Source organism: Ambystoma mexicanum, chromosome 3q, assembly GCF_040938575.1.
Source record: "Ambystoma mexicanum isolate Mex_15411 chromosome 3q, UKY_AmexF1_1, whole genome shotgun sequence".
Lineage (NCBI taxonomy): Eukaryota > Metazoa > Chordata > Amphibia > Caudata > Ambystomatidae > Ambystoma > Ambystoma mexicanum.
In genome coordinates, this window is record NC_090926.1 from 853,924,902 (window position 1) to 854,069,080 (window position 144,179).

The 144,179-nt window shown below is 46.0% G+C and overlaps 1 protein-coding gene across 1 annotated transcript; it reads left to right on the forward strand.

Annotated features, from left to right (window-relative positions):
- Window positions 1-30,935: 30,935 nt before the first annotated feature.
- LOC138583044 (meteorin-like protein) lies at window positions 30,936-107,029 on the forward strand. Its single transcript, XM_069654944.1, has 4 exons — window positions 30,936-31,856; window positions 51,795-52,198; window positions 89,089-89,148; window positions 103,285-107,029. Exons 1-4 carry the CDS (start codon window positions 31,753-31,755, stop codon window positions 103,599-103,601), a joined length of 885 nt encoding a protein of 294 aa, XP_069511045.1. The 5' UTR covers window positions 30,936-31,752; the 3' UTR covers window positions 103,602-107,029.
- Window positions 107,030-144,179: the final 37,150 nt, after the last annotated feature.

The window sequence follows — 144,179 nt, forward strand, 5'->3', positions numbered from 1 at the left end:
CCACTTTTCTTTTCAGTTATTTATTTGTTTCTTTACAACTCTACTTAATGTGGCATACGATAAATCTAATTAGAGTGTGAGGTGGAAACCATCCCTGCCTCCGGATTAAGTTTCTTGCTGGCAGGAATATATTTCTTCATTATAAGGACCTTTTTGGGCACAGAATACTGTTGATCCTAACATGAGGATCAAACCACTCTTGTCTAAGGATACTTCCAAGCAGAATTTAAAACTTTGACAGGCAGGATTTAAACCCTGTCAAAGAACTTTGTCTTTGGTGTTGAATGTGATTATTATTGAATGAATTGCATAAGATTGCTTTGCTTCTTGAACAAAGAAGCACATATAAATCACTTATTAGAAATTCAATTCAACCTTGCCATGTGACCGGTTTAATAATCCCTCTTAGGCAGACATAAGAGACATGTTTACGTATGGCTGCATGACAAGGGAATGATTGTTGCAATTTGACTTTGGTATGAACAATCATGATCTATTCATCATATGCAAGATTCAACCTTTTGGGCTATCATTAATTATTTGCAATTGGAAGATCATTTATTTCGTTCTCAATAATTGCACTGTATCTTGATCTTGATATACCCCTTTGGTTCCGTTTACTCTGGATTTTTACTGTATGTATTGTGTTTTGATTTCTTTTAATATGAAGCGCAGAACTATGTATTACAGATAAAACTACATGCACATTACCTATTTGGCTCCCTTTGTGTGTCCTTTCAACATTTTATATTAATGATTTAATCATCTTCTGTTAAATCAATTTTTTTTATTTTTATCATATTATGCTTTCAATAATATAGCCAATATAAATCTTTTCCCCACCCGATTGTAGCAGCCCTCTTTCTTTGTTAATTATTTCTCACTTGCCCCAGACTGCTACCGGTCACATTAGGGCAACCGAACCCCCTTTGGTCTGACAGGGATAATTGTAAGCGACTTCAATTCAACACTACAGCTAAGTCAATGCCTAGTCTGGGATGCTGATGGAAGCCCTTATTGATGTATTTTTATGTCCAGTTAATTTACTCTGGATGACAACCCTTATATAACAGCCCTCTCTCAGAATCCCCCCGACCCCGCTGAGCCAAGAAGTAGGTTTGTTTTGCAAATTTAAAAGGTTTATTTGAAAATTAAACAATATATATCTAAAAACACTTTTATAGTAAATTAATATTTGATAGCACACTTGTGAGGATGATAGTGATCAACAATGGATAATGTTACAGTGGGACACTCTTTTTGATGGCTTAGAAGTGATATAGAGAGGATGAAGTAGCTGAGAATGCTTTTATGGCGTCAAGGACAATGCAATGATGAATGAAAATGCAGTACAGAAAATAAACTTGATATGACTTCAAGAAAAGACAATGTAATCACTTTTCTTTGACAATTCACCCCCCCCCCCCTTTATGCAAGGTAAAGAGATGGAAGGAAAGCACACAGTTCTCAGGAATGCAATCAAATATAATTCAGTTCCCCCCTACAAGCTTAGAGGAAAAGGGATGATTTTAACACAGGCAAAGTACTTTAAAGGTGGTATGCAAAGAAGTGAAAAATATGCTAAAATTATTTTAATTCCCTCTAGAGGTTCAGGGTGGGTGACAGCTACTTTGTATTAGTTCAGGATCACTTTAGCAATGCTCTATGAATGATTGTCAGGTTGCAAACGAATTTTAGCAAAGGAAAGCAAAGACAAATATTTTTACACATGGCTGAAATTAAGCAAAATGTCAAATCGCTGCAAATTTAGTCGCGTGCGTCAAGCGTAATTACGGAGGCACTAAAAGGAGTTAGTAAAGGTAGTTTTTCGGATTTGAAATTTTAAAGCTCAGAATGACAGATGACAGTTTTCAGTTTTAAAGATGACAGAATGACACGATTCTAGGAGGCAGTTCTAAGAGGCTAACATAGTTTGGATTCGATTATTTTAAACTAAGAGATTGGTTTTGGCACAGTCCTGACTGGGTACTCACACTATAATTTAGACAGGAATGCAACCTCGTCACCGATCGGGTCAGGATTGGCTGGACTTCTGCTAGCAGTGATTCACAGCGATCTGGTCTTTCGTTCTCTCTGGTTCCAGTTACAGCACTGCTTTCTGGATACTGCTACAGGTTCTTGCAAAAGTTCTTGGCAAAGAATTCAAACAGCTCGCCCGGCTGTTGAATAGTTTGGTTGGTTTTGAGGCCTGCTGAAGAGGATTCAGCTTGTGGATGCAGGCCTCTATGCTACAAATTCTGGAGTTAATTTCTGGTCTCTGGAGATTGATGGATTTGAAGTCTGGATCTCTGGATATGAAGTCTGAAGTCTCCCGGCAAAGCGTCCCGCAAGAAAGTGGAAAGTGAATGTCTCTACCTGGGTTTCAATGTTCCTTTTATGTGTTTTGAAAATGGGTGTGTGTCTGGGCCTAGCTAAGCCTGCCCCCCTCACTTATCATTGGCCAAGCTTTTCTCTCTCCCTTGATTGGGGGAAAGAAATGGAGTGTCAGAGTGATGGTGTAGGTTTTATGGTCAGAGGAACCTCCCCTTGTCAAATTGCACACAAATCTATTTCTGTCCCAAATACATATTTATCTATGTACCATTTTTCTAATGTTATAGGTCCAGTTAAAATATTTTCTGTAGCACCAAACCATCCGATCCCTGTCTTTGTACGATGTTGTGTCCACTTATGACAGAATTCTCCCCTTTTCATCCAGATAACGACCTCTAAGCCTTTCCAGATTTTAAACACATGGGCACCAGGGATATGGGTTTCAGATGATAAAGTGTCAGATTTTAACATGCATATATTTGGAGTAGCAACCTTTTTTTCTGCTACTATCCCCAAGAACATACCACAGGGTCCTAACACCTCTTAAAATGTGCACAGAAAAATCACAAAAATGATGATGTTATTTATATAATTTTGACAAGTCCGCACTGTGAATTATCCATCTTTTTAAAATCATGCTCTGGCCCCAAAGGGGTGTGGTTTTCCAAAGCACATGGTGGAATTTCTGGTTATTCACTTCCCCCAAGCTCAGCTGGCTCTCACAGGCACTGCCCCTCCCAGTTTCTCCCAAGAGGAAGCCATTTTACGACCCCCCCAATATAACATTTGCATGAGTCCAGGACAGGGCTTTGTTCCTGCAGTCCCCAGGTGCTCCTCCCCTAATCCAATCAGAGAGGTGTCATCTCCTTTTGGCAGGGGCAGCAGGATGCAGCTAGGCCTGGGAAGAGTGGCTGAGCAGGTTTCTCCTGTCGGGGGTAGTTGTCAGGCAGGATTCAGCTAAATGTCACTTTAGTTCCCAGTTTTCTACATTCAAATCCAACTTACAATTTTTGCACATGCAGCTAGAATGCTGATTCTAAGTTCAAAACTATGACATTTAAACAATTGCAACCTATGTGACACTCACAAGTAGGTCACTCATGTATTCTTAAACATTTCGATTTTAGTGGCTTTAAACCCAAATTCACTTAAGCTGCTGACATCCCCAGCTATTTTTCTATATATACATTAAATAAGTATTTCCTTCAAGTCATTTCAGAATATAGTTTTACATTGTATCCACCTCTTAGCAAGTCTTTCCTTGGCCTGGTTTGGGTTCATTTGTTCAGTTTTACACAAAAGTCTGGATGGTTTTAAAACGCCGGCTTTCGGATAGTGGTGAGCACCAGTATTGCATCCATTTTTGACATTAGGAAAATTAATTCCCCACAGTTCTGGGTTGCTTTTGGCAATCAGCATTGCCATTCCCAATGGTTTCAGGCTACTGTGTGTGTAGCCCAATGGTGGTTTTAGGCAGTGCCCTCCTGTGCTCACAACATAGGCAAAAATGGGTGGCAGCCTATTCTTCATGTTTTCCCTGTGCACTCTCTGGGGAGTTCTGGCCATCATGATGTTTTCAATGCCAGTAATGCACAGTTCTATGGTAGGGCTTGGATGCATGGGTAAAAGCATCCCACATAATGGAACAACACAGAGCCCTTCGGGGCTTAATGGTCATGAGCGCGCATCACAGACGTTGCCGGTCCAAGGAAAGGGGAAAGAGGAGATGTGAAGATGCCAAAGCTGGGGCGCTGTACCAGATATCTACAGAGATTCCAAATGGACATGTTGTCTCAGCCTGTATCTCAACATTCTAGTGCAGATGGCATCAGTACATTTTCTTGGCTTGAGGATGAGCCTGGGGGTTCTGACCTTTTGGGTGGTTCTCAACCTTTTGGCTGGGGGACATGTGACGAATTGCCATCTAGTAAGGTTTTAAAAGTCCTAGCTTTTCGTATTTTTACTAAGTAATAAAATGATGCAGGTAATTCCATCTCAGAAAGAGTGGTCTGCCGATCAGACCCCCTTACAGAAAGCACCATGTCATAAGTATAGTGTACACATATGCCCTGCTGCTTAATGCGACATCGCCCTTGCAGGGCCTCAACACCTGTGCGGCTCGAGTGCCTGCACACCATGAAGACAACTTCAAACTGCTACATCATCGAACCAAACAACAAACCACCAGGACTTTGCATCACAGCTCAACTCAAATCGCTGGATCATTGAGTCACTCATTGGAAGAACCAGCGATGCTCATTGTTTGGGGCCATGCTCTATCATCGAACCGCTCCGGGTGACCCATTGACCTGCATCGCTTGCCACCACCTTTGACCTGCATGGAGCACTGCTCGAACCCAATTCGATGATGACTTTCTTCCTATCATCAACATGACGAGCCGCCTATGAACCTGATGGACCTGCAGGCATAACATCTCAAAGTCTCGTTCATTCCGGCCAAACCAATTAAGAACTGTAATCAGGTACTATTTAAGAGTCCATGTCCTTTGGTCCATGTTTTTGGGGCCCTAGAGACTGGTTAAGGCCCAAATTGCATCGTTTTCTGAAAGAACATATCCTTTTGAGTGGCATTTATATCATTCTTACATTTTTTTCTCCCTGCTAAAGTACCCGGAGTGTCTACATATTGTTGTTCTGCATTTTCTGTGTACATGGGTGGGTTTTTATAATGTTTATAATAGTTGTATAACTCATTTATTGAAATAAAGTATATATTTTTATAGAACCTTGATTGGACATTGTTTTATTTTGGACCCATTTTACTGTTGCTGTTTCGGGTTCTACTGTCTCACATTCACACCCCTTCTAAGAGTAAAGCCTTCCCTCGTCACTTTACCACAAAAGGTGAAGGAGGTCTATCTCTTAACTTTATGATTGGCATCACTGTTGGTTTGTAAAAGTGTGAGTGCTGAGTATGCAGTTTAGCCACTAGGAGAAGTCATTACATCACACACAAGGAGTACACAAACATGTTGTTCAGTACTGGTGGATTTGGTTTTCCAGAGACAATACAAAGCATGTTTTCAGCACAGATGGCTTTGCAAATACATCAACAGTACACACGGTTTGTTTTTCAGCACATTTGGATTTGATATTACATAGGGTTGTATGTTCTTTCATACCCAGTTACTTTTTCAATTCATTTTTTGCCAAAACTTTTTTATTGAAAAAACGAATTGAAAACATGTTTTTTTATATTGGCGGATCTACCCAAACCCCATTCCCCTATGATGTACTCCCTATTCCCCCTTGACTTTTATATCTCCTTACCCACCCTTATCCCCTATATTTTTGGGTGAGTTTTTTTCATGAGAATTATTGACAAAAAACTCATGGAAAAATATGCTGGCGGTGTAACAACGTCTATTGCATAGGCAATACATAGCCATAATGTCATTGTTTCGTGAAGATGGATATGCTATTGCATAACAATACGCAATGGTTTGCTATAGATAGTACACAAGAATGTTTTTCAGCACAGATGGATTTCATAGTATGCAAGCCCTTTTTTATAGCAAATGAATTTGATATTACATTGACAATACAGAAGTGCAGATGGGTTATATTAGACAGTTAATACACGTGCATGGTTTATAGTGCTGGAAGATTTGACAGAAGAAAGACAGTAGATAAGCATGGCTTTGATATAGGAAAGACAGTACAGAAGCAAGTTATTTAGTGAAGATGTGTTTGATATTATACGACAGTATTCGTGCAGTCTTTCGCGCAGATGGGTTTGATAATATTACATAGACAGGCAGGCTTTTTACACTGGTGGCATGGACGTCATTTAGGGGTCGCCAGGGGTCACAACTGTGACCCCTGAGGTCTCACTTGCTACCCCTGTGGTCTCTCTTGCTACCCCTAAACAAAAGCAAAAAAAGAAAATGTTTATTTATTTTTTTTACATTGAGACTCATGGGCTGTGGCCAGCAGCATGTGACCCTTTGTTTCTGGAGTGGCTGGTTTTCCGATGGCTATAGACGGTAAGATAGCTCAGTGGGTTGAGAACTGGCTGCTGCAATGTGTGTGTGATCTGCAGGTTGCAGGTTCAACTCCCAGCAAGGTTGACTCAGCCTTTCATCCTGCTGAGGTTGTTAAATGAGTGGGGTGATATTGTATGTAGATGTGTTCTATGTGAAGTGCTTACCGAAAGTGCTATATAATATAATAACACATCATTGGGCCTCATTACACGGATGGCGGTAAGGGTTAACGGTCACCGTTAATGGTACCGTGACCGTTAACCCTTACCGCCTGTTTACGAGGTCCCTTTGCGGGTTGGAGACTTTAATTCCTGCTTTTTGCAGGCGTTAAAAACCAACCCGCAAAGGGACCAGGGAGCTAATTACAGTACCGCAATTTGCGGTGCCGTAATTAGCACCTTCCCCATTCCCATTATGCCCTATGGGGCAAAAATGAGAATGGGGAAGGGCAATGGGGGAAGGGGGAATTACCGCCCCGCCAACCTTGGAATAGGGCAGTAATTCCCCTTTCCTCCAAGGCGGTGCCGGTATTTTACCGGCATGGACCAAGGTGCTATTAGCACCTTGGTCCACCGCCGTCAGTGTAATGAGGCCCATTATCGTTTGGCCTTGGATGTCTGCTTGCATTCACAGTGATTTGGAAATATGGGCCTATACGCAATGATGTTAATGATACATTTGGTGATCCATTCTTGTATGAAATGTATATCACTTTACAGTGATATGGTAACCATATTTCCAAAGTGTACACAGAAACAATGCTATGTGATGCCACTTCCTGTTTTGTTGTGGGGGAAAGGCCGTGTTCCATTGCTTCCCATGATGTCACTTCGGGGTGGTGTCAAATTACTTCACTTCCTGTGATGTCATCAGAAGTCAAGGGTCGTGTGATGTCACTTCCACTACCCCACGCATTTTGGTGAAATGACGTCACTGACTGGTGGGTTGTATATCATAATAATTTAGCATTTATATAGTGCTACGAACCCTCAGTTATCTGAGGGCTACGGTGTCCTCGAAAGGATGAGTTTGGCCTTGCTGGGTCTACAACCTGTGTCTGCAGGCTCGTGCACAGATATCAAAGTGAACGCTCTATTCGCTTTGCTATCGGACCGGCTCATGGCGCAGGTAGTACACAAGAATGATGTGTAGTGCTCGTGTGTTTGATATTACTTAGACAGACGGTTCCCTCGAGTCATCATTCTGAAGTGCTGTGTTTAGCCCATAGCACTGCTCTGAAGTGTAGTTTATCTTTTGGAATTACAGAGTTTGCTCTCCACGTCCCAGAATGCAAAGCACTGTTGAGGACACACCCAGGGCTGTATACTATACAGATTATTCTAATGACATTGGGCCCGATGTCAACTATAGTAGAAGGAAGGATCTTCAAAACAGCACTAAATAGCCACTGTCGTGATGCCAGGTATGTTGGGAAAGCCTCGCCAAGTAACTTTGCCAGTTTCTTTCTCAATCACATACGGTATTAAAACCGGTTGCTGCCCTATCCGCTAGGCCGTTGCCCCTGGTTGGCATCACTGAACACAAGGCTGCACTACCCTCTAAAATTCCATCCAATAAAATCTCAGGTTTGAAGACATATTTCCAAGATTGTGGAGGGGGTTGAAAAGTAAGTTGTTCCTTGTGCATATGGCACACTAGCACCCTAACGAAGCACCCTCTTTTGGAATTGCCTTAAAGCAGCTGCAAGGTGTATGTAGCACTGTATAAACATGCCCAGTAGATAGATGGATGGATGGATAGATAGATAGATAGATAGATAGATAGATAGATAGATAGATAGATAGATAGATAGATAGATAGATAGATAGTACAGGATGTTCTTTGGCAGCCACTCTGGCCTGGAAGGTGTACCCCATCACGTTTATTCCGTGTTTGTGTGGTTTGGGTAAGGCCATGGCCTTGCTGCTAGTGTGTATAGCTTGTGTGTGTGGCTGCCTAATGGCTCCTGGGTGTGATAGTCACATGCAGGCAGTCGTGGTGTTTTTAGTCAAAGTCGGTTTGGATTCTGGGATTTGTAGTCTTGTTGTTCCCATTTTAGAGATATTTTTAGAAGCTCGACTGTGGAAAACAGGCCTAGCTGAAGACACCCGTGTGGCATGGCGTATGTTCCATACTTCTGGGGTGCCCTTTTAGAAGATGAATGGATAGATTCGGAGCCTTGCTTGCAACTTGCTTTGTGCGTGACCCCCAGATCGTCACTTGTGAAGGACTTTGAGTGCTGGCTCTTGGTGAGGCTGGGACGCGGTAAGGGTAAGCTCCCCCTATGCCCCCCCCCATTTCAAGCAGCTCAGTGGCAGATGGCCCCAGGGGTTTGGGGATGAGGGTCTGTCTCGTTGAGAAGAGCACAATGGTCCTAAGCAGAGCGCAGGCCCATTGTCATCCTCTCAGTGACAACTCCCGATTCCACGGTTCATCTGGACGGAGACCCTTCCCCTGCTGCCCGGCGAGCTTCGGAGGCACTCCCCTCACAGCCAGCAATGCATATAGGCATCTCATTATGTGTGCAGGGGGAGTGTTGGGGGGGGGCTCGGTGCACTTTTTCCAGCGATTCGCTCTCGTGTGTGTGTGTGTGTGTATGTGTGTGCGCGAGGGTCCGGGCAGAGGCATGCACAAAGGAGGAACATTCCTATTAACCGGCCATCAATCACTCGTGGTCCTTTTCACTGCACGGCCATCCGTATTTTCATGCAATTTGTTCAGAAGGATGTGGGGCCTTGTGCATAGCGTTTAAATGATGTAATCCAGCGCATGTGCGCATTGCCGGAAGAAGCTGCTCTCGTAAGTGACGCGGATGTCTTATATGCGTACACGAATCATATGCTGACCAGATGACTTCAAGTCGCCAAGACAACTTTTTGCCAGACCAGGGCTCTCTTATGACGCATAATCATAATGTAGTCAACGAAGCGCAAACTGGAATCCCAGGACCTGCTACTAGTTACAGTCTTCCCTGATTGAACACATTGGGGGTAATTCATAGATTTCAGTGCAGAGACAGCGCACGTGAGCAGCGCAGAGAGGCAGCGTGTGCCAGCCGTGTGTGCTAAACAGCATTCTGACCCACCACGTATTCATGACGTATTCATGAATTTCCCAAGCCATTTTGAGCCGTGGTGCAGCGAACATTCCGCAGCGCCAGTTACGCCTCTAAGAACGCCCCTTGCGCAAGGAAAAGCCATCGAAATCCCCAATACGGCACAAAGGGCCGCGCTAACCCTGGAGCAGCTTACAGGGCCGCTACACTGTAATCGCGTGAAAATACTGCGCATACCCCGCTCATGACAGCCAAAACGCGTGAAAATGTACTCGCGCACCCCCTTGGAATACGGTACCCTGCTCGCGCAGCGAAATCTCGTGTAAAACTCCCCGCGCACTCCTCAGAATACGCGTACCCGCTCGCGCCAGGTAAATTGCATGGGAAAAGTCCCCCCTGTGGTGTGGGCTGCCTGTGGGGCATGATCAGGGTGGATGGGCTGCCTGTGGGGCATTCCAGGGTGGATGGACTGCCTGCGGGGCATGGTGATGGTGAATGGGCTCACTGCGGGGCATGGGGAGGGTGGATGGGCTGCCTGCGGGGCATGGGGAGGGTGTTTGGGCTGCCTGCGGAGCATGCCCAAGGTGGATGGGTTGTCTGCGGGGCATGGGGAGGGTGGATGGGCTGCCTGCATGTATTCCGGGGTGCGCAAGGAGTTTCACACGCAATAGGCCTGGCGCGAGCAGGGTATGTGTATTCCAGGGGTGCGCGGGGAGTTTTACATGCAATAGGCCTGGCGCGAGCGGGGTACATGTATTTCGGGGGTGCACTTGGAGTTTCACACGCGATAGGCCTGGCGCGAGCGGGCTACGTGTATTCCAGGGGTGCGCGGGGAGATGTACGTGCGATTTCGCTAGCGTGAGCGGGGTACGTGTATTCCGGGGGTGCGCGGGGAGTTTTACATGCGATTTTGCTAGCGCGAGCGGGGTACATGTATGCTGGGGGTGCGCGGGGAGTTTCACATGCAATTTCGCTACCGCGAGTGGGGTATGTGTATTCTGAGGGGTGCGCGTGGATTCCTACACGCGATTGGCCTGGCGCGAGTGGAGGACGTGTATTCTGGGGGTGCGCGGGTAGTTTTACACACGATTTCGCTAGCGCGAGCGGGGTACGTGTATTCCGGGGGTGCGCTGGGAGTTTTCCATGCGTTTTCGCTGGAGCGAGCAGGGTATGTGTATTCTGGGGGTGCGCGGGTCGTTTTACACGAGATTTCGCTTGCGCGAGCGTGGTAGGTGTATTGCGGGGGTGCGCAGGGAGTTTTCCACGCGTTTTCGCTGGCGCGAGCGGGGTAAGTCTATTCCGGGGGTGCGCGGGGATTCTCACACGTGATTTGGCAGTGTGTGCCCTCCCGGGTGTGGCCCCTCTCCCCATGCCCCGCAGGCAGCCCACACCACAGGGGACCACCCCACACCCCTGGCCATGCCCCACAGGCAGGCTCCATGGCACCATGCACTTGGGAGCCCCGACTTATGTCGCCCAACCCACCCACCCACCGTTGACGGGCACCTGCCAGCAGGCCCCGAGTCATGTCCCCCACCCACCCACCATTGACAGGCACCTGCCAGCAGGCCCCGACTCATGTCCCCCATCCACCCACCCACCATTGATGGGCACCTGCCAGCAGGCCCCGACACATGTCCCCCACCCACCCACCATTGACGGGCACCTGCCAGCAGGCCCCGACTCATGTCCCCTGTCCACCCACCCACCTACCATTGACGGGCACCTGCCAACAGGCCCCGACTCATGTCCCCCACCCACCCACCATTGACAGGAACCTGCCAGCAGGCCCCGACTCATGTCCCACCAAACACCATGTCATAACAAAACAGACCCATGGTCCTAATGACAACCCAGAATCTCCTGCCCCCCAGTACAAGCACGCAACCATCCACTGCACCCACTCCAAAATTATCCATGCCATGAGAGTCTCTAAACAACCAGCATGGCCATGCATAAATGCACAACAGAGCCACACAGTGGCAACACATGACTGAGGCAATGCTCATAGAGACATGCACAAAACCAATGAGAGTACACACCACCAATCATGAAGATATATGAAATGTATTAAATAACATAATGAAATAACATAATGAAAACCAAACTTGCAAAAAAAGAAATAATGAATGCAATACCAAAAAAAAGGAAAATCCAATTAAAATCAAAAATCCACAACATGAAAACTGAAAAGTCCATCGCCAATGTCCATATAAATGAAAAAATAAAAATAAAATAAAAACCATTGATCAATGGGAAGTTCAAATAATGAAAGTATGTACAAGTCTTGAACTATTTACAATGCAAGTCCAAAGGGTCCTTGATCCCAAAAGAAAAGGAAACCTACCAAAAAACCTATCAATAAAAAACTATATACATAAAGTCGAGCAATGTCCATGAACTCCAAAAAAAATATTAAACAAAGGAAACCTAACCCTAAAGAACTATGTACAAAGGTGGCGGGCAAGTCCTATGGCTCACTCTTTGATGTTCCGAGCCAGGGCATCATCAAACTCCTCTTCAACGTCCTGGAGGCGGGCCTCTTCCCTGGCCTCGAGGTCTCGCAGGGATGCAGCTATGGCCTCCTCCAACTCCCTGCGAGTTGCCTCAAGGCACTCAGCCCGCCTCAATGCCCTGCGCATGGAGTTTTCCGCCCTGACCATAGTGAGCCGTGCCTCCTCCACCTGCCGCCGCTCCGCATCTATCTGCTGGCCCAACCGCTGCCACACGGAAGCCACCCCCAATCCAGGGTCCTCCTGCCCTCCGGCCGATGCCTGCCCCTGTGATGTTGATGGCCCCGAGTCATCATCGCTCCCATCTTGAGCCTGCTGCTGCCGTGCATATGCCCTGCCTGTCGATGCCTGCATGTCCTCCTCTTGCTGTGGTCCAGTTGGTGGGGTGGCCACCCCCGCTGGACCTCCGACTCCCGACTGTGGCAGGGATGTGTCCTCAACCAGCCTGGCCGCTGGCTTAGGGGCAGCTCCACATGGTGCCCAGGTGATACTTGGGCAGGAAGATGGCACGTACGATGACTGGCGCATAGGGGTTGCAGTTGAGGAGGGGGTCGCTAGAAGATCCAGCAAACTGAGGAACCCAGAATTGGTGACCTGTCCTAGTAGGCCGTCATGGTCAATGAGGTATTCGAAATGACGTGCATGGTCCTCACGAGAACCCTGCACCTCACCCCGAATACCAATTTGACGCAACGCCACCCCAGCTAGGAAAGGCTCAACCCAGTCACGGATTGCCACATCCACAGGGAGAGGAAGGCCAGTTGTTGTTTGCGCATCCCCTCCCTGAAAACGGGTCTGGACGAAGGCATCCCTGCTGGTGCGGGATGATGCAGTCACAGGATCGGGAACAGGATTACACACAGGCACCTCCGCGGCGGCCTGTGCTGCCTCCTGTCCCTGGACTGCACCACTAGCACCTGTGGAATCCCCCCTCCAGGCCCCGTGCATGGGCCTTCCACGGCCTCCTGCTCAACCGAACCCCCCACCAACCTGGATGACTCTGTGCCATATTCCTCCATAGGCCCCTGTGGGGGCTCAGCTGCCCCTACTGCAGCCGAGGAGTCCAACTCCAACCTCCGCCTCTTGGACCTCCCCTCGGCAGCTGCAGCCCTGGATGCGGCACCAGACTCCTCACTCCCGGAAGAGATGACAACGTGGGAGGAGAGCTGGGCCTTGCGTCTCCGGGTGGCAGTGGGATCCCTGCCGCTGTGCTCCACAGCACCGTCTCCGCCCTCTTCATCAGTCGACGCTGTAGACTGGGAGAGACAGAACACAGTCATCAGGGTACTGTACAATGGTCGGATACACACATGACAGTTGCACATGATTGGCAGTGTCAAACCTCACAGATGGCATCACACTCCCCAGCACTCATATCATTTTAATCCACACACATGCACAAATTAATAGGAATTGTACAGCAAGCAGCAGCATCCATACACACTCACCAGCATCAACATCCGAAGGTTGGCATGACGTCACAAGCAACATGGGGAGTGCCGAACACATGCATACACGCCAACAGACAGACATGCATCTGTACATCTCCCCCACCTGTCACAGTGCAATCATCGGCAAATATGTCCAATCTTCCAATCGGGTTCCTACATGTCTGTGTCACATGCATCCATGGCATATCACATTCGCACACATGTCAAACACAGACACGTACATGTATGCCATGCATGTACATGAAGGTGGAACCAGCATCCATGTGTCACACCCCAACCATGCCATAGTACATACACAGAAATGCTAACATGTGTGCATCTCCACATGCAGTTGTGCATCATGCTTTGGAACACATACACCATTGATGTGCATCACACATAACAGGACTCACATGCAGCACAGTCATGTCCCTGCTCATACACATCCATACATGGGCCTTTTCAGACATATGTCCAAGCTGCACACTCCTGGCACACCTCAACATGCACTGTGTCCAATAAGTACGCATGGACACTTACCGCTCGACTCCAGACTGCTCTGCCTCTCGAGGACCTGGCGGTGAAGCGCTGGGTTAATGCGTTCCAGGACCCTCATGTCTTCCGTGATAAGGTGGACCCAGTGCCTCACTGCATGCGCTGCTTCCAAGAGGCGCCGGGCCTTCCTGAGGGTCCTGGACCTGAAGTCCTCCCAGCACTTCCGGACGTGTCCTTCCCTTCCCAGCACTATCTTAAACAGTCATTGACATTTTTGATAGTCACTTGTTTTGTTCCTCTCCCTATCCCTTCTCCCCTCCCTTCCCCTGCACTCATCCTACCCATCCTCTTGTCACTCTTGCACTGCAACAATTGTCGTCAGGCATAGTAATGTTACTGCTAGTTTTGTCTCCTGCCTTCCTCCGTCTCCTCTGCCTTTTTCTGTTACATGCACTTGTACTGTCTGTTATGATTGATAGTTAATGTATACATTCTGAATTGTTTCAAGGACCTGTAAGAATGTAACTGTATTTTCCAATGTTCCCTCCCTCCTTGAAGCGCTTTGAAACACACTGTGTATAGACGCTATATAAATAAGCAATCAATCAAAAGAAAATATGGCGCGGGCTGCCACCCCCTCCACGTTGATGGTAGCCACAATGTCTTTCCAGATCCTCTCACGTCCATCCTTGTCAGCGAGTCTTCTTCGATAGAGGGCATCATAATGCACCAGGACTTGCTCCACCAGGATACCAACTTCTGCGGCAGTGAAGCTGGTAGCCCTCTGCTGGGGGTTGCCAGTGGTCGCTGATGGTGTTTCCCCCGACATGGCAACCCCGAGGCAGGTGTGGGTGGGAAACTGGGTACTGGTGCTGGGCTGTGGAGCGATGGAACGTCAGTCGGGAGTCTTCTGTTCCAGCAGGGGTGGTCACAGAAACTGGACCGCTGCAGATGGCTGACGTGCAGGCACCAAATAGCAGGGCACGTGGCCAGCAGGCAGGCAGGCAGCAGCAGATGGCTGGTGGGATCGGCTCGGGGCTGGCGGGGGCAGTAATTCGGCCTTCTGGGCAGGTGCGTGATCTTCCGTGTGTTGTTGCGTGGCCAGCTTGATATGGCGTCATTTGGCACGTGAAAAAACAGCACGTCAGCGTGTAATTCGATAAAAGGCGCTTGGCGCGTAAGCGCGTAAGTAACGTGACGCACGTGGGTGTTTCCTTCATCACGGGTGCATAGTGAATCCGCACGTACAAAAACTGCACGTTCAGGTGAGACTGCGTGTAATTGGAGGAAAGGCCCTTAGCGCGTAAGCGCGTAAGTGACGTGGTACATGTGGGCAGGGTTAAAAGGTACGCGTAGGACACCATTTTCTTGTACGTGCTTTTTGTGGCGAGCGAGCTGGTGATTCTTGTACTTCTTGTTGGTTCACATGTGATTACTTCACAACGGTTGCAGTTTGTACTCCTTGTTTACTCAGACAGCGTTCAATTCTTCTTTTGGCGGAGGTGTTGCCAACGCACCCACGTGTGTCTTTTCCATGTTCTTTTTCCAGGCAGACGGTGAGTTGCGCACATATTTTTCAACTGTGGTTGCCCCCGTGTGTCGCCTACCCATTCAGAGGTCATTGTAGCATGCTTGTACCACGCATACGCTTATTTTTGTGTTTCTGGGTGCCACAGCGTCGTGCGAGTCCTTTATTCCACACACATGGGCTACCAGGGGTCGCATGCACGTTAAATTTTGTTTTCGGGGTGCCTGAGCATTGCGTGACCCATCATCTTCCCCCAGAGTCACAGACAGCCTTGCTAGAGCACAGGGGTACGTATTTCATCTAGTACCCTGCCCCTTTCACGCCAATTCCCCAGGACAATTGTTTACTGCACCTACCATTCGCACACGAACATCAGTGCCATGGTTGGGAGGTGACCAAGTGGTAAGGGAGGCAAAGGTGGCCGACCTCCAAGGGGTGCCCACAGTAGGGGACGTGGCCAGGATGAGCAGGGTGGCTCAAGAGGCCAGTGTGTGGAGGAGCAATCAGGAATACCTATGCCCCCCCAATGGGTCGGGGAGATGCAGCTGACACCATCCCAGCTCAGGCCCTATTAACCCGGCCCAGATTGTTCACCGAACTGGCACGGGATGACTCACAGGCCGACTTCCGTGTCACGAAGTCAAAGCCACATGTGGCAGTGAAAGTTGCTGTCACCAGTCCATGTGGATCTGGGCAGCAATGTCATCTGCTGCCCCAAGTAGCCAGGGTGAGGAGGCTGCAGGGGAAGCTGCAGCTCAATCCACCCTGGCTCTGAGTCACCCAGCCGGGACAGTGTTGTCCCAGGTCATCACACCAAGGTTGGTCCTGGCAACAGCACCTAGCAGCCAATGCCTGCAGTGAGACCTTTGGTCATCGTGCCTTTGCCTGTTTTCAGTGCCCACTCCACCTGCGCTTCAGCCCGCTCCGACCAGAGCGGCGTAAGCCACTCAGGGTCTGCACCAACTCTCAAGAGGAAGAAGCATGCTCTTGCGGAACAGGCTGGGATCCCAGACACGGCTCACCCCTCTGGCACATCAAGGAAGCAGAGTTTCAATGATGTGGAACTAGACGCACTTGTGGGCTACGTGTCGGCCCATGGCCATGAAATGCTGGTGACTGCAGGGTGCAAGACTATGACTGCTCAACGTAGGGCCCACTGGCAGTGCATCATGGACCAGATTAGTTCCCTTGGATTTGTGAGGCGCACAGCTGATGATTGTTCAAAGCGGTGGAATGACCTCAAACGCCGAGCAAAAAACAAGCTGGCTTCCAATCATGCCTCTACTCTGGTGACTGGCAGAGGGTCTCCACCAGAGGAGGAAGTACTCACCAAACATGAGTCAATCGCTGGAGGCTTCATCACAGAGGATCAGATCCAAGGCGTGGGAGACCTACCAGATCTTGAGGCAATGTCCGGTGAGTGGCCATGCATGTGTGTGCAAGCCATGTATATGTTGCTTGGGTGATGTGTTCTGATTGAGTGCCAGATCAGGCTGTATAGTCATGACTGCTATAGGTCACCCATGTGGTGCCTCCAAACCATCCCCCGCCCTTGGGCTTGGGTCTCACTTGCCCTTCAACTGGCATCATGCCACAACATTGTTATTACTGTTTTCCTGTTCATTCTGCCTGATTGATGGAATCATTTGCATGATAAACACACATATTGTGCCGTTTTGCCCCAAATTAACCATACTTCAGACATAGATTTCACCCCACAATGCCCCACATTTGTTTACTTTTTATGGGAATCATTTCATCAATCAGGCTGATTGACTTTTGTGCACCTACACATGCTCTGCACACGTTCACTTTGGGGCCCTGTTTGAATGTGCAACATGACAATTGACTTGTGTCATGTCCAAGTGACCAACCATTGATGTATCCATGTGCCTACCATCACTGTATTAGTAACCACTGGCTTTGTTGCAGCGTGTGACACATGCGTCTTTTGTCACACTCTTTTGCATGTTCTATTCATGATGTGCATCTCACATGGATGGGGGACAGTACTGATTTACTACCATCTGGGTGTCCTTGTCAAATCTGCCATGGCTATGCTACGTGCCATCTGTGTGCCGGCATGTGTCATGTATGTGAATTGCCCATGCCACTCAAAGGTTAATGTGTGATGCAGGTGCTATGCAGCATGCAGCACATGTGTTGCTTTTCCATCTTGGAGTCCTCAATGTCTGCTTTTAGGGTCCCCTTACACTTCATTGCCAGTGCATGCATGCCAGAGTTAGTGTCATGTGTGACATGTGTCATTAATGTATTTGATGTGTAGATTGTGATGCCTATGTGTGTCGGCTATGCTGTTCATGCCATGTCTTCATTACTTTTGTTTCATTTTTGTGCAGGTGATGAGGCACAAGGTGCTGTTGAGGAGGAGGAGATGGCGGAGGGGCAGGAGTACTCAGAGCCCCAACCAGGCACCAGTGTAGGACGTGGGGTGGTGGTGGAGGAAATTCCATTAGTCCTACAGACCATCCTGTCTACGGGTGTCTCTGGGTACACCTCCGAAGACCTCTATGGCTCAGGTGCTGAATCTGACATTGAGACAAATGTCCCGTTGCAGGTGAGTGTTTCTGGCAGGGATGCTGTTCTGTCCAACCCACCTGCACTGGGGGTAGACCCCTCAATGGGGCATTCAGTGTTGGAATGTCTGCCTGTGGCAGTTACGGATGCAGGGTCACACTCCACTATATTTGCTCCTGTTCATGGGCCTGCAGATCAAAGGAGGAATGCAGTCCTGTAGCCTCAGGCAGTGCCAGCACAGCAAGGTGCACATCACCTTGGCCCAAACAAGTGTGGTGCCCGCCAAAGCGGCGGCCGTGCGCCACCAGACAATACTGTGTGGGAGAACTCCATGTAGACTATTGCAGCACAACAGGGGGCATTGTGTGAGATGATGACTCAGGCCGTGGATAAGGTGGCCACTTCCAGTCTCCCCCCTGAAAGGCAGGTGGAGCTCCAGCAGCAGGCAACAGAGTCCATGTGCCGCTTACACAGGGATGACATGTTGGCGTCCAACAGGGACCGACGGACTGAACTGGAGACACTGCGCACAGCCATATCTGCAGATTCCCAGGCACACAGGGATTCCCTTAGGTTAGAACACAGGTCCTCAGAGATACTCTGGGTGCACTTGAGGTGAACCAGAGTACAAGGTCAGAACAGCAGCTGGAGCAGCTAACACGCACAATCTCAGCTGAGCTCCAGGCAACCCGTGAGGAGATCCGGGCATCACGTGAGGCCTTGCAGGCAGAAGTCTGTGCTACCCGTGAGGTGCTGCATGGGGATCTCCGGACCATCATCCTGCAGAACCAAAGCTTTCAGACCTGCATGCTTGCTGCCATGGGCGAGCATGCCAGGGCTTTGCATGGCCAGCCTCCCATACCATGCACGCCTTCCAATGTACCACCAGAGGGTGATGACAGCAATGTCAGTTCTCCCACTATAGTTTGTTTGTTTGTTTATTTATTTGTAATGCGCGCCAGACCCAAGGGTAACCGGGCGCAGTGAAGAGAGTATGTAAAGCTTACAATGTTACATAGGATTACAGTGTTACATATAATTGTAATGTTACATAAATTACAATGATGGGAATTAGGTATGTACAGACTTAGCAGTAAGCAGATCTGATCGAAAGATTGAGGCATTGCTAACAGGCGAGGCAGTCAGTTATATACAGTGTTGCTATAATTATTTACATTTGTAGTATATCTTTAATAATACATATATACATTCAGATGAAGTAGCGTAACACAGGTGTCTAGCAATACGTTACATATTTTGTTGTTGAAGTGTTTGATAAGATTCATTCTAAAGTGTGAAAAAGGTTGGTTTGTTCTCAGGTTGTGTGGCAGGGCATTCCACCATTTAGCAGCTAGCACGGGGAAACTGGTGCTGCCAATTTTGGCGAGTTTAAATCTAGGGATTACCAAGCAGTTGGAGTGGGGAGTTCTTATGGGCCTACTAGAGATGTTTCTTTTTATTTTGTTCATCAGGTAGCTGGGAGCAGCGTTATTGAGGGCTTTGTGCATCAAGGAGATCATTTTTAGATGGATTTTATTGTCGGTGGAAAGCCATTTGTGTTGGTGTCTGATAGATGAGATATGTTCCCTTTTATTTATGCCTAGCGCAGCTCTTAGGGCATTGTTTTGTATGATTTGTAGCCTTTTGGTGATAGGGTAGCCGTGCAGGCCATGAGCCCATGGAGGTTTTATTTTTCTCAACATCCACGTATGTGGGTGTTGGGGTGCACCCTGTACCTCCTCCCTCCTGGGTGTGCCCCCTCCACCGGTCAACACATGGCCTTTTTTCATTTTTCTTTTTGACAATTTTTCTTTTATTTTCTTTTTCTTTTTTGTTTTTCATATTTGATTCCGATTTGAAAATTTTAATTAGATTTTCATTTTTTGATTTTCATTTTTCCTTTTGCTTTTTTCAGTTTATCATTTTCATTTTCATTTCATGTTTCATTTGATGTTTTCATTTTCTTTTTCTTTTACTTTATTTTTTTTATTTAATTAGTATTTTGATTTTTGATTTTTAATTTGATTTATTTTGTTTACTTTTCATTTTCATGTTCGCCTTATTTCATTTTTTTAATTTACATTTCCCTTTTTGTTGATAACTATTTTCTTTCAGATTTTAAATTCATGTTACAGTGTGTTGCTTTGTGTGGCTCCCATAGGCATCCACTTTGTGTTCCAGCTGGGCACATGCAGGCTTGTCCTGTGTTTGGGTTGGAAACTCGGGTTCCTGACACATATGCCATTCCTGCTTCGCCTTTCCATGGGCTCGCAAGGGTGTGACCAAGTGACAGTAACTTACACAGAGGCATTGGGCTCCCATAAATTGTGTGGGCAGTCTGTAGTCCAAACTGTGTATATACCCCTAGTGGGGGTTGGTGACGCTTTCTCCACTGCATGGTTGATTTGTATATTGTATTCCATACAGAACATTTTGCATATATGCATGTAGCTTCTTCATTTCTTAAAGAGCCAGTCTCCATTGCAGATGCAGTTCATGCAGTACACTGCCACATTTGCCCACCAGCAACACACTGGAGATGGAAGGGGTCGATGTGCTGCCTTTGTCAGGTTGTGACACTTGCACTACTTTCATTTTTTACCGTCATATGTTGCCACTGTTGGGTCCTGTACTAATGTTTTGTCTTGCTGGTAAGTATTCGTTCATGTGTGCTGTTTCTTTTTCATTAGTGAGAAAGTTTCTGTTTCCATTTGGGACGGTGCACTTTGTGACACTTGTGTCATGTGTTGTGCATTCATTTGGTTGCTTTCACATAGCATGCCATGCAATGGTGTGTTGGGTAGCTGAGATGGGGTTAGGGAGGGGTTGGGTGACATGCCACTATTTGGGTGTACTATTTTGCAAGCTGGTAGTCCTTCATGCTGCATGAATGTGTGCCTTTTACTGACACAGCATTGGGTCTGTTTAAGTAGCTAGGGAGGCACACAATGTAGCACTTCCAGGAAAACAATCTCAGGGTGGTATGGTTGTGAGAGTTGACTGTCCCTTTTGTCATCATCATCAATTGTCAGCTGATATGTGCCATGCATGTGTGCACTCCGCAGGGGTGGGATTTTAGGTGAAGAAATTTGCCACAAGCTAGGTACGGGCTGCCTCACCACATGCCCTTTCCCCTCCCATGTGCAGCGGCCGTGCATGTGGTTGGGGATGTGGTGGCACCACCATTCCACCGGCACGCCCCGCCGGGTTGCAACTTTGTGCAGGACACATGCTGCCACTATGATCCTGCACACTACTGGGGGCGCATATAGCAGCTGGCTACCAGAGCAGTCAAGAGAGTGAAAACATGACTTCAGTACTCCGAATGTGCGCTTCACTATGCCCCGGGTTGCAATATGGGCTGTGTTGTGTCTTACCTCGAGTGGTGTGGTGGGGGTCCGTATTGGCGTCATCATGTAGGTACTCAGAGGGTAGGCACTGTCCACTGGGGAGGTGATAATGGTTGTCATTAGTTGGGTTTTCCCATTTCTCAGTGTCTGACATGCATGCATGTGCAGAGGCATTTGTACTCACCATTGAACCATGTGTCGCCATACCTCCCAGCTTCCAGGTCCCGGTTTAGGGATGACATTCTGAATATAAAACTATCATGGCTGGACCCCGGATAGTTGGCATATACTGAGGTGATGATTCCCTTGGCATCACATACAACCTGCAAGTTGATGGAATGCCAGCGCTTGCGGTTTCGATAGATGTGCTCAGGGGCCCTGGGAGGATGTAGAGTTGCATGGGTGCAATCAATGGCAGAAGTGTGGCACCCCGTAAAAGTCTTGGGCCACGGCCTGCCTTTCTGCAGGTGTTCTGGGCTGAGGGGCGTGCAGTCATGATTGCCAACACCTGGTGTAGGTAGTGTGACTGCGTGGCCTGTGAGACACCCCCAACTATGGCACCTGTCCGCTGAAATGACCCAGTAGCCAAGAAATGCAGTACATTGAGCACCTTTTCCAGGGGACTCAGTGCTTGGGAGCACCGGGTGGGTGATGTGAGGTCATCCTCCCACTCAGCAACCAGTTTTAGGATTATTTGTGGTGGAAACCTGTACCTTCCATAGACCTGGTCATCAGGCATCCCAAAAAGGCTGGTCCTGGGAATAAAAATGTGGGGCCTGGCTATCCTCCTCCTCCTGCAGTGTCCCACGACCACTGCTGTGAGGAACGGTATATTCATTGTAGCGTATGAGCTTGTTTGTTCTTTGCGTGCACTTTTATGCTACACGGGGCTGCTTACGCCTACTTCCTGCTGGCGTACGTGTTTCCGGATTAGCGCGTCTTTTGTGGCACGTTGGTTTCCCCTGTTCGATTCCATGAATACGTGTTGTTAGCGTGCGTGTGGCCGTTGCGAGGATTTAGCTGCAGTACTTCCCCGGTAACGCACACATTTTCACGCGTTGTTCCCCATTCTGCGTGTTCCGCCCCGTGTTCCGCCCCCTTTTGTTGTGTGCGCTACACATTGTGCGCTTTCGCTGTGTAGGTCACGCACAGCGTTTAGTGACGTGTACGCCTGTGTGCGCCACCCGCGAATTTGGCGCACAACCCGGGGAAAACATGCGCAGCGCATTCCATGAATCGACAAACGGCTGCATGCGCAGCTTTAGCACGCGTGTCCTGCGATTTTCACGCTTGCGCTCCCCTTTTCAGCGCACATTAATTCCATGAATTACCCTGATTGTGTGTGTGATCCTGGACAAATCCCTATCTCATTTTCCAAACAATCCCCCTTCAACAGCCTCCAGTGAGTGCCTTCATTGATACTTTTTGAGCTGCACAGTATTTGTTTTGGCTGATATGCACATTGTGTTGGGAGTAACAAGATAACTATGTTGGTTACCTGTGTCCTTTGTGTATTGCATGTGTGTGAGTTGAGTTATATATGTTACGGGAGATGCAAGATATTTTTGCTGCCATGCTTTGTTGGTCTGGGTTGCATGACACCTGTGTAGGCTCTGGACACTGCGTTGCCTGTGGGCTGACTCCATAGGCTGGATATGGGCTGCGCCATTTGTAACATAGATGCGTGGGTTGGTCTCCTGAATGGGTTGCATGATACCCTGATGTCACCATAATGATAATGATGTGTTATTTATATAGCGCCTTCATTCAAAGCGCTTAATAGAGCACATATTTACATACAATATCACCCAACCGAAACTGGTACTCATTTATCTACCTCGGAAGGATGAAAGGCTGAGTTGGCCTTGCTGGGATTCGAACCTGCGACCTGCAGATCACGCTCAGATGGCAGCAGCGAGCACTAAACCCGCTGAGCTATCTTACTATGCGTGTGTGGTGTGGTTACTGTGTGGATTTATGTAGGAATCCGTTCTATCCTAGCATTAGGATTCCATTGCGGTCAGGGTGAAGCGAGCTCTCCTTGCAGTGTAATGAAATATAATGGAATCTGATGTACAGTGGTTTTGCATAGCTCCCTTCTGCCATTTTGGATGCCTTGCTCTGAGTGGCCTTGTAATAGAGGCGGGTGCAGGGGTTTATTAGTGTGAAAGAGGCAGGCGGGAAACTGGTGGTGTTGGTTGCTGCAGGCCAGAAGTACCCTAGCCTGGGAGCTGCTCGGGTTCCATGGGTTTGTTGGTGACACTTGGGAGGCGCCAAGATTTGATAAAGTGAAGCACTGTGGGCCTGGGCTGCCTGAAGATGTGTGAGGTCGATGGCAGAGCTAAAGATGCAAGCTTTGTCACAGCCCATTAATGTTGATGTGTTGAGACTGGTAGGGCCTGAGGTTACCATGTGGGGGGATTTGCGTGTAGTGTAAGGTGGTAGTAGGGAAGAAGAGGGGGTAGACAACAAAGGGTGCATTATTGTGATGGGTGCCACCTGTGAGGAAGATCTTGGGAACCATCTAAGGAAATAATTAGAGTGGTCTGTCACATGTTTGATGCATTAAAGGTTTGACTCCATCTAGGTTAAGTGGGGTGCTACCCGTGGAGTAACTTTGCTGAAAAGGTTGGGGGGACATGACATCTAAAGAAAAGGTGCCACAGCAATTGAATGGGGACAAAATGGTGTGCCATGAAAGATGGGGGGGACAAACACCCCTGCCCCCCTAAAATGAAGCCCATTGGTGCTACCCAAAGGAGTCTGCTCTCCAATAATCCTTATTTGACAAGTTGCAAGTGGGTTTGTTGTATAGCATATTGGGCGGGTCACATGAAGCTTGACCCAAATGAGTCCATCCTCCATTGGTCCTTTATCTGTGAGTTGCCTGTAGGTTTGCGGTATGTGTTTCTAATTTAAGAGAAGCTTTTCTTGGGTCAAACATACCTCGAGTGTGCATATGGTTGTTATGGTTTTGCTGCTAGAGTGAGGCTGGTGTTAGTTTATGCTAGGTTTTTAGCTATATCCTGAAAGTCGGGTGCTCTTTTTCTGTGTGGAGAGGTGTGTGTGGAGAGGATGAAGAAGGAAGTTCCTCCGTGCCGTTTCCATTTGAAACTTGGCAGGGTTACCAAGACATTGGTGCTGGATCAAAGCTCTCTCAGTGGTTGGCAGTGGATGAATTTCCTTGTGGTGGAGTCAGAGCTCCAGAGGCACAAGGCACAACAGGCATTGCAAAGAGTTTTGAAGTGTGTCCCCCATTTGACCCGAACCAGTGGAGTGTTCAGAGATCTGGGTTGATCAATTATTATCTTGTAAGTCTCAGGAGTTGTCGTGTTGCCACCTTTTGGATTCTTTGCCGACTCTTGAGTAGATATTCCAGGAAGCCATGCTTGCCATAGTCTACTATTGACAGTGCAAGTGTGATAACTGCCATGATCCTAGGGGTGATGGTCAGGTCGTGTGTAATGGGTTGATTCCTTCGGAGCTGGAAGGAGCAGTTCCTTGCAATGGCTTTAACCTGTGGTTCGAGTGTAAGGATGCTCTCCATCATGAGACTGAGGCTTCTAACAGTTGTCTAAGCAGAGGGCAAGTTCCCATGTCTTCCTTCCAAGGGATTTGTGAGAACTGTGATGGTGTCATGCCACAGATCAAACATTTTGCTTCTGTTGGGTTGAGTTTCAGTTTGTAGTGATCTAGGAGCCCATGTGTAAAAGACGTGTTGAGGTCCTATGCATTGTTTGTAGGGCCGTTAGTGAGCTTGGAGAGGATTTGGGTGTCACTTGCATAGTTGTAGCATGTAAGGCCCGAGTTGTTAATTAATTCCAGGAGTGGGTTCATGAAAATATTGAGTGTGGGGTGAAATATAGCCCCTCAAGGCCAAAAATAAAGAGGCCAGGGTGATTTGTAAATGCCCATTGAAATTGGGGCCAGCACAGAAATGGTGATGACAGACATGAGGACTATTGAACCAAAAACAGGCCTAAATCACCAAATAAAGAAAGTGGGCTGGAAGTTCAAAAGTGCGAAGATAAGCGCAATGCATTTCAGCAAGGAAAAGAAAGACATGTGACTAACAATGCCATTTCACTCAATACATGGAGAGCTGCACTGTTACTTAAAGAGACAGCCGTGCGTGCATTATCTTCAATGTAATACCAGATTGTGCTCCAGGCAGCTAAAGTGAAACCAAGCTCATTGCATTGACAAGAAATAAAAGAATGTCCTTTTCGTTTTTCCCTCCTCCAAATGACAGTATGCTAAGAGAAATGCTCACTGGACTTTCAAAGTTTAAACATGGTTTCCTTGTGTAACTGCCCTATGCATATGGACAATCCAGAAGTGATACTCATGTATTTTGAAAATGTGAAATTAAAAAGAAACTTATTACATATGGATAAGGCCCAGGTGCCTTACAAGATGTCATGTAAAATGCATTTGTGCGTGAGTTTGAAAGTCATTGGCTTGCAGGGTACATGAGCCGGTCATTTCTTAACCTCCAAGACCTTTCCTCTGCTGCCCTGAAGACACAGGTCTGGGTGTCAACTATCAATGAAATCCATTACTTCCAAATATACAAAGAAATACACTGCTTTGATGTAAACCACAGTAAAGACAGATAAGGCCATGCCTGTTCATTCAGCAGAAGTGACCTTGAGGTCACAATTACCATAAAATGTCCATTAAAGTTGCTATCAGGGCCTCACAGGCCTTGAAGAGGGATACGCTAACATAAACATGAGCCAGGCTCTGCCTAGTCACATATTTAAGAATAAATGAAACTTAGAGGAACATGGCTGGGGGCTAGAGTGAGGCCTGTTAAACTAGAGTTTAAGTGAATGGAAAAATACATTTTATTGCATAAAAAGGGCAGCGTAGATGCCACAAAAGTCATTCCAGACTTTGACAGTCACTCCCTTTGAACCATGCTAAAATAATTTTGGTGTGATAAACATAACTAAAGTTATTAATGAAAATGTGGCTTGCGCCTTCCCTTGATTCCGAGAGATTTGAAAGTTGGTATGAGGATGAAGGAAATAAGTAACATCTAAATTATGAAGGGGTATATTTTTCACTGATCCAGCTCCTGAGTAAATGAAGAAAAACGTATCCCTGCATAGGAAGGGTGTGCTGACTTCAGATTAGCATCATCTGATTGGCCTTAAAATGTAGTTCTCAAAAAGATATTCCTACATGTAAAGATTTGAATATGTGGGGTACTTGCCATGTTGATAGATTTTTCTGAGTTTTAAAACATGCCGAGCCCACTGTCAAATTGGGATGACAAAGCTTTCTCCTCCCACAGCTGTCCTAAACTAACTCACCTCATCTCCTTGTCCTACTAGCACACAGGTGGGAAGTGGGTAGAGAAAATTAACCAATCCCTTTCGCGGGAATCATGACAAGTTTCTGATGTAATTTTCCCTATAAGTAGATTAGTTTGCATTAGAACTGGGCTTTTTCCACTTATTCGGGAGGTAACCTGCTACTGAACTCTTGTGAGAAACATCCCAGCAGAGAGGCCTAAATCTTGCATTGGAGACAGGACCCAGGAGGCATAGAAGCTGACTGGCAACCTTGGAGGATTCAAAGGAGACAATCAATGACTGACACCATTGTTGTCCATGTGGTGCCCTGTTGTTCCTTGGTGCCCATTCCAAGGCCTCTCCTGTAAGTAAAACTATCCCCAAAGCCAGAGATTGTGTAGGCTCTGCATTTTTCAAGTAGTGTTTTAGTTATTTCCCTGTAGCAAAATATCCTGTTTGTCTGTGTAGATCCTTAGCCCATTTAATAAAAGTAAATCAATTAATTCCCCTATTGAAATCACAGGATGTGTTTGTTGGCATTCAAAACGAACATGCTCTTCCCAGTGTGTTGTGAGCTTATATAGACATAAAGAGCTGCCAAAAGAACCAATCCCAAAACCCTGTTTCCATGTGAGTGTGCAGAAAGTATCCCCATTGTAAGAGTTTCTCACTGGTTTCATTAATGAAACTCCACAAATAAATGTTTAATACATGAGATGTATTCAAAAGATAGTATTTTTACAAGTTTGTCCCATACATGTGATGAATCGTCTCTAGTTGTACGATTTAGAGAATATGCTGAGTTAGTAAATCAGTGACTTTACTCTTTCGACAAATCAGCTTAATGTGCCAACTCAATGGTCCAAGATTTCGCCCGTAGGGCTTTTTCAAGGCAATATGTTATTAAAGTCATAGTATTATACGCTGTGAGAGTCCTAAATTGTCCATAATCTCTTGTGTATAGTGCCGCTGGGCATGGTTTATGGGCCTGTTCCTAACAGTCCATTTGTTACCAGTAATGGTTGCGCTGCACTTGTATGTGCTTTAATAATTGCTTTTAGTCTGGGGTTCCGTTCCCCTGTCTGTGTGTCCTTCCGTGGTGAGAGACTGGATCTTGGAGGACTTTGCATGTCAGTTAATGGTAGATACATTTCTCAAGAGCTTTGACAGTGATCTATGTGTTGGAGATTGGTTGGTAATATGTTGGGTAGTTGGGGTCAGTGGTGGATTTTTGGGCAGAGGTTTGACAAAGGCGGTTTTGGGGGGCTCCAGGATGATGCTTGGTCCGATGGAGGCACGGGGGGAGGCTAGGAAAGGGTGTGCTAGTCAGGGTTAAATATTGCTTTGTAGACTTTGGAGGGCATATGTCTTCCAGTGGGCCTGCCAGATTGCTAGTGTTGACTGCAGTAGAGAAACTGTAGCCGGAGAAGGGTCAAAATGCTCTTAACGTTGGGGTAGGTGGTATTGTCAGTGCTGTGTCCCTTGTTGGGGCTAGTAGAGTTGGTAATATCCAGCTCAGGTATTGTGGATACATTGAATATTATTGCTGAAGTGTGTCATGGTGATGTCACAGAGTTGTGGAGGTGGTTTTGGTATCATGCTGCAGGGTTTTCTAATTTGTGGACAGTTTTGAAGGCTTGCTTGAGTTCTGGCCGTGTTGTGTCGAAATGTTTTTTTTCTGCTTTGCTTCTGTTCTGCAGAACCGCAGCTTTTTGTAGTAGGCCAGTTGTCTTCAGTAAGGTAAACAATTTGGTAACTTGTTTCTTTTGTGAGAACTTAACGGCTTATTTTCTGTTGCATCTATAAGGCAGGACCCCAGCTCTACCTGAATCTGTGATGCTGCTGTTGTATGGGTTGAGAGGGACCCCAGCATTTTGCTGCCACTTTGTAGCCTTTGTTATTTAAACAGTGAGAGACCCATATAAAAGAGTGCTTATTTTGAATGGAATTACTGTTTAACAAGCAATTTAAAAAAAGGAATATAATATAATACACACATCGCTGTAAGAAGGATGTATATTTATTTCTGTTCATAGTATAATGGTTAGGTGGCTTTAGTATTAGGAATGAGGAGGAAAGGAAACTGAATATAATATAATATAATGTGCTTTTATGGAAAAGGAATGTTGCGCATGATTGATTTCTGGGGGCCTAAAAGGGAACACCTGTGCGCCCTCTCTCATAGGGGAAGGGAGGAAATCGCTGATGAAGACCTATGGTCCTGGGGACATGAGTTAACTCGCTTTATCCCAGCGCTGCATATCCAGGGAAGTCATTTGGGGGTTGCCAGGGGTAACGTGTGCTACCCCTGGCCCCCTCTTTGCTACCTCTAGAGCTGTCCCTGCGACCTCTGGGCCACTGGACAAAGAGGCAGTGCCAAGAGCAGATATTGGTGTTGCACCTGAAAAAGGCGGTTGTAAATGCAGCTAAATGTGCCACAGCTTTTTTCACCTGGAATCTAGATCCCGTTAGCTGGAGAAATAACAGGGATGCAGGAAAAAGCATGAAGCTGCCATCACTAACAGGTTGGCAGTCCATTAGTGAAGAGTGCCTGAATGGTTGGGTTGAGAGGCGGGGCTGTCTGTGCAGCTCATACTCAGTACAGCAACAGGAAGGGTATGGGACCTAGGTCTAGTTAGCTGGGAGTGGGTAAGAGCAGCCTGCAGGAATCAGTGACAGCACAGCATGAACGCAAATCTCATCAGTGTTTCTCATTGCCTGCTTTGCACATCCAGTGAGCCACTGGGCATGTGATGAGAGGGGTGTGCCCCAGTGGCTTCTGCCACCAATCCTGACTGGGCACAGGGTGACCTGACCCAGATTTGCCAGACCTGCATCACAGGCACACTTGGGATAGACGCAAGGTGAGATAATTTACATCAAGTTGCCCTCCGCCTTTGAAGTAAACCATCTGTTGGTTCTTCAAGCAAAAAATATAGATATTTGGAAGGATAGCTCATGGGCAACGCACTTGCTTTGCTAACAAGATGCAGTGCAGTATGTGATTAGTTCCTTTTCCAGTGCTTAGAAGCTGGCCTTAAGTAACATATAAACGACCAAAGAAAATAATAAAATTGGCTTTTTCTAGGGGTGATGTCATGGAGCTGCTGCTACTGTTTATATTTTAAAATTAAAAAAACCCTGCAATTACTGTGACCTGCAACACATGCTTCCCCTCTATCTCCCATCTAACAAAAACAACGCTGGATTACTTACCAAATAATCAAACCGAAAGGTGATGGCTGGAAGTTTTAAAATCATTCGTAACCACTGGCACAGCTCTGGGTTTGAGGTGTGTGCTTGAGTCTCGGTATTATTGTGGCTGGTACTGGAGACTTGGGGCCCGATTCACCAAATGTTTTTCACGGTTCAAAGTGACTTTGCACAGCTGAAATGTGACTTTGCACTGCTGGCACAAACCCTGATTCATGGAACTGTGCAAAGTGTATTTTTGCAGTGCAAAGTGTATTTTTGTAGTGCAAAGTAGGGCAAAGTCATTTTGTACTGCAAAATGACTATGCACTGACTTTGCACTGCAAAAATGCCCTTTGCACATTTCTACGAATCAGGGTTTGTGTCGGCAGTGCAAAGTAACTTTTTCAGCAGTGCAAAGTCACTTTGAACAGTGCAAAGAACACGTATGTCACAGTATCCTGTCACTGCATCCCCGTGAACATAGCGTCACTGCTTCCCAGGTACGGCCGTACTCTATTAAGCCCAGTGCTTGCATTACATCGCCACACGTTTCCTCTTGTCAGAATGCTAATTTGTGCGCAATACTTTGGCCTCTCTCCCGCTGCTTCCATGCAGAGATAGTGTGTGCCGGGGTATTAGCTTTACATTGTCGTCCTGGTTCAGCAGTCCCCTTATCCACATTACCCACGGGATACCCTGCACCCAGTGCAATTCCGGGCTCACGCCGCCCTGCGCACGGAAAGTCAATGGCAAACAAAGTGGCCCTCTAACAGTTGCACGGGGGCGCCCCATTAACCCTAATGGCCGTGTGATTCCCCGTGTCAGCGTTCATTGCCATTCAAGTGCGGCCCTTTGTGCGGGACCGGCCCAAAAGCTCGACTAATTCAATTTATCTATTCAACCTCGACCTTTTGACCCCTGCCTGCATGGCACTTAAGCGCCCGATGGCAGGCGGCTTTGGGAGGAAGCTTCAGACTAGAAACTCCGCTTCCATTGGCGGCAAAAGCAAAGTGACCGTCCATTCATCACTGCGGCACACTCCCTCCGAAGGCACTTCAGAAGAAGTCGGCGAGTGCGCAGAGCCCGAGGCCTGGAGCAGAGGAGGCCTGTCCCCCCGAGAGAGCAGAGACCGCGCTCCTGGCACACACTGCACAACCCACTGCCCGCAGCGTGGCGCCGAAATCCTGATCCACACACACTTCACACATACCAGCCTGCACAAACACCGTCCTTGCACTTCAGGTCACTCGGCTAGCAGTGCGGCCGAACATACTCCCCACACTGCTTTCTAACAGCCCTGCGCTTCTATCATTTTAACCCAGCACTTCCCACTTGCTGTGCACTGGGGAGATAGCCCGTGTGCACGCGCGCGGCTGCCTACTCGGTCAGCAGTGCAGGCTGCATAAATTCACCAAGACACACAAACACACACTCGATTCGGCAGATCACTCTGCTAGCAGTGTTTGGTTTCCCGCGCCGGCACACACTGACACGGACATCAAACGCACGCCCTCGAGGTAGAGGCTATTTTCTGCGCAGTGTGCTACACCCCCGGTACACACCCACCGCCCTCAGAGCCGCGTCGCTGCCAAACTTCCTCGTTTCTGACCCCCTGCACACCTTAAGCTGCGCGTGTGTCACTCTGCAACAGCTCGACATCCCCAGGAGGGCTCTGGGCTCTTCCTGCTGGCGGCCAGCGTTCAGCCTTTCCAGCAACAGAGCTTCCTGAAGAATTTGGGTGTTTCTGCCCCTTCAAGCACTGTGTTCCCGTCTGCGGGATTTTGCTGCAGGTCTTGTTGGATTTCGGACGCTCTCTGCGGGTGTTCCCGCCGTCAGGGAGTGTTTGCTGGTCCGGCTCTCTTAAGACCCAGTGTTTCCCGGCTCCACGGCTTGCTTCCTCGTGTTGAAGGCAGAACCAATTACTACGTTCCTCCATCTCCAATATCCCGTCGGTGCCCCTCCACACGCCCCTTGCGTTGGTCCCCGGCCGGCTCTCTTGTACCCATGGCCACGGGTCAGAGGTGGGGCCGTCTGCTTCCGGCTTTGCTGCTGCTGCTGTGGAGGGACTGGCCCCTGTGCACCGCGGATCACTGCAGCTGGAAGGGGAGGTAAGAGAGTCCTGGCACGGGGCTGAAGTGGGGATGAGGGGACATTATTCATTGGGACACATGCCTGTCCTTGAGTAGTGGCCACCCCCCTTTGCCAAAAAGAGCAATAACTAGTTGGTGAGACAGGGTCAAGAGAAGGCTTTTTCAATAAAGGTTTGATCCAAAATTTCTTTTTATCAAGTAGATATCACACATTTTTCCAAATAATTATCTACAAGATGTTCAAGAAATGTCAGCAGCTCCTCTCTACATTCCTACACTGGAAAAGTAATGGGTGGGTTTGCAGGGCACAACGCTGCGTGAAGAGTTGTTACAAGAGACTGTAACTCCCCTCTGTTCATTTTCTGGAAGTTCATTATCAGACGCCCGGGGGGATATTGTGCGTCTCCACTTGACTTATCAGATCCGAGGGGTTCACGAGCTGCAGGCTGCTGTCATGGTCCAATATATAATTAGGGATTTTCTCTAATAGAGTTGGTCTTATTTATAAAGTAAATACACTCAAAGGTAATTGGTTTTATTGGTACAATGGGTGCAGAGTAGCAAACACGTGATTTGATGAGGTTGAGGCCACTTCAATTGCTTCACTATAGTTTTTGTTTGGTCTGAAGTTAGTAAGTATGGCTATATTTTCAAATGTTTTATTTTAATTTCAATCGAAGTTGGCTTTTTCCATTTACTCTACTGGTATTTCTGAAGGGAGGGGGAGGTAATATGTTTTGTTTAACTGATATCATATTTGCTGCTATGTCTAGTGTTTCAAGTCGTTCATAGATCCACGCGTCGACCTAATGGACTCCATTCTGCAGGTCCATACCTTGCTGGAAAGTTCCCTGAATGTCTGTGGGAGAGAAGGTTTGTGCTGTCAGGAGCGGCGGGAGACTTCTTCATACTCAGTGAAGTGTTGATGACGCACATTGAAAGAGATGAAAATATGAGTTATGGGAAATGTAATAGCCTGATGACGTGCACAGTTCGGACATGTTAACAAAAAAAAAGTCTTCATTGGAATAATTGTTGTGACTAGCCAATCGAGGGCGTGTGACGCTTGGTATGTGAAGGGGCCTTGTGATGTGGTGGGAACTGTGTTTTTTCTTTGATTCAGTCATATATTCAGAACGTATCATGTATTGAGGTCTTATGCCCATACATAGAAGTCTCCCAGAATAATACAGCATTCATGGGAAGAGGAAAGGGTCAGTACACGGGCATTTGGGTCCTTTGCACACCCTTTCCTACAGGTTCTGGGTGGTCTATATGGCAGCATCAATGAGCGTGCTATCATGAGATGGGGTCGGTTTACCCAAAGACCTTTGCATAAGAGGGAAGCGACAGCTGTTGCGTGATACCATTTTATAACCGATTTATATAGAATCACCAATCCACCACTGGCTATAGGTTGGCAAAGCAAGTTAATATTGGAGAATCCAGGTGATGTGAGTACAAGTCTAGTAGGGCCGGAGGCCTTGTGGCATCCGGTCTCACTTTTTGCCGGAGCCAGACGGGCTATACAATGTCTCGGGCACCAATGAAAAAGTGGCCCACAGTTGCAAATGGCATCCTTTTGTGGCATTGCTTCAATTGTAACGAAGGGGAGTTTTTTGGTAAAGTGTGATGCAAATTGTGCATTGTAAAGAATATGTATTCAGCAACACTGGTCAAAACTACAAGCCACAGAGTGAATTAAAGCTGGCCCAAATTGGCTAGAAAGTGGCTCATTTTCACCAAAAAAAGGCCCACACCAGCATTTTGTGTTTTTGGTTTGCCCATGGGCATGTTGAGCTATAGGCCTGATAGTTTATACATGTTTACCTCTATTACATGTACCACTGCGGACCTTGGATTTGTTAGGGGACATTTTAGGATACGAGGGACATTTCTATTCACCCTAGGCTAAGGGGCGTTTTAGACACCACCCCAGAGCCATCTTTCATTTATTTGGCAAAGTTACTCGCAGATGTAGTAATATTAATCTCAATAATTGGCGTTACTCAGATGATGTTGGGGGATTTTCTCATGAGTTTGTGCCTGAACAGTGACACCTGGGCAGCCCTAGTGCATGATTTGCTCTTCAGAGTAATTCAATATCCGTTTACCTGCTGACATCTTCGAGACAATGTTTAAGGTAATGGAGGGGGGATCTCTGCTCCATACAGGCCTTTTGGGGCAGCTACATGCTCCACAACCCAATGGGGGGCGTTCCATTCTCCATCAGTGCAGTAGGAGGACATCTCTCTGCTCCATCCTTATAATGGTGGAAACTCTCTGCTCCATCAGTGTTAGGGGTACAGCTCTCTGCTCCATCCATATAATGGTGGCAGCTCTCCGCTTCATCAGTGTTAGGGGTACAGCTCTCTGCTTCTTCCATATAATGGTGGAAACTCTCCGCCCCATCAGTGTTAGGGGTACAGCTCTCTGTTACATCATATAATGGTGGCAACTCTCTGCTCCATCAGTGTTAGGGGTACAGCTCTCTGTTACATCATATAATGGTGGCTAATGGTGGCAACTCTCTGCTCCATCAGTGTTAGGGGTACAGCTCTCTGTTACATCATATAATGGTGGCTAATGGTGGCAGCTCTCCGCTTCATCAGTGTTAGGGGTACAGCTCTCTGCTCCATCCATATAATGGTGGCAGCTCTCCGCTTCATCAGTGTTAGGGGTACAGCTCTCTGCTCCATCCATATAATGGTGGAAACTCTCCGCCCCATCAGTGTTAGGGGTACAGCTCTCTGTTCCATCATATAATGGTGGCAACTCTCTGCCCCATCAGTGTTAGGGGTACAGCTCTCTGCTCCATCCATATAATGGTGGCAACTCTCTGCTCCATCAGTGTTAGGGGTACAGCTCTCTGCTCCATCATATAATGGTGGCAACTCTCTGCTCCATCAGTGTTAGGGGTACAGCTCTCTGCTCCATCCATATAATGGTGGCAACTCTCTGCTCCATCAGTGTTAGGGGTACAGCTCTCTGCTCCATCATATAATGGTGGCAACTCTCTGCTCCATCAGTGTTAGGGGTACAGCTCTCTGTTACATCATATAATGGTGGCTAATGGTGGCAACTCTCTGCTCCATCAGTGTTAGGGGTACAGCTCTCTGCTCCATCCATATAATGGTGGCAACTCTCTGCTCCATCAGTGTTAGGGGTACAGCTCTCTGCTCCATCATATAATGGTGGCAACTCTCTGCTCCATCAGTGTTAGGGGTACAGCTCTCTGCTCCACCATATAATGGTGGCAACTCTCTTCTCCATCAGTGTTAGGGGTACACCTCTCTGCTCCATCATATAATGGTGGCAACTCTCTGCTCCATCAGTGTTAGGGGTACAGCTCTCTGCTCCATCCATATAATGGTGGCAACTCTCTGCTCCATCAGTGTTAGGGGTACAGCCCTCCGCTCCATCATATAATGGTGGAAACTCTCTGCTCCATCAGTGTTAGGGGTACAGCTCTCTGCTCCATCCATATAATGGTGGCAACTCCCTGCTCCATCAGTGTTAGGAGTACAGCTCTCTGCTCCATCATATAATGGTGGCAACTCTCTGTTCCATCAGTGTTAGGGGTACAGCTCTCTGCTCCATCCATATAATGGTGGCAACTCTCTGCTCCATCAGTGTTAGGGGTACAGCTCTCTGCTCCATCCATATAATGGTGGCAACTCTCTGCTCCATCAGTGTTAGGGGTGCAGCTCTCTGCTCCATCCATATAATGGTGGCAACTCTCTGCTCCATCAGTGTTAGGGGTACAGCTCTCTGCTCCATCCATATAATGGTGACAACTCTTCGATCCATCAGTGTTAGGGGTACACCTCTCTGCTCCATCATATAATGGGGCAGCTCTCTGCTCCATCCAAGCTAATGGGGGCAGCACTCTACACCATCCAAATTAATGGGGGCAGCTCTCTGTTCCATCTCTGTAATTGGAGCAAGCAGTATTCTCCATCCATTTAATGTGCACGCTCTCCACTCCATCCATGCGATGGGTAGCAGCTCTCCGCTCTATCCATGTGATGGGTAGCAGCTCTGTGCTCCATCCATGCGATGGGTAGGAGCTGTCCGCTCCATCCATGCGATGGGTAGCAGCTCTCCGCTCTATCCATGTGATGGGTAGCAGCTCTGTGCTCCATCCATGCGATGGGTAGGAGCTGTCTGCTCCATCCATGCGATGGGTAGCAGCTCTGCGCTCCATCCATTTGATGGGTAGCGGCTCTCCGCTCCATCCATGCAATGGGTAGCAGCACTGTGCTCCATCCATAGAAGTCTCCCAGAATAATACAGCATTCATGGGAAGAGGAAAGGGTCAGTACACGGGCATTTGGGTCCTTTGCACACCCTTTCCTACAGGTTCTGGGTGGTCTTTATGGCAGCATCAATGAGCGGGCTATCATGAGATGGGGTCGGTTTACCCAAAGACCTTTGCATAAGAGGGAAGCGACAGCTGTTGCGTGATACCATTTTATAACCGATTTATATAGAATCACCAATCCACCACTGGCTATAGGTTGGCAAAGCAAGTTAATATTGGAGAATCCAGGTGATGTGAGTACAAGTCTAGTAGGGCCGGAGGCCTTGTGGCATCCGGTCTCACTTTTTGCCGGAGCCAGACGGGCTATACAATGTCTCGGGCACCAATGAAAAAGTGGCCCACAGTTGCAAATGGCATCCTTTTGTGGCATTGCTTCAATTGTAACGAAGGGGAGTTTTTTGGTAAAGTGTGATGCAAATTGTGCATTGTAAAGAATATGTATTCAGCAACACTGGTCAAAACTACAAGCCACAGAGTGAATTAAAGCTGGCCCAAATTGGCTAGAAAGTGGCTCATTTTCACCAAAAAAAGGCCCACACCAGCATTTTGTGTTTTTGGTTTGCCCATGGGCATGTTGAGCTATAGGCCTGATAGTTTATACATGTTTACCTCTATTACATGTACCACTGCGGACCTTGGATTTGTTAGGGGACATTTTAGGATACGAGGGACATTTCTATTCACCCTAGGCTAAGGGGCGTTTTAGACACCACCCCAGAGCCATCTTTCATTTATTTGGCAAAGTTACTCGCAGATGTAGTAATATTAATCTCAATAATTGGCGTTACTCAGATGATGTTGGGGGATTTTCTCATGAGTTTGTGCCTGAACAGTGACACCTGGGCAGCCCTAGTGCATGATTTGCTCTTCAGAGTAATTCAATATCCGTTTACCTGCTGACATCTTCGAGACAATGTTTAAGGTAATGGAGGGGGGATCTCTGCTCCATACAGGCCTTTTGGGGCAGCTACATGCTCCACAACCCAATGGGGGGCGTTCCATTCTCCATCAGTGCAGTAGGAGGACATCTCTCTGCTCCATCCTTATAATGGTGGAAACTCTCTGCTCCATCAGTGTTAGGGGTACAGCTCTCTGCTCCATCCATATAATGGTGGCAGCTCTCCGCTTCATCAGTGTTAGGGGTACAGCTCTCTGCTTCTTCCATATAATGGTGGAAACTCTCCGCCCCATCAGTGTTAGGGGTACAGCTCTCTGTTACATCATATAATGGTGGCAACTCTCTGCTCCATCAGTGTTAGGGGTACAGCTCTCTGTTACATCATATAATGGTGGCTAATGGTGGCAACTCTCTGCTCCATCAGTGTTAGGGGTACAGCTCTCTGTTACATCATATAATGGTGGCTAATGGTGGCAGCTCTCCGCTTCATCAGTGTTAGGGGTACAGCTCTCTGCTCCATCCATATAATGGTGGCAGCTCTCCGCTTCATCAGTGTTAGGGGTACAGCTCTCTGCTCCATCCATATAATGGTGGAAACTCTCCGCCCCATCAGTGTTAGGGGTACAGCTCTCTGTTCCATCATATAATGGTGGCAACTCTCTGCCCCATCAGTGTTAGGGGTACAGCTCTCTGCTCCATCCATATAATGGTGGCAACTCTCTGCTCCATCAGTGTTAGGGGTACAGCTCTCTGCTCCATCATATAATGGTGGCAACTCTCTGCTCCATCAGTGTTAGGGGTACAGCTCTCTGCTCCATCCATATAATGGTGGCAACTCTCTGCTCCATCAGTGTTAGGGGTACAGCTCTCTGCTCCATCATATAATGGTGGCAACTCTCTGCTCCATCAGTGTTAGGGGTACAGCTCTCTGTTACATCATATAATGGTGGCTAATGGTGGCAACTCTCTGCTCCATCAGTGTTAGGGGTACAGCTCTCTGCTCCATCCATATAATGGTGGCAACTCTCTGCTCCATCAGTGTTAGGGGTACAGCTCTCTGCTCCATCATATAATGGTGGCAACTCTCTGCTCCATCAGTGTTAGGGGTACAGCTCTCTGCTCCACCATATAATGGTGGCAACTCTCTTCTCCATCAGTGTTAGGGGTACACCTCTCTGCTCCATCATATAATGGTGGCAACTCTCTGCTCCATCAGTGTTAGGGGTACAGCTCTCTGCTCCATCCATATAATGGTGGCAACTCTCTGCTCCATCAGTGTTAGGGGTACAGCCCTCCGCTCCATCATATAATGGTGGAAACTCTCTGCTCCATCAGTGTTAGGGGTACAGCTCTCTGCTCCATCCATATAATGGTGGCAACTCCCTGCTCCATCAGTGTTAGGAGTACAGCTCTCTGCTCCATCATATAATGGTGGCAACTCTCTGTTCCATCAGTGTTAGGGGTACAGCTCTCTGCTCCATCCATATAATGGTGGCAACTCTCTGCTCCATCAGTGTTAGGGGTACAGCTCTCTGCTCCATCCATATAATGGTGGCAACTCTCTGCTCCATCAGTGTTAGGGGTGCAGCTCTCTGCTCCATCCATATAATGGTGGCAACTCTCTGCTCCATCAGTGTTAGGGGTACAGCTCTCTGCTCCATCCATATAATGGTGACAACTCTTCGATCCATCAGTGTTAGGGGTACACCTCTCTGCTCCATCATATAATGGGGCAGCTCTCTGCTCCATCCAAGCTAATGGGGGCAGCACTCTACACCATCCAAATTAATGGGGGCAGCTCTCTGTTCCATCTCTGTAATTGGAGCAAGCAGTATTCTCCATCCATTTAATGTGCACGCTCTCCACTCCATCCATGCGATGGGTAGCAGCTCTCCGCTCTATCCATGTGATGGGTAGCAGCTCTGTGCTCCATCCATGCGATGGGTAGGAGCTGTCCGCTCCATCCATGCGATGGGTAGCAGCTCTCCGCTCTATCCATGTGATGGGTAGCAGCTCTGTGCTCCATCCATGCGATGGGTAGGAGCTGTCTGCTCCATCCATGCGATGGGTAGCAGCTCTGCGCTCCATCCATTTGATGGGTAGCGGCTCTCCGCTCCATCCATGCAATGGGTAGCAGCACTGTGCTCCATCCATAGAAGTCTCCCAGAATAATACAGCATTCATGGGAAGAGGAAAGGGTCAGTACACGGGCATTTGGGTCCTTTGCACACCCTTTCCTACAGGTTCTGGGTGGTCTTTATGGCAGCATCAATGAGCGGGCTATCATGAGATGGGGTCGGTTTACCCAAAGACCTTTGCATAAGAGGGAAGCGACAGCTGTTGCGTGATACCATTTTATAACCGATTTATATAGAATCACCAATCCACCACTGGCTATAGGTTGGCAAAGGAAGTTAATATTGGAGAATCCAGGTGATGTGAGTACAAGTCTAGTAGGGCCGGAGGCCTTGTGGCAACCGGTCTCACTTTTTGCCGGAGCCAGACGGGCTATACAATGTCTCGGGCACCAATGAAAAAGTGGCCCACAGTTGCAAATGGCATCCTTTTGTGGCAGATCTGTGCTCCATCCATACGATGGGTAGCAGCTCTCCGCTCCATCCATGCGATGGGTAGCAGCTCTGCGCTCCATCCATATGATGGGTAGCAGCTCTGCGCTCCATCCATGTGATGTGTAGCAGCTCTCTGCTCCATCATATAATAGGGCAGCTCCTTGCTGCATCCATATAATGGTGGCAACTCTCCGCTCCATCTGTGTTAGGGGTACACCTCTCTGCTCCATCATATAATTGGGCAGCTCTCTGCTCCATCCAAGTTAATGGGGCAGCTCTCTACACCATCCAAGTTAATGGGGGCAGCTCTCTGCTCCATCTGTGTAATGGGAGCAGCTCTCTGCTCATCTGTGTAATTGGTGGACGCACTATACACCATCCATTTAATGTGCACGCTCTATGCTGCATCCATGCGATGGGTAGCAGCCCTTCGCTCAATCCATGTGATGCGTAGCAGCGCTGCGCTCCATCCATGTGATGGGGAGCGGAGAGCTGCTACCCATCACTTGGATGGAGCAGAGAGCTGCTACCCATCACATGGTCCTGTAAGAGTCCTAACATTCACTTTGCATCCCACAACTTGTCACTCTTCATCTTCACTCTTCATCTCCAAATGTGCCACTGCAGTTAGACTCAACCACCTCAATATCAGAACAAATCTCCTTCCTTTCATTACTGCTGGACAGATAATCTCCATAGTACTTTCTAGATCTAACTTTTGTGCCAGTCTCCTCTATGGCCTTCCCAACTATGCTTTTTCACTTCTGGACAAAGTTCTCAAATTCGCGCTCTGCACACCTTTTTAAACCTTTCTCGCTTTACCTCTAATTGCCAGTCAACAGATGGACTGCCATCTATGAAACAATATGAAACAAAGGGCTATGTGTAAACTGCTTCTCATCATCCTCAACACTATCCATAGACTCTCCCCACCCTAGCTAGCTGCTCATCTCACTCCCTACTCTCTTCCTCACTCGTTATGATCATCCTCATCTCACCTCCTTGCCATCATTCGAGCCCCCTGTGTTGTCTATTGTTTCTGCTCTCCCTTTCTCCTTGCTCCCCTACTCTTGAATGCTCTTCCTCTCCCTCTGCGCACTACTCCAACTCTACCACTATTTAAATCCAACCTCAAAGTTCACCTTCTTTCTGAAGAATCTGATCTGTTTCCTAGCACTCTACACTACTACATCACCCTGTTTTCCCCTGTCAGTACTCTTCATGAACAACCCTACAGCACTTTTCCATCACCTCTCCATCCTTAATTCAGCACTTTCTCCAGCATCCCATTCCTATGTCATTCTGTCATGTTCTCGTCCCTGGTTTATTTTTTCACCTGCCCCTCCAACATCTGATCTTCAAGTTGCATTCTCTCGCCCCATTGTAACAGACGTATTTCCTCTTCTCTTTTATCAATGGTAAATTCTGCATGCGTTTTTGTGCATTTCCCTGTGATTTTTATGAATAAATATTTTTGTTTTAAAAACCTACCTCCCACCCTGCCCACTATGGGCATGTCATGCCAAGCCCTCCGACTAGATTACAAAGGCTGTCAAGGCTGGGCCCAACATCCCTTGAGAGGGAAACACCAAGAGTGTGAGTGACTGATTAGCCGGTAGATGAGAAAATACCCTGGGAAGGAAGGATTCCCATTATCCATGACATTAGTATACACAAGTTGTGACAGCTGCAGGAGTCGCATGAACTTAATCAGTAATATGGTATTTATAATTGTATTTCCTCATAGGTGACTATATCGAAACGAAACAGATATCGTTTATCATTATTTAACCAAACTGCCACCAAGCCTTGGGGTTACATATTTATAAGTAATTTTAATCATGGGTGCCTGCTGTTGGAGGCAGCCTATGGCCAGTGGATTTACTTTGGGATTCAGCAGGCCATTTTAAGGAATCTATATGTTACTCTGCGGCTGCAATATTTTCAAACTACGTGGCAATTGCTGGTGTGTCAGTAGACAGGGCCCAGGCAATGCCCAGAGAACACATGAATATTATAATTATTCTGCATCAAGCATTGGAAAGTGAGGCCTGTTAGCAGGTCTCACTTTCTGAGAGAGAAAACCAGCGTGAAATTGAACTAACAATAATCAAAACTGCTTGGGATTGCACATCCCCACAGATGCATTATGTCACAATGACAGAAAGCCAACTAAGTCTTTAGAGGGTTTTTCGGATAGTTACAATGCTTGGGCGGTATGAATAAACATCATTCAACCATTACCCAGACCTCCGGGAGTGTTCCCTCTAGTCAATCAATGGAAGGTTTCTTTTGGGTATATTCACTGTAGACAAAATCAGATACATTTTACTTAAGTTTAGGCCAAAATGATCTTCCTTGAGAATGAATAAACTTGGCAACCAAACATCTGGATGGCTTCTTCTGAAGCCAAACAAAGTCCCTGAGTTTTTGAAATCCTTCTCAGGGTATTTTCTCATGTACTAGTGATCAGTCACTCACACTCTTGGGGTCTGAGAACATTGACACTTATTTCTTGTTTTTATTTCTGCAGCTTTAAATCCTCGATTTCTTCATGTCTTCTTCTTATTGTCCTGAATTCCTGGGGAGACCCCTTGCTTGGATCCTGGACTTCTAAATGTTCACAAATGCTAGACAAGTAGCTCTAGGGTCAACCAGTGTTAGTAGAACCCCCACAGCAGCCACCAAGAGCAGGCCACCTTAGTATCGATAAGCTTGGTGGAGGGATCCCCACCATCTCCCTGTCTAAGGGTCCATGTTCTAATTATCTACACCCATTCTCATCTGACTTCTCAATGAGTCGCAATGGTCTTGTATCCAATATACTTATTCTTCCCGTCTTCCTGCACCACCTCAATTTCCTGCCATATGCATGCACCATCCCCTCCTGAAACCCCTCTTGTCAGATTTAACGCATGCCTTCTTCTTCTCTACAACATCTCCTATCTTCTTTCTGCTGTTCCTCACCTCCTTTGTATTCCCACCTACTTCCGTAATACTCCTTATTTTTCACCACTTCCTTCATCATCTCCTACCCTTTGGCCACCGCTCTACAGACTCCTTCCTCCTGCCCAGCTTTGATCTCTACCTGTGTCCACCTCTATCTCTCTCCAAATCCCTTCCACCTCCAAACACCCAGGCTACTACCAGCAAGGCTGCCATTTATGCCATGAGTGGATCCCTGGGGAGCACCCTCACTTAACCACATTTAAGCATTTCTCTTTTCCCAGATTGGAGCTGGATTGTTTAAGCCCTAATTGCTTGTATATTTTCGGCTACTCCTGTGGCACAGCCCCTACCTGAGTGGGATGCAGACGAAGTCTTTATGAAGGCCAGCCACCATCGTAGATTTCCAATTTGCTAATGCTAAGGCTCGACCACACATTAGGAATCAGTGAAAGGTTTCTTGGTGTGTAGCTGTCTATTCATGAGGTTTGACTATGGGAAATAGTGCTCTGAGAGTGGGCCGTGTGTTCTTCGCAGGCAGAAATTGACACATGCTGCCCCAGTAATCTCTTGTAGGAATGATATGAGCAGGTACCTTGTAGGAGATGGGGTCCGACACCTGATGTAGGTAGCCATCTTTGGACATGGTTGTACCGCAGGGGTGCTTGACATTTTGTATGTACTACACATGCTTAAAGCTCATCTTAAAGAGTAAGAGGTCTGTTCCTGGTAAAGGTGACAAACTCCTGCGAAATATTTGGGACATGATGGGGTAGGCCATGGTATCTTCCCTTCTGCCCCACTACCGCCCCCTGGATCCAGCATCACATATCGAGTGGCATTACTGGGCCTCCTTGGCCATAGCACGCTCTATCCCAGCAGTCAGGCAGGGGACTTTGATACAGTAGACAGTATGGCATCCTTTCTCAACTGCTGGAGCCACGTGTTTGGGAATGGCTGACCTTGATGATTCCTTACAGTCCAGGTAGGCTAGATCTAGTTACATTTGTTAGTGAGTGTTCATCTGAGTGTACACAGTCAATTCAGGATAGGCCTTCTGGAAGAAGAGGGTTTTCAGTTCTTTCTCGAACATGAGATTGTGTTCTTGGAACCTCAAATTAATGGATAGGTTGTTCCAAGTTGCGGCACTGTAAACACCCAACCTAACACCTCCTCTGTATGTCCATTTGTGTCAGGGCACACAGAGGAACATTTGCTGGCTGACTTGAGAGCCCTTACCGGTGTGTACCTTCTCTGCTACGGCACTGCATAGGTGGAACCACTGCAACGGATCACCAGCTGGAAAATACAGAGGGGTTTAAATGTCACTGTTTGTTCCGGTGACAAGTCACAGGTTTTCAAGCCTAAGGAGAAGTTGGCACTTCTTTTCAGACCCAGGACCATCCATTCAAGGCACACTATGGTATCCACTCTCAGATTTGTGGTGTTACAATAATCCGGTCTGTTTACGAACGGTTCCTGCCTCTGGAACTCACATTCCGTAAATCTCTCACAACCTTCTTATTCTGCTAAATACTATTGCTATCCTGTGTGCATGAGGCTTGATGCAGTTAAGTCTGCCCGTAGCGCTGTATATATCCACTGAGGCATAATGCATAAGACATGCTGCCCTGTTCTGGACCAATTGTAGTGCATCAGAATGCACGCAGAGACTCCCACATAGAGGCTGTTGCGATAATGCCATCTGTTTACAATGAGAGCACGGAAGACTCCCAGGAGTGGGGCGGTACTTTGCATCCTGTAGAGGTGCCTGCTGCAGCCTGTAGAGATGGATACCAAATGCTGAACAAGAATATGAACAGCAAGTAGAGTACACGAACATGAAGCCTATCTCTAAGAACAACATTAAGCGTTTTTTAAGAGTTGCAACTCAAAATAGGGATCTTGCTTATTTGGCAATTGAGACATCTGCCGGCAGTTCCTGGAAATAAGCCTGCTGCATCCTTTGACTTGAAATATAAGAATGTACTAAAGCTGGCCTCTTAGAATCTGCTAGTTGCTGGACCTGCCACAGAGAGGATTGTATCTGGCCCATTAATCTCTGGCTCTGTTTCTTCTGGGGTGACGTGTTGGCCAGGTTAGAAATGGTCTCGGCATCTCTGATTCCCAGGAAACGCTGAATGCTTTCCTGGGCCTTCTCCTTATCCTCATCCTCATCGCTGAGTAAAGGACCCTACAGGTTTCTCCTGGTTACTAAGAAGCATCTGCTGTGTCACAGGAGTCCTGCAAGGTCTTCAGTTTGGACTGGCTTCAATATGTGGTGGTCTCTTGCCAATGAAGAGACCCCGCCTGGACGTTTATGATTGATATAATGTTGGGGCTCTTAACTTGCAGCGCAACAGCACACCCCTCCTGATGCAAGCTTTTTCTCTCTTGTCCCTCTTTGTTTGCCATGTTCCGTAGTGTAGAAATCAGATGCTCTTATTGGTTGACCTTCATTCTTGGCAGTTGACATTGTTCTGCGCAAATTATTATATTACGACAGTTACTTACTTGCTCCCCAGGACTGTTCTCATGGTTATGTAACATGAGGATGCTGTTTAGACAGTTAAACATAGCAAACTGTGGAGTTCTGGGTTTTAGCAAAATGACTCTGACATCAAGGTGTGGATGAGTAACTTCTTTAATCACTTTCCAAGTGTAACATCCAGTTTCTAGAGTCATTATTCATCAGGTGGTAAAGTCCAGTTCTCATAGACAAGCACCGGCATCCTCTCTCTCATGCTACATCTCTCAACTCCCTCAAGAGAACACCAGTCACACATAAACATTCTAACCAGTAACATTCCATTGTCAATCATGACACTCACTCCAGATTCCATTAGGATGCAGGATAAGACCAAATCCTTACACAAACCCCCCAATAAATCCGGGTTAAAAAAATAGAATGTACCATATGCTCTTTCATTTCGATAAGCTTCCCTGTGGGGAAATTATTGGGGTGTGGGAAAAATCCACATTTAGGGCCTGATTCATGGAAGTGTTTTATAATGGCGCAATCCCATAGGAAAAAGTTCCATGAATCAGGCTCTTAATGTGTATTTGCTGACTTTGTAGCAGAGGGTTTGAGACTGAAACATTAGATGTTAGCTTGTCCCAGAATGGGAAATTAATGCACTTTCAAACTGCTTCCTTGGTTGGTGGGTCAAAATATTTGCTCCAGTGATAATCACAGGGGATTTTTAATGGTGGCCCCTCAAAAAGCACTGTTCTAGCTGTTGTGCACATCTGGAAAGCTGTGTGTAATAGACCATCTAGAAAGGAAACACATTAGTGGATAAAGGACATGGCAAGGAATGCTGATTAAAGAGATTTTGAGAAAGCGGGTTATCCCCGGAAGTGAAACGACTGCACCTGTTCTTTCGCCCTAGAAGAAAGGATTGGTATATATATATTACCCGGCCCACGGTAGTGGCCATGTAGTTATGGTTAAATTGCTAATCCCACCGGAAGAGCACTTTTTGGGCGGCTTATAACTTCGCTCCCCCTGGACGAATCCACACAAACATAGTATATGGCCCACTCTCAGAATGTTTACAAAGTTTGCTGAGGTTTGGTCCAGGGGGGGGCAAAGCTACAGGGGGGTCCCAAAATTTCTTTTTTTCCTATAGACTGAATGGGGAAAAAACTTTGCTCACGCCTACAGCCCTAACTGCTGGACGGATTTTCCTCAAATTTGCAGCAGGAGCAGCGGCTTGGTCCCGAAAGCGTGCTTTTGTAAATTCGGTGAAAATCCGTCCATTAGTCCTTTTTAAAACAACCAAAAAGTAGGTCACAAAAAATTAGTGATATCTATGTCCACTCCACGGACACAGTTCCCTGTTCGCTGAGTGGACAGGACACTGATTGGTTAATCGGCTTGCGTCATGTCCGCGGACATGCAATGTGTTTGCTGATTGGATGGGGAAGAGCGGGATGTGCGTCATATTTTTGGAAACGCCCGCCATTTTGATTTCGCTTACAACGGCCGTTGTCCGCTGACATAACGATAAAAACATATTAAAAAATACAACATTGCACTTGTCAAATTTATCAAATAATCTCTGGGAAAGTGAGGGGTGATGAGGATGGGATGGGATATGGATTCAAGAAGCGAACAAAATTGGTGTTTTTTTTGTTGCGAATGTCCGCAAAAGTTTGGATGTTCGCAAACAGTCCTGTGAAGTTCGCGAACACCTCAGCATCACAGGATTGGTGAAATGCAGTTCTTGGATGACTTATAACTTTGGCACCACTTAATGGAACTGCATGAAATTTTGCATGTATATTTCTGACCTGATTGGTGAATTCTGTCATAAGGGGGCAAAATTAGAGGTGGGGGTCCCAAAATAATGTAAAGGCTTATAAATGAGGTGCCATTTGACGAATCTACACTTCATTTGGTAAACTGATAATAGATCTAGATAGACATGTTTTTGCAAAGTTTGGTGGGATTCTGTCAAGAGGGAGCAAAATTAGAGGTGGGATCCCAAAAAATTGTAAAGGCTCATAAATGTGGTGCCATTTGACAAATCTACACAAAGGTTTGCAAAAAGATTATAGATCTAGATATAGATGTTTTCGTAAAGTCTGAATGGATTTTGTCAAGTGGGGGCTAGGTTATATGACGATTGTCTGTGCGTACATTTGACACTTGAAAATATAAAACATGGGTGGATTTCCAGCAAACTTGCGTAAGGAGCATTGGCAAGGACCCACAAGCATGGTTTTGCATATGTGCCAGTGTTTTATTATTTGACAAGTGTCGTAATGTAGCTACAAAAAATAGCGGTATACCTTTAGTGACTGAGGGGTAGCCTGTGGCCATGGGCAGTGGCCAGATTGTCCGGGTCATGGAATAAGGTCATGATCTGGACAATATGGCTACTGGCCATGGCCACAAGGGACAAAACATAGGATTAAAGTGGCCATGTCCACCTGGGACTGGCTTTGTGGTAAAGTTATTTGAAATTAGGATAGATCTGAAAGGGAAGAAAAATGTGCTTGTGGTATTATGGTCATAGGGTTCTCTTTTTGCTTTCTGCAGGCTGCCATGGAGAGCGAAGAGGGGCCCTGTATGGAACCCTCGCCTTCCCTTTCCATGGTGGCCATCAGGCATCCCGGTGTCGGAAGAAAAATCTTCTTTTTTAGCACCCCGGGTTCCCGCTTTGGGAACCTAGGGTGCTAATGGCCTTCATCCCCTATTTCAGGTGCTGGAATGGGGGGGATAATGGTCCAGAGACCTCGTTATCCACCCTCGCTTCGTGTGGGCTGATAACTTGGACTGCTGGGCCGGTATCCACCGTTCCAGTCCCTGGAACGGAGGATGAACGCCACAATATTCCCATTAGCATAACACAAAATGCAAATGGAAATGTTGGAAAATCTTATTAAGTCTATGCACTTTACTGAGAAATATAAAGTAGATGGAGTCTATATGTTTTTTTAGTTCTATTTATTAACTGTGAAAGGTGGTTCCTAAAGGAATATGTCTTTTGTTGTTTTTGGATGTATTTTTTTTGGCAGGAGAGCTAAGAACGAAATGTGGGGAGGAAATGAGGGAAGAGGCATCAAACACTAATATTGAGGGGTAGGTGGACAGGGGAAAATGTTGAACGTGTGTTATGTAGGGGGCAGTGTTTTTCATGCTCCTTCATTAAAGCAGTGGTGGTGGTGGCTCTTGGGGAGAAGGGATGGCAGCAGCTGATGCCATTTTAAGATAAATAGCAGTTTTGCTAAAAGTATGTACTGTGTACTAGATTGTTAATGGATAATGAGTAGGAATAGGTGTTGGAGCTGGGGAAGGCACATTTTGAAGTTGAAAGTTCCTAGATCAGTAGAAAATGTAGCTCTGAACTGTCCACAAAGCACGGATCTTATCGTGAAGTGCGGACGGGTTCTCGGACACGTCATCATGCCGCGCGCCAGCGTATGGTCATGTGGCACTGTCCGGAAGGTCCGCAATGAAGTCAGATGTTCGTAGGCGTCCACGGATGCAAAACTAGTTGAAATAGTTGCAAAAAGTGTATAGAAGTGTTAAAAATGATTCTAGATGGTCGGAAATGGCAGAGTTTTAAGGTGACACTTTGTAAATTGGACACAAATATTGCTATATTGGTTAAGTATGATATTAGTAAATTGTAGGAAAATAGCACGCACTGGTAAAAACCCATGAAATGCAATGAAAAAACTTTGTTAAAGGGACGGTATGGTTAAGTTGCACTCATAAAAACCTATGAAATTCAATGCGTAATTAAGTATGTAGTTTATTACACATCTCTCGATAATCCCTGATACTTTTTTGCCAACATTACATTCACAAACCCTTTTATGAAAAGTAAATGCACATGTGATGTTATCAGTGATGTCATCAATGATGTTTGTGATGTCATCTTTGATGTCCTGAGTGTTAGTCTTAGCGGTGCACGGTGGTGGCGCGAGTTATGGTTGCTTAGCTTACCATAACTGGCGAATTTCCGTTTTTTTTTATATTTTACTGGTAACCATAACGTCCCTTTAACAAAGTTTTTTTACTGAATTTCATAGGTTTTTAGTAGCGCAACTTAACCATAACGTCCCTTTAACAAAGTTTTTTCATTGAATTTCATAGGTTTTTATTAGTGCAACTTAACCATAACGTCCCTTTAACAAAGATTTTTCATTGAATTTCATAGGTAGTTGTTACTGCAACTTAACCATAACGTCCATTTTTCAGTGAATATATATATATATATATTTTTTTTTTGTAATGTTTTTTTTTTGGTTACTTGTAAGGCTCAACCATAGTGGCTCGGGGCATACAGGCGCTGAAAACAGAAGGGTAGAGAGGTTAGAGAGTGGGGCAGAGGGTGCTTACCACCACAAATTATCTAAAAAGATACGGTTTAAGCTGTTTCTTAAAACCCTCCAGAGACGGGCAGTTTCTTAACTCAAGTGGCAGAGCATTCCACTTAGCAGGTGCAGCCACCGAAAGCACCTTTTTTTTTACCTGTTCAAGTGAGACTTTTGGTATTTGCAGCAGTTTTGCACTGTTTGAGCGAAGGGAGCGTACTAACGGTTTGTTTTTAAGTCTGCAGTCTATATAGGCAGGGAAGAGCCCTGTCTGGGATTTGTAGGTAATCTATCTATCTATCTATCTATCTGTGTTCTTGTATTGCGCCACTTACCGTAAGGCCTCAGGGCGCACACAAGAAAGGGGAAGAGACAAACAACAAAAACATGAACTGCAAGAAGGACATGATAGGAGGACAGCATTCACCCTACAAAGAAGGAAAAAATCATGTGATGTTATACAAGTAGCAAGTGGAGAGGAAGCATTACCCATGGCCTATATCAAACAAGAGAGTTTTTTGTTGTTTCTTAAAAACAGTTATTGAACTGATGTCAGCCAGATGTTTTGGCATGGAATTCCATAAGGCTGGTGCCCAGGAATTAAAACTGGCTTCTCCATCCCTTCAAAATAGACAGGTGTTGGATCAAAGAGATATTGCCATTTGATCATAGCAAACTACCAACGTGTTTCTTTTTTAACCTAGTCACAAGATATGACGGGGCCTTGCCATACAGGCATTTGTGCAAAATGGACAGCCCCTTTTGCTGCAGCCGTTGTTGAACAGGTAACCAGTGCAGGCTGCGCCTGGCTTCAGAGACATGCATATTGCGCCCGAGTCCAAGCACAGCTCGCACTGCTGTTCTGGATCACCTGTAGTGTTCTAAGATTGGCCTGGGATGTGCCAATCAAGAGGCTGTTGCAGTAATCCAGTTTACAGTTCACAATTGCAGCCGCTATCAATGCAAGATTTTCTCTGGACAGATAGGGCTGAATCTGCCAAAGGAGCTGGATGTAAAAGTAGCAGGAAGACTTAAGGTAGGTAGTCTGCCGAGTGAAAGACAGCTGAGGGTCAAAAAAGACCCCAAGAGTTTTTACATTTTTTGATACGTAAATAACATGCTGACCAATCAGAAAGTTGTCGTATTTCATATCCAGCTTCTTTAGCCGCTGCTGAGTGCCCAAGATGAGCATCTCAGTTTTGACATTATTAAGAGCCAAGGAATTCAAGGCCATCCAATTCTGGATTTCCGCAAAGATGTAATTGATACGATCTAGATCTTTTTGATACTCACCAGTGAGTTTGATAACAATCTACGTATCATCGGCATAATTGGCAAAATATATGCCCATGGCCAACAGGAGAGCACAGAAGAGATGTGAATAGATATTGAAGAGCAAGGGCGAAAGACACAACCCCTGAGGAACACCACATAATAGAGTAGAGGCAATGGAAAAGGCGTTGTCCTTGGTTACTATCATATTTTGTGGACCCAGAAAGTATTTAAACCAGGCCGTTGCTTCTTTGGTACATTTGCCAACTGACATTAACCTGTCCGGTATGGTAAGTAGACTGAAGTCTATCCTCGAGGAAATGGGTAGCCAGGTTCTGCGCACCTCCGACACATCTGCATATTTCCGCATCCCCAAAATCACTCTAATGGTGCTGTTTTGTACTACTTGAAGTTTAGCAAGTTCTGTTTTTCCCTTCCCTTACTCGGAGAGAGCCGCAGTAATCAATTTACGATGATATGATGGTTCAGGCAATCGTTTCACATCCCTTTTGGGAGAGAAATGGGCGAATATGAGAAAGAAGCCCTATATAATAACCGGATGCTGAAACAAGACTGTTGACCTCAGCTGTCATACTTAGTGTCTTATCAAAGATTACACCCAGTATTTTTATTTTCCCTTTTGTGGGAATATCATGATACGCAATGTGGAAAGACTCATAATCCGCATAAAGCTCAAGAAGTCTGGGGCTGGGACCAACAATCATGAGCTTGTGTTTTCATGGTTGAGTGCCAGCCCACTTATGTCCATCCACTGGTGTATTATATCATAGATTTCTGATACTGCTATGGCGTCTATTTCATGTTTGTCTCCTGAATTGAAAATGCACTGTCTACTCACTGGTTTTAGTTTTTCTTTTTAACTGTACATATGGAAACTAAAGTTATTGTATAATTCTAGTTATTGATATATAAAAATAACTTTTTTGCAATCTATTATTATAGATTAGTGTAATATGAGGATTGAGTGGGATGTAGGTCATGATGAGGAATACACGTCCAATTCTTTTTTACAACTTTGAGAAATTCCTCTCCTGAAAACCATTCCTCTCCCATCACGATAATAATGTTATGATTCGCTCTTCTTCGGTTTGCAGTGGTCTGAACTGGGAGCCACGATCCCGGGCAGTTGAGCAAGTCCGCCTACGCTGCACAGAGGGTTCGCTTGAGTGGATGTACCCGGCGCGAGCACTACGCGTCGTCCTCGCTCCCAACTTGGCCAGCATCCAGCACTCCACCGTGTGCATCAAGCCAATGAGTGACTTCAAGGGGGCGAACATCTATGTGGAGCGTGAGGGCGAGCTGCACCTGCTGGTGAGCGAGACGGATGAGGCACGCCTGCAGCATGTGCACTGCTTTGCCTCGGACCGGCCACAGGGTGTGGCGCTGTTCCTGCAGGCCAGTCCTCAGAGGGATATCAGCCGCAGAACTGCAGGATTTCAATATGAGCTCCTCAGCAACCTTAGTACCGCCCCCAATTTTCAGATCACACTAGTGGAAGGTAAGCCATCCTGATTTAATTGCCTTAAGCCGTATTTCCTACACTTGTCAAATATAATGAATTGTTTTTAGTTTTGGCTTAAAAGGGGTTTTTGCACCATCCTTATGGCCAAGATTTTGCAGTAGTAGAAGGATGGGCATTTATGCCAGGACATAATACTTTGGTTTGATGCTTCCTTCTTGTACTTCATCCTATCACTATTTGTGGATATAGTCTTGGAATGGCCCCTTTCCAGCCTAAGGCTATTGTATCCAATCCCCATACACCCAACCTTCACTGACACCAATCCACCTACCCTTTGCACCCCCAAACCTCGCTTGCAAAGAACTCACCCCATGCTCTAAACAACCCAAGCACCTCTCCCATGCATCCTTTCCCTTGATACACATCATTGCTCTCATTTCACTCACACCCAGCCCTCGCTAGCCCAAAACCAGGCATAAACCCTCACACCTTGTGATTGCTCAACCCTATCCACCGGCTGATCTGGTCAACCAAGCCTTTCTTTCCACAATTAACTATGTCCTTACTTGTCCTCACACACCTCACCCATCCCCGCACCAAGTTCCTTTTACTCCCTTCCCACCTATCTTTCACTTGCTACTACCCACTCTCCACTCTCTTGCTCCCTCCTCGCTTCTGTACACCTATACACCCATTCCTCCCCCTCTCTCATTTGCATTTACAAACCAACTACTCACTTGCTTGCACAAAGCCACAAACCCCTATCTCACTAACCTCTATCCACCCATTCACGCCCCTCTCTCAATCACACATGTATATTTACCGACTCATCCCTCACTCATGCGCATTCATCCACTCAACCCATCGCACCTACTCACATCCCTTAGCACTGACCTAAAAATGAGTGGCCATTGCACACCTCACAGGCTTACATGGCAACATTTAGCTGTGCCATTCAGCAACATGGCTGACAGCCATATATTCCCTATAGTACACCACCACATATGCACATACCTCAAATCATCATGCTCGACCCCTCACATATCTCTGAACATGCACCACACCGCACCACACCAAAAACGCAGTGTGAAACCGACCAATACGAGGATATCCGTATTCAAATAGGTATATCCAAATCGGTGTTGGTGGTTCAGGTGTCCTGGCTAATGCCTGCTCCCAACTTACTCACAGCCCCCTAACCGTTCTCCACCACACCTAGCTGACCACAGCACATGCAATGCCATATTACCTTCACCAAACCCCTATCCTGCATGGAGACACATACTCTCTCCACCCAACCCCCCTCAACCTTCATCACAGAAAATTCAACCTCATCCCACAATTACCTCACACTACACCCTATCCACCACTAAGCTATCTTGTGGAGTGGTCCACCTTTCATAATTTTCTATGAAACATTAGCCTAGATTCCCCAAGTCATCACTCCACCTTCACTGTCACTACACTAAAATCTTCCATCCTTAATCTTTTCCACCTCACTACCTCTCCTACAATTCCAACATCCACAGCAGAGCTATCAATATAGATCCCTCCTCAACTAACCCACCCATCCTACACTCCTCCCATCACCCTTTCCTCCTGCCCCTCTCTCCTGGTTTCTCTCCTGGTTTCCGCGTCACCTGCAACACACCTCCCATATCATATCCCCACTCTTCTGGACGTTTCTTGACCATCCCGGAGAATGTACAGATGTAATACCAGGAACATAGACAAACCAAACAAGCCCTCACCCGAAGTCACAAATACTACGGACGAGATCTCTTTACTCCTACATTCAGGAATCACAGAAGACCCAATCCCATTCACCATGAGCCAAGCAAACCACTTTGGGATAATACACAATTGAACAAACTCAAACCAACACCGATACTAAGGCATTGCAGAAGGCCCAAAACCACTGCCATTGAAAACATTCAATACACAAATTAACAAACCTGAATTGCAGATGGTCCAAAGCCTAAGCACCCTAATTCATGAAATCACTCCTTGTAAGCGCACAAATGAACACACTCACACACATAGTGACATTCAACAGACCAGCATGTGCCATGAGAGTGGACACATCTGTGAGGGCAACCAGCTTGAAAGAATGTTCTTATCCAAGAAGCCACGAAAATACTGAACATTGTATTAAATAAAAGCTCCCTTGCTTAAGATGACATGCTTGTGGCAAAATGACTATTGCTCCACAAGAATACAATAATGAGTAGTGACTAAATCACCTACTGAGCCCTCACACTTCAACAAACCAACAGTGTGATCCCAATCAAAAAGATGACACAGGCACACACAGTCCAGAGATATACCTCCCTTAATGAGTCATGGCAATCCAGACGGGGAGCAGGCATCAAGTCAGGTTCAAGATGAAGCTCACTGCAGTTTAATGCAGCTGTTGATGAGGCCACTAGGGCTGGTTTGGCATTCAAGCTGGGGTCGATGACGAAGATGCTGGTGGTTTGAGGCATGATTCAAGACATGGCGGTTCATAGGCTTCCTCAGCAGCCAGATTCTTGTACATGCCGGGCATTTGGACTGGTACGAGGGAGCAGCAACAGCATTTGGATGGGTTCAAATAAGTGCTAAAAGCAGCAGGGCAGGTCCTGTTGGTTTAAACAGCTTTGATCATGGTTGATGATGGTACGACAGAGGGTCAACATGGTAGAATGCATGGGACCAGCTGCTTTGCTTCTTTTAGAGCTGTGGTTCCCAATCCAGGGTCTTAAGTAGAGCCTTGTTCTCACTCTCCCAGGCCGGCAGAGGCTGGATAACACTTGCATGAGTCCTTCAGCTCCAGTGAGGTCCTAGTATCACTGTAGCTGGCAGAGAGGAAGGCCTTGCTCCAGCAGCACCTCACCCCAATGTGCCCTGGGCATAGGTACAGAGCAGAGCTTGGCCTCTGCCTTGGGGCACTCCTTCAACTTGCTGGCCGAGGGTTTTTGGAAAGGTCAACTCTCCCTTAAAAGGTCCAAATGAATTCTTCTTAAAGAAAGAGGTGGAGGATCCCTTCGTTATAAAGGAAACAAGTCACATTGGATTGGTTAAGTTCAAGCCTGATAAGATAACAGGTGACTTGCTCCTTTTTACATCATGCCCAAAGTACGTTACTGCACAGCATGGGCAGGAGACAGGAAGGAAAGAGAAGCCCACAGAAAATCAAGATGGAGGAGTCCTTTCTCTCTTGTGCTCTGACTGACTGCCTAACCTCACCTCTTCTCTAGCTCGGCTCTTTAAAGGCCCTTTTGGTGTGCAGGCCTTTGTTATGGAGCTGCTGGTTTGAAGACACGCTCCACATACATCTCCAGTTGTCAATTATGTTGCCTGAAAGGGACGAGTTACCCAACCCCCCAGAGTGTCAACAGAGGCAGGCATTCTGTCCTTTCTCCCATTCACTTGAATACAGACAGGCAGGTGCCTGGAATGCACATTTCTTCTTATAGGTGGTGCGCGGTCACAATGTTGACATTGGTATGCTACAAATCAGATGGCTTTTAATAATGATGTGACCAATCAGCCACCAAAGATATCTTTTACCCGAAGACCCGGACACAGGCCTAACTCAGCCTCAGGACTTGCGAGGATTACCTTAGGAATCCTCTAATTAATAGCAGAAATTTAGCCATTGAGATTAATGTTTTTTTATTTCACAATGTTCAACAATATGTGTCCTTAATCCAAAATTAGGATTTACTGCATTGCACCAAGCAAGGTATTGACACTTTTATGGTGTACAATTAGGAATTGAATTACGCTACCTAATTGGCTTGATTTCTGTTTCTTCACACTGTGTTTATAATCAAATTTATGCTTCACACTGTTCATTATCACATTTGTTGTATGATGATTTAATTTGTTTTCTGCACTGTTTGAGAACTCTCAGAGATATTTTCTCTGTGATATTGTATTGTCATGTCAAACTTTTTCTTTAGTTTTCCACACATATGAATTAAAACTCCATTTGAATTTGCACTGCATATTGGTTCACTAATGTGTATAGTCCACATACAAGATAAGTGTGGATCTTTGCTTTGAGCATTCTTTCCCTCGCACCTCCTCATCTGTCCATAGACATCATGAAATAACTAGTCTGGACACTTGATGAACTAATGAGACACCCACAAAGTACAGTGGGAGAATTATTAGAATGAGTTTTACTCAAATTCTGTTTCACAGGAGGGATACATTTATATTAGCAATCAGCCACCAGAACAAAGTCCATGAATGGCTGAAACGTGTAGACTATCCCACCACCAGGCTGATAACTTGGCATAATTATGTGTTTTTGGAACAGAGGTGAAGATTTAAATGACGCCTCTGAACTGCAGTGACTTTGCTGTCACAATAGCTGTCAAACAGGGCACCTGTGACCTCTGAACCCACTCTGTGTCATAGGAAAGCAGGAATTGTATATGGGACTCGGATGCAGCATGGGACAGGTGTAGCCTATGCTTCTGGTACTGCTTATTAGAACCCCCTTTCTGAGATGGAATTACCCTCATCATTTTATTGTTTAATAAAAATCGGAAAACCAAGGGCTATTACACACGTACCAGATGGCAATTCCTCCCAATACCATTGCCTCGGCCCAGAACTGTGAAAAAGGAGCTGTGCTCTGCAGACTTACTGTTCAACATCTGTCTCAACTCAGAGCCAAAAAAAGAAGCTGGGTTTCTGTGAAGTTATTCTTCATTGTCTAGCCCAGCCTTTTTGCATATACCAATTCAGGAGAAAGGAGCTGTGTTCTTCAAAGTTAATCCTCATTACCTGATTCAGCCCAGGGCAGAGAGAAAGATGTGTTTCTGAGAAGGTAATCCTCATTTTCTCAACCTCCCAAGTATTATCTCATGCCCTCCCAAGTATTATCTCATGCCCTGAGTTGGGGGTGGAGGGGAAAGAGTTGTATGTATATTTGTTGTGTGTTTCACTAGCTCGCTGCAAGATGAAAATAAGGATTTTTCTATTGAGGGAAATGACACAGGTTGCAGACGAGGGGGTATACTTGTCAAGTATTGAAAACCATCATAAAGATAGCATGTGTATGGTTCCAAAGCCCATGCCTGGAAACTCACATGGTTTGACATTATTGTTTCGGCACTAATCTCAGGTACTGAGCCAATTTTCATTTAATCTAAAACATAATAGAGCGTATTTCAATGTCTTCTTAAAGTGTGTCCTTGTAGGATTGTTCTGTTTAGTGGAACATGTTTATTTGGGAGTTAACATTTATACGGTTTACTGAGAGGGGGCAAAATTAGAGCTGTTTCAGGTCTTTTTGCATTTGTGCAAGCACACATTGCTTTTTCTTGCCGTTTCCTTCTTCTACAGCATCCTACAAACTGAATGAGTGATGCAAGTGGAAAGAACCTTTTCTTTTGACTCTATTCCATCCCCCTATTTCCACTGCATACCTCTCAACTCACACACTTTAGGCGGATGTCAACTGCCTTGGAATGAATTAATTCTCCCGCCAAGCCTCGTGCCCATCCATTAATTTCAATGGGCCCACAACAAAATTCTTTTTCAGCCTCCTAGGGAATTAAAGGTTTGAGCGTGTGAGGGAAAGGTTGCCTGACAGAGTCACGCTGGTTTGGGAATGTTGGAAGGACTGACGAGGATCCCCTGTATAGCACCTTTGGGAAACACGTCACCAAGCTTGTGGTAATCCCCAGGACCCAGAGTCTCTTTCATGTCCACCGGTGGCCCCTATTATTTAACTTTCTCACACCCATTCAAACTCATATCACTTTAAAACTAGAGTGTGGAACTACAACTAGCAGAAATGCTTAGGTGCTACTTCTTCAAAGCTGGGGATATTAGATTACTCAGTTTCTCTGTCAGATGATTGAAGCGAATGAACCACCTATAGACCAGACCTACTAATCCTAAAAGTGCCGTTTGGGCACGTTTTCAGGCAGCATTTCCTCTGCACAAAATGCAAGCACAAGTCTCTTTGTGCTATGTAAATGAGTTACATTGTGGGTCTGGAGACAAACCAAATGCAAGCTGGTTTAACTCTTCCCCAACAATATGACCAAAAGTACTATGCTTGGAGAGAACAACAAAAATAGCCCAAGTAGTGAACAAACAGTAAATCTGCCCTGTCCATCACATCGTAGTTCTCTTGATAAGTAAAGCATCACTTTGACACCTCTTGGTAAGTGCGGCTAGGAAAGGAGTGTAATGGCCAAATAGGACAGAAGAGGAATTAGCACCCAGGATGGATGCCACAGCAATACAGTTTGCTCAGATCATAGATTGAATCCCATGATCCAAGCCACGTTTCAAGCAAGCTAAAAAGTGTGAGCACCCGCACCACCATCTACCCCCTAACTCCACTTCCCTCTGTTCCCCGCTCCTTCCTCCCGCTTCCCACTTATCTGATTTCTCTGGTGGCGGCACTACTACCACCACTGCTTCCGCATCCCTGGTCACCATGGAAATGGAAGAGGGGCTCCGCATCGAGCCCCTCTTCCATTTCCATGGCAACCATCTTAGGTGAGTATTTGTTTGCATGAACGTGAGGCCGCAGGCACGCAGTTGGTTCATTCAAACAAATAGATTGACATCAGGACCCTCGGCTAAAACGTGGGGTGCTGATAGCAATAATATCCTTACCGGCATGCTGGATTGGGCCACACCGGGGCCCATTGTTAAAGCCCTCACTTCACTCAGGCCTAGAACTTCGGGCCCGGGTTATTACCGCTCGATCCATCCCACTGGAACTCGTATTATTGCTATGTTATCTGAATGGACCTGTATTGCCTTTTTTAAAATAAATCAAAAGCATCAGCTGTCATCATAGACTGGGTTAGGATGTCTTGGTACATTAGGTGGCACTGTTGCTGTAGTCCTCATTTCATCTTGCATTTCTGATGTCCTAGATATGTTTAGTAGTAATTCTGATCTTATGAAACCAAGTCCTCCAGTTACTTCATGATCTCTTGGTAAACCGCTGTTTCTGCTTGGTTCTTAGGTTCCCACTGAGCAAGACTTTTCCTTTTCTGGATTTATCTTTGTCACAGATCCTAGTGGTAAACTCTTCCATGTTCCTTGCTGGTGCTTTCAAGAGTAAAATAAAGTTACTCCCTCTGCTTGTGAATCAGGGCAGGTATGTCTTCCTTCCATCAGTTAATGTTTTGGCTCGGTTGGGTGCTTTCCTCTGAGTAGGTCCCAATATCTAGAGTTGCAGGTGTCTATCCCTCTTACATGGGGCAGACCAGAACTGTAGTCCTTCAGGTCATCAGTCATTGTCCATCCCTCCAAGAAACTATCAGCCTAAAGTCACAAGCCATTATCCTTCTTCAAGGGAAGTACTCTGCTCAGATTCTTTGGATGCACAAGCCATTCTCGATCCTTTCATAGGCATTTCAGGTTTGGACCTTGTATGCTACAGTTCATTCTCCCTTCTTCTATGGAGGAAAGTAGCAACAGGGCACTGGCTCTCAGCAGTCACAGGTCAATATCTCCTTTTCCATAGAAGTACCTATCCTTGATGGCATTGTAACGGAAGTCATCTATTGTGGCGCTTCTGTCTGGAGCTTTTTGTCTGAAATTTCCTTTGGGTTTTCATATAGAATTCTATGGTGCTGACACGATATTTTCGCTGGAGTCCATGACCATGATTCTTTACCCATTCATTACCCATGTACTGTTCCAAGTATGACGTGAAGCTCTCCTGGTTACACCATTTCTAATTAGGCAATTTCTAACATTTCTTCTTTATTAGCACTTCCTCATGGTTTGGTCTCAGTCTAACTCATAGGATCTCGCTAATTCCTAATATAACTCAGCCTTGTCTATTTAGGTCTACAGATTCTTTCTTGTGGATTCTATTTGCTTTTTGCTGCCACAAACTCTGAGGCAATCAGATGATTTCAGATGATCTCTCTTTGAGATATTCCTTCCTCTCCCTGCAATCCCTCTGTGGAAGTGTTGCATGATTATTGTTGGTCTTGCTATGGTTTGCTTTTGCCTCTCCCACTCTCTGAGGAAGAGTATGAAGATCTCCATATGGCTGTTTCTCGACACCCAAACCTTCCAATGATTTCTGCTTGTCTACTGATTGCTTGTCTTTATGTCGCTGTATTCCCGAGGAAGAGTCGGATGAGTTCAATTGTGTCCTGTTGGTTCGATTTGGTCCTCTTGCTCTCACTGGCCACTGATTTGATGTCCTCACTTGGATTCTGTCTTGCCCCAGCTCTCTGGAGAAGAGTCACATGATTTACAATGGTCTCCCCCTGGTTTGACTTTACCATCTCTCTATTAGGCAGAAGCACATGCTTTCTGCTGGTCTAATTTGGATTGATCTCGCCTCATTTTTAATCTGGGGAAGAGTCACATGATTGTTGTTGGTCTCTCTATGGTTTGTTTTTACCATCTCTCTATTAGGCAGAAGCACATGCTTTCTGATGGTCTTATTTGGATTGGCCTTCCCCCTCTATATCTCTGAGGCAGAGACACAAGATTTTCGTTGGTCTCTCTATGGTTTGATTTTGTTAAGGCAGAGGATTTCATCTGGTCTTATTGTTGGTTCATCCCCTGTCTGAAGCATTATCCCATGGTTTGTTTTGATGACCTGCGGTATGCTTTTCCTTTCCATCTCTCTATGGCTGATGATTTCTGCTGGTTCCAGTATGGACTTTCCAGCCCTACCACCGTCCCGAGGTACAGTCAGATGATTCTTCATGGTCTTGTTATAATTGGTTCTTACTCTGTGCCTCTTTGAAGCAGAGTCAGATGTTTCTGCTGGAATCGATATGGATTGTCCTTGCCCCAGGACCTTCCTGAGGCAGAGTCACATGATTTCTTTGCCATTTCTGTTCCTCCACTGTGCCTCCTGACCACCAACGTTTTACTGACATGTGTCTATGGTTCTCTAGAGTTTTTAGGTCCTTTCGCATGCTTCTGATAGTTCAGCCTGCATGCCTCTTCCTTCACATGCTTCCCTGGCTACTATCAGGTGTTTCACGGCACAGATGTGCTGGACTCCCGATGCATCAGAGCTCAGATGTAAGGCTGGGCTTGGTGCCATTACAACCCCAACCAAGTAAACAAGTACACAGAATAAAATTTTTTACGAGCATATTAAATGCAATCCAATAGTATGGGTTGTTATTTCCTGCTTTTAAAATAAGTGCAGCAGGTTAAAACGTCTTGTGCAGCTGCCATCAGGATATCAGTAACAACATTTCTTTTGAAGGTGTACAGCAAACATATTTCTCATCATGACTGCAATATAATTGATGTTGCAATATTTGCAGCACAAACCCACACATACTGCAAGCATGGCTGCATGTCATTGCATACCATCGAAAGCCCTGAATACTTGCCTTTTGTGTTGGGGTTCACTTTCTCCTATAGAATGACCACAATCAATTCTTTATTATGAAGATTGTATGTGGGCTTTTTCATTATGATTGACTTACAAAGTCTTACACATCAGCCTAAGATAATGCAGTCCTCCAAAAAACATAATAGAAGACAGACCAATTCTTAAGATCATATTCAAGGCTTTTACCAATAGTATTTGACATATTTTAAGCATCTAGAACTACTAGTTAGTCTGTGTGTTAGTTGGTGTAGTAGGTGAGATGCAGCAAAATAAAATCTCTAAAGCATCACATGAACATCACTCATTAGCCCACATATGTTTTCAGATGCCCACCCCAGATATCTGCAAACCTCTCATCATTGTTCATTTCCTTTATGGTGCCTTCTTCATGACCATTTCTTCTGCCAAAATCTCAACTCCAAGGCTGCACGTAGAGTTCCAATTCTGCGGTGTCAGAACAAAGGTCCTGCACAAGCTGGTTAGCCCACTGGTTGGCCCAGGGACACTTCCGAGAAGGCTCACTTGAAGGGTTTGATGAAGGTGTCAAGAATAGTTGGTGCCACTATTCTAATGTGTCGAAGCGTCTTTGCAGACCTTCTAGTTCGATCAGAAGCATAGGGGTCCAGTAGGACAACAGCGGGCTCAGGGTGCCAAACCTTCCCGCAGGTCACTAGTGGTTCCTCGACTCGGCTTCTTCATTTCTGGAAACTTGGATCCTATCCTAGGTTCACTGAGAACTCAAGAGATTGGCCTGGTGTGGGTGTTTGGGGCCTTCTCTTATCCAGAATCTCCTTTGCGCCAAAATGAAGAGGACCAAATGCGAGATCTGCTCACATACAGGCACACCAGACATGGACCAATCACGCACCACGGTGGTCCCAGTCATTTACAGCACATCAGACTATCTGGCACCGAGGAAGTGTATTGGAACTAGACAGTCCAACCCACATCCTGGAAGCACACACACAAGGTACGCAGATGCCCGCAAAAGCTTGGCGTTTCATGGAAGAATGCATGCCCAAATAAGGACTGATCCTGGTCCGCTCGACCTGGGGAAGGCAACTGGGCAAGATGGCCAAAGGACAGGACAAAGAACCTTGTGGCATGGCCATTTTGGATCCCGGCCACCTTCCTATGCCAAACGCGGTACGCGCAGTTTGCATGGCAAGAAAGGGTTACAATATGTGAAAAGATCCATCTGCACTTATCCTAAAGAATCCTTTGAAAAATTATAATATTTATGAATGTGACATTTTCTACCCAGATTAATTTTTGTTTGATTCAATTCCTTCCCCTGAAATAATGAGCGGAGTAATGGAAGTAGATCCTTCACAGAATAATAATTCAATTAATTCCCCTATAGCTAAATAACACGGTTTGATTTTGTTAAAGTTCGAAATTGAAACAAACGCTCCCAGTGTGAATAAGAAATAAAGTGATCTAAAGTGAGTTGTTATTCTGAATTCCATTCCCAACCCCCAAAACTCCCTCAAGGGAAAGTACGTCCTTGGCTAAAAAATGAAATTCATAATTGTTCACCATTCCTCAGACCTGACAGTGGGGTGATACATGTACACTGAATGCCAAGGTTTTTGGTGCTGCGACAGAGAGGTATCTTGCGAAACAAAATAATGGTATTATCAAAAGTCTGTTGTTCTTTCAAAACGGCTAGGATTTTCAGTGTGCAGAGAAATTAAGTATACAATGTGCTGCCTGAGTGAAATTGCTCTTGAAAATAGAAGAAGGTTGCAGTTGATTTAAAACTAAACCTTATCAAGGAAGGCCAATGCTCATGATCTTGTAATGTTCTGAGGTTCTGTCCAATGCTGACATTAAGGGATGTGTGTGTGATAGAAGGTTTGAACTATTTATTAACCTGTTCTATTTCCTTGAGACCCTAAAGGGAAGTCCCAAAAAGTGAGTTTTGTTTTGAAGCTTTGGTTTGGGCCACTGAGATGGTGGCATGTGTAATAATTTGGTGCAAATATTCACTGGACATATTATTTAATAAATATATATATAATTTCTGTACCCCAGCCTGGTTCTTGGCTTAGTGATGCCACAGGGGGAGGAATCTACGTGGCACTTTATGAGTCATAGACAAGGCTAGACTGAATCAGACAAATTATATATTGTGTGGGGCTTTCATTGGGGCGGATGAACTCCCCATGTTAAGGGTATTCTCTAAATAAATATATTGTTACATGGTCCACTCTTAATGTAGATGGTGCATGTATGATATGAAACATCCGTTGTCCACAAAAGTAAATTATATAGCTAAAATCTGTTCAGGTAGAAGTGTTGGGAAAGTGATGATACACTTTAATCGAGGAAGTAGAAGCTCAGCTCCTGTTGCCCCATTGGGAGAGGGAGCTGAATTCAGAGACTTGTTAGAGGATGCCGGGCACCCATGACATCCTTTGATCCTCCCAGCTGATTTAGTTATTGACAAATGATTGGCGATGCTTTAGACATTACTTTCAGGATCATTCATAAGGAATTGCTTCCTTACTCAGGTCTGTGCAGTCCTCGAGACTCAGATTACCTTCCATAGATTTCAGACTAAATGGATGAGATTGCCAGAGAGCCTGTGTGCAGCTCTGTGGAGTCTGAATTGGCTCCGTAGGACTTGAATGGAGGTGAATGAAGCCACAATTAATGAATGGATGTGACCTAGAGTACTGAAGAGAAGTATGCAGGTTCCATTGTGAGCGTGGAGGGGGACACATGACAGTCGTTGAGAGTGAAATAGCCCTCCTCCCCTAGCCAATAGCAGTCTGTTGCACCATCGGTCCACCTTTTAGGTACCGCCACTCAGATCCTGCCGGATGTACAACCTTGTGGCCAGGAAACTATACACTGCCCATAACCATATGATTGCCCTCTAATTGTTGGCAAGCCCTTGGGCCACTGTGAGGAGCTCCCTGGTCATGAGCAAGCAGTGGTTCACTGTCATACCAGTGCAGCTTGTAGCTCGTCAGGTAAAATCTGTATGCATAAATATCACAGCATAGTACTATATTGAACATATTTGTACTGGCAAATTATCATATGCCAACATTTCTAATTTTACAATCATCATGGTGTTTTCCTTGTCGCATGGACTTTGGGTGCATTTCTGCTAATGGCACTGTATTATGAAGGCATCTTCCACATGTGTCAGTGCACCAGGGGATTAATTCTACCAGTAATGTGTATTGTAATGATTATTTCAAAGAGAAACGTATTCTTGGTGCAATATTCCTATCGACACAGCATTTCCCTTCTGGCACAGGAGACTATTCAAGCAGCATCACCCGTCTTTTTGTGCAATTCTTTAGAGTATGAATACTATTACCGTTGTAGTCTGGAGGAATTATTCAAACAATAATGCTGCATTACATCCGAAGTTAATAGTCAAAATCAATGGTCTTTAGTGAAGGCCTAGTGACGTTTCCACCCATTAATCACCTGAGGAGGCAGTGGTGTCACTACACATCAGTATTAGGGGGTTAACTAGGGGGCACAAATAAAACAAAGGGGGGCACATCAATAAGGGTCAATAGGACAAACTGTCTTAAGTATACCTATATTTTGCCAAGCTTGTTAAGAGAATGTGACATTAAGCATGATCAGTATAGGCTTAAGACAATACAGGTTTTGCATCAAGTTAATATGTCTCCTAAAATCTTACTCATGTTCGACAGTTGCAAAAATGCTCTATGCACTCAGCAAGAGACTACATGCTTTTAACTCAAGCAGACATCACTCTCAGTACAGCTTGTGTAGTTAGAGGTGGTATTTAGCAGAAGAGCCGTCGCTTCCAGCTCAGCTTTAAATAATAGCCAATCAAAAAGCGCCAGTATAACAGAAGACGTATCATCCATACCTCAGTTTTCAAGGATAGTCTAACAAATGAAATATCACTGGCAGGCACCGAGTACAGGAGGAAAGGGAGGCCATTTCTCACTTGGTTCTTTAGCAATGGTTGCAGGAATCTCACTTTGTCCCCATAGAATTGTTTACTGTTTACGGTTTCTGGCTGTACATCCCAGTGGTGGCTGGTGAATTATTTCAATTGGAGGTTTGTAAATATTTCGCCACAGTGACCAAGCATAGCAAGGGAGTCTGAACCAATCAACAGGGCACCCCCAACCTCTGAGAATCGTTTTTGAATAATGGCTTAACATGGTGCATTTTACAGCACACTTACACAAATAAAATCGGTAGAAAGCCAAACCGTTTGTAATTGGGTTTTGTAGGGTAAATCATGAAAAAATCCAATAGATGAAAGTCACCAACAGACCATAGGAGCATTTTACCAACCCATCTTTGCCCACAATATATGCCAGTATAGAGACATTTAGACGCTGGCTGTGCCCACACATTTCCAAGCACCCTCTCTATATGTATTTGCGGGAGGTGCAGGAGCACATCCTTGCACATAAAAACATGCAGTTCCCCAGCCAGCATCCCCAATGGCCCATGCAAGGTTGGGGAAGCAAAACTCCATCTGCTTATCAAAGTCCCATGGGACATTCATGGCTGGGGAACAGACTTATGAAACGGAAACCGTGTCTCCCTTTGACAGTGTAAGTCAGCCAGGGAGTGCTTCCTCAGCTGCAAAAAGCAGCTGAGCGAGTGCTCAGTGTTTGCACCGGGCTGGCTCCTCCATAATGGGTGAGGGTGCCCGTGGGTCAGCACCCCCGCGCCCATTATGGACGAGCCACCACTGGTACACCCTCAATGAATCTATACATAAGGTCAGTGTGACTGGAGATGAAATATTGTTGACTTTGAAGTCATGCACATGAACTGCACTGTTGGTAATGCAGTGATGTTGAGCACATTACGGGATTCATAACCACATCCTACAGTAAAAGGCTGCCATGGTAGCTCAGCAGGTTGAGTGACTGTTGCTTAGAGGTTATATATTTAAAACTGACTTTTTGCAATTTGTTATAAAAAGAAAACAAGTGCTATAAAATGTGATCGGTCAGGGGATGGATTGGGCTGGTCACTTGCTGATATTTAGGGCAGGGGTGGGGGAATTTCTACCCCCGCAGTGAAAATCAAACGTTGGCAACCATGAACCTACAGTTTCATTTCTTAATAACTGCTGTCAGAACAATAGAAGCATTTATTTGTGATTAAACAGTTTGGCAAGCATATAACATCGTTAGAAATATATATCCTGTGATACAATACAAAGGAAGGGGCACAGAAATAACAGTGTATTTGTTTGGTAGTCTGACAAAAATAAACACATTTTATATACAACTAGTGAATGTAAGTTTAAGAAGCATGTTTCAGTTTGGAAATGCTTTTGTTTTTTTTCCGATGCAAGTGTAAGCTGCACATTTGAAAAATAATAGTGTACCCAGCATGTAGGAAGCCTGCTTTTAACATTGATGTCTCCCACCCCAGTGATATTCATGACCAATTGATTCCTGTGGTGTCCCTTTCAAGCAAGAAGCAAAAAGGCAGGTTAAGCAAATAGAATCTGCAAAAGCACAAATGATGGTTAGGCAAATGAGCACCTTTCAGACTCCTGGAAAGCGTTATCTCCCAGGGGGGTAGGAGGGTTTGGAGCAGGCCAAGCCACCTATCGGGGATGGGGGGGGGGGGCAGAGCAGCAAATAAGAAAGGGAATTGCCACCCCCTTTTCCAATCCTATAGGGACGCCTATGCGAGGAGGTTGGCATTATTGCTTTTATCATCTCGTAGCTAGCCAGTGAGGATAGTTTGTGAAAGGTACAAATATACACACACAGCAAGCATGCAGGCCATAGAATAGTGCATGAAAAAAGCATGGCCACCAGAGAAATGGAATGCATGGATCCAAGCAGAGCCACTCTTCCATTTCCATCGCAATTCTGAGAGTATACCTGGCAAGGTGGCGCTGCACCAGAGGAAGCCAGAAAATGAGGGGGCCATGTGACATGGTAGACAAAAGATAGCAGAGGCTTAAGGGACCACAAAGCCTGTTTTCCTGTCCTGCACATGGACACTGTTGTTCCACCAAGATGCAGCCTGTCAGGCATGAGGTGAGTTGATTTATGGGTGGTTTGAAGGTGAGGAGGTGCTGGCGGACAATGCAAGCGGTGTGTGGGGTAGGAGAAGTCAGCGGTGTAGCCGGCATAAGGCTAACAACACACATCCTGGTGAACACAGCAGCCAGCACCAAGGACGCAGCTTTGGATCAGTATCTAAACCTTGCGTTCTGGATAGCTAATTGACGGTCCAACGTTCCTCCGGTGCTAATTCTACATACACAGTATTCTTGTGCCTTACCCTCACGGCACAGGGACATTATGGGCCTCATTACGAGTCCGGCGGTAACCGCAGTGATAAAAACGCCTGGTTACCGCCGTGACTCCCGGAAATACCAGGGCATTACGACCCTGGTGTCCTGGGGATCCCGGAGGCGGAATGGTGTAAATCCCCATTCCCATTGAGTCACATAGGACTCAATGGGAATGGGGAAGTGGAAACACCAGCACCATCTCGTGATGGTGCTGGTGTTTCCACGTCTGCCTGCAGGCGGGAGGTGTTCAACCCGCCAGGTCAGACCTGGCAGGAAGATCACCTCCCGCCTGCAGGACTCGGGATCGGGCGGTCCGGAATTAACAGTGGCAGCGGGTTTACCGCCACAGTTAATTCCGGACCGCCCGACCTGTAATGAGGTCCTATGTCCAGATAAACTATTGTGGGCGGATTAATCAATGGCTATTTGGTGGTCAAAGTATTCTTTGGTACTCTTCTTCTAACATAGGCATCAGTGGGCATTATTTAAATGGCACAATATTGAGTGTGCATTATTCTTCCAGCACAATATTGCTTTCACCGCAGTATGATGAAGGGCTTTTTTTTTGCTCCTCACATGTTATATCCAATGGGTGTCCTCATTATAACATGTGAGGAGCAAAAAAAGCCCTTCATCATACTGCGGTGAAAGCAATATTGTGCCGAAAGAATAATGCACACTCAATATTGTGCCATTTAAATAATGTGCCGGAAGAATAATGCAGACTCAATATTGTGCCATTTAAATAATGCCCACCGATGACTATGTATTGCAATTTGGAATTAGAATAATTATACTTGCCACTATTATCCCTCGTGGTACTTTTTTTCTGGCACAGTATTTAATGAGTCTGATGACTGCTGTGCCACAGCCTTTCAAACATGTATGTTTTCTGAGATAGTTAACGTTCCAATTGAAACAATTTGTTGCATAGGACAAAAGCCCTCTCAGGACTACGGTGTTGTGCGAAGCAGGTGCACAGGAGACGCTTCCCATTGGTACGCAATATGTTACGCCTACGTACATGCATCCAAACCTTTAAGAACCGATGATTGGACCCTCTGCGGCAAAGCCCTCGAAGGACAAGGCAGTGGTGCTGTGCGTAACAGGTGCGCAGGAAACGCTGCCCGTCGGTTCGTAATACCTTGCCCTTTTGTCCACGCATCCAAAACTTTTAAGAACCGAGGATCGGACCCTCTGTGGTCAAGCTCTCGCAGGACCAGGCCCCTGTGTTGTTCGATGCATGTGTTTGGCAATGAAGGAGTAGCGGCGCAGATTGTGAGCGTGTGATTCAACCGTCGACCATAAACGACCGAAAGGTAAGAAAGGTGTGGCAAGTGGGAGCAGCCACTACTGCTCTCTACAAAATTTCCTGGCCTTTGCGCATACTTCCACCTAACGGTCTGACATTATGTACTCTGTCCCTGCGCAACCCTAGGCGCATCCCTCCAGCGGTTAGCCGTACTTTGTGTTTTGTGTCCCTTCTCTAGGTCCCCTGAATTGTGTTTATTGTTGTACTGTGAATTGTGTCCCTACAAGCTCTCTCCCACTCTCTAGGTCCCCCTTCAACTGTGGTTACTGTTGTACTGTGATATGTGTCGCATCAGGCTCTCTCCCTCTCTCTGGGCCCCCATTCATCTGTGGTTTACTGTTGCTCTGTGAACTGTGTCCCATTAGGCTTTTCCCTCTCCCTAACGTCTCACCTCCACTGTAGTTACTGTTGTACTGTGTACTGTTGCACTGTGAACTGGTCCCACTAGGCTCTCTACCACTCTCTAGGTCCCCACCACGCTGGGTGTACCATTTGCACTGTTGAGTGTACCTGTCTGCTCTCTTTGTGTGTTCCCTACTGTGTGAACCCCCTCTGCGCATCCTGCATTGTGCAACGCTGGGCTGTGCATCTCTCCTCTCTCTTTCGCTCCCATCTCCTCCCACTTCTGTCTTGCACCATCTGTGGTGCTTTCCGTCTCCCCTATCTTCTCTAACTGCTACCCCATCTCCTATGCTATCCCTCTCACTAAGTCTGGAAGGAAGAAGTTCAAGAGGGACATCCTGATCTCGAACCCACGCCTCCCTATCGCTGATACCTACATCAGTGCTTCCTCCAGACAGATTCTCACTTACATCCTCTTTGTTGTTCCCTCACCAGACCTATGGACCACTCATATGGTCTTGGCTCACTCTCCTATCTATTCCTCTCCCATTAATTGTGCCACCCGGTGGGAGGGCCTCTTGACCTCCTTCCACTCCTCCAAGACCATAATTAATGTCTATCTGAATGGAACCATCTTGGTCCCTGATGCTCAGCCCAATTTCCTCCTTTTCAACAGGCGTCTCTCGCTTCTTATCAACTTCCTTCCTTCTCCTGCTACTCCTACTAGCACCTCTCAGGCTCCTCTGCCACCTCCTTTTTCTGCTGCCTCTCTGGCACCCTCCTCCTCCTCTCTGGCTACTATGCCACACCCTTCTTCCACTCCCTTGTGCACCCCCTCCTTAAAAAGCCTTCTGATGATCCTACCTGTCCGGCAAACTATCACCCGATCTTTATCACTCCTTTCCGGGGCAAACTCATGGAAATGCTGGCCATCTCCCAACTTACTCTCCACCCTGAGCCTGTTGGTTGGCCCCATGACCATCAGTCTGGCTTCAGAGCAACCAGAGGCACGGAAACTGCTCTCCTGAACATTCATGAAGATCTGCTCACTAACCTTGATTCAAGCCTTCCTTCTGTCCTAATCCTCTGCTTTTGACATGGTCACTCACGCCATCCTGATCAATTGATTCCATGGGAACCTGGGCATCATCGATCAGGCCGTGGAGTGGCTGACCTCCTTCCTCCTGGACTGACTCTCCCAGGTCCAACTTGGGTCCCTTCTCTCCACCACATCTCATTCGACACATGTGGTGTTCCCATGGCTCTAACCTCTCACCCTGGCTCTTCAATGTCTGCTTGGCCCCTTTAGCCCACCTGATCTCTACCTTCTCCTCCAACTTTCAGTATTATGCGGATGACACTCAGCTCTCCTTCAGGCTCCCCTCAGCCTTCTCTCCTCTCTCAGTCATTCATGCCTGTCTATCCGCGATTTATGATTGGTGTGCCTCCAACTATCTCTGCCTTAATGCCAGTAAGACAGAGATCCTTCTCATTGGGACACATGCTCCCACTTTCCCTCTCTCACTCTGGCCTCCCTCCTTGGGCCCTCTTCCTTCACCTTTCTGTGGGGCAACAAACCTTGGTGTCATCTTCGACTCCACTCTCTCCTTCCCTCCTCACATCACTGACTTTGACAAGAAGGCCCACTACCAGCTGCACCTGTATACTTCATTTTCTCACTTTCCCCCAGAAGCTCAATGTCTCCAGAGCCCTGTTTCTCTCTAGTCTGGACTACTGCAACATCCTCTTTCTCAATCTGCCTTCGTCTACTCTCTGCCCTCTGAAACTAATCCAGAACAGGACTGTGTGACTTGTCCTTGGCCACAAGCCCAGGGACCGTATCTCTCCAGCCCTGAAATCTCTCCACTGCATACAACTCTCTCTTCCAAAACACCTTCCTTCTCGAGCCCTTCGCTCAGCCACTTCAAACTCTCTGAGGGTCAGACGCTTCTCCAGTCAGAGAGTGCAGGGGGGTAGATCTCCCTCCTCTGCAGGTGCTGCTATTTAGAATGGCCTCCCTGCCCCACTCAAACTTAAGCCGGGACCACCTGATATTCCACAAGCGGCTCAAGATCTTCCTTTCCGCCTCTGCTTTCTCTCTCTCCCCTGCTGACCTAACTGTCTGCTGCTCTTATTGGTTGCTTGACTACCCTCAGAGTCTCACTGGGTTCTAGTCTCCTCCATGATCTGTCACCCCTTCACTGCCTCTGGGCCTACCGTGCACTAAGGGGCTGTAACTGTAATCCTACAAGCCCCTGCCTCCTTGCATTTACCGAGAGCAGCGCTGCCCTGGCTACATGTACTCGGAGCAATACTGCCCTGATTGCACTCCCCCCTCCGCCCAGCACTTTGCATTGTCGCACTTGCACAATCTGAATGACCCAAGACCTAGTAAGATTGTTTGTTTTGTCCTCCCTCTGTCTTCCCTCCCTTGTCTTGTCCCACGCAGAAACACTTGTGTACTGGCGCATTATAAATGACTTACCATATAATATCATAGAATAATAGTGCATTCTTTTTCCTGGATACAATCGATAATATGGGCAGATCTTTGGCTTTGGCACAGTACATTTGATCGTCACGCAAACATTTATGAGGAAACTCAACTGTCAGATGATTTCTGGTGAGCAGTTAAACATGTCTCTTCTGTGACACAAATATCATCTGTTCTGACAAGATAAATGTGCCTAGAGGGTCCATCAGAGCTTCAGCAGGAGATTAAAGTTTGTTGTGTGATGTGTGAAGACAAGCTACTGGAAGAATGTCCTTGGGTGATTTGTTTTTACAGTGCAACCTCGGGCTGTACTTAAAAATCACCTTGGAGTCAGCAAAATATGCTTCAAAATGTTGTTTATGAAGTTGTACAAATAATATTGTACAGTCAAGCTGCCCTGGTTCCTATGTTCCTTCAACCTACCAATATCCCAAAATATGAACATGCATAGAACCTATTTTCAGGGACAATTGCTTTAATTTCTTTCCCTGAACACACTGACCGTTATTGTATAAACTATGCACCGGCACACTGCAACCTCCAAAATTCCCCAATGTAGAAATACGTTTTTGTAACAAGACTGAAGTTTCTCAGGAGAACGCAGTCCTGTCGAAGTACCTCCAGGAGATATATTCAAAACCAATTGGCAGAGAAATAGAAATCAAATACAGTTCATTCAAAACCAGCCATGGAGTGATACAGTTTCTCCGGTGTACACTTGGCAGCAAGGTGTGAGAAGGAAGCTGGGGTGGCCAGAGCAATGGGGTAAGGGTTGTGTAGCGCGTGTCAGAGAGCCAATTAGCAGAGAGAGGTTTGGGTTTCTCTAGGGTCCAACATTGTAAAGTGTCCTTGCTGATGTCCGTGGGGCACATCATTGGTCAGACTCTGTGAGAATGTCTAGCCCCATGCCATTTCCAATCAGTATACAGCAGTTTATCAATTTGTATTTTGGGCAGTGCCAACCAATGGCAAACAAGTGTTTTAGACTGATCAGCACAATCACACAATTGCAGGGCTGTCTGGGAAGGTTTGTGATGTCACAAGGGGTGTCAATGTGATTTGGTTTCAAGAAATGTTTTATCCAATAAGGGTCACCTCAGCTAAACTTTCCTATAGTGCTCTGACGTATCTCCACCAATCAGCGTCTGTGACCTGTCCTAAAAATGTAACTAAAATGCTGTATGGTCATTCTGTAATTTGTGTATAAAAAGTCCAGCCGCAGTGGGCGGCTTCGAGAGCTCATTTCATTCAGTTTAGTTCCACGTGGCTATCTGAACCGTGTCGCTCAACTGTTTTGTGTCCAATCAATCTGCATTACTTCTTGCTTGGTGTACGCTCCTTTTTGGATTACTTTTCCTTTCCTGTGATTATTTTTGACACACCCGAGCTCACCTCTTGCGCTAAATCCCTCGGGTTCCACAGCAACAAATACCTCTCCTTCAAGACACACATAGCTAAGAAAACTCAGACAGCTTGGTGTCAGCTCTCCCCCATACAGAAAGTCAAGCCCTTCCTCCCTCAGGACAGCTTTAGATCCACTGTTCAAGCAGTGGTCCTACCCAACCTGTATGGGGGCCATACCCTCCCCGATGGCCTCCCGCCGTCCTTTCTTGAACCCCTGAGAAGTGTCCTACACACAGCCGCACACCTCATCAAAGGTCTAGGCAGATACAATCACATCACCCCGGCCTTCATCGACCTTCACTGGCTCCCACTGCACCCACGAATCACCTTCAAGTCTTGCTGCATCATCTATAAGGCAGTAGTCCTCAAGTCACCCAGCTACCTCGCAGAGAAACTCTGCTTCACTGGTGGACAGCGCACCGGCAGAAGCCAGGACACGTACAGACTTGAAATCTGCCAATGCAACAAGGAAAGGACCAAAAAACAAGCCTTTTCTGCCTATGCCCCGAGACTATGGAACCTCCTCCTGGTCAGCACCAGACTCGCCCCCACTCTCATACAATTCAGAAAAGAACTCAAGGAGTCTCTCCTCCTCAACACCGAGGCCATCACGTCGCCCTGTGCGCCACCTGACTCGCAAAACACCGTTCACCCCTCTCCTCCCCACCAGCCTGTACAGCTGTACCCTCCTCTGTTCCCATCTGTATCTTACCCCTGTATATCTGTTCTGTTGTTACCTCTGAAAAGCGCTCTGTTGTGTATTTGTATTGTTGTATACCTCTGTAAAGCGCTCTGTTGCTTCTCGAAGCTAGGTCCACCCACAAAAATACCATAAGAATAATAAAGCTCACACTGCTGAATGTCTACAATCTGACTAATAGTATCAATAATATTTAATAATAACTATTTTCCCATTAAATTTGATAAGATGATATTATTAGTAGGGAATTATTGATCTAATGCCAGCTGATTGAACATTTTGAAATATAACAATTACGCTATTTACACGGGCACAATTTTTCTTAATGGTAAACAGCATTCAATGTTCACCCACATGAATTTTCCAATTTGCTGCGTTTAAAAATGACCCAGTGTACTGATGAAAAATATGAGGACCCTCAAATGCAGTGTGCCCCGATTTAAACATATTGCTCAGTCAAAATAATATTATTTTCAAAGTATTAAAAAACGACATCTTGTGAAAATGAATACCTCAAAACATATATGCTGATGTGCACATTTTTTGGAAAATGAAAAAATAAATATACGCTGTCCTTCAAAATCATTCGGATTCCCATCTCTCACTGCTTCGTCGGGCAGGATTTATATCACATTTCTACGCTCACGTTGCATACCCAATGCAGGTGGAAAGTGAGTTCTAACCCCGATTGACTCCAACTAATGACACACAATTGGCGACTACAATTCACATGATTGAGGTGACCCAAAACGGATCATTACCGCTGACAGAGCTTGAAAAGCGGTGTTACCGATATCTGCCCAGTGTGTGTGAAGCAAAAGGAGAGCATTGCACATTGCTTGTTCCTTTGCCCAACCTATAGGCATCTGAGGCAAGTGTAAGCCTGTTATGATATGATATGGCATTTGTGACGCACCTATACACAAGTGTTTCAAGGCATGACGCGGCAAGGGAGGGGGAACAGAGGGAGGACAGAGACAATGATCTTACTAGCCCAAGTGACATTGAGATCGTGCAAGTGCAGGGGAGGGGGGGGGAAAGTGCCAGGAGAAAGGGGAGGAGGCAGTGCTGTACATGGGATCAAAACAATAACAAGAAGTGTGGCCAGCAGGTGGCAGGTGCAAGGGTAAGTGCAGACAGCCGGTGTCAAAAAGTGCAGGTAGGGGGACTGTAGGGTTACAGATACAAACCCAAGTGCAAGGGTTGCCGGGAGGCAGTGTAGGTGTGCAGCTGGGCAGGTAGGGATCTATGCCCGAAATCAGAGGGTAGCCAGGTGACCAGTGCAGTATCAGACAGGAAATCAGCAGGGGAGAGGAAGAGAGAAGGCAGAAACAAACAGGAAGCTCTTGAGTTTCTTTCAGAACCGGATATGGTTCTCCTCAAGTTTCAGAGAGGCATGGAGGCTGTTCCAGAGGGAGGCCCCAGCTGAAGAAAGAGATCTACCACCAACTCGTTTTTTTTAAGATGCGACTGACCCTGAGGGAGTTGGAGGTGGAGGAGCGAAGAGTTCAAATGTTATGTTACAAACTGGAGTACGCAATCCACCAGGCGCAATTGCGTTCTGCAAATCAAGCAACAGCGATGTAATTACCTATGGAGTGTCTAAATGTATCTTCAGAGCCTGGTTAATCAGGAGGAAAGCTGTCGCGAATCAAAATGTTACCGCTATTAATCCCGAAGAGAGAACATTGTCTGCTGCAACTAGCTGATTTATTATCCGTCATCTGTGCTGTAACGTAATTAGTTAAATTCTATATGAATTGCTAATCCTGTGAGTATCCAGGTTACGACCCAGCACGTAATCGTTGATACTGAGCATGGCCAATATACACCAACGGTGCCATAATATGGACGCACTCTGACTGCGAAATGACACAATGGACCTTTGCATTGTATTCATTTTTAAATCTGTGCTTTAAAATCTGAATAATGATAGCATTTACTTGTGATGCATCTATTTTAAATAGTCAGGGACAAGTACTGAATTTGACAAATAATCAATTCACCCATGTTGGAAGCAGTATATTGCATGTTCTCTCAGTTTACAGGTAGGTTGTTTTAATCGTGTTGCTGTTTGTTTTTAAGTAACGTATGTATTCTAATTTTAATTGCTTGAAATGTTATATGTAGCTATAAAACTATGCAGACGAATAAAGCTAAATAAAAATTGAATTAAACAAAAATGATCCACTATGAGGGCCGCGTGCACATTGTAATGGGACTCATGCTTATTACTTTGTGGAAGTAGCCCTGCACAACAGAAAGCTTCCTGCATTCACAAAGAGGAAATTAGCGTTGTGGGGTGGCTAAGAAATCAGTGCACTCGCTGTGCTGCCCGGCTAACCTTGAATAAGTCAATATTTGGCATCCATGTGATACTTAGGGCCTGATTCATGGAATTTTTTAGAGTGAGGCAAAATGACTGCACTGGTGCAAAAGTGGTGCAAAGTCACTTTGCAACAATGCATAATCACTTTGCTCCACTCTAATAATGCCATGAATTAGGCCCTCAAGATACGAATACCCACCTGGGTCGCTGCACGGGGGCTGCTGACATCCCCATGTCCAACCACTGACGCAGGCACAGGGAGCGCAAGGCCACATGCGCCTTCCAGAGGACTTTAATTACAGCGCCGACCTCTAGAATGTCACAATTTATTAGGCGGTCACTCTCCACTCAGGAAGTTCCTTTCTCCTCCCAAGCAAGGTTACGCACACCCAAAGTGTTATCCAGATTCAACTTTAGTGAGGTCTCCCTCCTATCTCGCACCACCCCAGCAAATACCCTCTGTACCACCAATGAGCTAGGAACCAGGCCGGTGTATAGTAAGAATATATATTTAAGGTTTGACAAAGAACCATAAAGCAACCAAAACATCAGCCCCCATTGCACAACAATATAACTTTAACCAATTGACTGACTTACACCAATTGACTGACTTGTATTTCTAATGAGCCTACAGATACTACTACACACAGGTAAAATGTATGGACTTTACATTAACACACACACTGGATTTCAGGCACCTTCACAACTATGAAATTTGAAACAAACCCCAGTGATTCCTTGGGGTTATCACAATACTCTTCTTTCCCAGCGACCCCCACCCCCAGGCATCCATTATATATGGCCCCTTAATTTGAAGGCAAGGTACAGGGAGTGGGAATACAGTTGCAACATCGTTTTGGCTTTTTATTAAAAGGCAGGGTTTGAAAAATAGACCTGATGGAAAACAAAAATGTTGGGCTTTTTATTTGAATAACATGCAGGGCCTTGGGAAAATCGTTTTGGGATGCAAGTAAATAAATGGGACATTTCGTTTTTCACCCTCTACATTCACTAAAATGGCAGCATTTTAGGGTTACTTCATTTGGGATTATAGACACCCCCCGTCGGTACAGAAGACAGGGGTTTCAGAAAGGTAGAGTCACCCAAGTGCGTTATTGTATATACCTGCTCTAACATACTGGGCATGAACTTTGCTAGTTTTGAACTCTAACAACTCTCATCCTGTGATTTTCTGTATGGAAATTCATTGATTTAACTTCAATTCAATGCGCTAAGGATCTACACAGCACCCCTCACCCCACGATTAATGAAAAGGATTAAGGCAGACAGTTTCCAACACATTTCAATTTAAATGGATAGGGTGATTTTCTATAGTGGAATTAATTTGAGTTAGATTTAATAAAAATGTGCCAAGGGTCTCCCCAGTTCCATGTCCTACCCACTATGTGGGATAGAAATTAAGGCTGGCAGATCCCCCCCCACACTTTTGTCACCATTTGGATTAATCTACTTACATGGGAGGCCTTTGATATGGGGCATCCAGGGAAACAGCAGGGCTCCTCTGCGAACAGCACAGATCTGGTCAAAGTCTTCGGTCAAGGGTAGTCCCCAGCACCCAGACCTCCTCTGGGTCCTCAAATGGCAGGCCCAGCTAGCTTCTACATTTCCTAGTCTCCATCTCCCATGAAATGTTTAAGGCCTTGGTAGCTCCCTGACTCTCAGCTAATTGTTTGTTGCAAGAGTTCAGAAGTAGACTACCTCCAGCAATAGAGTGGCAAAGTCAAGGGAAAAATCAAAAATCCAAAGAAAGGTCCCAAGAGTAAAAAAAAAGTCAGAGAATGCCCCTCTCTGATTGAAAACGGATCTCTCATAGGGCTAGTGACACTCCGTTACTATCATAATTCCCACACTATGGATTGGCCAGTTCTCTCCCTCCCCCCACACCAATACGCCCACTGCCTGTTTATTGGAAAAGGAGTTGGGAGGTGTGGATGATGGAGGCTGAGGGAGGAGAAAGATTCATCATCCCAAAATGACAAGTGGGTTTGATTTTTAGTGTTCCTAAAAATCTAACAACATGGCAGCTACCCTCATTTTCAGATACCTGCATGCACATATATATTTATGAGCTCTATACTTTATGGTGAGTCAGAAAATACTAATCATATCTCTGCATGCACTTCCTGAGAGGAGCTACTGTTTTGATAAATTTACTCCTGAGCTGAAATAGTCACAAATCTGCCCCTTCCTGATTCAAGCCTTACTTCCATAACCTATCACCACACCAACTTTCCATTCCCTCCGAATTATGAGAAGCCTGGAATCATAATTGTCTTTATAACTCAACTTGTATACATCACACAGGATTCATATTTGCATGACACCAACAGGCTTCTTATACCCTTTAGTATGAGTCTGGGATGGGCTCACTGGGTCATACAATTCTCTTTTTATTAAAAAAAGGTGGCCCATGTTAATCAATGACAATGGTTCACATATGCCCCTCAGTTTCACATAGCCCCCACCTATTCCTACATTTAATTTCTCCATCGTCACCTGACCAGGAACATCTGCTTATCAACAAGGTCTGTTTCATACACAATGTTTGTTCATCCATTAGTGGCTCTGGAGCCATTTCCTGAGGTCGAGTCAGCAAAGAAAAGGTAATTTCTGTTGGCAACTAATGCAGAGTTAATAAGGAGACCTGACCTTAAAGGTGATTTCTGCTAGCTGTGTTATCTACACCTCCACAATTTGGATCTAATTCAGTATTATTTCTTTGTGTTTCTAACTGCACCAGGCCTGCTTTTCCTGGTGGGCCCAGCTGAGTTCTTGAGTTCAGATTTTCAAAGGCACAGACCTTTCAGTTCAGTGGGGAAAACACCAGCTGCATCCATACTTCAGCAAAGACAGCTTTAAATCAACAAGATGTGCTTACATGTACCATTTTCTGCATATCTGGGCATGTTGTTTAAAATCCGATCTTTCTTGACATACGGTTTGGACAGGTATAAGTTCACTTTAGGCATTATTCACACATAGGCCACAGTTACAGGGACAATCCAACAAGTGGGCCTTTCCATTTGAATGTCAGTTTATTTGTGAAAAGTAAGTGTCTTTCTCAGAAATATGTCACTTGGCTTCACTTTTTAAATGTAAGGCACAATTCCTTCATAGTATTTTTCAGATGCCTATCCTTTCAATGTATCTTTTCCCATCCGTACTACTGCAGTTTTGAATCTGTCAAAAGGTGTCTTTTCTCAGTTTACACAAAGTTAGCATCTGCAGCACATGTTATTTCTTATTCATTGGGCATATCCATCAGTTGTAAGCTCTCCAGTAGATTCCCCTTCACTTGCTCACCTGTCCATTTCAGAGGAGTTCACTAGACCCATTTCTTTCCATTTCACTAGGCCTTATGTCGGAAATCACTGTTTTGTAGTGGCTTTTATATTTCAATACAACTCCACATTAGCCAGCTTCACTCTCACAATAGGAGCCTAACATGGCCCTCCATCTCTGTCACTCTGGGGCTATCCTTTCATCCCACAGGAATAGTATGTTTATATTTACAGCACTCCCCCTATGCCCTCAGAACACTGCAACATTATGTTCATTTCCACCCAACCTTGAAAACACTATGGGCCTGATTCATGGAATTATTTGCGCAGGAAATAGGGAACTTGTGTGCCAAACTGCATGCAAATTCCCATTTGTTGATTAATGGAATCGAATGCATGGGACTTTCTCAGGACATGCGCAGAGTTTGTGCAGGCTCGACACGTCTCTGCGAGCCATCGAGCGCCTTGTGTGAGACACCACGCACAGGGTGGTCCTGGCTTGCGCAGAAGGCTTGGAAGGGGGTGAAACACATAGAACAAGCAGAAAAAATGGGCCTTACGAGGAACGGCCCACAGACTGTTCCTTGCACGCCCACAATTGCACCAAATGACACGTATTCATGGAACCACTCGTGCAGCCTCTGGGCATAGACATGGCCACGCAAATCCCTATATCACTATGCCACCCAAATGGAGGCATAAGGACATTTGCGCATAGGATTCACAGCACTGAGATGGGTTTGCATGTCAGAGTCAGGAGTGTGCGTTGGCAACCTAGGTTCCAATATAACTTAAGGGTGCATGTACGCAGTGTAGCAGGCTGCAGGAACAGGGGCTATGCACACAGATTTTCAGAGTTGAGTCCGAGTTACGAAGTGACATGCACATGTTGTCGGGGTGCCGGCAACAGTTACAGGGGATCCTGTGCAGCGTCCCTGAGATTTCGGCCTGCTTGCGGGGGACCCCATGCACTGTTTGAAGGGTGAGTGTATTCATGCCTGCGGGAGCACGCAAAGGTATCTGTTCTGGCTGTTTATGCTTTGCGTGGGAGCATGTCAGGGGCACTCCGGACACAAATTGCAAATACGCTTACTTTATGCAGTAAACTCCATGAATATGCATGGTGCGCATTTTTTATTCAGTGTTCCGGCTTGCGCGGTGTCATTCTCGGCGCACGGCAATTGTGGTAGCAATGCACACTTTTCCATGAATCGGGCCTTATGTTAATATTTCCAAATCCACCCTGCACATCAAGGGCCCGATTCATGGAATTATTTGCACGCTAAATGGGGACATTGCAAGCCAACCTGCGTGCGAAATCCCGTTTGTCGATTCATGGAATCGACTGCATGGCACTTTTTTGTACCTTGCGGGTACTTTGCACAGGCTCGGCACATCGCTGCGAGACACCATGGAGAGCGTGGGATGTAGCTTGCACAGAGGACAGAGAAAGGGCGGAACTCGTAAAATGAGGAAGAACAAGGGAAAATGTGAGCATTACGAGGGACAGCCCGCAGGTAGTCCATCGCACGCCCACTATTGCGTGGAACGATACGTATTCATGGATCCGACTGCGCAACCTCTCGGCGGGGAAATGGCCACCCAAAGCCCTCATCCGATCCGCCACCCGTAAGGCATGCGTACAGACACTTGCGCATGGGAATGACTGCGCAGAGGTAAGATTGGGTTGTTGGATTTAGGGGTGTGTGTGTATGCAGCCGGGGTTCCGAACTAACCTAGGGGTGCACGTACGCCATGTAGTGGGATGCAGGAACGGTTTACGGTGGTTCGCATGCAGATCATCCAAGTTTTACCCGAGTTCCGATAAATCGTACGCATGTTGTCAAGGTGCCACTAACAGTTACAGGGGACCCAGCATAGGATCCCTGAGATGCAGGACTGCTTGCAGGGTACCCAATGCACAGTTTTAAGGGGGCATGTATCTGCCCCCAGGGAGCATGCAAAGGTAGCTGTTTCTGGCTGTTTTTGCTTTGCGTGGGGGCGTGTCTGGGGCATTCCGGCCATGACTTGCGTATACGGTTACTTTGCGCAAACAATTCCATGAATACGCCCAGTGCTGGTCATTGGGCCGGCTCTCGCCGGATCCAAGATCCGGCACCAGATGTGTAGCCGAATCCCAGGATCCAGCCAGAGTCAGCCATCCCAAACCCCTGCTCTGTGCTGGGGGGAAAAAAGAGAAAAATAAAAGCGCCTGCGAGAAAACTGTAACTTCCTCTGGTGACCCCATGCAAGAGGTCACGAGAGTAAATTACAGTCCTCAGCCACGACCCGGTTTATTTATTTATTTATTTATGCAGTGTTTGTCGGACACATGGACACAGATTATTTATTTATGCAATATTTGTCGTATACCTATATCCAACACACATTGCATAAATAAATAAATATACAGGTATCCGATAAACATTGCATGAATAAATACCTCTATTAACATCACACATGATGCCGCCCCCCAACTGCTTTCAGAGGGGGGCTGCAGGAGCTGTGCTGGGTGTGGTTCAAGTAAAAGAAAAGGTTGCTTATAGCCAACAAAAATCACCCTGTTTGAATAGTACCCAAGGGGGGAGTTATTTTTATTTTTATAAAATGGGATGCACATTGTGCTTTTTGAAGAATGTTTACTCAGCAACACTGGTCAAAACTATTATCCACACAGTGAAGTAACTGATCACCAGTGCCATGGAAGTGGTTTACAGTGGAATTGATATATAGTTCGGAAAAGAAGCAGCATGAAAGAAATAGCGCCGTTTGAAACTATTATTTTGGACATTTCCTTTGATCGGAGGTCAACTGCCAGCTCTGCCCCCCCTTAACCCCGCCTCCTTGGGCACCGCCCCCACCCTAGTTCTTGTGGGATCCCCCACCAATGTTTTTCCATTTCCACCACTGAATACACAGAGTGCGCAGAATTGTTCCTCGTGTGCAGGCTTTGTGGGTTCTCTGCGCAGTATTCCATGAATTGGGCCCAAAGTAGTGGAAATACAAACCATGACCCTCAAATATCATGTGATGCCTGGGCACAGGTATGCGGGCCGCTGACTGCTGGATAGGAGGCAGAAAGACCCCTGTCTTCCTTGCACATTGTAGGTCACTGGTCCGACCGGGTGAAGGGAAGGGCATTATCTGAGGTGCACATATGTGCATGCCTGCCTCTGGGAATCCGGGATGTGCATGCATATTCATTGTCTGTCGCCCGAATCCACCCCCCACCCCATGTATGTCTAATTTGTATGTGCCCTTCTACACGTGTCCAGGCAGCACAACTGCACAGCTTGAATTAGGTTATGTGCTGATTGTGAACATGTTTTCCAACGTATGCGTGGTTGTGTGTGTTGGAAAATGTTTTTGGGATCTGCACCATCACAGCATGGTTACATTTCTTTTTTGTTTTTTTACTTTATCGTTTTTTTATAAGGCGCCTAATTGCGTCCACGACACTTCAAAGTGCATTAGAAAGATAAAGGGTGAAGAGCACAGGATAATTCAAAGAAAGAGGCATTGCTAGCGAGCCTACAATCATAGTACAACAAAGGTGTCATCCAGAGACACAGAAATATATCAAACATCAGCCAATGCAAGCAGGCGGCTTCTCCTCCTTTTATAAAGGGCTCAGTAGAAGGGAGTAGATTCTAGGACGTGAGGAGCGTTAGTGACACTAGAGCGGACCGGGGGCCTGGGTGGGACAGGACCCAACAGCTGTGGGCTTCAGAAGCAGTGGGGTGGAGGGGAAGCACTGCACGAGAAGAGGGGGGGAGGGGGAAGGCTTTGTGCAAGAGCCATCTCCTAAAGTTTCTTTTGAATCTGGTGAATATTTTCCAGAGTTGCTGTGAGCACAACACCTGGATTCCCTGATCCATTCCTTGGGATATTAGGCCAGACCCTTCTTCTCTATATATCTTGAATTTTAATATCTACACTACCTGACACATTGCCCAGGAGAATCCCTGGAGAATAGTCACACAGCTTCCACTGGAGGTCTCCACTCTCGGGGGATTCACCCCGGAATCCGGAGCGAGGCGCGCAATGGTCACTGCCCTGCCTTGCGCCAGGTCTGGGGTGGCGCGCACAATGCCAGGTTATACCACAGACGCCCGGCGACTCCACCTATAGCAGACTTGGCTTGTGTACAGAGGCAGCTGCAGTGTGTCCACATAGCCACTGAAAATCCACAGACACACACGCGGGCCACCACTGCAGGACCACAGACACTGCGCACAATGTGCAGATGCGTGTGAAAAATCCCGGAAGTCACTTCCTGTGTGTATCAGCAGGATGAGGCAATTGGAGAGGGGGGGGCAGAGTGTGGGTGTAGAGATGTCACGAGAGCCCCGCTCTCGCGAGATCTCGCCCGCGCCCGCAGCTCCGCCCCGCGCGCTACGCGCGCTTTACCGGACGAGCTGAGGACACGGACAGCTGCGTCTTCCCGGCTCCTCCGAGCACGGGATTAATTCAGCATTAAAGCTGCAACATTAGAGCTACTGCAACCCTGCCCCAGTTGGCCACGTTGGCCTTTGCCACTTAGGGCCTCGTTTATATGAGAACTGTTCCAGTGTAGCCACGTGAAATAAAGCACTGGTGAAACCCCTGCCTGGCTCCTGTCTTCCTTCAAATATCAATATACTACATAAATTGGCGACGAGGATCACCACAAGAAACCGCGCAGAAACATGCAGGGAGCCACACCGCCGCCACCCTTTCTACAAACGCCAGGTAGGCCTACCATTCCTTGGCCACAATGGCAGCCCCTGTTCACGACATACGTGGAGGCTATGGGTGGTGCAGGATTTTCAGCGGCGAGACGCAGGGCCATGCTACTCAATGCCCTAGGGGTGGAAGGGCAAAGAATATTCGAGGGCCTTACCCCGATTCTGGTAGATGACGACAATGATGATGTGTTCAAGGAGGCGGTTAGAAGAATCATTAAGAGGTTCGCCAGCAAAGAGAACACAGTACTCCATAGAATAAGGTTTTACACTCGAAAACAAGAACAGTCCGAACCCGTCGATGACTACGTCACTAAATTAAGGGAACTAGCAGCCCTGTGTAACTTCGGCACCAATGCGGAAAACCGTATATGCGACATGCTAGTTGTCCACACCAACAGTCGGAAAGTCCAAGATAAGTTCATCCTCGAAAAAGAGCTACAGTTAGAGAAAGCCGTTGAGATCGCCAGAGCGGTAGAGGAAACGGCGGGAAGAAGGAAAGAGTTTACAGGGGCCCAAGTTCCCACTGAAATACAAGCGGTGGGATTCCGTCCAAGAAAGGAAAGGTTTGCACCGGACACGAGAGAAGTAAGAAACAGCAAGAAAGAACCCCTCAAGTGTCATAGGTGCACCAGCACCAAACACCTGGCTTTTGACAGAGAGTGCCCAGCCAGAGACAAGGAGTGCTCCGTCTGCAAACGCATAGGACACTTCTCAATAGTGTGTCGATGGAGGAACAAGAAAGTCACCAGCCTTACCACAGATCACACAAGGGAAAGAGAATCCTCTTCAGATGAGGAGGGAAGACCCACAGTCATCATGGTGAACAGCACACGAGCCAGGAGAGAGAAGCCCCACTGCGTGATCAAAATCGATGGAAGGGAGACAAAGGTCATGGCAGACTCAAGTTCAGACCTCACCATCTTACCCCTTCGGACATACAAAGAAATGGTGGGTAAAGAGAAAGTGGAAGTACTCACCACACGACACAAGCCCACGGTGTTTGGTGGGGCCTCAGTCGAACTGCTAGGGTATATCAACAGCAAAGTCGAATTTAAAGGAAGAGAAACCATCACCAGGGTCTACTTCAGCCACGAAGGACCTGCAGTGTTGGGCTGGGATGATCAAGACAAATTAAAAATCAGACTAGATCCCAGCACAGAAGAGCAAGTTCTATCAGTCAATACGAGGAGCGGATCCGTTGTCAAGAGCGATTACCCAACACTTTTCTCGGAGGAGCCGGGGCACATTAAAAGCTTTATTCACAAAATTGTGCTCAAAAGAAATGCTGTCCCTGTCAAGCACCGGGTGAGACCAGTACCGGCCACAGCAAGAGACACCCTTAGACAACAGCTAGACAAAATGAAGAAGGAAGGAGTGATAGAAGAAATTGAAGCGTCCGAATGGCTGAGCCCAGTCGTCCTGATAAAGAAACCCCAATCACAGGAATTAAGGGTGTGCATAGACCTACGCAGCCTCAACTTAGAAGTCATCACGGACAATTACCCGCTCCCAAGCATAAACTAACTCATTTTATTAATGAAAGAGGCCAAAATATTTTCCAAACTAGACATGAGAAATGCATATCACCAAATACAGCTGCACGAAGAATCGAAACCCCTTACGGCATTTATCACTCCATTTGGCACATTTCAATTCACCAAAATGCCTTTCGGGTTGTCATCGGCCGCATCTGCCTTTCAACGCATGATGGACGTCCTGCTAAGGAAAGTCAAAAATGTGGTATATTTTCAGGATGACATATTGGTTTACGCAAAGGACAAACAGACGCACAATACCACCCTCAAATTGGTTCGCAACAAGCTACAAGAAGCAGGAGTGCGCTTACGTCATTGAAAATGTTCATTTGGGGTGCAAGAAGTTGAATATCTGGGGTACAAGATTTCGGAAAAAGGAATCAGTCCAAAACAGAATCTTATGCAAGCCATCATCAAAGCTCCTGACCCCGCCACCAAAGAAGAGGTGAAGTCTTTTCTATGATTGGCAGAGTACTATGCGAAATTCATACCAAAGTTTTCAGAAACCACCTCACCCCTACGCGATCTACTCAAAAAAGGGACAGAATTCGTGTGGAAGGAACCCCAGAAGAGGGCGATGGACACCATAAGGCAACATATCATGAAAGCCCCATGTCTTCAACCTTTTAACCCAGAGTGGGATACGGTCATTACCACTGACGCCAGTGCGTACAGACTAGGAGCAGTGCTAACGCAGAGGAGAGGTGACACCGAACATGTGGTGGCCTTTGCGTCAAAGGCACTATCAGAGGCGGAACAGAACTATTCTATCATTGAAAAAGAAATGCTAGCATGCGCATGGGCAGTCGAACATTTCAGAACATACGTGTGGGGCACAAAGTTCAAGTTGGTGACAGATCACAAGCCGCTCATCCACATGCTTAGTCCGGGAGGCACCAAAGCATCCACGCCCAGACTAGCTCGCATTGCAGCGAAACTACAGGAATACACATTTGAAATCCATCACATCTCAGGCTGGAAAAACTCGCAAGCCGACTGCATGTCGAGACTGCCAGAAAACAAGGAGAGGGCTACCACATTCCTACACGGAGAATGCATTGTCGCATCCATCTCAGACATAAGGGCCCCAGACTACATGGAACTCAGTGAGAGACACTGGGAAGAAGAAGATGAGAATGACCCAACCATGGCTAAGATTCGCAAATGGATCAGAGAAGGGTGGCCAAATGAGAAAATGCTGCCAGAAAGCATGAGACCATATTGGAAGGTGCAAGATGAGTTGTCAGAAACAGAGGGGATAATCATGAAAATGGACCAAATCATTCCCCCCACAGGAATGAGGCGCACAATTCTCTGCAGGGCCCACGCGGGACACCTCGGGAACACGATGACCCGCCGCAGGGTGAGAGAAGCGTACTGGTGGCCGTCCATGGACCAGGAAATACGCTCCATGATAGAGCGCTGCCATAAATGCCTAAACAGCGACAAAAGACTGAAAGTTCGCCAAGCACCTCTCATACCTACGGAGATACCAGAAGCAGTATGGTCCAAAGTGGGCATAGACTTCATAGGGCCCCTGGAGGCGATGGAAACAGAACACAAATACGGCATAGTGCTGGTCGACTATCTATCCAAGTGGGTGGAAGCCGAGTTTGTCCCAAACATAACCACTGAGACAGTCATTGAAGTACTCACTGAAATCTTCCAAAGGGAAGGCCTCCCCAAAGAAGTCGTCACAGACAATGGGGTGCAACTAGTGTCCAAAGACATGGAAGAATTTTTAAGAAGGAACCACATCAAACAAAAGAAGGCGGCTTTGTATCACCCCCAAGCAAATGGACTTGTGGAGAGGGCGAACAGGTTCATAAAAGGGGCCATCCAACTGGCAACAGCGTTGGGTATGGACCCCCTCAAAACCACCAAAGAAGCCATAGCGGCCCACAGGCTCACGCCAAACGGAATTACTCAAATATCCCCGTTCAAAATGTTGAGAGGGAGGAGTGCGGCATCCACCCTCATTCCACCATGGCTGTCAAAAGTAAGAGAAGATGAAGCAGTTGACATGACAGAAGTGGTATGGCGCATTGAGAGAAACAAGACACGCATGAAATCGTGGAGTGACGAAAGAAGAAGGACGAAGCAAGCGCCCAACATAGAAAAAGGGGACTGGGTCAAAATCAAACTGCCAAGAAAAGATCAAGCCACAGGATCCCGGTATAGTCAGCCCATAAAGGTAACGCACAAAGGAACAAATCACGTCCGCACAGAAGACGGGCGCACGTGGAACTTTGAAAGGGTAGCGCTATACCAGCGAAGGCAAGAAAAAGCGAGGACCTCTGAGACACCCCGCATAGAAACCGAAAGAGATGACGAGAGAAACGAGGAACGAGAACCCGAAGGAAGCGACGGAGAAAGAGATGAAACCGAAACAGAACCGGAAGAACCGAATGTGAGTCCAGAACCGGTTCAGCAGAGACCGTGCCCTGCAACCAGTGAGAGGCCCAGAAGGGAGCACAGAAGACCGGTGAGATACAATGACTATGTGTTACAGTGAACCCGTTTCGTATTGGAAAAAGGGAGGTGTGTAGAGATGTCGCGAGAACCCCGCTCTCGCAAGATCTCGCCCGCGCCCGCAGCTCCGCCCCTGCGCGCTACGCGCGCATTACGGGACGAGCTGAGGACACGGACAGCTGCGTCTTCCCGGCTCCTCCGAGCACGGGATTAATTCAGCATTAAAGCTGCAACATTAGAGCTACTGCAACCCTGCCCCAGTTGGCCACGTTGGCCTTTGCCACTTAGGGCCTCGTTTATATGAGAACTGTTCCAGTGTAGCCACGTGAAATAAAGCACTGGTGAAACCCCTGCCTGGCTCCTGTCTTCCTTCAAATATCAATATACTACAGTGGGGCTTGCTAAGCCTTAGCCGCAGGACGCATCGCACGGTCAAATTTCAGAAATGGTTCCGGTGTGAGTATTTGCAAATGTTGCTGTTATCATGGCTGCGGGGGGCAGGGGCGTGTACCCTAAATACGTTTTTTGTTTTGTTTTGTTTTGTTAACATATGTCACTATGCGGGTCCTGTCTATTGTCTTTCAAATAATAATGCAAGCTGCTTGTGTTGTGCAATGGTGTAGCCCAACGCTCAGCATTAAAGTAACCTGGAGTGTGTGCTTCTCTCCCTGCAGCCATGTGCCGGCCCTGTGACAACGCCGAGCTGTTAATGGCCGTTTGCAGCAGCGACTTCGGTGAGTAGCGTCAAGTTTGCACACCCATTCATTCACCCTTTTCTCCGGTTCACCAGCACTTTCCATGCGATCATGAAAGTGAGTATGAAAGTGAACCTGGAGTGAACAGGAGGGACATGATCAGAGGGAACATGTTTGCTAATTGGCACTGGTCGATAATGGAACTTACACATTACACATTACACATGTTACACGAGATTGCAAGGGAGGCGATTTACTCCATTCTCATCGTTGCTGAGGTTACACGCATTGTAAGTAAATGCTGCTCCAGAAAAGCGTTTGAATATCAGTGTAAAGAGTCGCTGAACGTTCCTGCTTAGACTGGGATCCCAGCAGCGCCCCCCACCCCCCAACACCATTGATCTTTTGATGGGTTTGTGATTATAAATGATCAGAAACTAAACTGCCCTTTACGATGTCTTCCTCATTGTACCTCTATGATCCATATTTGTATTTGTAAACCGGCGTGCTGATATTTGTTATTAACCCGTTACCTTCCACATGGGGGTGGGGCAGTTAAATGCGCGTTTGTAAACAATTACATAGGTAGTAAAATGGCTAAATGATACATTTAAAAACATACATCTCAAGATAATTTTTGATTTAAACTCTGTATTTGACTTATGACTTGTATTGTAATATAAATCCAAATAAATAGAATTGCACAGTTGGTCATTTTACAAACATCTTCTATTGAAACTAAGACACTGGCTCATGACAAGTGCTCTAATTGGAAACGCTCAACGTACATTGAGGAGCATTTGTTGGCCTTCAAATTCTTTCTTGACCATAATGCATTTACAATGTGTCCCCCTTAGAAGAGTGAACTGTGTGTCCCCCCCATAGCAGCGTGAACTGTGTGTCCCCCGGCAGAGTGAACTGTGTCCCCCTTAGAAGAGTGAACTGTGTGCCCCCCCATAGCAGCGTGAACTGTGTGTCCCCCCGGCAGAGTGATCTGTGTCCCCCTAGCAGAGTGAACTGTGTGTCCCCCCCATAGCAGCGTGAACTGTGTCCCCCGGCAGAGTGAACTGTGTCCCCCTTAGAAGAGTGAACTGTGTGTCCCCCCAATAGTAGCGCGAACTGTGTGTCCCCCGGCAGAGTGAACTGTGTCCCCCTAGCAGAGTGAACTGCGTGCCCCCCTTAGCAGAGTGAACTGTGCCCCCCTTAGCAGAGTGAGCTGTGTGTCCCCATTAGCAGAGTGAACTGTGTCCCCCCCGCAGAGTGAACTGTGTGTCTTGCTTGGCAGAGTGAACTTTGCCCCCCAGCAGAGTGAACTGTGTGTCCCCCTTAGCAGAGTAAACGCGTGTCCCTCTTAGCAGAGTGAACTGTGTACCCTTAGCAGAGTGAACTGTGTGTCCCCCTTAGCAGAGTGAACTGCATGTCCCTCGTAGCAGAGTGAACTGCGTGTCCCCCTTAGCAGAGTGAACTTTGTGTCACCTTAGCAGAGTCAACTGTGTGTCCCCCTTAGCAGAGTGAACTGCGTGTCCCCCTTGGCATAGTGAACTGTGTGTCCCCTTTAGCAGAGTGAACTGGGTGTCGGTATACTGAAGGCGGGGCTCTGCGGTCTGTAAAGCAGACTAGAGTTCAGAAGTAAAACAGCCTACTGGCATCAAAGCAGTGAGACCAGCTTATGGTGCTTTTCCACTTGGAACGGGCCAGGCCTACATACTCGTGCTTTACGATTATCCACGAATGTTAGTTGACCCAAATCCGCGGCCAGTATTGTGCCTCCTCCATAATTCTCAGCGTGTCAGTGTTCCTATGTAGACACGGGGCATGGCTCTTTTAAACCGATGGTTAGGCAATGGGAAGCTTTTAAAGTATTAGAGATCTGTCTCTTAATGGCTTCTGTTTGAAGCTTAGTCAGATATATTGCTTTGCACTGCCCTTTTCTGCAAAGTTTTGAGAAAGTGAACAAATGTTTAAACAACCACCCAGGCTGAAAAAGTGAGCACGTGTAAACAACAACTTCATAGGATGAGAAAGTGAGCACAAGTCTAAACAACAACATCCCAAGCTGAGAGATTGAGCACATTTCTAGACAGATGCCTTTCAGGCTGAAAAGGTGAGCACGTCTAAACAGCAACTTCACAGGCTGAGAAAGTGAGCACAAGTCTAAACAACAACATCCCAAGCTAAGAAATTGAGCACATTTCTAGACAGATGCCTTTCAGGCTGAAAAGGTGAGCACGTCTAAACAGCAACTTCACAGGCTGAGAAAGTGAGCACATATCTAAACAACAACCTCCCAAGCTGAGAATGTGAGCACATTTCTAAACAGTTGCCTCTCAGAATGAAAAGGTGAGCACGTCTAAACAGCAACTTCACAGGGTGAGAAAGTGAGCACAAGTCTAAACAACAACCTCCCAGGCTTTGATAACCCAGGTAATTCGAGAAACATTTCTTGTTATTCACACTCTATGAAAATAGACACAAAGAGCTTTATAAGAGACTTTACTTTGTTTCTTCTTTTATTTATGCTCAAATTTGCTGAGTTGGTTTGCACTGGCGTGGGCACAGGATGCCACTCCACAGACAAGCCAAGGCACTCCGATACTACTACTGTGGTGATTTGGTGCAGTATAAACGCATATAAATCATAACACATGCATTGCTTAACAGCATATAGAAACTTAACATAACTTCTCCCCTTCTATTGCTCTCTTACAAATGATATTTGTGGTTATCGTGCATATGGATGAGACAATATGGCACAGATGTTTGTAAGCATCCCAAAATGCAATCTTCTTGACAACATAGCCCTTGATGCCATTTGAACAATAGTCAATGGGTCTTTTAGCAACTTTTTTAAAATTGTATTTTTATTTTATTAAGCACACAGTTATATTACAAACTTATGCTTTTCATAAAATCCTGGACTTTCCAAAGCCAAGAGATAAGGTAAGATTTACAGTAGGCCCTTCCGAGTTCTTTTCAGGGCCAGTGTCAAGACACTTTCACGGTTCACAATCTTTTCATGGTCCTTTCGCCTTCTGGCCATCATTCTCACTTCATTAGATTCCTCTCTTGGCTTGTAGTTGTTGACCTTCCCAGCTAGCCATTGAATGAACTTTGTTAGAAGGATTGATCATGACCTTCGACACTCCGACTTGGTTTAGGCTGATAGTTTCCACAGGGACGCTTCTTTAAGGCTGAAAATCCCATTCAAATATGATCCCAGCGCTCTTGTGGCTGCGTTTTGTTTGTCCACCATAGAGAACATCCCACCAAGCATCGGCATTCAGGCCGTGGACTTTGTTCAGCTTTTCCAATAAAATGGTGGTTCTCTCCTTTCTCAATTTGGGGCAAAACAATATCAGATGGAACAAGCGACATTTATCGTCCTTTGCTAATCCATACTTGAACAGCACTTCCTATATCCTTAATATGTTTAGCCGAAATCTTAAGATCAGTTCTTGGAACTTCGGACAGGGGAATTTTTGGAGATATTCAGCAGTGATAGTCGGCAAACCGGTCAACACCGCGGACAAGGGGTTAGCAATATATTTCTCTTCCATCTGCCAAAGTAGATATGTTAAAATGTTGCCCCAAGAAATTCAGCGTTAACAGTGTGGGGGGGGGGGTCCAAATGTCAGCGCCCAATTTAAGCTTTGAAAATGTTGACAATTAAAATAGTAGCTCAATATTTGACATACCGACTTGCCATTCGCCTTCCAAACGCTCTCTGAAAGCCCCACCCATTAGTACCACACGGTCCCCACACCAGTCTGCTAGTGCCAATAATGGGGGAGGCCCTCCCACCCCCCTGCTTTCAAACATCTCTTTAAGCCCCATTATCGACTCACTTGTCATGGAATCTGTCCTTCTTGAGTGGATATGTTGTATTAACAAGCTTTTATTTGCTACATATTTAGATGTAAATAGTGACATTTTTTGATGTATGTTTAATTTATTTATTAAAACACAGACTTTACAAGTCTTACTCTCCATTTAATTCACACACTCAACTGTTGCATATTTCGTGAATTACAATGGCTATGGCTTCTGCGGAACGATGGCTTTTACATGGCTTGCTTAGAGTATATTCTGAACTTAATTAGACTTACATTGCTAAGGGACTATAGGGAAATGCCACTACCTCTGCAAATGATTCGTTTGGGATTGTTTACTGTGGTTATCCCCATCTCCCCAATGCTCTACACACACCATTATTTCCCCTAGATTAAGCTCTGTGTTCCCAGGCAGTCACCCCCTCCGCCCCCCAACACACACAGCCCAGCGCCCCAGAGCCTGGCAGATGCGGAGGCCCTCGCGCGCACAATGGGCCCCATTTAGACTCGTAGCAGCAGCAGACCAGAAGGATCGGCCCTTTGAACCGACTCTATTTACCGCCTGACTTCTTTGGCCTGAGCTCACAAACCGCCATCATCAACTTTCCCGATTAGTGAACATGGCTGCCAATGAAAGTGTAAATGACACGCAGAGTCAATAGGGGCGCAATGGCCATTCACGAGGCGGGGGTCTTAGGTTATTGGTACATTGGCAGCACAGAACCAACTTTCAGCAGCAGCAACAAGGGCATTATTGCTCGTCAATAGACTGGGCTGCAGCTTATTAAAGATGGCCGCCGCGCCACCAGAAGTGAGCAAAGAGCAGATAAAGGACTTCTGTTGATGCATGGCGCAGTCACCCCTTGGAGATTCAATGAGTCCAGGAAGTTGCTGGATTGTTCAGAAATGCGATCCTTCCTAACGTATTTAAGTTCATTGTGTAATTACCGAACACAAAACTCGTTCCAGGCTTATAAATGAAACTTTTGTATTTTATAACAGCTTATTGTAGCACAGGGGAGAGCTGCTTGCAAGAGCTTTACTGACATCCAGAAGGCAGAGTCTTTGTGTTTGGAATACCACTGCAAATCCACAAATACATGACGAGGCCTCCCAGGAAAAGCGATGGAGGCGGCAGCAATAACTTAATTTAAAAAGGCCTGGGAAAGAAACCAGGAAACTCTGCGACTGACACAGCAGGAGAAACGATGGATACCATAAGGCTCTTCTCAGTGTTTACCGCGACTATGGCACAGGTCTGCAACCTTTGGGTCGACAGATGTTATGAACTACAACTCCCATCAGCCAGTGCCAACGTAGTAAATGTTGCGGAATAATTGGAATCTTAGTCCAAAACATCAGGGGAGCTACAAGTTGTAGTCCCCTGCACAAGGGGGTAATTACAGTCGGTGGCAAAATAGCATCTGGTGAAAGATGTATATTTCTGCCTTTTGAGCAACAAAAAATGCTACTGTCAGTAAATAAGGGCGCTTATCTATATCATTGCGCAGGTGTTCACCGCTGACACGTAACACATGGTTTATGAGGCGACAGCTGGTCATGGATTTTTTACTTTTTAAGACTACATCAGAGCTGACCATATTTGGGTTCGTATTTCTTTTCCAGTTTATCTGGGCAGTATTTTGTTCTGTAAAGGGGGCTGCCAGTGGAAGTGTTACTGCCTCGGTCAATACTCCATCTAAGTCCAGCCATATGATTTCCACTGCTGGTAAAGCAGCCGACTGCATATTACCACGGGCAGTGTCTACTGTCTGTAAGGTGCTGTGTTTTGCGCCATGACCTAATGAAGTTACTGCTGGGGTGGACATTTAAGGCCCTGATTCATGGAATTATTTGCGTGTAAAACAGGGATTTAAGTGCCATTCTTCCCGCAAATCCCCATTTGTGTTCCTGGTCTACCTTTGGGACCATAGCCGGTCAGATAGCACAGCGAGTAGAGTGCTCGCTTTGACATGCGTGCAGAGCCTGCCGACGCAGGTTCGAATCTTGGCAGGGCCAAACTCAGCCTCTCATCCTTCCGAGGTTGATAAATGAGCACCACACACCATGGGTAATTATAAGCAAGGCTCAGATACTCGAGGGTTATTAGCGATATATAAATGCTAAATTATTATTATAGTGACTTCTAAGCCCCCATTCTCTGTTGTTTTCTTACAAAGGCACCTTCTGGAGCCTTGGCATTGTGCCAGTTGAGAGTCTGAACACCCCTGTTCATTTATCCACAGTTCTATTGTACAACAGCTTGCATTTTCGGTGTTTTAACACAGTGGTTTCTTTCCTGTGTTTTCAGTGTAGTTATTTGAATTGTTATTATTTAATTAAAAGTCAATATCAGGAAAACCCAGATGCCAGATAGTCTTCCTATTTACCATCTGATTGCGGAGGAAATTAAATGTGGCCATAGCAACCTGCTAAATGAGTGGGCGAAAGCTCAAAGAAGAAAACTGTGGCAGATAGCTTGCACCAAGACAGATTTGTTATGCAATCCGCAAAGAGTGAAAATAAAAATGGAAAACCAGGACTGGATTGCAACAAACACCAAAGCAACATGCAATAAACTGCTAATCCAGCTTCCAATGACCTTCAACAAATTAAAAGAGCCTCTGTCATACTGTGCCAAATTCCCAGACAAATCTATTTTGCAAATCTATCTTGCTGCCAACACAGGAAATTTTGGCCATTAGTGTGGCTAGTGATGCCAACAAATGCAGACTGTGTGACGATTTGTATCAACCTGAAACGATCAGACACCCCTTGATGGTATGCCCTCGAATGAGACAGGAAAGAGTCGCCTATCTGACGCCACTCTTTGCAGACTCGTCCCAAAATGAAGAGGAAGTATGGTGGAACCGCTTGATTTCAGGTGATCAAACGAGATGGACAATTGCGACTGCAAAACGTTTGGAAATCGCCTTGAATAAGATAAAATCTCACCTAGAGTTGTTATCTCCCCCCGAATATACGTCAGACTAGGTGTTAACATGGCGCAATCTCTGAAAGCTTGAATTACATGCTGCAGCGGCCTAATACTTCCGCTTTCATCTGTAACCCACTCATTTGTGAGCTTTCTACTTTTTTTTGTTTCTATTGCTTCTTAGATCTTGTAAAAATCTTATTGATTATACACAAGTAATCAAAAATTAAAATTAAAAAAAGTCAATATTTTTATTAAAACTTATTTTGACATTCTTTTGTTTTGGAGTCTTGTACTCTTGCTGTTTGAGCCCCTTCTCAGCGCACACCCCTCTTGAAGTGTAAAGCTGGCCCTCTGCTGACGTTACCACAGAAGGCGAAGGACAGTGTCTGTTTTACCTTTATGATTTGGATCACTGCTGGTTTAGTAGTAGTGTGGGGCTGAGTAGGTAGGGTACTGTACTTCTACAGAGAAGTACTAATTTCTAACACTATGTTATAATCACAGTAAAATAATCCATTCTGATGTAACGATACACCCTGTTATTGAAACAATACATTTTTTTAAAAACACAATTATCTTTTATATGTTTGTTTGGTTTGTAGGATACCTCCAAAACAACCAGACATAGAAAAACAACCCGCTAGGGAAAAAGGCTAGGTGAACCCTCTTTCGAGAAGAACAAGAGCTTTATTTTGTATACAAAAAGGATAGGCCGACAGGGAATTATTCATTTTATAAACGTACGAATCGTCATTAATGATGCACTCGATATACAGTATTCATCCCCCACCCTCATTGGCCGCCGCCTATTTACTTACTTATAGTAACATACATCCCCTTTTCCAATTGATCGTGTCATCTCCGCCATCTTCACCACACATGGGTAACGGCCTCTCCACCTTGAAGCGCTGCAAACTAATTGGTTAAACTTAAAGGACACCATTCTGTCTTTATTCCTAACCACGTGATGTTCTCCTGGTCGTCAACCTGAACTTGGCACATAACTTTGAGGTCAGCCTGCTCTTTGCAAACAAAGCAACTCTTTTCTCATCCCAGACACTCTGGCGCCCCATCATTCCTCCGTGCTGCAATAATATAAGTATTGGTCATCATTCTTTGCTCTCCCTGGTACAAATAACATACCTTGTTGTTCTCTACTCCCTCCTGTATCAGTTACCCCACCCAAGCGATAGGTCTGGAGTGCCACTAATCTCAATTCATGTTTTAGCAGCCAAAGACCTCTGCCCGACTCCCATGAGTGTGGCCCTCGTACTGGACCACAGCCCTTCTCCCATTTGGCTGCTCGCATTCCTTCCCAATTCTTCCAAGGTCTGAATTGATACCTGGGTGTATGTGCATCTTCCTTACCGTGCCTGAAAATTGGGATGTGATAATCAACCAAGAGATGAGGCCCTGCTGTTCTGTGTCTCCAACACGGCCTGCAAGGATTCAAGCCTACTCTAACATTTGTTTATATTATAACTGTCGCGCACATGCAATGTATTCTTCGTAACACTATCGCAAAGCAAATGGTTACTTTTCCCCTGTATGAACTTCCAAAATACATGTGTCTCCCACTAGTTACTTGCACCTTTAAGGATCCCCCTTGTCCCCACACAACTCCCACACACAAGACAGCGCACACAGACTCAAGTTCCTCCTGGTTCTGAACCTATCCTATCATCTTATCCTCACTAACACACCCGCTCTCTTCTCTCGCAGAACCACCTGAACGCCTGGAGACTGCCCTTGGGTGGTAGCGGTGCACTGTATAAATCAGCATAACATAACTTGCTTGCACTCTAGTGCCCGTAAGGAACCTTCAATAAGTGAGAGCAATTAGAGTGTGTTAGCAGCAGCCTAAATGCCGGCTGCTTGGTTCCTGGACATTGCATAACCTGGCCTTGCCAGCCTGAGCAGTCTGATGCCATTCTCATGCCATTATCATTCAATAGCTGGCCTGTCAGTAACGTTAAGGGAGGGGTCCAGCTGGAATATCCTCTTTCATACCTGCCATAGAAAGGAATTTACTGAGTTGCTGCATGGAGTTCTACAAAATGGGTCAGATCTCTTCTGCATTCTAACCCTGGTTCTATCTGCATTTGTAAGACCCCACATGGATGCGAAAACTAAGAATTGCCAACATTTCTTTCTTCATTAGAGCCCCTAAAGAAAATCCTGTTGTGCAGTCTGGGTGGTTACTTAAGACTCCTGTTATTGGGTTCAAGATCCTGTAACTCAGCCTTCCCACCTTATTAAGGCGTTTGTCAAAAATTCAGATGTGTCTGAAAGTTCAGGATTAAAAGATATTGCTTCTCAGGGTGTGGTGAGATTAAGTAGTTGTAATTGCGATAGTCCTAGAAATAGCAGGTTTTACTAAATGTTTCTTGTCTGATTCTCCCCCTTAAAGGCAAGTCATGTTAGGTGTAATTATTATTAAAATTTAATGTTAGGGGGAGTGTATTGACCTCCAGGGATTTAGGATAAATGACTGTGGCACCCTGCAGGGTTTCAAACGTACAAAGTGAAAGGTGGGGCCTTGACTGAGGGCTGTACTCGCTGACAATAATGGAAGAGCACAGGTCAGCAGGACCTTATTTTGAAGGCACAATGAGAAAACATGGTTACCAAAAGTGGCAGGCATGACTCTAGAGGACACACAAGTGAAGAGGGCAGCACAAGGGCCATTGGCAGGATTCGTGTTGGTTCAGGCCACATGCATAAGAGCAGCGTGTGAGCAGACTTTGTAGGGACCAAGCAAACGTTTGGTCGTTTGTACGGAAAGCACTAACATCTCACAAGAGTATGTTAAGAGGATATGCCTTCCAAAGGTATGTAAAGGCCTCAGGGTTAGCAAGTAAGAGTTAGTAGGGCCAAAGACTCCCTATGCGCAAATAGTGGCCGGAATGCCTACGACACGCCCCCATGCAAAGAAAATCCAGCCACATATATCAACCTTTGCGCCCTGCCGGTCTGTGAAGTCATGCACCCGGGCACTACTGCGTGTTGTCTCCCCACAACCAAGGAAGTACCCCAGCGACACTGTGTAGGGTCCCCCATAACCCATAACTGCACCCTATCAATATGCATTGCATGACACGTAACTCAAGTGAGTGACACAGTAAAATTATGTGTAAATTCCCATAAACTATGGCTCCACCTGGCTATTCTGCATACGCACACCCATAACTTCATTCGGCACCCCAGCTGCATGCACAGAACCCTAAATTCCTGATCGAACCTTACCTTTGCGCGTTGATTCCTTTGCGATTGGGCCTTTGCGCATGCCTTCATTTGGCAGCGAGATTGCAAGCTTTGCGTGCTGATTTCCCTGTGACGTTGAATTTGGTTATGCTCGCGCTTGACTGGGCATGCAATTACACCGCGGGCCCGTCCCTCTGCACGCCCACATTCTTCCTAATTTTTTCGGGTAAATGGGGAATATGCATGTCCCGCCCCCTATTTATTTCTCTGCATAGGCCCATCCCACACGTTGTGAAGAGATTCGCGCAAAGTGTTCGACTGCATGTAAATCCGTGCTGGACCAGCGCAAAGGCCCCGCGAGATCCCAGCGCACAGAACATTCCCTAAATCAGGCCCTTAATTAGACCAAGGGATCTGTGGCTAAATGCAAGAGGTCCCATCCGTAAATTATTCAGAGCGGCTCATAGCACAAATTAAAAGCTGAATTTAAGGACCGCTGTGAATTCTGCTGGACAAATTCTTCAACAATCAAACGCTATTTAATTATGTAAAAGGATCTCCCCGCCTAATTCACCACTGGGACCCCTGTTGTGACCCATCACACCGCTCTCTCCCACAAAGACATGTGACTTTCATGGGACGCATTCAACACACATATGTGACACTCATTTGACAGGCTTATATCATGATTGTCATGAGCATGCTCCATATCAGGAGCCTGATAGCCCTATCAGGTCCCTAATCCTCCTATCATCTGGCCCCGAGTCCCCTTTTCCACCTTTCAGACACTTTCCCCCCACAATGAGGTCCGCAAAACAATTCCACCTGTTTCTCAGCCAGGAATGGCCCATGCTTTCCCCATAAGTCGCCCACAGGCCACCATCTCTCTGTGGTTCTAAGCTGCCCCCCATGGCACGCTCTTGGACTGCTGTTTCCCAGCCAGCAACGGCCCCTGCTTTCCCCATAAATCGCCCACAGGCCGCTATCTGTGGTTCTAAAGTGCCCTCCATTGCACTCTCTTGGACTGCTGTTTCTCAGCCAGGAATGGCCCTTCCTTTCCCCATAAATCGCCCACAGGCCACTATCTCTCTGTGGTTCTAAAGTGCCATCCATGGCACTCTCTTGGATTGCTGTTTCTCAGCCAGGAATGGCCCTTCCTTTCCCCATAAATCGCCCACAGGCCACTATCTCTCCGTGGTTCTAAAGTGCCCTCCATTACAACTCTCTTAGATTGCTGTTTCTCAGCCAGCAAGGGCCCCTCCTTTCCCCATAAGGCACCCACAGGCCACTATCTCTCCGTGGTTCTAAAGTGCCCTCCATGGCACTCTCTTGGATTGCTGTTTCCCAGCCAGCAATGGCCCCCTCCTTTCCCAATAAGGCGCCCACAGGCCACTATCTCTCTGTGGTTCTAAAGTGCCATCCATGGCACTCTCTTGGATTGCTGTTTCTCAGCCAGGAATGGCCCTTCCTTTCCCCATAAATCGCCCACAGGCCACTATCGCTCCGTGGTTCTAAAGTGCCCTCCATGGCACTCTCTTGGATTGCTGTTTCCCAGCCAGCAATGGCCCCCTCCTTTCCCAATAAGGCGCCCACAGGCCACTATCTCTCTGTGGTTCTAAAGTGCCATCCATGGCACTCTCTTGGATTGCTGTTTCCCAGCCAGCAATGGCCCCCTCCTTTCCCAATAAGGCGCCCACAGGCCACTATCTCTCTGTGGTTCTAAAGTGCCATCCATGGCACTGTCTTGGATTGCTGTTTCTCAGCCAGGAATGGCCCTTCCTTTCCCCATAAATCGCCCACAGGCCACTATCTCTCCGTGGTTCTAAAGTGCCCTCCATTGCAACTCTCTTGGATTGCTGTTTCTCAGCCAGCAAGGGCCCCTCCTTTCCCCATAAGGCACCCACAGGCCACTATCTCTCCGTGGTTCTAAAGTGCCCTCCATGGCACTCTCTTGGACTGCTGTTTCCTAGCCAGGAATGGCCCCTCCTTTCCCCATAAATCGCCCACAGGCCACTATCTCTATGTGGTTCTAAGCTGCCCCCGATGGCAATCTCTTGGATTGCTGTTTCTCTGCCAGCAATGGCCCCTCCTTTCCTCATAAGGCGTCCACAGGCCACTATCTCTCTGTGGTTCTAAAGTGTCATCCATGGCACTCTCTTGGATTGCTGTTTCCCAGCCAGCAATGGCCCCCTCCTTTCCCAATAAGGCGCCCACAGGCCACTATCTCTCTGTGGTTCTAAGTGCCCTCCATGGCACTCTCTTGGATTGCTGTTTCCCAGCCAGCAATGGCCCCTGCTTTCCCCATAAGTCACCCACAGGCCACTGTCTCTCCGTGGTTCTAAAGTGCCCTCCAGGGCACTCTCTTGAATTGCTGTTTCTCAGCCAGGAATGCCCCCTCCTTTCCCCATAAGTCGTCCAAAGGCCACTATCTCTCCGTGGCTTTGAAGTGCCCTCCATGGTACTCTCTTGGACTGCTGTTTCTCAGCCAGGAATGGCGTCTCCTTTCCCCATAAGTCGCCCACAGGCCACTATCTCTCTGTGGTTCTAAAGTGCCCTCCATGGCACTCTCTTGGACTGCTGTTTCTCAGACAGGAATGGCCCCTCCTTTCCTCATAAAGCGCCCAAAGGCCACTATCCCTCCGTGGTTCTAAAGTGCCCCCCATGACACTCTCTTGGACTGCTGTTTCACTGCCAGGAATGGCCCCTCCTTTCCTCATAAGGCGCGCACAGGCCACTATCTCTCCATGGTTCTAAAGTGCCCCCCATGGCACTCTCTTGGATTGCTGTTTCTCGTCCAACAATGGCCCCTCCTTTTCCCATAAGGCGTCCATAGGCCACTATCTCTCCATGGTTCTAAAGTGCCCTCCATGGCACTCTCTTGGATTGCTGTTTCTCAGCCAGGAATGGCTCCTCCTTTCCCCATAAGGTGCCCAAAGGCCACTCTCTCTCCATGGTTCTAAAGTGCCCTCCATGGCACTCTCTTGGATTACTGTTTCTCATCCAGCAATGGCCCCTCCTTTCCCCATAGGGCGTCCACAGGCCACTATCTCTCCATGGTTCTAAAGTGCCCCCCATGACACTCTCTTGGATTGCTGTTTCCAAGCTAGGAATGGCTCCTCCTTTCCCCATAAGGCGCCCACAGGCCACTATCTCTCCATGGTTATAAAGTGCCCTCCATGGCACTCTCTTGGATTGCTGTTTCTCAGCCAGGAATGGCTCCTCCTTTCCCCATAAGGCGCCCAAAGGCCACTCTCTCTCCATGGTTCTAAAGTGCCCTCCATGGCACTCTCTTGGATTGCTGTTTCTCAGCCAGGAATGGCTCCTTCTTTCACCATAAGGCACCCACAGGCCACTATCTCTCCATGGTTCTAAAGTGCCCCCCATGGCACTCTCTTGGATTGCTGTTTCTCAGCCAGGAATGGCTCCTCCTTTCCCCATAAGGCGCCCAAAGGCCACTCTCTCTCCATGGTTCTAAAGTGCCCTCCATGGCACTCTCTTGGATTGCTACATCTGAAGCAAACACCACCTTTGTTCACTGACGCCTGTTTGCTGCTGAAGAATGAGAGCTGCTGTTTGTGTAACTGAGTGGTACAGTGGCGCACAAAGTGCATATTCCCTATCTCTACACCACTTGCACCAAATGCGTGGATTACATATAGAAGTGAAATAGTACAGGTCATGTTTGGTGCGTAGGAGTTGTAGACACAGCTCGCAACCACAGAACCCAAACTCTGTGTACCAAACATGGTCCAAGGCCGAAGGCTAGGGGATGTGTTTAATGAATCTGACTGATGCACACAGTGCAAGGCCAAATGTAAAGGCAGCCCAGTAAGTATGGCAGCGAAACTGTCTTTTGGTGTGAGGTTTGGTGACTATATGAATTCATAAGCACATAGAGCAGCAGTCTGAAACTTGCGGCTCACCAGGTGTTTTGGACTATGACTCCCATGGTCCCTCACCATTGACTATGCCGGATAGAGCTGGTGGTAGTTGCAGTGCAAAACATCTGGAAAGTCAAAGGTTGCAGACCTCTGCTATAGTATGTATAGACGTTCAAAGATTACATGGTGAAAGCCTAAGGGTTGCTCAGAGGCCTACATTTTGAAAGGAAATTAGTTATGGTCGTAAGAAGAATTACTTTTACAATGTGTGTGACAAATTAGACTTACTTAATATAACATGTGTGATGTCTTTTTTTCCTAGTGGTAAGAGGGTCCATCAAGAATGTCACGCATGAGCCACAGCATCACATGTCCCAGGTGGACGTCCTTGTGGAGAAAGTCTACAGACAGAAGAATAGAATCTTTCAGCCAGAGGAATTCACTGGTGAATGGACGGGACCCATTAAAACCCTCCTACAGTGCCGTGTTAAGAAAGGTGAAGGCGACTTCCTGTTCACAGGAAACGAACATTTTGGGGATGCCTGGCTGGGGTGCGCGCCTCGATTTAAAGACTTCCAAATGATCTACCAAACAGCCAGAGAACAAAGAACAAATCCATGCGAGTTTCAGCTCAACTGACATTCAAAGCCCTGCACTCATCACACGAGCAGCAAAGCAGATGGGGCCTAATAGCTGTGTAATAGTTTTGGCCTGCAATGTTCAAGTGGACTTTCAATTAACCTTAAGCCACTTGGCCCATTACGAGGTTATTTTCTGACATTTTTAGCAGGCTTCATATCAGTCTGCCAAAGACCTTTTCTCCGCTTCTGAGGAAGCGATTAAGTGCCAAAGTTCCCGGAACGTGCTGCGTCAAGTGTTTTAAGGAGGCATCTACATAACATTATTGCATACCCTTCAGCTCGAAATCCATCAAAAAGATATCTAAACGTTGCAATGTCAAAAAAAGAAAAAACGGTTAAATGTGATCTTACCAACCACAAAAACAGAGTAGTACATAACAGAGCGGACAAAACATCGAAAAACACAGAATTCTTTATTTTTTATTTTTTATTGGGGGGTTCCCGTCTCCCAATCCTCCATTTTTTCTACCCTTTTAAAGCCACCCAAAAGCCACCAGCCCCATTTTAACCCCTTACCCCGCTACCCTTTATATATTTATTTAATCTGTTTGGTGTTTTTCAGTGTTATTGTCCGCTCTGTTATGTACCTCTTTGTTTTGTTTGCAATAAAATGGCTGGATACCGAAAATCCTGTATGCTATCGTAAGGTATTTCTGTTGCCACTCAGTACAGTATCGGCCTATTTTAAATTCAAAAGTAGTCTACATGCATTTAAAGTATCAGTGAAAAGCCACCTAAGATGTCACTGCTGGAATTATGTGCTGGTGGCATCTCCGTCAGATTTCACTAAGCGAGCAGAACGGAAGCAACTTCTCACAGGTTTGCTTTCTCACGGTCTGCTGTAGTGGTTCTTCCTGTTTGTGGTGTATTGCGCTCAGTATGGGCAATAGATCCTATCCTGAATAAAGAGTTGTCCTTCAGAGTTAAAATTGCCAATTTATTAATGTATGCTTTTTAAAAAATGCATCAACTCTGAAGGTTAAATTGGTGGGTGAAGGTGAAGCGGGTACAAAGAGCTCTTTCCTGGACTCCAAACGAAACACATCAGTGCTTTTTCAACAGATACTCAGAAAACCATGCCTTGTGTGGATGCCCTTGTTCTCCCGTGCATCAGTGCTACTGTAATAGACCTATTTGTAGACTTCATTTCCCGTCCTGCTTTGATGTCACTTCCTGTTTCAGATATTGAAACGAAGTTCAAAAATTAGAAAACCAACCAAGAAAGCAAAGCTTTTAAAATGTCATTGAAAGGTATTTTGCTATGGAATTTCTTAAGACGTGAACACATTTACATTGAGAGACAACCAATGTTTGCTTTTGAAAAACGTGTATGGCCCACTCATTCTTGTGCAGATTACAACCCGCAGCATTCCGGTGCTTCAATGAACCTACTGCACTGGCCCATAACGTCAGATTGAGACGTGTCATCTGGGTATAAGCCAGGCTCTTCTTGTACTTGACTGCACACGGTGAAGTGTTTCATAGGCTTACGTTTTTATGCTAAAATAGCTGGTGTTTTAGGCTAGACTGCGCCTATGGGCAGCCGCATACTATATACTAATGGATATATCACCCTGGACTTGGCAAAGCACATAGAACTGAAGCATGATGGAGGACATGCTGGAGGTGAAGGGGAGGGGGGGGACAGCCCACAGAACACAATATTTGAGCTTCTGTACCTGCTCCATACAGGACGTCCCACACTGTTGGCTTTCTTAGCATATATCTTTTAATGTTCTGCCAAGGATCCACCCCATGGTCGGCCCTTCTTATTGTCTTGCTTAGACAAGCTAGTCACATGCGGATATCAGACACTGAGCAGGAGCACTACTGCTCAAGCCGCATAACACTGCAGCTTTTTATTGGTGGCTTCAAAATAACCCCCACCGACTGAGCCCGGCCTAGACATAGTGCACATACCATTAACCACAGCAACACCCCCAACCGTCGGTGCTCCTTCTTCCTATGGAACATTTTGCCCCTGAAGGCCGCACCTCACCACCTGCCATTTCTTGGAAGGTGGCATTTAGGGAGCAAAGTAAGACACACCATTGCCCCAGGCTGCGTGCTATGCACATTCAAAGAGGGTGGAGGCTGAAGCGTGCCAAAGCAAGGCTTCAGGACGGGAGGACTCACGTGCTGCAACAAAACAATGCTGTGTGTAATACTGGCAAGTGCAGAGTGCAGCGGCTGTGCAAAGGCAGCACCGTTTCCGGTGTATTGTCCAGCGTTTTAGGTTCGTTCGATCAACTCATCCTTGCGCTGAATTGTTTTGGGGAATTTAAGGGGTGTCATCTATTAAGAGATCAATTACAGACACATTTGGGAAGTTTTAGAGCTTTCTCCTACAGAAATCCCTTTCATTTCTTCTCTCAAACTCTTGTTCCAGTGATCTAAGAGAAACAGGGACCTGTATGAAAAGAAGTGGACTAGAACTGTGACCTCCTCGCCCTTTCCCCCTTGATGCATTTCACACACATACCTGCCATTTCACTGCTTGACTAATCCAAAATACAGTGCTAACGTTGCCTGCAACACTTGTCTTTGTCTCGCCTGGTAAATGCCCCGGGCCAATGAAAATGGTGAAACAAAGGAACAGCACCAGCAGTGGCGTTCTATATGTGCCTACCTCACGCTATGTTGCCCTCAGTGAACAACAAACACTGAGACTAAAGTTGGCAGTTCTGTAAACATATCGGCTGCCACCGCTGCAGACCTGCTCCTGCTGCTCGCCAGAACCTGGAGTCCATACCCACCCCAACAGACATCACAGTCTCTGGGATTTGGGGAAAAGCAGCTATTGTGGCAATGTATGCAGCGCGCGCCTCGTGGAACCGCACATTGAGTCCAGTCCGGGTCCCTGGATATTGACTACGTAACTGAAATGCTCTGATTTGAAATGACACACTCAGGAGGCATGATTTCTGTGAGTGACGCCACTTGCACTCGAACCTCCACCGCACTTGCGGCAGGACGGGCTGCCTCCAGCAGTTATCTATTGTGGTACAGCTGCTTTGGGGGAGACATTTTTTCACATTAGCAGTCAGCGGCTGTTTCTGAAAATGGCAAATCAAAATGGATTGGGGATTATTGCATGAATGTCTATGTTATCAAGTTGCACTTTTGTCATTGTTTATCTTACAAAAAAAGTAGGAGACTAGTTGTATGTGTGCTGTTTTGTATATTTAGCATTACACATGTACATATAGGTATTATTTGTTTCTCTTTTCTTTTTAATACCGTTTACTTGTGCTTTGAAACTGGAATACAGGAATAAGTAAACATTTACTTTTTAAGTTTCTGATTTATATAGTTCTACAGTTTATAAAAATATAAGAGCTATGAATTACTTGAATTTTATTTTAAACACACACTATTGCACTTAAACAACTGTATGTAAATAACTATGAAATAAAAGGGATTTTTTTGCAATGTGTTATCTTATGTTTCTCTAATGGGACGAGCATCAGTCAATGACTTTAAGTTCTGGTCTAAGACCACCGGTGCAATCGTCATATTCTCTGGTCTGTTTGCTTTTTTTTCTGGATTAACCTGTTCCACATATTTGGAACATTTCGTACTTTTGCAAATGTGTTATCCTTGTTTACTCTACAGCTCTCCAAAACCAGATCTCTTACAGTTTGATCACTATCCTCCCAATAAGTGCCAAAGTTACAAAGAGGATTGTTTTTGCATGCTCCCAGACAAAAATATAGTTAAATTGCAAATGCATATTTTGTAATATAAGCAAATGTGCAAATCATATAAGAATCCTGACAGCCAGTCACTAAAACACATGAGAAACTGCGAGCATGGGAGACCGCAAAAACATTATATTACCCCTTGAGTGTTCCCGCATCCATGTGCCACAGATTGCTTTACACATGTTGCTGTGAAGTGCTTTGTAATGCACCACGCAATGCACCACGTCTTATCGCAGCAGCAGCCAAGGGACAAGGCAATTTAACATTTTCAGAGAATGGATACCATGAGATTTGCTGGGGACAATAAATGAATTACAGCAGATCCGCTGATGACGATATAAACATCAGCAGCGCAGGGCATACATTTTGGGATTCTGAACATTCTCAGACATCTATTGGTGGATTCCCACCTCCTGATCTGAAAGCAGAGATGTATTCTCCTGATTGCCCTGAATATAGAATTATTAAATAGCCCATTTTAAAAAGGAAATCATTTTGAAACCTCAAAATGTGCTTAAATAGATCTAGGATAAATCCCAAAGCAAACCATTTTGAGCAAGCTCTTACAAAACTGTGGGTTTTTGGCATGACTTTATTTGCTGACTTATCGACCCTAATACAGCTGGGTATCCAGTTAATGTCATGCATACATTTTCCAGCCAGCAGTGACGGCAGAGCTCCCTCACGATGGTTGGCTTTAAAATCCAAAGAACAGTTGCTTTGGGGCATTTGAGTGGCCTTATTGTGTGGCAAGAACACTTCACAGATGAATGCTTTTGAAATTCTAATGAAATCTCCCAGAATATGAAGTTTCTCTTCTGTCACCGCCATGGAAATGCATGTGAATGGGGATGGTGGGCGCAGATATTGGTTCAGTTATATCATATCATATCCTGCCTCTGCTTAGTGCAGGCAGAATCACTCTGACTAAACGCCTGACTGGGCAGTGACGCAGGCAGAATCACTCCGACTGAACGCCTGACTGGGCAGTGACGCAGGCAGAATCACTCCGACTGAACGCCTGACTGGGCAGTGACGCAGGTAGAATCACTCCGACTGAACGCCTGACTGGGCAGTGACGCAGGCAGAATCACTCCGACTGAACGCCTGACTGGGCAGTGACGCAGGTAGAATCACTCTGAGTGAACACCTGACTGGGCAGTGACGCAGGCAGGATCACTCCGACTGAACACCTGACTGGGCAGTGACGCAGGCAGAATCACTCTGACTAAACGCCTGACTGGGCAGTGACGCAGGCAGAATCACTCCGACTGAACGCCTGACTGGGCAGTGACGCAGGCAGAATCACTCCGACTGAACGCCTGACTGGGCAGTGACGCAGGTAGAATCACTCTGAGTGAACACCTGACTGGGCAGTAACGCAGGTAGAATCACTCCGACTGAACACCTGACTGAAGGGGAACTCTTAGGGAAAACTTCATCTTTTACTTTGCATTCATTTCCACGTGCAATGTCTGGATTACAAAAATGTATAGCTTTAGATTTAAACATATGTTTAGTGGCATATAAAATACCCACCACTAGTAATGGAATTTTAAAATACTGCAACTTCAAAACATTATCTGGAGCACTGGGTGGTACGATAAAGAATGATTTCCTAGAAAACTTATTTTAGATACAGCGTGCTGCAACTTAATGACAAATGATTTAATAATTAAACCTACTGAGAAATTACATTGTAATATTGTAAGCATCTAAGGAACAATATATTTCGATTTCTGGGCCTGTATCTAGACCAAATTATTAGAGCTGCAGAAAAATGAAATAACTGGAAGTTGATAACACCTGGTTTCCAGGGTAAGTGGGCAGCTCGCATACTGGGGGTTGCATTGATACGTCTGTCTGGTAACATTTTACAACTAAAGCTAAGAACTTTAAATTAACTATAGTCTATAACATGTCCCCTCGTATAGTGATGGTCTTGGGGAAACCGTAACAAATATTAATGAGTGTTATCAACCTTGGCGGGTGGCGGGGGGGGGGTTTGGGGGGAGGAAGCCAGCTAATCAGGTGTATAGCAACGCGGGCTGAATATCGCAATGTCAGCCCGCATTCCAAGTCACCTGATGGCTCTTTCTCTCGCACACCCCAATTCCCTTTTTCACTAATACCCCCTCCCCACTTACCAAATTGCAGCTGCTTTCTCGGATTCTTCTACATGCGTGAGGGCGCCATGGAAAGGGAAGAGGAGCACCGTGCAGAGCCACACCTTCGCTTTCCACTGTGGCCATCTTCAAACAGCCTTTTTCTTCCACGAAAGAGACGCGAGGCGACCCGTTCACAGAGCGAAAATACTTTATTTAGCCCCGTCCGAGCCCATGCGATGGGTGCTAATAGCGTTAAGCACCTATTCCAAAGTCTGGAATGGGTAACGTCCTTTTTAAATGCCCTTGCTTCGCTTGGGCCTTTAACTCGGGCATCTTGGCCGTTCACATCCGTTCCAACCCTTGGAACCGGTAACGCCATATTACAAAAACTAGATCCAGGGGTGTGAATATTATGGTATGAAGATTTTATACCATTCCAAATCATCCCTGCAGTAATCTTAGTACATTTAAGCTTCTTCCGATGTTGGTGTACTGTGGATACGCCCATAGATATCTAGATCTTTATCTGTGGGGGAAAAATAATAAAAATGGGAAATAGCATGGGAAAGAAAGTGTAGATGTGCCCTACAGAGGTGTAACGAGGGATGCATCAGGAAAATAATATTTTATGCTAGCTTGGGTGTGTGTAAGTCCTCTTAAGTGGGTCATAAGCCAGCCATTCATATACAGGTATATCTGAATTTGTTTGCAATAAATTGTCCTGTATTTGTGAAGCAGATTTCAAGAGCAGTAGGAAATAAGTAAGCAAATAGTGTTTGGATGCATGGAGGGTTCGAAATGCGCTCTGGTTGTTGTGGATTCTGAAATATAGGAGCACAGTGTGTTGGACAACTTACAAGCTACCTTCAGGCCTAAATGTGCACCGGATCTATTACTATGTATTACTGATATGTATAGCATGTTATACACACACACCCACACACTCTGCTTCTAAATGCGTACTAGTGACTAGCTTTAAAAGTCTCATTTACTTTACAATGCATTCACTGACACAAAGCCCAGGGCCTGCAACATGACACTTCTGTGTATAGACTTTTTTTTATCATGTGACTCACATTGTGAGAGGTTTATTTAATAAACACAATGGGCATCATTTACAAAAAGTATAGTGTGGCGCAAAGTGACCTTGCGCAGCAAACATTTACTTTGCACCTCGCTAAAAGGGTATGGCCGATTCACAGATAGGACTTTGCACTGGTCCTTACCATTTAGCGCTGTGATTTCAAAAGGAAAACAAACACACTGCCTCCTGTAGCAAAGCACAAACCGCAATGAAAGCCCATTCATAAAAACACAATGCAACCCCAATGAACATACAATTGCCACAAGAAGGAGGAGGAAGAGGAGGAGGAGGAGGACCAGGATCATCCATCCACAAACAACTTTATTTGGGAAAGTTGATGCAGAGGTGCATGGAAGATATCGCTTCCCTCCCCATGTCAGCCTAGACCTGATCAGGGAGAGGGAGAATGACCTGGTATCACCCACCATGTGCTCACAAGCTGTGACACCTCTGGTCAAAGTGCTATCAGCCTTACAATTCCTGGTCCCTGGATCATTCCAGCTTACTACAGCCACTGTTGGGGGCATTTCACAGCCCACATAATGAAGGTGCCTCCACCATGTCTTGTGCTGCATCCCAGCACGTGTGCATAGGCATATATGCGTGCCATGCACACTGCAGTCAAGGCAGAGTGTTCCAGGAATTCTACAAAGTTGCACACTTTCCCCGGGTACTGGGACCCGTCGACTGTACCTATCTAGCACTGCAACCCCTTCCTCCCCGAGAGACTGAGCACATATATCGCAACAGGAATCATTGTCATTTGATCAATATGTAGGTGATCTGTGATGACAAGGGACACATCAAGTGTGCAAATGCCAATTCCCCAGGATGCACGCATGATAGCTACATCTTTTGCCATTCCCCCATATACCAGGCTCTTGCATTGGAAACCTTTGGAAACACCTGGCTTGTGGGTGAGTACCAACTATCATGCATAGACAAGCAGTCACATGACACACAGGAACACAAGAAATGACAATCCATGCAATTAATAACCATTTTGTCCTTTGCAGGGGACAGTGCCTACCTGCTGTCACCATTCCTGTTGACACCGATCAGCTATCCACTCCAGCCACCCCAGGTGAGGCGCGCTACAATTTAGTTTACATAGCCGCTAGGGTCATAGTGGAGCGCACCTTTGGAGTGCTCAAGTCACGCCTCCGCTCGCTTGACCAGGTGGTGTATTACTATATGCAGCACTGTAGTATGCAAAATCATCCTGGCACGTTGTGTCCTGCATAATATTTTCACATGCTCTGGCATAGCAGTAGGGCTGAAGGAGGGCCATGCCACTGCCCTTATCCTATTCCCTTAGCAGGCCAAAGGGCAAAGGACAGGACACACTAAACCAAGTAGTAGAAAACTACTTCACATGGATTGCAACCCATGCGGAACACACACAGTAAAGCCACATCCCTAATGGCCTTCAATGATGAAATCGGGCCAATCCAGCCTGCTGATGACAACACCCTGAGAATGCATGTCTAGGTTTGGCAAACAGTGTGTGTGCTCCATAACATAAGAAGTACAATGCCACCCGGTCGACATCCATCACACAAAGTGCACAAACCACTGCCACAGTCATTTCAAGTGGCAATGAAAGTATCCATGTTACAGGCCCAAAATTCCAATTATAGCAAAGCCAGCCCCTGGCACAATATCTCCTTACCATGTCCTCCACTGAGGCTCACCTGAGTGCCATCTTGCGGATGGGTCTATCTGCACCATTGATGCCAGTCCAGCTCACTTCCACTCACCACTGCCATGTGCGAATGCCTGCAATGGGGAAAATCAACAGCTGCCCACCCATCCCCTCCTCATGCATGTCTCTGATACCCTCAACAATTCCCTTGTGCAATCATGAAGTTGTCCTCCACATCTCCCAGAATAGAAGCAAAGCAGCCACTCACAGAATACACAAACAGAAAATAATCATGTATTGTCCCAAGCCGTTTACCATTGACTGTTCGTAATCATATCAATGGGAACACAGAATTAACATGACACATGAGAAAGACATATTGGCCTCCCACACCCGCACCTCACCAGCAATGCACCGCATACTCCATACATCATTCACACGCATACTTGTCACCCGGACCATCTGTTTACGTGGCTTGTGAGAGTCTGGTGTGTTGCATGCCCATGCATCATGGACCAGGGTGGACTGAGAGCCAAAAGAGGCCTTGGAATGAGTGCTCAAGGTGGCCCCATATCACACTTTATCAACATGGCCAACCCTTCCCCTATGAGAAAATGTTGAAATTCCACACAAAAGAGGCTCAGGGTGCAGAGGCGTACCAGGACATTTCTAGATTTCCCCATGGGCCAGTCCACCCCCGATCATGGAGTGGCTGGGTGACATGACAAATGGCAGAAGACAGCATGCAAGGCTGACATGACTGGAGTGTAAATGTAATGCCACACCGAAAACAAACTGCTGCATCAGCCCTCACCAAAAACATGTGCACAGGAACACCCTGAAAAGACTCACTCCAAACAGAAGTCACATCTTCAGTGACCATCACCCAATCATCACCATATGGAATATGACATGCTCAGCCCTATGTGTGCCACATTATGCCACTATTGTGATGCATATATCACCAGCCATAAAAATGCAAGACAGTGCACAACCGTACCTGGTGGTACTGCTGGCTGTTTTGCTGTTAATCCCTCACCACCTCCAACAAATACTGGGGCCCTGCATTGGTGCTAGGAGGGTCAGTGTCCAGCAGAGGGAATGGAGACTTGGGTGGAAATAGGGTGATCGGGGTGTCCTCTCTGGGAGTGTGGGCACTGGATGAGGCAAGATACCCAAAATTATATTGGACATTTGTTTGCACCAGCTGAAGGAGTCTGTCGGACAGACTCCACTTATACACATCAATGTTGAATGGAATGTTCACCTGTATGTCAGAGGCTATAGCAGTCCACGACACCACATCAGTTGACTCCACTGAGCACGGCCACATGTCTATTCCCCCAGGCTGACAATGTGCCTAGTAGGGCAGTGACAGTTTAGTCACTACCCTCTAGAGCACAATGGCCCTGCAAGGAGGACAACAAAAATACTGTCCACCATCGATGGGCCAAAAAAATAATAAGAGAAAAAATGATCCATGCTCCCTTCACAGGCTCATGGACACCAGAGTGCATGTAGAAAGGGTGGTGGGGGTGGAAAGAGGATAGGGGCGTGTGGGGACATGGCCAATGGCATCACCTGCATGGTACAATTGAAACCCCCATCCTGTGGTGGATCCTGGGATGGTGCTCTTTGACCATGCAATGCCAAAGCCTGGTCCTCATTGGCTATGGCCACACAAGAGAGGGATGCATGCATGAGGGCCCATATTGCAACAAGGTCCCGATGATAGCTATCAGCATGCATGAAGACGCTTAATATCTCCAACTGCATGCTTAGAGTTTCCGGCAAGGCAGACATCTCTTGACGGTGGAGGGCCCTTAAAGCCAACAACTCCTCATGCAGAGATTGACTTAGGGAATTGAGGCCTTGATGGCGGAATTCTCTTGAGGTCAACATCTCCTCATGTCGAGTTTGTCTCAGGGAAATCTGTGTCTGCACAACAGAATTCCCTTGAGGCCAACAACTCCACAGGCAGAGCTTGGGTCAAGGAAGCCATGTCTTGACAGTGGCTTTCCCTTGAGGCCTAGAGCTCTGAACACAGGGCGTACCTCAAGGTGGCCATCTCTTGCTGCAGGACTTCTCTTGAGGTCCAGAACTCATCATGCAGTGATTGCCTATTGGTAGTACCCTCCTCATGAGTCACCTGGCTATGGTGTTGTGTGTCTTCTCTCCTGTCACAAGAGGCGTAGCTCAGCAGTGAGTGTGGCATTGGAGATGGCATTCTCTGCTAGGCGATGGATGTCCCTGGCCATCTCTTGCAGGACCTCACCCCATTGGGCACTTGCACGTAGCAACTCCTCCTCCCTTTCCAAGTGTCCGTCAGGCACACGTCCACCAAGTGTGCGTGGCCACCAAGCTGGAATGCCAGAGCCCGGGCCTGTTGCAGTGAGTGCACTGTCATAGGCAGCAGTCTACAACCCTCCCATGGGCATCAGCCTCTGCTGCTAAGTCCTCTATCGTAGGAGGCACACTTGCAGACACAGAATCCACCATAAAGCAGGCATCTCCACTGCCCAGTCCAGAGTCTCCTGGCTCCCCTCCTCAGACTCAAGGAGCATTTTGGCATATCGACTACTCATTGGTTACCCTCCACAATGTCCCTCAATATGCCTTCCACATCTGATTCAGAAGAATCATCGGAAGACAAGTCGGCAAGCATGTTAATGATGACCTGCAACAGGAGGGGATTCTCACCAGACCCAGTACCCTATGCTGCACAGGTGGATTGTTGTGGCTCATCTTCTGCCTCCTCCACCTTCTCCTCTGCTGCTTCATCACCTGCACAAAGTCAGCCAAGATTCAGAGGCCCATCTATCCACTTCACAATGTGTATGCACATCAAATGCATACAGACACAAAGGGGACTGGCATACATGCGTCAGACATCGTACCTGGGCATCCTGAAATGTAGAATGCACGTGTGGGTGACAAACAATGCTCTGAGCAGTCGTTTCGGGGCTCATTAGGTCATGCATCAAGCCACAGATTGGAGGATTAGGCGACCATACATACTCTCAGAATAGAGTGGAAGGTCTAATATTAGATGGATGGAGTCCCGTGCTTGCTAGGTACTGCCTCTACTACATCTGTGCCTATGTGCAACATGTGGAAGTATCATGTTTTCTCATGCGGACAAAACATGCATGCTGGAAATTGTGCTGCCAAAATCCCCATCACCCCCTTAGCCATATTGGACAAGGCCTGCTTAGTGGTTACTCAAGTTCACATCCCTCTTCACCATGTGTGAGGAGAGAGTGCAACATGGATATGACCAGTGTGCACTTGCATGACCACTGAATAAGTGACACTGCAAATGTGCAATGAACATCACTCCTCAAACATCTTTTTTGCCAACCACTGCAACGTCAGACAGCTACACACCCTCATGTGACTTCTCACTGATATTGTTGCTCATCCATGTCCACTGACTGCCAGGGTCAGGGAATGGATGACTCTGACATCAGCCACTGCCCAATGTTATTCCATGTGAGTCACAATTGGTGTTCACAATGCGAAATCCACACGCATTTCAATCTGAGTGTGTCCAATGACATTTGTCTTTCAGGCCATTGCCACATATAGCAACGATTCTAAAGAACACAGCGAGAGGGACCATGACCAACTCTACTACTACATGTGATAGCCTATCATATATGTGTTGAGGTAAACAAACATATCATGCACGCATGGCACTCACCGGATGTGGCACGCCAACCACCTGATCACTGCTGATGAGGCCACTGGCAACCTCCTCAAATGAACTCAGCTCATCCACTTGTAGTGATACAGCTCCAGTAGCCAGGGCAGAGGGCGCATTGCTGCTGAGCTTCTCCTTGGTCTGTCTTAATGAGGTCACCCATCCTCTTGTGGACTTCTTCCGCTGTGTGCCTCTCCACACCATGGGCATTGATGTGATCTCTGACCTCCTGCCACATCCTCCACTGCTGGGTCACAGGAAGGGTACTAATCTGGGCCCAAAAAAATTACTCAGCCCACTACCTGGCAACTTTGCCAATAAAATAGGTGTCAGGGGATGGAATTATGTTAAGTGCTAGGTAATCCGAGTTCTTTATTCAAAGTACACAAGAAGCTGGGATGAAAACACAACATCCACAGGCAAGACTTCACCCAGTGTTGCCAACTGCTGCATTTTTGGACAATTATTTGTAAAGACAAAACTTGTCACTCATGATGTCATCATGAAGGCAAGCTGCAGAACCTATGTATATCACTCATTGGTTTTCACCCCTAGGATACATATATTTCTTATAGGTGCAACACTCAGGATTGCAGGGTCCCTTAACTACTGGCCAACCCATTTTAGATACCACATGCACTTACATCACTTTCCTTACATTGCATAGGCTATCATTAAACTAAGGAAAGGTGGGTTCCTGTCAACAAATGAAATAGAGGGGTATTCAACCATGAACATCAAATAGTCATGTAACATATTTCTCAAGACAGTCGCAGCGCTCTCAGTATCTGTTAAATATTGTGGATCTTCATGGAGGGGTCTACTCAGATCAATCACTGTGAAATGGGTGGCTGCGGAGGGTATAGTACACAATATTGTAGAAGGATTGGACACTACCGGAAATTCAGCCTCAACAATATTATTCTAAGGGCATACATCTTGTATGAATAGCCACGACCCTCCCGTAGATTTTTCACTGGATAAACAGCAGTGTTGCAAAGGGACTTTGATGGCATGATAACTCCCTGTTTCATGAGGGCTTCTATTGTTTCATATATGCCCTCGTCTTCATCTTTGAACATTGTGTACTGCCTCACTCTGGCTAAAATTGCCCCTTTCTACAGTTTTATTTTCACTGCTCCAATCCCTTTTAACAACCCCACATCAGAGAGGCTGGTTGTCCATACTGTGTTAGACACTTTTGCCAAATCTTCCTATGTGAACCATGGTACTTGCTTAGCTAGCATTATCCTTTGTGGCACTTCCCTGTACTCTATTTTCAACTGATAAGGTATAGAGATTTCAAAGAGAACCTTACCATCTGAGTCACTGGCCCTCACTACGAGTTTGGAGGTAGCCATGATGTTTTTACCAGCATGGCTACCCCAAACCCGGGTCCCGCAAAATGGGAATAACTGGGCCATTCTGACCTTTGCGGGCCCAGTAATTCTCGTTCGCGAGGCCCAGACCCGGTACGTCCCTATTCCCATTTGAGCCCCCATAGGCCTCAATGGGAATGGGGAGGATGGTAACAACGGTCCCGTTCATAACGGGACCGTTGCTACCATCCTGTTCTGCTAGTGGGTGCTGCTCTGCACGTCTGGTCTGACCAGACGTGCAGAGCGGCCACGCGAGCAGAACTCGTAATGTGGCGGTAGAGGGATAACGGCACCGGCAGCACTACCGGCTCCGTTATACCTCTACCGCCAGGGTCGTAATGATGCCCACTGTCTTCAAACAATTCATCATCTGTCAGGTCAGTCAACCTGTGTGTAGCATCAAGGGCTATCACTGTGCACCAATTCACCCCCTCCTCATCTGTTCCCTGAAAAGTCACTCTGTCCAATTTTTCACGACAGCCACTCATTTGTAATCTCTTTTCCTTCTGCTACATCTATAGGTACTTCGGCTCTGAACAAAATTCTGCAGGTAATCTCAATAGCTGTCCTGTAATGCGGGAAGCCATAATAACATCACTTGCACTCCATAAAGGAATATTTTGGGATCTGTTGGCACTCTGCTTTGCACTTTCTGACCATAAAACGCTGGTATGTATTCTCTTGCTTCATGGAAATGTATACCTGGTGTTCAACATATTATCCCGTCCTCTGTGAATGGTATTATCATACTCAACTTTTGCATGAAGTTGCTCCCTAATATGTTAACAGGTGTCTTTCTGGAATATAAGAACGGAATAGCTACCATCTGATGTCCTACTGTCAGAGGCAAACCATTAGTGAATATAACCCTATTTGTCACCCCAGAGAGCCCTTGTGTGTCCATAGATATTCCTGACATTGGATATTTTCCCTCTCTGACACATGATTTTGTCGCTCCAGTGTCAACTAAGAAAGAAAGAGTGCTGGCACCTATAGTTACTTCCACCCTCGGTTCCTGCTCAGGGTCTGTAGTCACTGATAGGATAGAGCACATCAAGTCACTCTGTGGGCTGTCCTATTGTAGGTACATATTCAGTTCTGTCCCTGTGAAAGGATTTCCTGCAACCACTGTCCCCCTCCTATTCACAGGGTCTCTGTCTGAGGTAAAATGTTTGCATCCAACTGTGTCACTGCTTGTTGTGGTTGTACTACGTTCTGTGGTTGCTGTGGCATCTGATTTTGCAGTGTCTGTGGTGGCACTGTCTTTGGTTGTGTCTATGGCATTTGTGGTTGCTGCATTGGTTGCATCTGCTGTGCTTGTGTCTGATCGTGTGGATATTGTGTGTAGTCATAATACCCATGTCCTTGCTGTGATGCACCATATGGTGGTGGATATGCCATCCCCCCTCTTGGCCAATATTGCATTGCACCTTGCTGCATTGCTCCTCTACTTCCGAAACACTAGTGAAATGTGTCCTACCTTCCCACATGTACAACACATGTACAACATACTGCTCTGGGATTCCCAGGTCCTCCAATGTGTGACTGTTCCCAACCAAACCCTCCTTGTGGTGCTCCAAATCCAAATCCTCTCCCTCTCGGGGTACCTCCTCTTACTTCCCTGGGGTAAAAGTTATTCTCACCTCTTCCTGCAAAATGGCCACCCATGCCTTGCTGCGGCATGGCAGTTCCCTGCCCATTGTTCCCTTCTCCTGTATTGATTAATATTGCCCCTACTGCCATTCTAGATAATGTTTTCTGTACCAATTTTGCCTTTCTATCTTTCTCTCTTCAATTTTCTTTTGGTCTTTCTCCTGTTTTAAACTACAGTGGTGGACAATAGTAGATTGTATCTCTAGCCTAGGTGTCACTTCAATCCCCACAATCTTTTTTAGCTGCCTCTGTACTTCTTCAGGAAGACCCTGACATAAAATGTGCTAGAAATGTTTTTATCTCAATGATCTTTGGTTTCTAAGCGCCACCGCTCCTTAATGTCCTGAATATATGCAACAGGGTCCTAACTATGTCCCATCTTTCTAGTCATGATGGCACCCATGTCTGACTGGACTGGAAATAGTATCCTCAATGCTTTCCATACATTAGCTATGCAATTATTAAATGGTGACCCTTCATATTTAGTGGTGTTTTTTCTGTCACTCTGGAATAGCCTGCTCTCTTCCATACGTTCTCTGCCTGTTCCCCTAATATGGACACAAATAGGCTTTTCATGTCACCTATAGATAATGCAACACCAGCTGTTTCTCGCTCTAGCTGGTAGATCCATTTGCCTGCTCTTGCAAAAAGTGATGGTAAATTATCCATGAAATTATTGTCTGGTGTCATGGCGCATAATGTGGCAGCCCTAATCCCTTATAGAGAGCAAGTATTGTGATATCTCTTTCTTACGCGATAGTGCAGCTGCACGAGTTCTCCTTCTCAATGTCTCAGCTCCATGGTTTTGCTGGCATTCCCTCAAGTCTCTTTATAAATATGGTGATTTATGGTCTTCATATATTGGGAGTATTGATAAGAGGGGTAGAAATATGCTTACATTTAGCCCCAACAAATCTGCTATCTCTCCTACTGCTGGTCTGGTGGTATCAATTGGTGGGGTTTGCGCTGCCTCTTCTTCCCCGTCTTCATCATCAATGTCTGCCCAATCTGTCTCTCTGTCACTTTCTCCACTCCCTTCATCCTCAAGTATGAGATCAAAACTCACTCTCTTAGCAGGCTCTCTTACATATGTTCCATTCATAACCACTGGCAACATGTCTCTGCCTGTGTTTCCTGGGGTTACTGTCCCACTTCCTTCTCCCCACAATTCTGGCATCATATTTCTGCTCACATTTTGGCTCACCTGCTTCCTCCTTCGTTAAATTTCTTCCTTTTTTCTTGTTATTCTCCTACTTTTCTCATTTAGTCTCACTACATACTCATCCCTTTCCCTTCTTTGCCTTTCCTGTTCCTCTCTCTGCACTTTCTCTGTCTCTTCTCTCATTCCCTCTCTAGCTCTCTCCTTGCATTTTGTTCTATGGCCTCATATGTCTCCCTTGTTATGTTATGTTATGTTATGTTATATAATTTCTTAAGCGCCAAAGGCTTTAGGTGTCCAGGCGCTAGTCAGTACAAAGTCGCATAAGCTTTTCTGGAATCCCAACACTACACAAAAAGCCTAGTTTTCCAGAGTTTCCTAAACGGCAGGTGGCTTTCCTCTTTCCGCATGGATTCAGGCAATTCATTCCATGCTCGAGCTGCCAAGACCGGAAAGGAGCGCCCACTTCCCTTTTTATGCGATAAATTTTTAAAAAAAGGGCTTTTGCTGATCGCAAGTTCCTCATGGGTTGATATACTACCAGCCTATCCCTGAGGTACTGGGGGGCAATTCCTATTATACATTTGTGAGCCAGTGTCAATATCTTATAGGCAACTCTAGATGACACAGGTAGCCAGTGCAACTCTTTCCTGGCTACCGATATTGGATTTTTCCGTGTCAGTTTATACACAATGTGTACTGCTGCATTCTGGGTTTTTTGCAATATATGTATGGACTTTTTACTCACTGCTCCCAAAAGGGAGTTGCAATAGTCCAACCATGAGAGAATGACAGCTCTTGCCAGCTTGGCACAGTTCTCTTTTATAATCATTGGTCTAACTAACCTTAGAATTCTAAGGTAATAGTAATTTTTACTATTCCTTGGACCTGGCCATCGGCATTAAGGCTTGCCTCCATTTAAACACCAAGTGTTTTAACCTTGGCCACTACTGGGATTAGGTTCTTCTCTATCAAGGAGCTTCTGTATGCCTTAAACTTTCCCTTGCTTGTCTGGACCCATAAACCATTAGCTCAATTTTGGCTGTGTTCAGACATAGCCAGTTTGTAGACACCCAGTTCTTGATTTCCGGGTATATGTTTTTGAGCTTTTCTTGATCCACAGAGTAATTTCCATTCAGCTCTGTTGTGAGCTGAAAATCATCTGCATAATTGGAGAAAAAGAATCCCAATCTATCCAGTTCCTGGCACAATGGCTGTATATATAAATATTAAAAAGTAGCAGCGACAAGCAGGCCCTTGGCGGACTCTATACATCAAAAGAATTGCCTCTGATGCATTATCTCCCCAATATACTTTTGATCATCGACCCTCCAAGAAAGATTGTACACAGCAAATAGCTTTCTCCGAAAGCCCCCCTATCACTTTCAGCCTCTCCAACAAGATCTGATGGTCTAAACTCCTCTCACGCTTCTTCCTTTCTTTCTTTATACTCTACTACCTTTCCATCATTTTCTGTGTCCTTACCATCTAGTTTAAGTATTATCTTTCGTCCTACCCACGTGTCTTGTTCAAGTGTTTTCTCTCCGCTACCTCCACTACCAATTGGTATGCTTCTCATCCTGGGTTTCTCCCCACCACCTGTGTGCATGTCCCTTACTCGCTTCCTCCTTGGCTACTTTTAGTTGTTGTACTAGGCTGTATAGCATTCTGATGTTCTCCTCATCCCTCAAATGCACCTCTAAGCTATGTTGTGCTCTACTCTCCATTGACAACAATGACACCTTCTTTCTCAATACTTTCAGCCTCCTCCTACTCTCGTCACTCTCATCATCAGGGTATTCATATCTGGGATTGCTGTACCCTGCTGCTGCCTCTTGCAATGGGTATATTCCTGGGATAATCAGGTTCAAGATCATGTGGGCTGTGTGCAAATGCTTACCTCGAGCGGCAGTGGTGTGGCTGTGGGTTGTGTGCGCCCTACCTCATGGACATTAAGCATCCAGTCTTTCTTAGGAATCTCTATCTCCTCCACAAAAGCTTTCCACAGCTCCAATATGCCTAACCTGCTTTGGAGCTTCTTACCCTTGTGTATGACATGTGGGTATGTGCACATATGCTGGAGTACAGCCCTCGAGTGAGTGCCCTCTTGTGGCCATGGCATAAACATTTTGCCAGTGGTGTCTTTCCCCCACTGGGCATTGTATTTAGTTATTTCTGCGCTACATCTAGGGAACACCCTACATTGGTGTATCAGACATAGTGAAACTATAGGCATTGCGCAGCTTAGCACTACACAAATAAACAATGCAAACAATATTGAGCTTAGCAATAATCAGGACAAAAATATTCTTCACAGTGTTCTGAGACCTTTCCCTTATTCACACCTCAACCGCTTTTCAAATCACCATTACAACTCAACCACTTGTGGTCACTGTCTGAGGCCACACCTCAATGTCTGAATCCTACCTCTGGGTCACAACAACGAAATCCACGCTCAATACTTACCCCATCAATCTCTATCAAACTATACTACCTGGTACTCTAACCATACAAAATGAAAAAACCTCTACAGGTCCTGTCTCACAACACAACGCAATGTCGGAAATCAACAATTCAATCAATTTAAACACAACACAGCTGTCCTCCGGTTACCCCCAGGATATCCTTATCACTCTATCTCTTTTACCTCCCTCCCCACCGAAGGAGGTTTCTCTTAATCCTCTGTTCACTTCTCTGTTTCATAAATAATACATGATAAATGTCCCTAGCCCCAAGTGTTACCTAGCACATAACATACCTCACATCCGTGGATCTTTAGAGGGTTCCTGGCATCAGGGGTCCCAACCAGTCTCCCTGCTCCTCCTCTGAGTTCAGTGGTGGCCCATGACTGGAGCAGGAATTTACTCCAAAGCTGGCTCCTGGTGACCTCCTGTTCAGTTGTGCTCAAAACTCCACTCTCCAGACTGGTCTGCTGTCCAAAAAGGAAAGATGGCTGGGGCCCGAACAATCCACCAAAAAATCCCGAAAGAACCATCCTCTCTCTGCTACCAAAATTTAATCTGGGCTCAAAAAAGTTACTCAGCCCACTACCTGGGAACTGCCAATAAAAGAGAGGCCAGAGGATGGAATTATGTTGAGTGCTAGTTAATCCCAGCCAATGTTCCCTCTAATTATTTGTCCCTAAGTGCGGAAATGGTTAACTTCTGTGCGCACATTATTTTCCATGTGCGCAACTGAATAACGAGGTACACCACTTCATGACTATGTGTATTTAGTGAGCTAGCATCTCCGAAGAGTTTGGAAGGGAATTTTCCCTTCCCATCCACTGCAATTCATTATAAATCGGTGTAAAAGGTGCATCATACAACACTTTTTACAAACACATAGGCTAACAAAACAAATATTTTATATGTGATTTATAAGTAGTGCTCATCAACCATCCAAGACTTCAAGATCTGCCATTATACCTACCAAAAATACTGGTGAGCAGAGAAAAAAAACGTGTATGCACAGAAAAAGCTTTGTATTCTAAGGATAAACAATTGGTTTATTTGTGGCCATTCATTTGTTGACACTTATCAGAGACCATGCAGAAAGTTTAATGACATTGGAAAAAAGCACTGCTGTTTATTACAAAAAACAAATATCGCTCATCTCTGATGTGCCTGTCAGGTAATTCAGACAGGATACAAGTTTTCCAAATGGAATAATGGCAACTAAAAGGAACGTGCCAGAATACATGCCAATAGGAGTTCATGTGCCACTTTAATTAAGAAATTCAAGGGCCAGTAGAACATGCTACTCAATTTGTGCAAGGACGATTATTGCATTAGAATAACTGCACCACAGAATTTGATGAGAATGAGAATTCCTGGGCCTCTGCTTACTGTTCACTTTATATTGTCCTGTGAGTTGTGCTAACAGTTACTCAAAACGAGTCTTACAGAGAGGCATATACAATATACCTTTTTACTCAATAAAAACAGGAAAATGTGCCCAACAAAAATGGGAACACATGAACATCAGGAGCCTACACCCTGCTTCTATCTACAGACATGTTTTTGAATCAGTGACCAGCATAGCAGTGGCATAGGTAGGAACTCTAATAGTATTACTGCCTGATCTCAAGGGGAAAGAACAGGTTTCTACTGGAGCCCCATTGCAGAAAATCACATATATTTAAGGGCCTCATCACAAGTTGGGCTGTAGCCCTTAAATGTGGCAGTAACTGTATTACTACCGTATTTAAGGGCTGGCCCTATCACGATTTGGGTGCTAAATGGGCTGTTTTACCTCAAACTTTTTCAGCAGGTGAAAATCCCATTAAGCGCCCTGTTTTTGGCGGTATTACTGCTGGCTGTATTAGCCAGCAGTACTAGCACCGAAAATGCACCATTGGATCCAATGGACCAAAAGGGGAATGGGGATTTACTGTTAATGCCCTAACTGTGATCTGGCGGCAATACCGCCAGACCGATGGGTGCTAAGGCTATTACAGTCAGGCAGTATTACACCCGGGATACCGCCCAACTCGTGATGAGGCTCCAAGTGTTGTCTTCTTTAAATAGGGACCTCTCTTCCGAAATGTTCTGTTATCAGTTGAACAAGATGCATGGGGATGCTAGAGGTACTAAACACAAGCACATGACTATATTGAAAAGCCCTCAGCAGCTGAGCATAGAAGGAAACAGAAGGTGCAGTTTCCTAGACTGTTACTAGAGTTTCCTATCCTTTAGCAAAAAAATAAAACACATTTCCTTCACAGTACTGTACTGTCAAAATGTCTGATTTGGTTTTTGAAAGTTGCTGATTTGTTCTTCAACCCATAGGAGTCTTCTCCTGTGCCCTTTCACCCGTATCCCTCTGCGACTCCTCTGTTAGTCCTGCAATACTAGTTGACAGGGCTCTATAAAAAGTGAGGGATTGTAGCAGTAAAACACTCACTGGGATTTTTGCATGCCCACAATACTTTTCAAGCAAAAAATATTGAAAGCCTCACCATATTATGTGCAGTTTAAGAAAATGTCATGAACAAATATCATGAATCTGCATGTGCACAATTATTATGAAGTGCATAGCAGATTGTTTGCAACATACCCCACCTCTTTAAATTGCTGGCTAGGATTATGTCAGTGTCCAGTTAACCCTTTTTTGTATAGCAGCGAATTACCATCTAATTTGTTAAGGTCTATGCTCCATGGAACTCTGAAAACTTGGAACAGTTGCATATTGTGTGTAAAGCATTTTTGTTATATGAATATAATTTGCCCTAATGCTATATACGAATAATGCCAGGCATAACCCATACCCATTATCCCTTGCAGACCAAGTACATGATAGTGCAATGCTGCTCTCCAGTTATAAGGTAATGTTAGCAATGCTAAAATAGGAGACGCTGAGCCTGACATTTGCCTACTCAAAAACCTAAGAGAGCAAATTAATATTTGAGTTTTATAATGCATTAACTTGCAAGGTGGCCGCTACAAAGTGCATGTGCGACATATGTACAAAGAATAGGAAGCATGGGATGAGGTTCCACATCCAAGTAGCCTGCTTACTTAGTCAGTATCCAATATTTGAGCTGACAGTTGGGTTACATTGTCTGGGTGTCACTTCTGCTAAGGCACCAGGAGTAACAAATACTTGTGCTTGAACGTCCTTCATATTATAACAAACATTAAAGAAGTGGATGTAAGTACTAGTTTGGTAACCTTTTGCAGAGCCAAGCATAGCAGAGTCAAAGCTGTCTGACAAGGGGCATCATTATAAGTTTGGCGGTCTGGTAGTAACGGCGCCGGTAAGCTACCAGCGCCGTTACTACCGGACCGACAAACTAAGAGTTGTGCTTGTGGGTGCCTTTCTGACCGGGCGGGCAGAGCGGCACCCGCGAGCATAACTCGTCGGATGCACCGGCACCATTCATGAATGGTACCGGTGCATCTGACCTTCCCATTCCCATTGAGCCCTATCAGGCTCAAATGGGAATGGGGAGTAATGAATACCAGCACCCGGCAATGGGGACCGATCGGGTCCGCCGGGGTCGGAATGCCCCTGTATGTCCCCATTTCCGAGTGCCGGTAATTTCACGAGTTTGGCGGCGGCCGTGCCGGTTTTACCGGCACGGCCGCCGCCAAACTCGTTTTGAGGCCCAATATCTGAATGTTCTTTAGGGTAGAGGTTCGAGTCATGAGGTATAAGTGTGGTAGACTCCAGTATAGGAGTCGTGGGTGGGGAGGGAAGATAGTTTGGTTAATATGTACAGGCATATCTTAGTTGTATTTTCTGTTCATGGAGCCACATTTTCATATTACCTTTTAACCTCTTGTGGGTGTATTATATGTTTAGGTTTTTAAGGTAAAGCCTGCATAGTTGGGCAATGTAAATAGGCTAGACCAACATATCAAGACCAGTTAGTATAATTTAGATTCATTTTGAGAGCAAGCAAATGTTGGGTACCTGCTATGGCTTGTGCTTTGTTAAATCTTTTGCAATTGGTGGGAATTGGTTGTGTGCGCTGCTAAAATTCTTCTGAGGGTCACACAGAAGGAAGCTGGGCAAGCGCACATGCGCACAGCTTAGAGGGGAAATTGATCCCAGCTCTTTATTCGAAGTACACAAGAAGCTGGGAGGAAAACACAAAATCCACAGGCAAGCCTTCGCCCAGTTTTCCCAACTGCTCCATTGCTGGATGAATATTTTTAAAGACAAAACTCATCACTCATCGTGTTTGCTTTACCCTTGATGCCAAGTACAAAATGGAATACCCCAGTAAGAAAGCATATGCAGACTAGCACTACTACTGCCAGTCTGCATATGCTTTCTTAATGTGGCATGGCATTTTCTAATTGGCATTAATGGTAAAGCAAACATGCTTAGTGTTATTGCAGGGCTAGAGTGTCCCACATTGAATGGAGGCCACTCTAGCCACCTAATAACACTTTATGTTGGCTTTAACCTTCATGCACAGTTACTGTGCCCCATAAGTGTTATTACTGGCTAGACTGGTCTACATTCAATGTGGCCATTTTAACAACGTAATAACACTTATGTTTGCCTTACTTCTGATGCATGGTTCTATGCATCAAGGGTAAAGCAAACAATAATTCCATGGCCCCACCAGCCTCACCCCTAAATTTAGTGGCTTGCCGGGGCCACTAAATGTAGGGTTGTGGGATGGCATATACACTAACATACAACATTTTCACCCATGCACTCACTCAACATTCAGAAAACTCCTTGCATTCATGCATACATAAAAACAAACACACCATTGACACCAACATACATGCACACATGCATACACATATACATTTATTTGAATACACATATACCTTTAATTGCCTGAATACATCCACACACGCGCCCCCACAGCCATGGGAGGACCGGGTGACCCGCCTTCCTCTCCGGCATGTAGAGGCCTCTCCTGTCAGTCAGCGTGTTCATGTTGTGGGTCTCTGCAACGTGAACATGCTGATTGACAGGAGAGGAGTCATCTCCTGTCTTTCAGCTTGTCCACAGTGTCAGCGCAGTAATGAGAGGTGGCGGAGCTCACTTCTCAGCCATACTGTCTCTCATTATTGAAGAGGACACTCCCCTGTTGAGTGGCAGGCAGCCCGGTCCCACTCAGGGGCAGAGGGTGCCATGCACGGCCCCCATGGTTGCCCCATCTCTTACTGTCAGAGCCAGGCTGGGCATTTCATCACACTACCCACCTACTATATGCTAATCCAAGCGTCTACACTATGGTTATGGAGGCAAACAAGCAGTCAAACTCACAGAGAATGTACCATTTGGTTATAAGTGCAGTGACCATATAGCTGTCAGGGTTTCGAGAATCTCCATGTGTTGCCATTTACAATCCAACTCTACATATACCATAATGCACCAGACCAAAGTCTTAGGAACTAGTAATGGGGTCTAATGTCTTCATTGACATGTATTCTGACATGGAGTGCTCATTTGATTACGTGTACATGGCAAATTACATACCATGTCTACCACTGGGTGCAGAGTGACAAGAGGCAAATAGCTCAGACATGTAGTGAAAGGGGATATCACAGTTTCTATAGTGTTGGCACAAGTGTCAATGGGAATTCAATTTAATGAATGTATGCATTTGTAGCACAGATTCATGATGTTGCCCATTCATGCTTAGGCCAAATCAAAACATTATTCATTGTGATGCTGTCATTTGGTGTAGTCACCTTGTTATGTTATGCTATGTGAATTTATAAAACACTGGAGAATGAAGGTATTAGATCGCTTAAACTACCTAAAAATAAGTCTTTGACAGATTGGAAAAAAGTCAGAGAGATAATTTACAAGGCTAAAATTAACAATCAAGAAGGCGTCTCTGGAAAATAGGATGGACACAGCGATAGGTGCCCTGAAAGCATACTTAGAAAACAAATTAGACACAGTCATGGTGTATGTGGGCCTCCTCTGGCAAGATGCACGAAACCTGACAGAGCGAGTGACAACAGCAGAACAGCAGGTGCAGCAAACACCACCGATGTCGCCGTCACACAGACGCAAATGTCAGAGGTAATGCAGCGAGTAAAGATCCTGGAACGCAGGGTGGAGGTTGTGGAAGGGAGGGCACGAAGGAACAACATCCATATAGTAAGGCAATACCAGCATTTATTACTGGGCCGTTGTATCACGACCCTAGATGCCGGTACTACCGGCATCGACAGGGACCTGCTGTGGCCGTGCACGACTATAACAGCGTGCGTGCGCGCGCGCGCGTGTGCCATGCCAGTAATACTGGCATACTGCAAGGAAGAGGACATTATGAGTCGCACGGACATGCACATAGAGGCATCCAGATGCCAGTAAAAAGGGCCACCATGATGCCGGCAATAGCGGCATCGCGGACCACCCGTAAATAGCAAACTGCTGTGTTCCCAACTGCCACAGGTGCACACAATCAACACAAGTGGAGGCAATGGAGCCTGGCCCAGCACAAAAGGAGCACACCACACCCCTTCCAAGACCAAATTGATCCCACTTGCAATAGCAATACTGGGGCTGGAGGACGTGCCTGCCCTGCTACTCATTGAGCAGGCAGTACAGCAGGGATTACAGAGGAGACACAGGAGGAGAAGGAGGGTAAGACCGCCCCAGCAAATCCCACCAGTGCAGGTAGTGGTTCCCCACAGGCAGCCACCAATCCCTCGCATAAGGGCCAGTCCATTCAACTTAACCCCAGCACAGACCCACACCCTGTACCGCCTGGATAGGGACACCATCACCACCATAGTGGATCTAATACATGAAGACTTGGTCATCCTGATCAATATCCGCACCGCCATCCCCCCTCTGCTGAAGGTGGTGTCTGTGCTCCACCTCCTGGCCACAGGCACCTACCAGCACACAGTGGGGCAGCTGCATGGCATCTTGCAACCATGTTTCTCCGGTGTGCTAAACCAAGTGCTGGATGCACTCCTAAAGGACGCGAGTGCCCACATATCCCTACCACGGACAGAACAGGAGGTGAATGACAACAAAATTGCATTTCATGCACTGTCAGGCATGCCCATTGTCATTGGTGCCCTCGACTGCACCCACGTGGAGTTGGTAGTCCCGCATGCCGCGGAGGTGGTGTACCGCAATCGGAAGCTATACCACTCCATAAATGTGCAGATGGTGTGTGATACCAGCAAGATCATAACACATTGCTGTGCCAGATTCCCAGGATCCACGCATTATGCAACGGTGCTGCGGAACTCGCTACCCCGCTATATGGAATGAGATGCTGCACGACATGCCTGGCTGCTGGGTGAGTCTGCCCTCTGGGCCATGGGGGTTTATCGTGGGGGGGGACATGCATATGCAACCTGTCTGCCCTCTGGGCCATGGGAGTGACCTCAATGGGGTGGCTGGACACTGTCCATGCTGCCAAACAACGTGCCCATATTCATACAAATAAGATGCATGACAAAGAAAATGGAGGCAGACCTATTTGGTCCGCACACCAATGTGTAAATGTCAGACTCACAATCAGCGCACAACCCTGTTTCTGTCCACTGGACATCACCTGCCCGTGCCCACAGCACCACAATTCACCATCATACAGAATACAAAGCTGAATACACATGACCGCATCGATGCACCTTGCAGGTCATGCCTCCATGAGTGCGCAGTATGGATTCCCCCTCAGGGAAATCCCCCTGTCACTGCCCCTCCCCGGCAGTAACACTGCATAACACCATGGCAACATGTGCAGATGAATACAAATGGCAAAACACATGTGACAAGGGTGCCTCAAATTGGAGCCATTAAGTATTGAACAACACCTACATGGATGAGAATGGTGGGGGATTCACCAACAGTACATGAGTACCAGCATGCAAGTCGATACCCTGCAACATCCAAGGAACACATCCATACATTGGGGGACCCTGCCAACAATCATATTGTGCCCATGTGACTGGTGTGAAGATGTCGAGGGACACGTGCATGGCGTCAACAATTATCCATAAGCATGATAGACTAAACAAGCTGTATCACGTGGGGCATTTGCTTAATGCATCAAATATTGACCAACATGCATTTGGTCTCATCCCCTGCCACACAACCCTCACATGTGACTACATCATGGACCTTATCACTCCATCTGGGTGGTTGGTGAATCACCCAAGACCAGCACCATGGAATGCCAGGTTGTGTACAGGGCAGATAGTTGGGCAGATGTGAAGTGAATAGCTGCCATTCACGATATACTGCATATGAGCATGAACGATGTACAGGCTGAGCAAAAATGGAACTGAAGAAATACACTTACACATACCTTGTTGTGCTCCCATGCAGGTGATGCTGGCTATCCCCTGAAGCCGTGGCTCCTCACAAATGTCAGGAATCCGCAAACAGGCACGAAAAGGACTACAATCATGCCCATACACGCACTCGTGTGGTCATAGAGCAGACCTTTGGCCTGCTGAAGGTACGGTTCCGCTGCTTCAGCAGGTCAGTTGGCGCACTCATTTACGGAACTGAGAAGGTGGGCAAGATCATCATGGTATGTGCCATGCTGCACAACATGTGCATCCGGCGGAACTTTCCTCTGCCACCTGACATGGAGCAGCCACCACAAGGTGAAGATGAAGATGAGGAAGGAGAAGATGTTGCACATCGGCCAGGCCGCGATGCACATGAAGGTTGTGCTGTGCGCCAATCATTGATAAACCATAGTTTCTAAAGCACTGGTATGCAGAGGGTGACATGGATGTGGGACCCTGGGCACTGTGACAGGGGGAATATGGGCACTGGGTTTCGGGATGAATTTGCACTGTATTTGTATTTGTATTTATATTTTGTTTATTTATAGAGCGCTCCTGGCCCAAGGGCATCCGAGCGCATAACTTGGGTTACATAAGTAATGCAAACAGTAACATAAAAATAGCACACATAATTTACAGTAATATACAGAATCTAGTGTCTGACGAGTAAGGTGGCGATAAGCGAGGCCTATCATCAGGCAGGGAATATGTACAAGTTAATAGATATACAGAAAATATACACAATATTATATGCACACACTACCCCATAGTTGAGGCAACAACAAAAAGTGTGATGGCTAGCAGTGCTGGGCGAGGTCCTGGGCAGTCAACCATGCTTTGGTCTTACTCTTAAAGGCGTGGAACGAGGGTTCAGCTCTGAGAGAGTTGGGTAGTGAGTTCCAGAGTTTCGCGGCAAGGACAGGGAAGCTCGTACCACCTGATTTCTGCAGTTTATATTGAGGTATGGAGAGACAGTTAGCCTGGGCTGTTCTGAGAGGTCGGTTGGATGTGTGGTACGCAAATCGTCAGCCTAGGTAGTTGGGTGCTTGGTTGGCGAGGCATGTGTGTGTAAGAGCTAGTGTTTTGAGTGCAACTCTTTGAGTTACAAGGAGCCAGTGAAGGCTTTGTCTAGTGTTAGATATGTGCTGATTCTTGGTAATATTTAATGCAGCTCTGATGGCACTGTTCTGGATAACCTGTAGCTTATTATGATTACATTGGTTATTGCCTAGATAGAGGACATTGCAGTAGTCGATTTTTGACATGACCAAAGTCCTGGCTAGAGTGATACAGTTGGCTGGTGTGAGGAAAGGGCGGCAGGCTGTGATGAGTTGCAGGTGTAGGCCGCTGTTGAAGATACAGCGTTTGTTTCTCTAGTGAGGGAAAGGGTGGAATCAAGATAAATACCTAATGTTTAGGTGTCGCTCGAGACTTTAATGGTATTCCCATCAATGACGAAGGATTTGAAGGAGGGGTCTAGTTTGTTGAGTCTGTGATGAGATCCCAAGATTAGGAGCTCTGTCGTATCGTCATTAAGACAGAGTTCGTGTTGGGCCATCCAAGCTTGGATGACTTGATAGATGGTATTAACAGCTAATGTGTCAGCTCTGTGGTCCCCGGTAATAGGGATGAATATCTGGGTGTCATCTGCATAATTAGTGTAGGTAACACCCAGATAATACAAAATATCAAATAAAGGTTTCGTAAACACATTGTAGAGTGTGGGGGAAATGCACGATCCTTGGGGTACCCCGCAGGGAACTGGAGAAGGTTCAGCGGCGGCAGTGGGTGAGAAGACCCTCATTGATCTGTTGTTCAGAAATGAGCTGATCCATGAGGTAGCTTTGTCTGAGAAGTGTGCAGCTAGTTTGAGGTGTCGGCAAAGGATTTGGTGGTTTACCAAGTCAAAGGCTGCCGATAAATCTAGTAAGAGTAATAGGTCCAGCTTCCCCTTGTCTTTCAGGTCTTCAATTTGTGTTTTTAGGTCGATAAAGGCGGTTTCGGTTTACGGGGGAGGGAGGGAACGGCAGTGGTAGATACATACAAATGCATATGATGTTTGAACGCTTATAATTTCACTGTCGAGTGTGCCGTGTTGTTTTGTAAACTAAGAAAATAATAATAAACAAATGTTTTTTTAAAAAAAATGAAATTATTTGAAATTTTGAAAACATTGCAAGAACCCCACTTGAGGTTGAATCTGGCAGCGCGTACAATGGATGATTGTTCAGAAATGCAACAAGCTTTCATAGATACAATTACAGAGGCACACGCTAAAATTGTGACAGATCCAGCCTCAGTTTTGCTGGCTAACAGCATTAAGAAGACTCTGAGTGAGGAAAACTAACTTTTTAATTCTCCACTATCTCAATACAGACTATGGAAAGAATTCTTGGGAACATGCGCCTCACGTCATGTAACAGAGATATTCTGGCGGCTAAAATTATTTTGAATAATGCCAACATCTTTGCACCATTCCACACACGCTTTACCAATGCTACTTTCCATCACAGAACTATTCCGGAAGAAATTAAGAAGGTCGAAGTCACACCCCTACTAAAAAAGGCAGGTTTAGATCCCAAAAACTTTAGTGACTTCAGGCCTAACACGAATGTTCAGTTTCTTTTGAAGATCATGGATCGGTGGTCACCATCCAGCTACAAAAACATCTTGAGGAGGCCAATATTTTACATCTAAGACAATGTGTTTACGGAGAACACCATGGCACAGAGAGTGCCTAATTGACCTCCAGAACCAAATGCTGGACTGCATGGACATGAGTAAGTCAGGCCTGCTGATGTTTCTCAACTCATCAGCAACGTTCGACCTCCTGGATCATAAGAAAGTATTGGCCACCCTATCTTCCATGGGCCTTCTTTCCCCATCAGCTGTGAAGTGGATGAAGTCATTTTTGTCAGGCAGGATGTCGAGAGCCTGTTGGAGCCTGGCATCCTCTATGCAAAGACCATCTAATTGCGGTGATCCTCAAGGTGCATGTCTTTCTCTGGCACTCTTTAATATCTATTTGCCCCCTTTATGTAACATTCTGGACAAAGTAGGGGCCAGATTTACAAATTATGGCAATGATACTCAGCTGTTGATAGAACTGAGCAGAGACTACGCTGAAGACAGTAAAAAAAATCCAGAGTATATATCAAATAGTGAAAAACTGGATGACAACCAACTGGCTTTGTTTTAACAGTGCAAAGACTGAATTACTGATCTTCGGGTTGCTTCAGAGTTCCTCATTAATGGCCACTGCATCAGGACTTTGGATAAAGTTAAAACCCTCAGAGTGATTGTCAAGCAGTCGCTGGGAGCAGAGACACATGTGAACAATGTCACAAAGAAATCCCAATATCACCTGAGGTTGCTCAGATTGGTAAAACCATATGTTACAAGTAAGAATTGTGAAACCCTGGTCAGAGCAATTGTAATGTCCCGCATAGACTATTGCAATGCTCTTTTAGGCAGAGCAAGTAAGGCTAGTATACAAAAGCTCCAAACATTGCCAAATGATGCAGTTCGCTTTGTTAAAAATGTTACCAAAATAGACCATATAATTCTTGCCAGGAGAGAACTGCACTGGTTGCCCATTGCATCCAGAATGAAGTTTAAAATTCGTACGTTGACGCATAAATGCCTGTATGGTTCTACACCAAGCTACCTAAAAGATTGCCCTAACCAACAAATACAGGGAAGATCCATGAGATCTAGTAATGCCTACTGCCTTGTTTGTCCTAAGGTTAAAAGAATGCGTGGCAAGGGCCGGTCCTTCCTGGTGTTAAGGATTTCAATCAGGCAAACACCCATGTCTCGCCTAGCATGTAGTGCGCAATGAAACCCTTATTTTATTTTTGTCTATAATTTCAATATTCTGAATGATATACCACTCATATCACACCCTTCTCAAAATACCCCCCAGGTCACACTGAACCAGGAATCAGGCTAGTTTGTAAAGGTAAATATTTATTTTATTATTTAATATTCAAATCACACATAAGTTTACTATATATATATATATATATATACATATATATATATATATATATATATATATATATAAATATATATATATATATATATATATATATATATGGGACAGCAATCACCTAATAGTGATAATACAATTCAGAGTCTAAGTCAAGCAATTGAATTCTTTCCGCTGAGCATACGCAAAAGCAGGTTGAAGGTGTTTTCTCAGATTTCTCATACTCATGAGTTGTGGAGGCATTTATCAATGTCTGCTCTTCGGTTCTGTAGAGCAGATGCTGGGGTAGCACCATCCTTCGTCCACTCATCAGTTCAAATGGAGAAATATTTGTTGCAGAAGAAGGGGTAGATCTGATGGCCATCAGGACAAGGGGTAATCGAATATCCCAACTTGGCCCCGAATCTGCCACAAACGTTTTTAATATGCTCACAATAGTTTTATTATACCTCTCAATTCCACCACTAGAGGACAGCGGTATGCAATGTGTAGTTTACTTTTTACCCCAAGTATCTCTCACATTTTGTCATCACTTCGCTAGTGAAATGACTACCTCGGTCTGACTCAATCCTTTGGGGTGGTCCAAAACAGGAGCGAATCACGGGCCCGATGAAATGGACTTGCAAGTCCGACCAAGGCAATGTCATCCCCCTCTTTTGGAGGAGAGCACATTGTGTGAGTGATGTTGGCTGAAATTGTGCACACACAAGACACCCCTTCAAGTATTGGTCGAGGTCCTGCCCCATTGTGTGGCCAGTATGCAACCTCTCACAAGATTTCTAATGTCGTATGAAACCCTTGATGACCGGCTGTGGCCGCATCATGGGCGTGACTTAGCATCAGGCTTCGGAATGAGGTAGGGTCCACCCACTGGTTATGGCCAGATATGCATCTCCTCACCAACAAACTGTCTTGGATTAGAAACATTTTTGGACATTTCATCAATACTCTGAGGTCCTCTTTGCGCATGCAATCAGTATCCGTCAGGGGAAAGTTCTCAGGGTCCTCAATGTGTTGATAAAACCTACCAATTATTGGACCCCCTTTTTGAGCCGTAATCAAATCAGCATCTGGGGTCTCCTTACTCCACTGGGCAGTTGAGAGTTCATTGTGAGCATTTGTCTGGGACATAGTAATGGCAGTGACCTGGATTTCCCCCAACAGGGACCCTAACTCAGGTAGATCCCCTTGGATGGCTCCGGTTTTGGCCAATTGATCAGCTAGGTAATTTCCAGTTTTGTCTGGTCCCTCTAGTTTATAATGACCCGTGATCTTTTTCCAGTAGATGGTCATCCCACTCGAAGTGACCAGATCGTCGATATTCTGTATTAGTTTTCCATGTTTTAGTGGTTTATTGTTAGCACATAGCATGCCTCTGGTTTTGCAATTAACCAGGTGCTCCACTAACCCGTTCCGGACATAATCTGAATCAGTGATTATGACCAGTTCATGGAGTTGGTATTGGACAGCAGTGAGGATGGCTTGATGCACAGCCATCAGCTCTGCCACTTGACTACTACAGGGACAGATTTTTTTTTACCCAGCGGAGGGTTCTGGGGCATCATTCACCCAGCCATTCCCCATGCCAGCCGCAAGTTCCGCTTCCCCGTTGTTGTCAACATGGTAGGAGCACCCATCCACATAGACAGTGGGCATTCCCTTACATTTGTCTTCTTCATAGACCTTGCATTGGGAATTAAGGTATGCCTCCATGTTGTCCTTGATTTTAAGACTTTCGTCCTCGAGACAGTTTTCTCTAGCACAATCATGCAAGTCAGCCAGACGTTGCGCGAGGGGACTTTTCTTGTTTTGGCCATATCTGACATCCACAGGAAAGCCTTGCATTGCCTGAAACCAGGAAGTAATTTGTGAATTACTCACTTCTCCAGCCCGGATTCTGTCACTTTGAAGATATTGCAGAGGCTGGTGTGGAGTCTCCACTATGATGTGTTCCCCCTGGATGAACGGCAGTAATTCTTCAATGCCCACACCGTTGCCAGGAGTGCCTTCTCACAATTGTTGAATTTTTCCTCCACTGAGGATAAAGTCTTACTCCCATAGGAGATTACTTTATTGACCTTGTCATGCTTTTGGTATAATACTGCTGTCAAGCATGTATTTGAGAACCCTGTCTCCAAGAATAACTGCATGTTTTTGACAGGGTAAGCTAGGCAAGGCGCTTGTGAGAGGCTTCTTTTAAGTTGTCTTACTGCCTCGGCTTGTTCTGGACCCCACTCCCACTTGACCCCCTCTTTCAACAGATGGATCAGGGGTCTTGTGATCTCTGCGTAATCCTCAATGAACTTGCTGCTGTAATTAGTCAGTCCAAGGAGGCTCCTTAGCTCCCGTAGAGTTGTGGGGTCTTTTAGTTTCTGGAGCGCTTCTACTTTCTTTTCCTGGGTACAGAGACCCTCAGGAGTTATTTCCTGCCCCAAGAAATTGACACGGGTCCTACACCACTGTGCCTTTGGGAAAGATAGTTCTGCTCTGGCATTTCTTAACTGTGTCAGAACATAACGGATCTCCTCTATATGTTACTCCACAGTTGAGCTTTTGATTAGGACATCATCTACATAGGCCAGGTTACGCCTTTCACCCAAGTCGGGCATGGCCTTATGCAAGAAGATATTAAATTCATTGCCGGAGTTCATGTATCCGAAGGGAGTCCGGGTCCAAGTGTACTGATGTCCCCCAAAGGTAAAGGCCAGCTGGTATTGGTCCTCCTTACTGACAGGTACGGTCCAGTACCCATTGGTCAGGTCAATGGCAGTGTACACCTTTGGCCCTGGATCTGGGCCAGCCCTTGTTCAATGTACAGAAGAGGCCATCGGGAAGTCTGGACCCATTTATTTAGCTCCCTTAGGTCAGCACAGAGTCTCCACTGGCTGTTTGGTTTCAAAATCCCCAGCACTGGATTATTGAAGGTGCTGTGGACTGGACGAATTATCCCACAGGACTCAAGATTCTTAATTACTTGTGTGAGGGACTCCATGGAAGCGAGAGGCAAGTGGTATTGCTTCACAAACACTGGAGTCATACCAGGGTCCGTGGGAATTGTTGTTGTATGGATTTTGGTGCGACCACAGTCATATGAGTCCTCTGCAAAGAGATCCTGAAAATCTAAGAAAACTTGTTTCAATGTTTGCTTTTGCTCCAGAGTCTCACAGGCATCCGCTAGGTTGACTTTCTCTTCAACCATCTGCCTGAAGCCCAGAAAGACTTCTGGTTTGGCTACCTCAGCGGCCTCCTCCAGCTGGGTGGAGAAGTCCCAGGTTAAAGTACTAACTTGGACTGATGGCTTCAGGTGGTGAAGGTAGTCCTGGTGGACTTGAAAGATCACCTCATTCCTCCTGAAGTCAGAGGTCACCTCTTGCTTACCATAAGGGCAGGAAGAGTACACCATGAAATTCCCCCCATGCCGGGTGAACATCCTGTCTGGTGTTGTCATTGTCGCTCTCACTGTCAAAACAGTCATTGGGGATTGGACCTATCAGTTCATTACCTAAATCTCTGGAAAAATGTCAGTCATCAATCTCCATTTCAATAATGTTGCCTGCGCTCAGAGTGATACTCCTAAGGTTGCAATTATCCACCACTATTGGAATGGTGTTGTGTTCTGTATTGACTAATGGTGTTGGGTTTAACCCCAACCCTTGCTGTTGGAGATGGGCCTTGAAATGGACATATGCATCAGGATTTTGAAGTTTATGTCCTCTTTAATTCTTACTTTAAGTGGGAATTGTCAGGTCCGTTCTGGGATGGTGACTTCCTCTCCAATTTAAACTTCAACTGCATATGGCAGCAGTTGAGCTGACAGAAATGCTTTCTCTGGATCATCAAAGTCCATGGGATTACCTGCTAATTGGGACCAGGCTTTGAAATTTATTAGGTCCAAACTAATGGCAAAGCAATTGAGAATGTCACTGCCTAAATAAAATGCGGCAGGGACATCTCGCATGACCCAACAATTATGGACTATGCTCTTGTTGCCTATGGAAATTTTGAGCATACACCTACTAGGCAGGAGATGTTTGGAATTGGGTGTTTCCAGGTCCATTTCCCATTTGTCTATCAATTTAAAGGTGGGAATGGCTGGATCTTTTGGGAGTTTTCGGAACATGGCTTTGCTGATGAAACTCTTACCGGTGTTCACGCACAGTCGGGTGAGACAGAGTCCGAGTCCTTCCCCCCATTTAACTGAATTGGGATGAACAACTGTTCCCCAATCTTCTGAATATCAGCCAAGCTTTGAGCTGGTTTCTCATCATTTTGGACTATAGAAGTGGGATTTTCTGATTGTGAATTGGTATAGAATGTCAGAGTGTCTCCTTCCAGTGTGGAATGCCACTTGAGACTGGAAGGAAGGTTGATCTTCAAAAATAGAGAGGACTTCCCATCATCAGTTTGTTGTCCTACTGCAATTACTGTCACATCAGGGATTTGGTCGTTTTGAAAATGGAATTCAATTTGGTCAGGTTTTGTTCATCCATGTGGCATGTGCCATTTAGACTAACATGGTTTACGCTATGTTTTAGTTTTATTGGTCGGTAAGTCTGGGTCCAGAGGACCTTGTTTACACAATCTATTAGGGGAGACAATCTACGCAGGATGTCATTCCCCAGTAAACATGGTGTGCCCTCTGGAGTCACAACTATGACCGGGTGTTTCACCTTGTGTCACCCAATTATAATTTCTAAATCCGCAGCCCCATCGACAGGAATTTCATTCCCATTGAAGTTCTGAAGTTGTCCAGGAAGAGGGGTGAGAGGGATCTGGTATCTCTCCACCCCTTCCTGAAATTAGCTGATCAAAGACTCTTTTTGACAGAAGGGTGGCTTGGGATCCAGTGTCCACCAGTGCCAAAAATGTACATTGCCCTGTATTTGGACCGGGGCATAAAATCTCCCCTCCTTTTCCTCAAAGGGGCAAAGATAATATACATTTTAGGCAAATTGGTGGGTTAATTTCTTTACTCTTGATTCTGACAGAGGGGTCGTTTGGGCAGGATTCGGTGTGGGAGCTTGGGAATCTGTAAGAAAAAGGTGACAGTTGGATATCGGGGGAGTTTTGGGCTACCCTGGTTCTGGGCTGCCCCCCCCCCCCCCCTTTTTGTAGGCAGTCACTCGAATTGGTTTGGGCAAGGTGATTTTTTGGCTTGTCATTCTGGGGTTCAATGATGGGCGGTTTTAACTCAGTCCAAACGTTTACCATCTTGATTAGGATCTCTTGGGACCCATTTTTCTTTGGGAGGAGTTCCCCCATCCCTGAAGGAGAAGATCCTTTTCCCATAGTCCTTTGAGGACTCCTCTCCTTCAAATCGGAAGACTCTAACCTCCTCCACAAAATGGGTCTTTTTAGGCCCTTTATTTCTCCTACCCACCCTCTGTTCCTTATGTTGCAGACTTTTTGGGGCAGGAGATTCTGGTTCCGGTTCCTGGGTTTCCAGAGGCTTTTCACAAGTGGGGAAGGAAGCTTCCTCTAAGGCTTTACACCCACCTTCCCCTGTGCCTCCTCCCTTGGAACAGGTGGGTTGTCAGGGTTCTATCCCTGTCATTGCTCTGGAGTACCAGACCCTTGATTTGAAGGGTTCTGGGCCGCCATGTTCATCTGAGGGTTCTGCTGAGCCCTCAACATGTGAACCAGATCCTGTGACAAGTTCTGGACCTGGCGCTCCAGTTGGGACACCCGCTCTGGCTGGTACAGGGGTCTCTGGTCCATCCTAGGTGGATCACGGTAAGGGTAACTGTCCCTTCTTCCATAATAACCTTGGTTGGGATAGTTCTGGTAACCCTCCACCCTTGGCCTCCCCTCTCCCAGATTGGGCTGTCTGGGCTCAGGAAAGTGGGGAAAGAAAGAAGGGTTGTTTTGGGGGTTGAAGTTTGGCGAGTACTGGGGAAAGAAGCTCAACCCGGCATTTTTGAGATTACTACCCTCCTGGGGAAAGATAGGAGGGAAGTTTCCTGGGTTGGTAGCTACCTGGTTGGATTCCCCCATTGGGCTGGCGGAGTCCACACATAGCCCAGGATGGGTCTGTTGCCCTTGTAACCGGGGCTGATATAATCAGGGGAGTTAGGGGTCCCATTTGTGTGATTACCTCCTGACTACCTGTTTGGGATTGGCCCGAGGGTCTTCTGGGTCTTTGGTTAGAAGGATTTTGCACAGGAATATTTTTAGCCCTCCCCCCATCTCCAGATCTAAAATGGGGGCACCTTTCACCTCCACCACCCTAGCAGCAGCAGGGGTGTTGGCTGGTTTGGGGGGTTTTATTTGTATTTTTATTCTCTACCGGTTTCTGCACTTCATAAATACGAGTCGCCTGTTCAATGACCCAATATAGTGATCTCTTCTCGTGAAAGTCCCTCACCAGCTGGGTCATGATGTATTTAGGGAGTGCATGAAAGAAGGTATTAATTAACTCCCTCCTATCTGTGCGCACCCTTCTGGTGTTCTGCGCAAAGGCACCTTTTAATTCTTGCACACATTCTTGTGGGGCCTGGTCTTCTCCACATTGCAGATTGTAGGCCACCTTGTGGGCCTCTTAGGGGTTCCTATGTACAGAACAATGTTTTAAGATGGCCGCCCTATAGGTGGACCATCTTGAGTGGTTCTGATCCTCCAGCCCCGCAAAGAAGCTGAAATATTCAGGGGAAAATGTCCACATGACATATTGAATGCAACTCTGGCTATCTTTCAAATGGAAAGTATCCATCATTTGCCCGTATAACTTGAGGTACTCCCATACTGAATACTTGGCATTTTTATGAGAGGGAGTCATGATGCTCCTAATGGCCTTGATCTGTTTCAAGGGATCTTTCAGTAGGGCCCTCTTAATTTTGTTGGCCTTTTTAGTCTTAGTCACCCATGTCCACTCATCCTCTGACTCAGAGGCACTGCTACAGGAGGTGGCTATCTGATCCTCTAGGATCTCCTTGATTCTACGAGCTTGGGAATGGCTTGCAGAATGTGGGGGACTAGTTTCTTGAGACCTGTGGCGCTCAGAAGAGTCTTATGACTCTCCCTTGTTCCCAGGTTTGGCTGAGTATCCCCCCCCCCACTGCCCTAGCTGGGAAGAGGTCTTTAAGATACTCTTTGTGGGCCTAGTTTCATGGAGTTCCCTGCCAAATTTTATAGACTGATCCTTTGGTAGGCGGTATTTTTGAGGATCCAGTTCCCTGATTCTCCCCTCACTGGAGTCTTCCTGATCAGAGAGGCTAGCCCTAACATTTGGGAATCTGTACAGAGATGCCCGCCCATCCATTCCTAAAAGGGGCTGGTCTGTCAGTCCCATGTTGCTAATTCTACTGAAGTCTACCATCCCCGTGGCCCTTGGTTCATATGAGCCAGTGGACATGAAGGCGGCAGAGAGTCCCTGATAACAGGGGTCCTGATGTTACGCTCAGGGGTTTCTCTGTCCCTTCCTACCTCATCTCTACCTCATCTCTTTCAGTCCCTATTCCCTGGTGACATGCCTCCTGCCTGGATTGGAAATACTGAGCCAATTTTTGCTGCAGGAGACTCACCTCCTGAGGTTTATCATTATTGGTCTGAGTGTTCTGTTCCAGAGCATCCTCCACCCGCCTGGTGTGCCCTAGTAGCTTCTCATATTCAGTTTTAACTTCAATAAGCTCCTGGAGGGACAGCTTTCTTTCCTCTAACTTGGTTTTTAATTGGCTGTCTTCCTGGCCTAAGGCGTCCATCTCCTGACTTAGAGTGCCCCTCTGTGCAGCCAGGTCGTCCCTCTGTGTTTTAAATGCACTAGATTTCGGCGCTCCTCATCAAATTCTGCTTAAGATTCTAAAAATGTAAGAATTCATTTATTGTTTTACTCTTTTAATTTGTCTATATGGTCCTATATGATGACCTTCCGCGCTGACTCTATTAAAAGTTAATTGTTGATCCAGCTTTTGTTGATTCTGTTTTAAAGAGTCAACCCTTTCTTGATACTCAACTTGCAGTGTCTGTAATTTGGTATCTTGCTCTGCATTCTTTTGCTGTAAGAGAGCCAATTCTTCCTTCTATTTAGTAATATACTGCCTAGATTCTGTTTCTGATTCTTGGCTCTCCTGGAGCCTTTGCTCTGCAGAGTCCAGATTAGTTTGGATTTTCTGCAGTGTTTACCCTTGCTTCTTTGCCAGAACTATATTGGCTGCATGCTTTTCCTGTATTATTCCTATGTGGCAGTACAGGTAGGCCAGTATTTTGGCAATTTACACTGCTCCTCTTTTATTTTTGGGGCCATGTACAGTTCGCTAAGCACTTGGTGTAATGGACCCTTGTTCTGCCATGTATCTAGGTCTATTGCAGTGACTTGTTTTTTTTATTTCCTGTAGCCATACCTGTTCATCCTGTTCGGGCCACTCACCCCTGACAAACAGTTTGTGCAGGAAGTGTTCTCTAGCAATATTAATTTCTACTGGGGTCACCATTTCAGAAATATCAATTTTCTTCTGACTTATTTCAGGGTTAATTTATTTTTGCACACAGGCCTGATTTTTTGGCAGTATTTCTTTTGAGAGGTGCTTGTACAGTGTAGCACAGTACCCCAACCCAGCAAGGTGTCTGTACCCTGCAGGCTAGTATGCTGTGTTAGACTGTCATGGGTGGTATTTCAAATTCAGAATTGCGGCACGAGCCCCCAAGTTGTTAAGGATTTCAATCAGGCACACACCCAGGTCTTGCCTAGCATGTAGTGTGCAATGAAACCCTTATTTTATTTGTGTCTATAAGTTCAATATTCTGAATGATATACCACTCATATCACACCCTTCTCAAAATACGCCCCAGGTCACACTGAACCAGGAATCAGGCCAGTTTGCAAAGGTAAATATTTATTTTATTATTTAATATTCAAATCACACATAAGTTTACTATATATATAGGACAGCAATCACCTAACGGTGATAATACAATTCAGAATATAAGTCAAGCAATTGAATTCACTTATAATGATGCAGCATAGAAAACACAGGAAAAAGAACAGCTTTGGTTTGTGAACAGATAGCGTTTAGGTTAATATTCCCCCTGCAAAGTTTTTTCAAATACAAATGAGCAATCCTACACAGATGGAAGTAATCAGCAGGTATTCAGGAATTAAAACAATGTCTAGAGTTTAACCGCAATCTTCTCTCCCCCAACAAGAGAGAAAACCGTTTTGGGAAAATTACACTTTTAAACTGACAGGTGAAAATAGCTTTGTAAAATAATGCAAAAAGTTGCAAAAATGCTTAAATGGAGAAACATTCTAAGGAAAGCAACACTAAACAGGCCCTAACACACATGAGCTATAATATCAACAATAGTACACCCTTTAGGTCAGGATGGGATGGAAGAAGCACTTTGAAGTGGGAAAAAGACACGTGTAACTTTTGAAAACTGCAATTTTTTACTATGCGATATTGAAGAAAAACA

Excerpts from the sequence above, each read along its gene's own strand:
- LOC138583044 (XM_069654944.1), top strand. The coding sequence starts at position 31,753 with ATGGCCACGGGTCAGAGGTGGGGCCGTCTGCTTCCGGCTTTGCTGCTG. Across the intron at positions 31,857-51,794 it reads CACTGCAGCTGGAAGGGGAG|TGGTCTGAACTGGGAGCCAC; the intron begins GTAAGAGAGTCC and ends TTCGGTTTGCAG. Across the intron at positions 52,199-89,088 it reads TCAGATCACACTAGTGGAAG|CCATGTGCCGGCCCTGTGAC; the intron begins GTAAGCCATCCT and ends CTCTCCCTGCAG.